General features: G+C 39.0%; 3 protein-coding genes across 3 annotated transcripts; 1 reads left to right on the plus strand and 2 right to left on the minus strand.

The window, feature by feature from the left end:
• Window positions 1-1,367: 1,367 nt before the first annotated feature.
• Window positions 1,368-40,814, minus strand: LOC139708887 (uncharacterized). The gene is made up of 6 exons (XM_071620850.1): window positions 38,900-40,814; window positions 24,972-25,522; window positions 21,990-22,080; window positions 7,597-7,895; window positions 6,767-7,037; window positions 1,368-6,250 (listed from the first exon to the last, which is right to left on the minus strand). The coding sequence occupies exons 1-6, from the start codon at window positions 40,059-40,061 to the stop codon at window positions 1,368-1,370; spliced, it is 7,257 nt and encodes a 2,418-aa protein (XP_071476951.1). The 5' UTR covers window positions 40,062-40,814.
• An 8,131-nt stretch (window positions 40,815-48,945) lies between these two features.
• Window positions 48,946-82,519, minus strand: LOC139708889 (uncharacterized). Its single transcript, XM_071620851.1, has 8 exons — window positions 81,840-82,519; window positions 80,178-81,418; window positions 71,828-72,148; window positions 55,627-55,828; window positions 54,053-54,169; window positions 53,081-53,294; window positions 51,486-51,692; window positions 48,946-51,178 (listed from the first exon to the last, which is right to left on the minus strand). Exons 2-8 carry the CDS (start codon window positions 81,391-81,393, stop codon window positions 50,894-50,896), a joined length of 2,562 nt encoding a protein of 853 aa, XP_071476952.1. The 5' UTR covers window positions 81,394-81,418; window positions 81,840-82,519; the 3' UTR covers window positions 48,946-50,893.
• A 6,263-nt stretch (window positions 82,520-88,782) lies between these two features.
• LOC139708896 (E3 ubiquitin-protein ligase RMND5A-like) lies at window positions 88,783-110,174 on the plus strand. The gene is made up of 9 exons (XM_071620860.1): window positions 88,783-88,929; window positions 103,197-103,342; window positions 104,184-104,321; window positions 105,015-105,115; window positions 105,828-105,994; window positions 106,707-106,872; window positions 107,943-108,045; window positions 108,474-108,628; window positions 109,626-110,174. The coding sequence occupies exons 1-9, from the start codon at window positions 88,794-88,796 to the stop codon at window positions 109,687-109,689; spliced, it is 1,176 nt and encodes a 391-aa protein (XP_071476961.1). The 5' UTR covers window positions 88,783-88,793; the 3' UTR covers window positions 109,690-110,174.
• Window positions 110,175-114,877: the final 4,703 nt, after the last annotated feature.

Below are 114,877 nucleotides of genomic sequence, written 5' to 3' on the forward strand. Positions count from 1 at the left end.
CACGATGGCGATAGGACACCTGACAAGTCTAATATTTGTTTGTCGTCATGTCCTTACTGAACATTTTTTTTCTCTAACATAACTCACGAAGGCATTATATCTTTTTGTCATTCTATCCTTTCTTAGAGCAGTGATTTGAGGAGGATGACTTCGTATATGGGAGGGTGGTTGTAGTGATTATTGCAATAGATATGATTTAGTGATAGTTTCAATGAACAAACAAGAACAACTGTTGCAAGATATGACATAGTTGTCTCATTTGAATTGCATGTTTGTTACTGATAGATTGTAAATGTTCACAGAAACATATTAAACCACTACAGTTCAAATCGCTTTCTAAGTTTTAGTCAATGTTTGACGAAACTTGCACTTGCATGTTAACATGACCTAAACTTTCATCAAAACCAATTCAAATCTGGAGTATAGTTTTCCTTTATGGACATTATGAAAATACACTTGTTTAAAAAATATGCAGCAATGAAGATACAGATGCTGCCCCTTCAAATACCTCTTCAATCTTACGACAGATATTGGAGACTAAAGGTATAATTAACAGTAAACACCAATTTTTAAGACTGATAATCCTCTTCATCTAAATGTATTTACTGCATTTTAGTAGAGGATTAGATGCTGAATGATTTATCATGACATAAACTGACCAAATCAGTCTAAATTTAAACTTTATCAAACACTGAAAGACAAATTACATATTGCTTTATAGAGGAATTGATATTTAGATCATCTCTATACCATAATGTAAAAGAGAGGGACTAGTTCTCAATTTGGTTAACAACAATAAAGAACAACAATCTCAACATCATCAGAACTTAATTCAACATCGTGGAAGTAGTTTCACATCATGTGGCATACCACCTGGTGCAAATCTGTAATTGGACTGTGGAGTTTTTGTCTCTCTAGTATTGATAATGTAATGTCTTTCTATCACTATGGATGCAAGAATGTCACCTTACATGCAAACATGTATTAAGGTATTACCCAATAATGACATATTTCAGCTAAAGCACTGTCAAAACTTCAAAATATATCCATTTTTTATCACAGGCTAGAAGAGTATGGACTACGATAAAGAGTACACTAACAAACGTAAACGACACATACACACATGAATGCTCTTATGCACCCAAACCGGTTATGACCAAATTTTAAAGAAGGGGGGGGGGAAATTCTCCATTCCATACCTACCAATATCCATCCATGCTTAACCACTGAGGTTGTCAAATTCTATGCTTGAAATTCGAAATTCAGGGTGTTGTTGTTGTTTTTTTTTGTAGTAATTTCTACACAAAAGAGCAGCAACACCTCATACTCGTTTCACATGCAGAATTTACAAATTGTTGATGCTGTTATCAAAGTGTACAGGGAAGTAACATGTATGGTTCTACCTCTCTCACTAAGCTATGAACAATGCAGAATATATCACTCACCTCCTTCAGGGGTGACCTGTGATCCAACATCAGAACTTTGATCAGCAAGGAGGCATTCTCCAGCTCGGCTATGTCCTCAGGTTCTCCTTTGCTACATGGCTCAGCCACCACCTCAGTTTCCAACTTGGTGACGATGTCGGCACCACTCTGCGTTTCGAGTGTAGCACACACTGCCAGTCCTTCACCTTTCACATCCTCAGTTGCTGCTGACTTTCCCTTGCCCTTGCTGCGCATCTTCTTCAGCTTCCCCCCAATCTTCTTCTTGTACTTCCCCTTCTTGGACGGTGACTCGTCCAGCTCGTTGTCGATGCTGGCACCATTGACTTCCAGCTTTGGTACGGTGAGCTGCGCCTGGCCTGCTGGCAGCGATGCCTCGATCCTTTCGATCTCGTCGGGAGAGAGCATGTCCTCTGTCGCAGCCACATCCTCGGAGGAAGGGTGCCGTGCATCTGACTTATGAGAGGAGAACTTAAAATTCATCTTTGGAAGGTTGAGTTGAGGCATCCTTGATCTTTTCCCCTTGGGAGGTTTTGAGGTAGATGATTCAGGGGATTTGGGGACCTCACAAGTAATCTCGCCCTCGGGGATCTCAACCTGTGGAGGTGAGGAAGATACAGGATCACCACTGAGGATTACTTGACCAGTTGGTGGATCGTTAAATGGCTCTGCATCTGGTAAGGTTTCTGTTGGTGTTGCTGATGGCACTGCTGCTTCAGTGGTGGAATCCACTACAGGACAGACCATATCTTGGTGGGCTTCAGGTGCCTCTAACTTCAGGGTAATGTCTTCCATGTTAGATTTGACTGAAAAGTCTGGTCCGTTGATCTCCATCCCTGCCTCAAGGCTAACAGGAGATATGTTCTCACATGAAGCTGTTGTTGCCCTTTGCTCATCGACGTTCACTTTGACAAGAGGACTTTCAACACTTGTAGCTGCGATATCTGACAGTTTGCCATCTGTGGCAGACGCGGCCTTCCCATCAACATCCACACTTTGAGAAGGTAATTCGAGAGCGATGTCTGTGTTACTCTTATCAACTACATCCATATCAGTCTCCAATTTAGAATCAGGTGCATCGACCAATGCAGCACTTAAATTACTTTGTGTGGGCAGTACATCACTATCACCGCCTACTGTAACATCTGGCAGGCTGCCTTCTACTTTGATGTCACCAGAGACACCCTTCTTGTCGGGTGAAAAGCGTTTCAGACTGAACTTGGGCATATTAATGGATGGCATATGAAGACCTTTCCTCTTCTTCTTTTTCTGTGTCTGCTTTTGGTCACTTGGTTCCTCATTCTCCACCAATACACCACCATCTGTCCCAACTGTTACATCAATAGCTGTGCCTCCATCTACGGCACCAGAATGATCAGAAGATACAGATTTTGCCTCTACATTGGGCACTTCGGGCGATGCATCCATCCCTTCCTTGGCACGTTCATCAAGATTTATCTGAGGTACTTCTACATCGCCATCTCCAGGCCCACTAGCAGTCTCATAACATATCAAGACCGTGCCAACTGCTGGCAGTAATGAATCACTGTCATTCTCATCATTTGAATTTGGCAAGACAGCTGCTGCTTTGACATCTGGAGCAGATACGGAGGTCTCTTCTGGAAGACCAGGCTCCGCAGGAGCCGTGATATCAATCTCTGCAGCTGCTTTCGGTTCAGAAAGTTTATCTGGGCTTGTCAACTGTACGTCAGTCACATCTTTGTTGATGCTAGGCAATTTGACATCATCTTCTGACTTCATCACCATAGCAGAGACATTTTCATCAACAATGTCACCAGTAACTTCTTTCTCTGAGGAAACATTCTCTACACATTGCTCACTGGATACACTATGAGCAGTGACATTATCCACTGGAATATCACAGTCTACACCAATGCTGCCTCCAGTAGCTGCTCCAGAAACATCAACAACTGTATCTCCCGTTGTATCAACATCAAGCTTTGGTTTTGACTCTTCGGCAGAGACATTGTCAGCAGCACCTTTTTTCCCTTTTCCTCTGGACTTTCCTGGTGTCATTTTCACATTCAGTTTTGGAAGCTGAAATTTGGGCATCAACCCTTTCATCATGCTTTTCTTCTTTTTGGCTCCAGTGGTGACATCTGGTGTCTCACTGAGCTCCATCCCTGTGACTCCAACTTCACGTCCAGCTTCGGGTTCCTCATTGTCACAAGTAATTGCAGCACTTGTAGTGGCACATTCTACCTCAGAGGTTGATTTCTCTGGAGATATGATAGCCGTGTTGGAGGGCTCTTGTATTTCAGCAGTAATACTAGGTGGCTTTGGTGTCTCAGAAGCAATGTTAACTGCCGTTATTTCCAAGTCAGGCGTGTTCATTTCTGCTTTAGGAGTATGATCATCGATATTAGGGACAGGCAATGAAGCTTCACTGATATCTGGCTTGACTTCCACCTGGATTTCATGAACCGCAGGTTCAAGTGTAACTGTAGGTTCTTGAAGTTCTCCTATTTGGGCAACAAGACCATTTTCATCCACATTCATAGAAGGTCCAGTCATCTTTGCATCTGTACTTTCCCCTGCCATATCATCCACTGCTCCCTGTACCACGATGTCTGCCGCTTGCTCCTGAGAATCTGATACCTCTGGCATGACAACATCAAGATTGGTTTTAGGAATGTCCACTTCTGCTGTGACACCCATTGCCGGATCAGGACTCGCTTTCAGTTCTGTCATCTCGGGCTCTGGCACTTCTGCATTCCTGGATCTGGTGGGTGACAGCCAGGAGGAGAACCGTGAAAGAGAGAAGTGGGGCTTGGGTAGTTTGAATCTCTTCTTCTTCCCTTTGCTGGGTGAGACCTGGCCCTCTCCTCCTGCATTCTCCTGCTCAGCAGTCATCCTGGCCATGAACTCAGCATCAGCAGCATCAGATGCCCTCCTGGGTCTTATGTCATCCTCAGAGACGGCAACATCAGAAGATGAGGCAATTGCCACATCTGGCAAGCTGGTAGTCACTTTACCACTTGCACTCAGTGGTTTACCACCCTCGGCCTTGGACTTGTATCTTGGGTGCTTGTCCATTTTCATGCCACTCTTTTTTGGGCGGTGGAAACGCATTGTTGGGAGAGACAAACCTTTTTGCTTTGCCTTGATGCTTGCTTCTTGATCAACAACAGGAGTTTGGAATTCTTCAGCTGCCCCTGATATGTTGGGAGTTTCTGTGTTGATATCTACATCCTGCACATCGGGTACCAAGTCTTTATTTTCAACTTGGTCTACACAAACATCTGTGGATGGAACTTCAGGTTCTTCAGGTTCTGGTGCTGTAAATTCTAATTTTCCTGATATCTCTGCTTTGTCAGCGACATCTGTAGCTGGCACTTCAACAGCTGGGGTTGCCAAATCTGGCAGGTCTGCTACAGATGGTCCACAAATGTCTGTTGTGACTGACGCTCCTGCAATGGAGGTCTCTACCAGTGGTGACTCTGCTTTCTTTTCTTGTTCAGCTTCTATTTTCACATCTGGAACTACTAAACCATCTTCAGGCTCCACAGAAATATCTCCTCCACCAGCATTAACCTCAACATCAATCTTACCCTCACGGCCATTCCCTTCCGCTTCGGGGTCTTTCCTTTCTACCTCCAATTGAATATTCCTTGCACTTCCATCAAGTGCATTGACCTGATTGAGGATTGGTTCTACTCTACCAATGTGTCCATCATCTTTCTCCTCCGTACCCACTGTGTATACCTTTTTGGCACCACCAAATTTTGGCAGATGGAAGTTGAGAGATGGCATTTTGAAGCGGCCCTTCTTGGATTTGTTTTTAGCATCTTGCACAGGTTTCTGATCAGCTTCTTCCTCCTCTGAGAAGCCTTCATTCATCACTACAACAACCTCCTGGTTCTCTTGAACAGCACCAGCAACATCCACAGATATGGGTGGGCTATCAATCTTGTCACCCTGTGGAATATCATCATCAGCAGAACACTCCACCTTGTCTTTAACATCCACAGATTCCTGAATGATTTTGCTTGCATCAGCAGAAAGAGTAAGCTTTCCCAAACCCTCACCATCTTCAGGTACCTCCACTGATTCAGCTGCCGTATTCATGTCACCTTGGGGAATATCAGTGTCAATAGCAGGCACTTCCGCAATTTCGACACCTGCATTCACCTGAACTGTGTCCACTGATAGAGTAGTGTCAACTTGTGGGTCATTGGGAACCCTACAATGCTCCCCCTTATCTTTGATATCTGCTTTCACATCGATTGCTTGGCTTGTAACTGGAGTGTCAACTGTTCCATTTACTACAGGGCCAGCCACAGCCTCATCAGTTGTTGCATCTTCCTTGCCAGCCACAACTGGTACATGATTTTCAACTGGCACGTCATTTACAGCTGGTACATTTTCCTCGCATAGTCCATCAGCAGGGACAGAGACTGGAGGAGAAACATTGCTGTTGTCTGCCTCATTAAAGTTTAATTCTCCGGTCTGCTGAACAGAGGATATGTCAACCTCTGCCTCTACACCACTGCCGATCTCAGCAGCAAGAGCCACCTCTACAGTCAGATCCTTGGGATCAGCTCCAGAGGGCACACATGTTTGTTTGTCTTGTCCATCATTCCCATTTGCAGCAATGGAAGGCACTGCCTCTGCATCTTTCACCTTGCCAGACTCAGATTTCTTCTTGTCCTTTTTCCCACTCAGGTTCACTTTGGGTAGACTGAACTTAGGGAGATGAAGTTTGCCTCGGAATCGGGAGCTCTTTTCCTTCCCTGGGGTCACAGCTTCTGCTACACCTCCCTGAGTTTCTTGCCCACTTGCAGTGCCTGCTTGAAAAAAGAAATATATAGGAGGTAACAGTTATCAGTTAAATGCAAATTTCATGCACAATCTGGTGATTTCTGTTAGCGATTAGTGATTTGCATATTAGAACCTTTTCTTCGTTTGCTCTGAAGATGAAAAAACCGCAAAATATTTGTGTAGCTCTAAAACCTGCCAGGAGTCATATAGGGGGGGGGGGGGGCAGAATCCCATTTACACAACTCATCATTTAAAAAAATAATCTGATCTTGTGAAGCATTGTAGCAGTTTAGTAGAATGACAAAATTTGCTCATTGTTGTTACTTTCTTTTCATCATACTGGCTGTCTTAATTTCCCTTCTTTCATTCTATATGCTCTGGCAAGGCAGCTTTTGACTCTGCACACTTTTGCTGAGTATCAATATCTGCCCGAGTGACCTGAGTGATACAATGTGAAGAACTAAGCAAGACCTTCAATAATCACAGTTGTGTTTCCTCTACTGGCATAAGCAATGCATTAATGCAATTAGTGTCTGGCTCACCTGCTTCAGAATTGTTTGGCTCATCAGGAACATCGTTGGTCTGGCTTTCTACTGCCTGGGTCTCGGATCTCTCCTCCTCCGCTACCTCCATGAGTGTGGCCTCCGTGGGGACAGCCAGGGTAATCTGTGCAGAGGGCAGGGCGATGCCTGGTTCATCCACCTTCACTGGCACCTCAGCATGGAGATCCAGCCCCTCAAGCTCTGCCTTTTGTTCTGGTGGGCTGTCACCAGCTCCTGGAACAGGCTCAGCTAAGACGTTTACATCCATGGCCTGAGCAGGTAAGAGAATGGAGAGAATGAAAATATTGTCTTCGTAAAACACAAGTAAAGTCTGATATCTCTGTTTACAGAAGCAAATAACAACGAAAAGAACATCAGCTTCAATTGCTATTCATTGCCTAATTTTGTTTTGTTTTTGCTGTGTAGCTATGTGAACAGGTATATTTTTTTCTTTCTAGTTTTTCTTCCGTCCTCATAAAACCAAGCTTGATGCCTAACATTACAAGTGGATGACGAGTTTGGGATTCTTAACCCGTTGAGGACGGTCTGATTTTGTGACAAGATGCACTTCCCATTGACACTTGCCCAAGTATACTCGGGACTCGTCCTCGACGAGTTTTTGATGGAAATTTGCATATGTCTTTCCACGTATTCCTTAATATGCTACTCTTCATTTCCTTACATCATTTTACTTCCCCACACCAACAATTATGACACCAATTGATATAGCATGTATCTATCAAGCCTCTACACTTTCGTCAACGATGTTTGCAAAAGAGCAATTATGGTAATGATTACAGAATGATTCACAAGTCACAACATAGAAATACCTGCGAAGCTCTAAGGGTCTGTGCTTCCTCAATTGCCGTGATTGTCTCTGCTATCTGCTCCAGCAGCGCGTCTGTTGAGGCAAAGTCCTCCGGTTCATTCCCTCCGCCATCTGCTGCCTTGTCCGTCTCCTTCACAATGGCCTGGCACTCTTCCAGCAGTTTCTCCTCGGGTCGCACCCCGTCTCCGTCTCCGTCTCCACCCACTCCGGATCCCTCGGCAGGCTGGTGGCTGTCCTCCGACGGTAGCACAGCGACAGCAACGTCTAATTTTAGCTCTTCTCTGGGTGTTCCGGGAGAACCTAGAGGGATTCACAAAGAATTCAGAGGAATCACAAAAGTTCAACAGCTGACACATAAAATCAGAAATGTAATACAAGAATTTTTTCTTTTCTGATGTAGTTGTCATAAATTTGATCTTAACTTCTTGTTGGTGAATAACATGCACACTGCAGGCTGCGTAAAAGCTCTCTGGAGTCTACACAAAGCATTTCATTTCTAGAATCCAAACAGACACATAAAATGAGGATAATAATTTCTTTATTGTCTACATCCATACTACTCTCTAAACATAGCATAAAATGGATTAATATCTCTCCTGAAATATGATTTCTTTGGAACAGGTTGATTCTGGCATCAACAAGAATTCAATATCAAGACAGAAAGAAATATGGAGGTAACAAATTTATGAATTCATGGTAAGCAGCACAGAGCCAGCAAATCATCTACACAGAAAAAAAGACAAAAACAATTTGTAGCTCGTCTGAAGATCTGAAATGTCTGACTTTATGATTGAGAAACATGCCTAAGGTGAATGCCAAGGTAATATTCCTTTCGAGAAGGCGGAATGCTTTTGAGTTAAATGGACCCTGACAAGCTTGTAATCTGAGCACTCATGGAGTGATCTGTGCCAAGAATAGACAGGGATGGATTTTTCTGGGGCAAGACTGCTACATGCAAACAACGGTTCTCCACAAAGACATAACACATTTTGATTTACCTAAACACCATCTCGGCTCTTTTACAATCATCATGCAGTGCCTTTTTGTCATCCCTGCTGATTATGTTCAAAAGCATTAGATAGTCATTTACTTTCACATTTACAGTAAACCTAAACCTCCACATTCAAAATGTCATTTAAAGGGATTGTACAGTACTGGTTGAGGTAGGGATTCATGTTTTGAACATTCCTAAGTGAGATAATGAAAATCCTCTTATGAAATATGAAAGAGCATGTAATTTTAAGAAGGATTCAACGTTTATTTGATGAAAATTGGTTTTCAAATGGCTGAGATATCCAAAAAAGTGCTAATAATAAAAGGCGACATGCCCCAACTTTATTAGTATCTCTTTGTTTCACCTTGTTTTTGGATATCTCAGCCATTTCAAAACCGATTTTCATCGAATAAACTTTTGATACCCCTTAGAACTGCATGCTCTTTGACATCTCATAGAGTGGTTTCTGAATATCTCACAAAACGTTAAAAGCTAAATCTTCACCTCGACCAGAACTGTACACACCCTTTAACTATTCTTTTCTTGACTTTGTGACATCTGTCTCCCAATTGCAGCAAGTTGTCAATTTCTTTCATACTGTATACCTGATAATTGTTCATGTTGCAATTTGCTGTTTTTTGTTTGTTTGTGCTTTTGTTGTTGTTGTTGGTTTTTTTTTTTTTTTTTTGGGGGGGGGGGGGGGGTCTGCTTGTTTGTTTGTTTCTTAATTCATTACAAGGAGAAATAATTGACAAGCTTGCACTCAAGCATTAAGTCTTCCCTCTCGTGATAAACCTCCATTGGCAAAACCTTCATCAGAGCGAGTGCAATTTGAATTCCGGGGCAAATTAAAATCATTTGTAGAATACTTTGATATTATACACAGTCACACAAAACCACACGCCCACACACACAGTTCTGAACAATTTTTTTAAAAACTTTAATACACCTATCTTTGCCGAAGCAAAATAACAGAGTGTACAACTGATACCATCGAAAACAGACTTTGTTGATACACAATAAAGCTGAACATTCTTTCTTAAACCATGCTCTCTGATGCAGAGTTCAAGCTAATGCAAAATAACTAAACATATTTACATGTAAATGTTGCAAACTTCGAGGTGCTGATCAAGGGTAATTTTCTTCCTTTCTGTTTTCATAGCGTGGGAGGAGTGGAGATAGGGGCTGATACAGATCCTTTTCTTCTCCCTTTAGAAATGGTGACATAAAATCATGTTGGGTGGATCTCTGATAAAACAATTCAACAAAACACATTCCACTGTCTTGAGAATGTTTCATTTCTGAATCTGAGCATTGCAAATCGATACCCTTTCCCTCTATCCTGTGGTAGAACTTCAGTGTCCCCTTCTATTTGGTGAGTAAACATCTAGCAGTCATTTTGAGTGCAATGCCCTGCCAGTTATTGCCATCACTGCACACCGTAGGCAGGTAGTTTTGATTGGAGGAAAGGTGGCACACATCTTCCTCATCCATGTATGATGTATCACATCTGATGACCTTCTAATGTTCCTGTGTCGTTATAGCAACCACATGTGGTACATTATGTTGACTGTGTTCAGGCCTATCTATCGTTGCAATCAATCATAGGTCAAGTGAAATAACTGATGGATATATATAAAGCTGTATCAACAGGTACTCATCTTCCTTCATTATCTTTGAATTTCACATACTTTGAAGACTTTTTGCTTTATGTGTTCTGATCCACTGAAAAATTCCACGATCACAAAATATTTGCAATCACTAAACTTTTGATATTTTTGGTTATTGTGTTGTGTGGATTTGCTCCAAGTGCAAGGTTAGTATCATATTGTGTAGTGTACATGCCCTTGAATGCCACTGGCAGATTTAAAGGGTTCCTGCAATCCAAACTGTGTCTATTGTTCAGCTAAAGTGTTACAAGAGGACAATGACACAGCTGAAATATGAAAAAGATGATTTGGAGGATGTTTCCAGAGGTGGGACTTAACAGGGTGTAGCAAAAGATTAAGAAAAATGTTAAAAATCATATGATGCATATTTTCATGAACATCATTTTGTGATTTAGTCATGTACAGATCAGAAGGCATCAACAGAAGTCAGCATACAATGTACACTTGGACTGCCGGGATCTTTCAAGAAGGAAGAAAGCTATATGCTGGTGACTATTGATCAAATCATCATCTGCTTCAAAATGAACCATGCAAAAAAAAAAAAAAAAAGGGGGGGGGGGGGCAATTGGGATGAGTTTCAACCATTAGCCTAAGTGGACACAAGTTGAGTGCATTATCCTAAACCTCATATTCCACCTTGCACCAATCACGTAAGCCTGCCTCTCATTAATGACGCCACACACACCAATCTAAGGGGAATCTTAATGGGACATTTAATCAGCGTCATCCCTATACGTCCTGGCTCTCTGCCAAGTGGCCATAGTAAGTCTTTACCTACCGGAACATGGGGGGAAGCTGTATGAAGTCTATACAGATTTTAGAACCTGGCGGGGAATGGGTTAACCTGGCAGCAAATCTCAGAAAACACATTTCTGTGGTTTGGTGAATGCATCTTTGTTGTCTTCATGCTTTGCTTTTCAAATTCAGCGTTTCATGGGATTTGATGCAGATTCGATGAATGTAGCCAAATTCACTGAATCATTCTCCAATAAGATTAACTTAGAGATCATGCCAGGTTATTGATGACCAAAAAAACAAAAAAGGGCAAAAAACGAATAAAATGATAATTTCTGCAGTATCATTCTCTCAGGACTTGCAAGATTAAAGCTGGTCTTCATTAGCACAAGTCTGCGAAAGTGTCACGACAATTTGCTTATAGTCAGTGATCCGAGAAACTTGCATTCTCAGAGAGAAAGGAGCTACTTATGTGGAAAATAAGCAAAATTTGTGTAGATCTGAGAGATAATATTCATGTCATATGAACACACATGTATCCATTATACACCAAAAATTTACAGAAATGTAATCATAGTGACAATACCATAAAAATATTACATTTAGGGGAATGCACTCTACAAGCATTGCTTTTTTAGCATTCCTCCCTACTTCCAGCACTTTCATAAAATATTCTAAATGTTTTGCAAACTTATGTGTACTGTATTGTATACTTATGTTGGGAATGGAAAAAATGAATGAATGAATGAATGAAAATTCAAGCCAATATCTACAATATTCTATCAGGATGTGTGCTAAGTCTATCATGGGTGAAATTTGAATTTTGTAGGAAGCAGGTTTAACCCATTGAGGACGGTTTGATTTTGCTACAACATGCATTTCCCATAGACACCTGCTTAAGTATACTCGGGACTCATCCTCGATGGGTTAAGATGAAGGCGAAATGAACATCAAAGACTTGGCGAGCATTCAGCTGCCCATCCATATTCAAGGCAGACTATCTCCTTCATCTATGCAGCTGTCAATGGGATAATATGATATTGATATCCTGTTTCCTCCAGTTCAATATTGCCATGCAAAGCTGACACTTGCTGAATTTCTTGGGAGTGGTAAGGTTAAAATTGAACCCATATGATGCATTTCATATGTGTATGGATAATGGGTACATATACAAGCATGTATATTCACTTGTATATTTCAATTTTTTAAATATCATATTTATTTTCATATTTCTCAATAAAAAAATACATCATATATAGCAAAATTAAATAATATCTGATATCCAGCTTGGAGGCATAATATTACAAAATCAAATACATGATATCCAGCTAGGAGACATATAGAATACTGCAAACATATAGAACATAGTGGTCGATCTATGACAGTTGGAATCTGAGAATGAATGCTAAAGAAATATGATGAAAGATACAAAATGGGTATATAAGATACAAAAAAAAAGTGTTTTTACTCATTCTTCCCCCTCTAAATAGCAGTTATGGTTAATACAAAGTTATGGCCAAATTTCTGTGTGGAAAGAAAATGTTACTATTCACAGAAGATAACTCTAATGGAATGTTTTGGTAACAGAACAAGGTTATGATTGGAGCAGTCTTAATGGTATAAGTGATGCTTCTAAATTTTAGAGGCTTTGATACAGCAAAGCAAAAGTCTCATAAGAAAACATGCACTATCATTTTCTTCTAAATGCAGTTGTTCTCATGCATTACATTTGCATAGAAGATACCTTCAGATATTATCTTATGTGTCATAGCACTGGCAATTTTGTTTATTTTTGTTTTATCTTTGTTTTTGTTTTTTGTGTATTTTTTGTTTGCTGGCCAGATAAGGGATGCCATAAATACACCAGCACATACACACAAGTAAAGTACACATATAATGCTTGCTTTCAGCATCTGTTAGGATGAAGGCATAAACGCACTTAAATGTGTCAGGAAACATTGTGCCTCTGTGAATGTTAATTGTAATGGAGTACATTGATTTTCTGTGGTCCAGAGGCAGGACCTGTCCGAATGGAATTGATCTGGTGACCACTTCATGACCAGCATATGGACAGCCACGTGAAATGTTCATATCATATCCAATACAAAATTTCTTAATTTTTCCCTACTGTCCTTTAGAGAATATTTGCATACAGTTTAAAGCAACCTTACTCGCAGTATGCACACAACTGTCTTGGTGCAGTAATGGTAATTAGAAGGTCCTTCATCAAAATCACAGTATATTATTAAAAAAAACCACACATTTCCACATGCATAAATATTAGAAAATTGTCACACAAATGTCAATAATGGTGGCACACTAATGTTACTTTCTTTAAACAGTGACAAGGACATCCGATAAAAACCAAAAACCAAAACAAAACAAAACAAAAAATGACAAAACACATGATAGCCTGCAAGTCACTATCTACAGTGTACAATGTATGTATAATTTATCAATGATGAGAGAATTTGGCAGCTTCAACGCCACTCTGGGCCCTGGCCCAACTCAGAAAACACTCACAAGAATGCTGCTCCAAGTAACCAAAGTTACTGCAGAAGCAGTAAAAGGCAGCGATCAATAAGAAAAACACTATGTGAATCATTGCTGTGGAAACTGTCATTATTGTGTGCAATTGCTTGGACTCAGAATGACTGCCACCAGGCTCAATATGAAACGGCACTCTGTGGCTCTTGTTCTGCCCTAGATGGGACCTTGCGTGTAGAGAGTAAGTCCTGCAAAATCAATGTTCCTCTTCAGTCGATTTCCTCACATAATCACTATTGATTCAGTGCTGAATTAGGCATAGTAGGTTGGTCAGATACGGAACAGGAACTAACACACAGGCTACCTTAAGTTCAGTTCGGAGCATTGAAGGTATGGTGTTTGCCACATACGCAAACTGAGCACAGTTGTTGTGTAAAAAATTTCAAGTTTTGTTCTGACGTCTCTTACGGCACACATAATTGGCATAACAATGAAGAAATGGAAAGGGAGGTGTTACATTTTTTCTCTAAACAGAACCGTGATATGTGTACTTCAAATATTCACTTAAGAGGTAAGGTGTATCGTAAGAGAGAATATCATGCATGCACAAATAGACATTGACCACATTCAAATCCCACTCTATAGGCGTATATATTTTTCTCTCATCTTTTCACTTGCTTCCCTCCTATAGTTTTTGTAGTTTTCCCCTCATCTAAATACTCAAAGCCCATATATATTCTATTTTCCCAAGGCCATGATTGTCAAAATCAAGCTTATGTTCACGATGCCAGTCTTGACTCCTGTATATTTATTTTAGTTACAATGTACCATTTCCAAGAGAATAATGACATGATCACATGGAAACGTTATCAACATCACCTGTAAAGTATGACTATATTGGTTTATTATCCAATTAAATCACATTGTGTATCACATTCCGTGAGTGTATCAAATGTATGTCAGGTTTTTTACCGGTATGTATCATGGTATGTTTTATTTTGTTTAAGTTTGAAAAATGCAGACATAAAATAACAAGGAAAAGTAGAAATTACGCGGTGCGTAATATATGTCCCCGCCGGAAGTAGCATTTTGTAGCAAAATGTACAATACAGGTCAAAAATCAAGGTCAAAGGTCAAAGAAGTCAAAGGTCAAAATTCTGTGTAGAAAGTTTTGAAGCCCTCACCTGCTGCCATCACATAAAGCAAACGGAATCGAAATCGGGTTAGAAATGGCGAAGGAGTAGCATTTTGTAGCCATTGTACAATATAGGTCAAAAATCAAGGTCAAAGGTCAAAGAAGTCAAAGGTCAAAATTCTGTGTAACAGTTTTGAAGCCCTCACCTAGTGCCATCACATAAATCAAACGGAATCGAAATCGGGTTAGAAATGGCGAAGGAGTAGCATTTTGTAGCCATTGTACAATATAGGTCAAAAATCAAGGTCAAAGGTCAAAGAAGTCAAAGGTCAAAATTCTGTGTAACAGTTTTGAAGCCCTCACCTAGTGCCATCACATAAATCAAACGGAATCGAAATCGGGTTAGAAATGGCGAAGGAGTAGCATTTTGTAGCAAAATGTACAATATAGGTCAAAAATCAAGGTCAAAGGTCAAAGAAGTCAAGGGTCAAAATTCTGTGTAGAAGTTTTGAAGCCCTCACCTAGTGCCATCACATAAAGCAAACAGAATCGAAATCGGGTTAGAAATGGCGGAGTAGCATTTTGTAGCAAAATATACAATATAGGTCAAAGGTCAAGGTCAAAGGTCACAACTGAAATTCTGTGTAGAAGTTTCAAAGCTCCCACATAGTGCTATCATATAAAGCAAACAGAATCAAAATCGGCTCATAAATGACAGAGAAGTAGCAAATTGAACATTTTGATCACACACGGACGCACGGACGCACGGACACACGGACGGACACACGGACGGACACACGGACGGACACACACACGGACACACACACGGACACACACACGTACGGAGCCCGTTTCATAGTCCCCTGCTCGAACTCGTTCGGCGGGGACAATAAGCCAAACCATGTTCAAAGATCCAAACGCTGAAATTAAAACATGTCAAGCAATTGTGACATGAACAAGCTACACATGTGCATTTAATGCAACCCCATACATGTGGAAGCCCTTAGTCGCAGTTTCCTCCCTTTTCTGGTATCCCATCAATGCCAGTTTATTGTCCCCGCCGAACGAGTTCGAGCAGGGGACTATGAAACGGGCTCCGTACGTGTGTGTGTCCGTGTGTCCGTCCGTCCGTCCGTCCGTGTGTCCGTGTGTGCGTCCGTGTGTGATCAAAATCTTCAATTTGCTACTTCTCTGTCATTTATGAGCCAATTTTGATTCTGTTTGCTTTATATGATAGCACTACATGGGAGCTTTGAAACTTCTACACAGAATTTCAGTCGTGACCTTTGACCTTGACCTTTGACCTATATTGTACATTTTGCTACAAAATGCTACTCCTTCGCCATTTCTAACCCGATTTCGATTCCGTTTGCTTTATGTGATGGCACTAGGTGAGGGCTTCAAAACTTCTACACAGAATTTTGACCTTTGACTTCTTTGACCTTTGACCTTGATTTTTTGACCTATATTGTACATTTTGCTACAAAATGCTACTCCTTCGCCATTTCTAACCCGATTTCGATTCCGTTTGCTTTATGTGATGGCACTAGGTGAGGGCTTCAAAACTTCTACACAGAATTTTGACCTTTGACTTCTTTGACCTTTGACCTTGATTTTTGACCTATATTGTACATTTTGCTACGAAATGCTACTCCTTCGCCATTTCTAACCCGATTTCGATTCCGTTTGCTTTATATGATGGCACTAGTTGAGGGCTTCAAAAACTTCTCCACAGAATTTTGACCTTTGACTTCTTTGACCTTTGACCTTGATTTTTGACCTATATTGTGCATTTTGCTACAGAATGCTACTCCTTCGCCATTTCTAACCCGATTTCGATTCCGTTTGCTTTATGTGATAGCACTAGGTGAGGGCTTCAAAACTTCTACACAGAATTTTGACCTTTGTCTTCTTTGACCTTTGACCTTGATTTTTGACCTATATTGTACATTGGCTACAAAATGCTACTCCTTCACCATTTCTAACCCAATTTCGATTCCATTTGCTTTATGTGATGGCACTAGGTGAGGGCTTCAAAACTTCTACACAGAATTTTGACCTTTGACTTCTTTGACCTTTGACCTTGATTTTTTACCTATATTGCACATTTTGTTACAAAATGCTACTTCCGGCGGGGACATATGTTACGCACCGCGTAATTTCTACTTTTCCTTGTTCTGTATAACACAGTCTCCTAATAAATTACTTATGAATATTCTGCCTCACGCTCATATCCTCTGTATAGCAAGACACCAGCCTAAACCTAAAAACATACGGGCCTTCAGTAACATTTAAGAGTATTATTGTTGGCCATTTGCTGATGTCATTAACCACTGAAAGATACCTCAAGAGTCATATCCGGTGGTAACACTATGAACGACCCTACAGCTTGTCCGCAAAAATCGCCGGACCTAGTGAACGGGAGAAGGTCACTTCAAGATAAAAGACAAAATACATGTAGTTCCAGGTAGGGAGCACTACAGGCAATTTCCAATATGCTGAACTGGAACCCTTAAATTTAAGTGTTCACTCTCCAATTCTGATGATTCAGTGGGAAATGCATGAAATCAAAGACAACACTGCTGACAAATGTTATTTCTCCTATTAAACTTATTGCCAATATATTCCAGTATTCATTTAAGGCTATAACTCATGACCCCCTCCTTTTTTGCTCCGAGGGTTATATCTCTGATAAATTTTGACGATCAACTGTCACTTATCTAATTATTACTGAAGCAATGCACACTTCCCGCAGCCAAACTTGCACAAGAATGGGAAACTTTGCTGTATTGTAAATGGGTCTGATGACACGGAGCAGTTTCAGACTGAAGAAAGAACTAATTCAAAAACATGATTAGAAACACAGTAACTGTTGAATTACAACTTAAATCTGAAAGCAGCCATGAATCATGTTTTTCCTAAGGATATTACTCAAATCATTATTGGCCAATCTTGGTGTGGTTGCATTTTCCAATAAAGTCTACTTAATTCCAGGTATGTGCCTGCAGTGTGAATGGTCTCAGAAATATGGTTGAAGGGTGGAGTTTAGCTTGACCTTGTATTCATTACTACCACGGTGCATTTGTATACAACCATACATGTAAATTCTTAGATTGTTTCAAAAACTTCCATAGTGACTGTGGACAAAGTAAAAATGCAGGAATGACCTCTTTACACTACTCATTCCTGACCTAAAATTTACTCTTTACAGTTGCCAGTCATAAGCAAAATTTCACAAACTGTAGTAGTTTTGTGTAGCAGTGAAAACCTGGACTGTTACCAGATTTCTCTGTTTTCACTAAAACAATGTACCAAGCTTGATGGGACATTGATTAAACTGAACTGTTGTATGTACCAACCTAATTGAAAACTCTGACCTTGACCTCTAATCTAATTCTCCTGGTGATCAAATCACTTAATTGTCCTGTCATATTTGAGATTCTTAACAAGTTTGACACACATCTGTTTCAAACTTTGTCCCATACATTCAAAAGAGAAATGGACAAATATAAACAACCATTCAAGAACTTGGTGCATCAAGCAATCTTGGTGTGGCAACATGGAAAATGAATAATTTTTATGGACAATCATATTGCTATTCAAGTCACAATTTCATCAAAATCATGCAAACAGCTGCTTTTTCATACACTTTGACCACATAGTATTCTCTATCTTGGAGCAGAGTGCAGTGTTGCCTTTGTATAGCCAGTGGCAGCATATTCCAAACCCAACACATCGAATTTGCGATCAGTTCTATTTGCTGCACATTCTTTCTCTCACTGTACAAATTTCATCCAAGCAGTCAATGACAAATCTCTGGATGTTTGATCAAGAAACGATTCCCAAGAATCCAGAAGGATTTTCTGCCTAAAATAAAAAAAAATGATAGCATTAAAAACATTTGCTGCTGGAGGTTTCTAAAATACTTTTCATTTATGCATCTCATCTTATCACTGCTATGATTTTTAAACTAACTTACTAAAAGTAAAAACATGATCATTATGTAATATCATAGGTAATGAAGAATGGGCTTTTCATCTATCTCATATCAATTTGGATGTTGCAAACAAATCCATAAATTATTTGTGGAAAATACACCAACTGTTAAAACCTGGTATAAGACTGACTTTGAGTATATACCTGCATCTGATGAATGAAAGCCAGTCTTCAACCAATTATTGGCTGGATCAATGCACGGACAAAAGTTGACAATTTAAGGCAAACAGAGAAAGGCTTTGAAATACACTGTATTGACACAAACATCAAATCCAGAATAGTCATCTTACAAAATTCAGCTGACACCAGACCCTCCAACAAGCAGAAATGGTCAATTATTTCTGACATGAAACCCTATGCTATTTGCAGATATTGCCACAGAAGTCCAATATCATTTCTGTGCACCCTTCCAATCGCATAAATAATGATTTATGGCCTCATAGTGGCATAGGCTCTGAAATTCTCCCAGCATCTCGCGCAATGTTAGTATGAAAACCTTTTTGACAAGTTTTTCCAACCTCCCACTTAGATTGTTATCATCTCAGCAAGAACACACCCCGCGAGGCAACTCAAAAGTTAAGAACCAAAAAAAAAAAAATAATAATAAAAAATAAAAAAAACAATTGAGGCAACTGCAAAGTGTAAATAGTAATACTGCAATGTTTTTCTTTCATCACTCATTTCTAGGTTTTGTCTACAGAATATACAATTACTACCATGGATTAGTTCCATGGAAAATGTGTGTGTGACTGTACATTTTAACATACCAGTACCTTGGTTATATGCTGATCTCTACTCCTGCATCAGTTCTGGAACAAATCTTAGACTGTGTACAGTACCAAAGCCAAACCTTCCTCTTCCAGTCTGACAGAAAGACTGGAAACTTTTTTCACTGGATATTTTACCACCCTCCTCCTCAATTGCAACGCCATGCCATGCGTTGCTCAAGATAAGAGTGCATGCTTCAGTGAAGCCCTCTATGGCAACATTATCAGCTGTGATTTTGAAGATGACAAAGTGTCAAATTCTACGAGCATGTAGCAAACATACCCCATACAGTTGGCTGACTCATCCAGCTGTTGCCAGCAGAGATACAAGAGTGCTGGATGCCAAGCAGACAATGATCGCTTACTCTGTCAAAACAAACTGGTTGCAACCTCAAGTTCAATAAAACCAGTAAGGGCAAACAAGATAAGGTTGAGAAAATACACAACCTGACCAAGTACACCATGCTACTGAGATGATGAACTCTACCAATCACCATGCCAATCCTTGCCCTCTCACTAAAAATGCAGCTTACAGTCCAGGGGTACTATGAAATTTAATTTCAGCTGAATAAAATGTCTTGTGTGTAGTACCAACTAAAAATAGATACATCTAGTTGCGAGTGAGAAAGGGCAAGGCCTTCCTGATGGAACTATCAACCATTGGGTAAAATTAAGCGCATTCAGTCGAGGCACAATGTTGTTTCCCTGAAACATGGCAACAGAAAACAATAGTGCACTTTCAGACAATATTCAAGATGGCATGGAAAATACAAAGAAATCACATGGGGGGGGGGGGGGAAGATTCCATCCAACTTGGACCTAAAGGTCAAAAGTTACTTAATATTAAAGTTCAGGGAAACATTTTCCTGGTAATCCCAGGTATCGCACGGCAATTTGCTATGCATTTTTACACCAGTGCTACAAAAACTATTATTTGTGTAGCAGTTTTCTTCAATAAAAGTATACAAACAGTTGAAATATTTTTTATCAGCTGAAATTGCTATAAATCAGATTCGAGTTCAAAAACTTTTCCTGAAAGTTTCATATTTTGTTAAAAGAAACAGTGACAGAAGTAGCAGCCACATAATGTCAATCAAACAGGCAATGTCATGGCCTCACATGTCTTTCATGGCCTAACACACAAATCTTTGCTAAGTTCTTATACATAAAGAATGAGGAAAACATTCTGCATTCAATTCCTGTTGAGGTGTGTTTGATGATTTTTAGGAAGAAAAGAGTTGCAGTTGCTTAGCTGTAAATGAAAATCACGGTCTTCATGATGTATTCGTGCACATACCAATGGGAGAGCAGCGAGTTGACACTATCACCATCCTATCTCATTTCCATATGTGGTGCACTCTCTGGTAACAACACTAAAGGTGTTTTTAATGTTCTCTCGTGTCTGATTTCGATGAAAAGTTTGCTTCTCTATTCTTCCGATTATTCTCCCCATCCTAAAGGCAATTTCAACATGGAATGAAATTGCACTTTAAATACCGTGTTATATCGTCTGTACGTCATGTGCAGATGCACTGAGTATTGCATAGGTTTTACGAGGTAATTGCGCATGTATTGATTAGTTTGTTTTCACTTCCAACCTGTTTCAAGAGATCCTGCCCAGCAAGTACCCATAGACTAAAAGGGAAATCATGCCATCACAATTACAATACTGCACATATGCAAAGACGAATACCAAAGAGCTATGGCAAACATTTCATGCTATAAGGTAGGCCCATTTTCGCTGGGGGAAAATAGACATTGAAATATGCAATGTTCTACATTTTCCACTCACACTTCATCACACACACACACACACACACACACATACATTGTGATGTCGCTGCACTTTAAAAACACTCAACAGTGTTTGCAAACATAATGTGCAATATGTAATTTGCTAGGCAGCCTGCATGTCAATTATGTGAAATGTGAAATTCACAACAGGCTGAAGAGCTAATGTAGCTGTAAACCATCATCGCACATTTTGAGCGTGCCCACAGACAGTAATCCAAATATTGAGCGGAAGCTTCATGACAAAAATTGCAAGTTCCCTGCCACAAGGGTTCACCCTGCAATTCATGACAATGGACTTTCACATGAACGCAGATAAAGCCCACTCCAGTGTGCAGTTTTTCAAGTAATGTTTCAGGTGGCTTTTGGCACTGTTGCTATGCAACTCCCACCATAATGTTGAGCATTTTTAAAGAGCACAATCTTTCACTGTCAGTGTAAAATGACCCTAGGGACATAATGTGTTTCAAAAATATCTTGCATTAACATGCATTGATGCCAAAAAATGCTGAAGTTACTTACCTTGAAGCTGCTCTACAGTTCAAACATCAAGTATCTTCACCGCTGTTCTCTATATCATGGGCACAGCAATCACTAGATTGTTTTACTGTAACAAAATCTACCCACTTCCTGAACTCTCAAAGCGATCCACAGCCAAATAATCTTACACTCCTAGATGGACTTCAAAAGTGTTCTCTTATCCTGTTGTCGTTCCTGATGTGCACTTGAAACTTTCAACAGACTCTATGTGTGTACGTAAAGGCCTCTTTCAGGACAATGCTTCCACCAACACTGACAAGTCAAACTGATCCTACCAACCTGTATTTGCTCCAACATCCTGCCCCTCTGGTTCCTCTGCAGTCGACTCTGGCTGGTCGCTTGTTGTTCCTGCATTCCCTGCATTTGTACGCTGGAAATGAGAAGGAAGGAAACGCTGTTTTACATTCAGGATGTACACGGATACTATATGTTGCGTACAAAACACAACTGAGGTCACCAAAGGTGTCACTCATTCAATGTATAGATAGCTCAATTTGATCATTGTTTATCTATTTTCCTTTCCTAATTTTTACTAATATCTCAATCTTCTTCTTCTTCCTTTACTGTGCAGAACCTTCTTAGAGTATACTAGCACATTCACAATATCACGATCATCAATAAAAACACAACCCACTGAGAAAAAGTGAAATATTATGTCAAGAGATGTACATTACGTACATTCAGTTACTCTAAATATCCATCAATCATTCGATAAGCTTCAATAGAAATGGGTCAAATACAAAGTTTAACAAAAAGAAAAGAAAAGAGAAAAAGCCTAGGACTTCACGATGAAACATTTAGAAGATTGGCTCTGACATAGACTTGGAAGTGCAAACATGTCAACTTCCTTCCACATGACTGGCAACAGCTAGTCTACGCAGTCATGTTGTCCCTGGAACAATCCACCCTAACCAAAGAAAAAAAAATACAAAGAAAAAAATGCGGTCATAGTGCTACCATTGAATAGAAGACAATTTTGTCATTATAAATGACGCATACTGTACATAACATGTGCTCCATGCCATCCTGTCCCACCCCCCATCCCCCCCCCCCCCATTGTCATTTGCATGTCTTTTGAGAAAATTTGAAATTAGTCACTTGACTCCACACAATGAGTCATTTGGGGTTTCCTCTAAACACCATACTAGATAAAACTTTGAATAACAATATATTTTTGTTAGCTTTCTCTCTAATCTGTATGTAGCTTCCAATATTCTACATCTTGGAATACAAAATCCCTCCCCCCCCCCCCCCCCCAATATGTGTTTCCCATGAATTCTCTTTTGTCCACTGTCATGCCATTTTGTTCACCTTGGGAACTTTACTCATCACATAAATCAAGTATCAGAGCTCGGCATTCTTAAAAACAGTATTACATGTTTTACAGAGCCTGTGGGGCCTAGCTCTCTTCAATATGGGTATGCTGAGAATTAGAAAAATGATGGTGGCCAATTTTTTTTCTTTTATCGACATTGCAGGTAATATTTTGGTGGGTGGCCACATAGTTCGTTCATGGGATCTGACTTTGGTAACAGAATTCAACTTTTATTTCTTCTTTTTTATTTAGGGGTAGGGCTGCAGGGGAAGAGAAATTTGTAAAAGGTGCATGCTATGTAAATTCCACTATGAACCTTACTTGTATGGATATGAGCAAAGGCGAGGCACATAAAGATCCCTGGCTAGAGCACGTAAAGATCCCTTGCTAGAGCATAACGGAGTTACTCTAAATCCAAACACTCATAATGGCAAATACCTTTCTTAAAGGCATCATCTATTATTTGCGGATGAAACAAAAACCCAGCTTTAGTGCTTCAAAATAGCTCTAAAATGTGAGTTAGGAACAGATATAACCAATGTAACAAGGAAAAGTAGAAATTACGCGGTGCGTAATATATGTCCCCGCCGGAAGTAGCATTTAGTAGCAAAATGTACAATATAGGTAAAAAATCAAGATCAAAGGTCAAAGAAGTCAAAGTTCAAAATTCTGTGTAGAAGTTTTGAAGCCCTCACCTAGTGCCATCACATAAAGGAAACAGAATCGAAATCGGGTTAGAAATGGCGAAGGAGTAGCATTTTGTAGCCAATGTACAATATAGGTCAAAAATCAAGGTCAGAGGTCAAAGAAGTCAAAGGTCAAAATTCTGTGTAGAAGTTTTGAAGCCCTCACCTAGTGCCATCACATAAAGCAAACGGAAGTGAAATCGGGTTAGAAATGGCGAAGGAGTAGCATTTTGTAGCAAAATGAACAATACAGGTCAAAAATCAAGGTCAAAGGTCAAAGAAGTCAAAAGGTCAAAATTCTGTGTAGAAGTTTTGAAGCCCTCACCTAGTGCCATCACATAAAGCAAACGGAATCGAAATCGGGTTAGAAATGGCGAAGGAGTAGCATTTTGTAGTGCTCAAAATGTACAATACAGGTCAAAAATCAAGGTCAAAGGTCAAAGAAGTCAAAGGTCAAAATTCTGTGTAGAAGTTTTGAAGCCCTCACCTAGTGCCATCACATAAAGCAAACGGAATCGAAATCGGGTAAGAAATGGCGAAGGAGTAGCATTTTGTAGCAAAATGTACACTATAGGTCAACGGTCAAGGTCAAAGGTCACGACTTAAATTCTGTGTAGAAGTTTCAAAGCTCCCATGTAGTGCTATCATATAAAGCAAACAGAATCAAAATTGGCTCATAAATGACAGAGAAGTAGCAAATTGAAGATTTTGATCACACACGGACGCACACACGGACGCACACACGGACACACGGATGGACGGACGGACACACGGACACACACACGTACGGAGCCCGTTTCATAGTCCCCTGCTCGAACTCGTTCGGCGGGGACAAAAATGCTGATCAGTATATAATCAATGTTAAACACAATAGTTATAATCAAATTGTTTCTAGAATAAACCGACTACAGTTATGGTTTATTAAGAAATATAGTGATATCTTCTTATAATTCAGGCTTTATCGCAAAATTTTTACATAGCAGGATGTTCTATGATACAACTGACCTACACATAATTATGCATCAAATGTGATAACTCGCACATATTTAAAATCACTGCTCCCAATAGTTAACAATACCTTTAATACGGCCTTCTACTCATGGCACCGTGATGAACAATAATCCACATTTTATCAGCGAGGAATGTGATTTCTCTGCAACGAGGAAGTTTGGGTTCAGAATTATGTTGTGCTGCAGCGGAAGGGAGGCACACATGAACATATCAAATCTGGATGGCAAATAACTAAAATATAAACGGTACCTGGTTACGGTCTGTTGTGTTCTCTCTCCTGTCAGGTGACTTGGCGTCCTTCCTCTTTCTCCACCCAAACCTCTTGGGTGACAAGTTGTGGTCCGAGTCGGAGGACTGATCGATGGATTTCTCTGACTTGGGCTTCTTTGCTCCAAAGTGGGGGAAGTGGACGTTCAATATTCCCTTCTTCTTCTTCCTCTTCCTCTGGTCTTCCTCCACTGTCAATTCTTCGTCTTCCGCCTCGTCCCCAGATGTCAAAGTGCCAAGTTTCCCCTCCTCGTCCCCCTCCTCCTTTACTTTGTTCTCATCGGGAGCCTTCACTGGAGACATCGCTGCATCCGCAGTCATCTGATCTGGTTTGGTCTCTGAAGATTCTGCTGGTTCTTCTGGCAACTGTGGTGGGGACTGAACTTGTTCCCCTGGCACACCTGGACTTGGAAATGCTGTTGCCTGAGCGGCTACATCGGCGGGGCAATTCTGTTTGGCTTCCGTCTCTGGGACTGTGGAACCCTGCTCCAGCACAGCAGCGCCGCCTGTTTCTCCCGTTCCTGCATCCCCGCCTACTAGAAAGAATTATGAACACGCAAGCACGGATAAACATATTATGAGTTACCTGTGATTTGGCAACACTTCATACATATCAAGAGAGTTTGGCAAGAGATTTTGGCAAGATGACTATCATTGGTATTCGCCTATTCACATCACATTTATGCATGGTGTGATTGACATTTGGAGTAACACCTGTTGCTAACCAATTTGCTGCTTTTGAAATAGCTTTTAAAGTGGCACATCAACACAAATATACCGGCACACACACACACACACACATGAAAAAAAGGTAAATATTACTCTACTCTCAATTTCTGCTATCTCAATAGGATTATAATAAAAATGTCAACAAAGAAAGCATTAGGACTCTGTGAGTACAATCCTGAGGTGGAAAGGTTTAAAGAAAGCTGTGTTCCCACTATTAAGTTGGAAAGGTGATTTATAACAAGGTACAGTATAGGGCCTACAACGTATGTGTAGAGCTTGTTGGAAGTACGCTACAGTTCTCTTTAGGCAGAACCATGCTTTTGACATTGTAACTGCCGGCCTAAAAACAAAACAAAACAAAACAAAACAAAAAATGACAAAGGAAACAATGTCAAAACAAAAATGTTTCCTTGGTTGTTGTTTTTAGTGTGTGTCTTTTTTTTTTTCTTCCTCTTTTTGAGGGCAGTTATCCTCATGAAAAATTCGTCCACAATGATTTTCATCTGAATTTACAAACCACAATCCCATCCACTAAAGCTGTGGGTAATCAAGTTCATTGTCACAAGCACAGCATTTAACACAATTATTGATGTTATTCACAATGATCCATGACGAAAATGGGTGTACATTTCCCAGTATGAGCTTTCGCTTTCAGCAGAGCACAGCTGCTGCAGGCTTTACGAGCTGCAATTTTGCAATCCCCCAAACCGCATATCCATGACCAAAATGTCAAAAGCATTCTGAGAAATTTCAGTCTGAGGGGCATTGTATTGCCATTTAAAGTTTTCAGTGCCCTTGTGTTTCAAAGTGTACACTAGTACTCGTTTCCTCTAAACAACAATTAGACAAATTCACGTCCAGGCAAAGTGTACATTTGCCGAGATTATGTCCAACATTTCTTAAATCTACCATATAAACAATGAAATTCAAGATAATAAGATTAACTTTCAGTCCTTGATTGCTTCATCATACTGTAGCTACAGCTGTATGTGCCGAGTTTGATAACCTCTGCATAAAATATTTCCTGAGCAGAAACTTTATGAGGATAGAATTTGACTTCAACCTCTCAACTTGCTCAAAACCCTATCAACCATGTAGGCCTAACTTATCTTTGGAATTGTTCTTGATAAATACTGTTAAAGGGATGGTATAGTATTGTTTTGAGATGAGGATTGAGCTTTTAACTCTTTTTGCGAGATACTATTTCAGAAACCACTCATGAAATGCTACAGGGCATACAATTCTAAAAAGGAATTCAAAATTTATTTAATGACAATCGGTTTTCAAATGGTTGAGAGATATCCAAAAACAAAGTAAAACAAAGTGATCCTATTAAAAGGTGGGCCCAACCTTCTATTAGGATCCATTTGCTTTGGATATATCTCAGCCATTTCAAGACCAATTTTCATCAAATAAACTGAGTTCCTCTTAGAATCATATGCTCTTTCACATTTCATAACAGGTTTCTCATTATCTTTAAAAAAGAAAAAGCTGAAGCCCTATATCAACCAAAAGTTGGACTATACCATCCCTTTAGATATAAACATTTGGTGAAATCATGTATCAAATACTCCTCAAGTAATTGCAAAAACAGTAATATTCCAAAAATCTCATGTTCAGCTTTGATCCCTGACTTTGGCTAAAGCAACTCCCCTCCCCTCTCCTCCTCCCCCCTCCCCTCTCCTCCCCCCCCCCCCCCTCTCCTCCCCCCCCCCATCCAACACACACTTTTTTACATTCATTGTTCTGCCATACTGTTTACTAAATCCTCGTACATCAATTTAATAAAATGTGAAAAATACTTACTGCAATATCTTAAAAAGTCAAAACAAAAACAATGTTCAGACAAACAAACAATACAGTATCTCCAGCACCCACAGTGTGGCGGCAATGAAATGCTCATGCTTCATCCCTCTACATTTAGGGTCTATATACAGTGAACTTTAAAGGACAAGTTCACCTTCATAAACATAAGGACTGAGAGAATGTAGCAATATTAGTATAACACATCATTGAACGTTTGAGGAAAATCGGACAATCCGTTCAAAAGTTATGAATTTTTGAAGTTTTTGTGCAGTAACCGCTGGATGAGAAGACTACAGCAGTGTATGAATAACTTAGATGTCACATGCGTACAACAATATAAGGAAAATATAAAGAGAATTTCACAAAATTTCATCTTTTGAAAAAAGTACACATTCCCTTGACTCGTTACCGACATATGTTATGGGTAATATTATTCCCCCTGCCTTTAGAAAGAGGCAAGTCAAGTGCTCTTTTATTATGCGAAAAAAGTGAAAATATGTTGAATTTTCTTTACATTTTCTTTATACTGTTGTACGCATAATTACTCACAAGCTGTAGTAGTCTCCTCATCCAGCGATTCCAACACAAAAATTTTAAAAATTCATAACTTTTGCATCGATTGTCCAATTTTCCTCAAACTTTCACTGATGCGTTCTACTAATATTGCTGCATTCTCTCAATCCTTATGTATATGAAGGTGGACTTGTCCTTTAATACAAAGCATTTTTCACAGCAGTTTTGGATGTTGGAATTTGCAGTAAACTTGTAAATCCTCGGTGATCTATAATACCGCAAAGATAATTAATAACATCAATCACATCGGGGAAGGAAGTGGAAAAGGAAATTAGTCAGTTTCTCCCGAAGGGCTGCCGTACTACCACATACTCTACAACAATGGGCTCTGAATGCAGATCCGCACAAGTCTTGGAGTACCTCGGAATATGTCACAATACGATACGTTATCCAATGTGGCATTCCCTGATAACATGTCTGTCTTCACCATCGGAGCAAATGTCTGTTTCTGTGATTCATATCATACTTCATACACAGATTGACAATGATATTCGATATAACTTCCTCTCCAGAAATAGAGGTGCTAATTGAATTGTTCCTTCCTCCTTGGATTTCAGCATGCACTTCAATCTCTCTTTTGTATATACAATTTGTAGTCTCCTATTTTGCATTTAGAAACTTTGCAGTCATTTATTTCCAGGTACTACAGACATTTCATGATAATGTCTTTCGATATTCGTGACTTACTTATCAACATCTAAAATTTTAATTCAATTGTGCTCACACACAAAGACTGATGCTTATGAATATTCAAATCAAATGGGCTCTTTCTGTGTCATATGTGTCTGTGTGTCAAGTTTTTTAAGTGTTTATGAAAAATTGTTAAGAAAATCCACTTTGCACCATTTTCTATCGTATACAGCTTTACTAATGATTTGCAATCAACATCAAATATCTTATGAGGGCAACTCCACTAGGACAGAGAAACTTGCAGCCCTTTTACATCCTCATCTGTAAATCTTGCTGAATAAGTACTGTAAATGGAAAATTTTTGCAGTACATCAATTTTTGCATATTTCGCAGTACATTAATTTTTGTGTATTTTAAGCTACTTTTGGTTGGTGCAACTTCTAAATCCCGCAAAAATATCTTCACAATTTTCTCTGCACATTTAAACGGATTGACAATCGTGCAGCACGAATTCAAGAACCCACAAATATATTTTTGAGCCCCTCAGCATGAAAAATTAATCACATAAAAATATGGAAGTTTACAGTATATGAATGTTTCTTTTGATCTATCATGCTACTGGACATCAAGCTTGCATTCATAACACCGTCACTCAGGAACTGAGCCACACTGAATTTTATTTGATTGTATATTTGCCATATATATATTTGTCATTTCTATTACGCTATACTTGTGAAGGCTTTCCATTGGAATGAACCTGAAAAAACATGTCATAGTGTTTCTAAGGAACAGATGTCACCAAAATATTTTCAATTCATCTAACCATTTCTTGCCAGCTAACTAAAAAAAGCAAGCAAAAAAGACCAGCTTTTAATTTTGATTCTCTTTTGACACAAAAATCACCTCAAATCATCAATTTGATTGACTGAAACGACTTTTTACTCCACTTCAATTCAGCGTGGTACACACGTCAGGTAGAACTAGAAGGAATGGAAAAGACAAGATGTCGCTCTGCTCTGCCACAAAACGGATCGCCTTGTGATCTTTTCAACCAGCCCACTTCGAAACACACACCTAATTACATTTCACATGGGAGCACTGATTGAAGTTGACAGGGTTAGTTGTTGCAACAAGTAGAATTCCAACTCCGTGTAAGGTCAACGAGGTCAACGGCTGCTTACAAGTTTTGTAATTCAGCGTCACAAAGGGGGCAAAAGAATAAAAAAAAAACATATCAAGTGGGAGGAGATGGGCAGTGAAAATGGAAAAGCTGTTGCTCAGTTCTTGCATAGCAGGAAAAATAATTGAAGTTCCCTTAAATTTTGGTTGACCCTTCATGTAGGCCCCACTATTATCTGCAAATACTCCTGAAAACTAAGCCAGAGCTCTGCATTTTTCTTGGGGGGGGGGGGGGGGGGGGTGTCAACATGGGTTTGACTCATATTTCTTCTTGTCACACCCATTTTACGCTTCATGCCTATAGTTTGTCACTAGTCTTTTTAAACAGTGTGCAAACAATATATGTGTAACTGTTTATTAAATTTCAAGATATCATCTAGAATCACATCCTCAAAAGTATGAGTTTTTATCTATAGGTAGACACTTTAACATAACATGTGCTTGTATCCAAGACATAGCCTTGGAGGTACATTTTAGATCATTTTGATGTTGTTGTTTTCATTGCGGGGGGGGGGGGGGGGGGCATTTACTCATTAAGAAAAAAAACATCGCAGTGGAATAACTACATAAAAACTTTCTCAACAGTGCACTCACTTTTTTGACAGCCTGTCTCTGTTTGAAATAGGACAAAGTTGCAAATTGTATAAAATTGGCTGTCAGCATACCTTTGTCACGCCTACAGCTGATATTTCAACAAGTTGTAGGGAGAGGGGATGCATGGAAAACAACAAGGCATGTAGAACTCATCATCCACCTGCAAGTTCACTTGGATATATTTCAACAGGATTTCCTCAATTGGTTTGACAATCAAATTGCCCCATCTTGTCCTACCCGACGATCTCTACCTGTGAAGATGAGGTGCTAATTGGTGGCTTTACGGTCGCCACGGTAACAGACACGCTGTTATGTCAGCATCAATCGAATGGAATGCCTGCCGTGATTGGCACACTTGATCCTGGATTTACTGACTTCGGGATATATACATGAAGTATATAAAGTATGAGCACTTTCATGTACCTAGTCAAGATTTTAAAAGTACAGATTTAAAGGCATTCATACATTCTGATTCCCCCTATTTTTTGTTTCTGATTTCACTCTCTTTCTCTCTCTGTTGAAATGATAGGACAAATGTTTAGAAATGCTATGTACATTTGTATTGTAGGGGGAAAAAAAATCAAAGGTGCACTTGTTATAAGTTCAGAGAGACATGCTTTCCCACAGCTGATTTATTGTTCAATGACAGAATTATTGATGAAGTATCCTGCTTACTTCAAAAAAAGTTGCATAAGAAGAGACATGGGCCGTTTTCACACCTATCGAGGAATGTAATTGTAATGCTGAAGTACAAATACGATTGAAATTGTGACTCAAATCATCATTCATTCACACGACTGAGGAAGGCTTTGCAGATTTTGCAGTTTGGTTTTGAATTTAAGAGCAAGGACAGGAGATTTGAATTCTTTGCAAGTCCCAATTAATCACCACTGAGATGTAAGTCACGCATGCTTTGATTGCAGTGTGAGCATTTGAGGAGCGCAGTCTTTCTGCAGAAGTGGTTGAAAGGTCTCCATAAACTCCACCCCCCAAAAAACACGATTGGAGGTCAATTACGTTCACACGGCTGTTTCGCTCCGTAATTCTGGCATATCAAAAATGATTGGAAAACACCACAGAGCATCATTTGAAATATGATTGGAATTACAATTCAAATACCCCTCCGCAATCCCAGTTTGCATTCACACGGTGAGAATGCTTATCATAACACAATTCTTGTGATTGTCGTTACAATTTTTTTGTTTCAAATTAAGCACTTTTGGTACATGTGAAATCAAGGATGGACTATAATTCTAATGTTTGATCTGAACGTAACTCTTAAACTGTTAGATGATATTGCTGTAAGCTTTTATAGACAAAGAAAGTCAGGGGTATATAAACAATTTATATCCATACATACTTCTGAATCTGAAGAGTGTCATGATTCACAAGTAATACACTCAGCAGATTGTTTAGGATGTTAGGGCCATGTGTAGATTCAGGGAATTTGCCATTCTTTCAAAATATTCAACAATTGTCACAGCCATGCCATAAAGGCAATTGATGTATAATAGTCATTGTATGATTACAGTACAATGTGTATCTGCACACTCACAGTACATACTATTGTACAGCTTCACCAAGAAAAGGTCTAAAAACTGATAAAAGCCAAGTTCTGCTGCAAAGATGCATTGAATGTCTACCTGCCTCTTATGAGCTCAGTAATGCCTATTGCATTTGCAATTCTACTGTGTATTTTTTTCCTCCAAAATTTTGCAACAAGAAGACAACAATACTTAAGTGAGTACGGGAACCACAGGTTTATTGTAAGCTATTAATATTGAAAAGTGGTTTCCTCACTTTGAGGATCATACTGTGTTGGAAATGAAAATGTCACTGCTCAATTGTTCACATTGGCTGTGCATCAGAATATATACATGCTTACGTACAGATACATAGATTTCTGGAAACTACAATATAAACCTCCACAGGGGAAACTTGTAATTGACAGACCATACAGTCTTTTAAACCACTGTCACTTGGCACACACAGGCATCTCTGCGATTCGAGATTACTGGGATACACCGAGTTGAGGAAGGACAGGAATAATCCTTGCGTCATGCTCATATTTCGGCAGGACATCCTTACCCAAGAGACGGCGTTGAGCTTGCACTGAGCCCCAACCTTTGCAGGACTTTGAATAATTATCCTTGTGGATCTCTGCCGATAACTCGCATACGACTATCGCTCAATATCAGTGACACACACAGAATCTGAAGTCACTATTTTGCATTTTCAGGCGACTATTTGAGCTTCCTCAGTCTGCTGATCACTCATGTAATCTGATACCGTTCTACAACTTTTTGGCATGGACTACTTTTATATGATGTTTTCTAATTCAATAAATGCATGTCATTGTCTGATTAAGGCAATTCTTTATCCCTACAAAAGTTTTAAGCCCCTGGCTGGCCCTCCCCATTCAAAGAAAGAAAGAAAGAAAGAAGAAGAAGAAAAAAAAAAAGGTCTGAGTCATCAACCCAGACCATTATTCCTTGAGACTGTCACAGCAAACATTTCACTTGGTCCTTTAATTAAAGATAAATTACAAAGACTCCAAAATTTCACTTGACTGTTCCTTTCCTACAATCCCATGTTAAGAAATTCTTCTACCAACGAACAACATCTTGTTGGCTAAAGCATAATGGCTGTGAAACACAAATACAGCAAAAGCATGTTACTATTCAAGAACTTGAAGTCACATAGGCCTATTCTTTGTACTGCGGAGAACATTCTGTCACGAAGGTTTGAAACAAGAGTATCGCTTTTACAACCATTCCTACAAATGTGTCCCCCAATGGCAAAGATGCGGATGCAGTACAAAAAAAGACGAGAGCGAGATGAGAATACCAAAAAAAAAGGTAAACAGTGGGCGATGAAAACTTTGTTTTGAGACATTTATTGATGCCCTGGAAGCCCTCATGTTTGGGGAAAACTTTTCGGGGGCAGTGCATAAACGTAAGACGTCATGCAGTCGTGCGTCACAGAGTGAGAAGTATGCAAGGTGGAACCGGAGCGATTGGCTTGCACCCCAATCGAAGAATAAGTTCCCATGACCTAGAATTTTCAGAGGTAGTTCGCATTTTCCGTTGTAGGAGGTCAGAGGCAGGGGTCACTCTGTAAAAACCTGAACCCTAAGAAGTCAATTTCAATCTAAGGTGTGGACGGACTTGCCATTTGGTTGGCTTACGGATTTGGAGAAGAACAACACAAAAGTGATGGTGAAACCAAGAGAAACACAGAATCAAAACCTGTGATCGTGAAGTTGTGCAGAGGCAGGTGAATGCTACTCAATTTCGAGTCTATAAAACAACATCCACGCATATGGACAAGACTGAGTATGTATTGTCACTGTTGTACTCAAGTCTTCAGCACTTGAATACTTATTGGAAAACAAGTAGCCATCTTCTACGGCAAGTTGTTCATTTGCGATGTCAAATTTCCGGAGAAGGTTAGGGATATGGGAAGTAAGAGCCAAATAAACTATTCTCTGGGCAAGTTATTGTATAGCCTACCCACATAATTACCCTAAGATGTAAGTTTTCTTGAATGTCAATGAAATTTGGTTAGAAAACAGATTTTTTTTTTTGTCACAATGGAACTTGCATTTGGTCACAAAGTAGCAGGCTTCGACCTGAAATGGAATTAATGCAGAAACAATGCAAAAAGTTTATTTAATTTGGGGAAAAAAAATACAAAAATCCATTCTAATTTGAAAATAGGAAAGATTGAGAATGATTCTACAGGCAAACATCATCACTGACAATATGGGCAGAGGTACACAAAACATTTGTAAACTTATGCTCATTTTAGTTACCTCACATAGCATCCATTGGGCATTTCCAACATACAGTAGGCCCTACTTGACTTGGTCATAAAACCGCAAAGATGCTATAGAAAGGCACCGTTTCTCATGATATCCACGACTAGCTACTGTATGATGGTTGTTAATTCTCTTTTTGAATGCACATGCTGGTCTACCACACAAGATGAGATTTTTTTCAGAAATTGATATCTGAAGTTGATTTGACCTGCACTGAATACATTTCAGACATGTGCCTTTAAACTCTGACACTATTCATTTCAAAGACTTCTTTCTATTTTTGAGGCAGATATTGCCACTGATTCATTCCATGGTGGGTCCCCTGTCAAGTCCTGTCAAGACCTTGGGATGGATAGACCTCTTTAATCCTGTGAGCTTTGCAGAGAGATGATGAAGTAACGCTGAAGAGGCAGGGGTCAACAACTTCTTGGTCCATGCGAGTCAGCAGCTGCGATGGATATCAAACCTTTTCTGAATCATACTGCACGTCTACTCTTACACATGCTCATTTCGTCATTGAACTTTTCTTGAAATTTGGGCTTAAAACCTTGAAATATGAGAGATTAAAATGCAAGTGAAGAGGTATGGAATGGCCAGAGCCAAACCAGTACATCATGCCTTTCTCTTTGTGATGCTGGTACATGTGGAAACGAGCAGAGCCATTTTTTTCCCCCCACCCCTCCAAGATTGTCAGCGCTGTTGTCACAACCATTCTATGCATTTCCTTGGCGCAGGCATTCTGACAAAACGGACCTTGAGGGCTAGTAATAAGCTTGTGTTAGTTGACCTCCCATGACCCTTTACAGATTTCTACCACTAAGCAAACATTGGGAGCTCCCTTGTTCTGCCAGTATGGGAGTGGGGCAAAATCCCAAAGAATTACCATGCTCAGTCGGGACTCAAAGGAAGCAAATGCCACACTGATTCAAACCAACTGGCCATTCAGAATTTCAGATCACATTATATCTGCAGACTTCATGAGAACATATTTTATTTAACTCTTGGTAGAAGTTAGAACTGGGAATCAATGATCACCATTGGTTATATACATCGTTGGCTAGGATCCTACATTACTTTTTTGTTAACTGAAATACATGTACATCATACTACATCTATCCAGGGAGGTGGAAATTTCCACCTCTTTCCACCTCCCTGATCTATCTCCGGTTTCCTGAATGTATTTCACTAATAAAAACAAGGAAGTTGAGGTGTACACTCATGATACAAAGCTGACAAGCAATTTGTGTATGACACCATCAAAGATATCTGAACAATACAAAATACTACAGACTGCATATAAAACACTTTACCATTGCTTCTACAGAGCCTACTCCCTTGTTAGAGTAAATTGAAAATGAAACAGCAGCTGGTCTGCTGACAACACATGTGATGATATGATGGCAAATTGGGAAATGATAAAATATCAGGCTGATCTCTCATTTTTTAGGCCTTTTCATCTTTCTGAAGTGTAAGGTATAGGCCTAGTCTTCCCTACTTTGCTGTGTCTCTACTACAAATTTAAGAATCATTTTCATGAAAGACATACCTGTAGGGCCTAAATTCCTTGGATAATAGGCCTATACCTTGGATGTAGGCATTTAAAGTTTGAATTTAAATCCTTTCTTTAGCTTCTAAAGGATACAAATACTGAATTTAAATGCTAGTACAGAAATATACATTGTCAAGACTTTCCTTTGGCTTGCTGAGATAAGTGCATACACTCCAGTCAACATCAATGATGTGGTAAATATTATCAAGTAAATAAAGTCTTTTTTCCCCTTTGTTGCCACCAACAGGTGCTACAATACCTGTAACAAGAAAATAAATCTGTTGTAGCTCCATGATATAAATGGCACTGTGAACTCTGATTTCATCTTAACTTTAAAAATGTCAAGAATGCTAGTAAAGCACCAATAAAGCTTTTACAGTTTCCTCTTAAAATTCCTTACAACAATATGTCCTTGAAATCATAATACACCACAGTTATAAAACGTAGCTAGTACAAGTGAACATGTCAACAGGAATTCAGCACCGGTATTCAATACCTCTGGCACAGTGACAACAGGTGAATGGTGCAAATATCACGAAAATTCAGCCATCAACTCGAACAGCAAAGAATGAAGAAATCAGAAAAAATGTCCACAATGCTGCCAATATGACATAAAATACAGCAAAACCTGAAGAATTGAGAGTAAAAAAAAAAAAAAAAAAAAAATGGCCATCTCAAAGAAGATTGTGAGAGGCCCTATGCAGGGAATGAAACCAAGGAATGTCAAAGCCAGTGAAAGCCCTGTGGTCACTCTCACTAGCCAATCACGGAAGCTGCTGAAGAGCTTGTAAAGATGGGAGTGGCCTGTCAACAGTAGCCTCCCTTTCAGGCAACTCTGAACATGCACGTGACTTTCAATCAATCAATACAAAACAAACCATATGCACCAAACCATAAATACCAACAACGACAGGCAATTTGATCACAAGACAATACTAGTATCCATTTTCTTCTTGGTAGGACACAGTTTTCTTTTGAATTGCATTATAATTCAATTTGCAGCTAAACAATTCATACATATGTACATGTACTGATGTATCTTCATATTTTAGATGTTGAGAGAATAATTTTCTTCCTTCTTTTTCTTTTTTTTTCTGCTAGTATTCATCTCCTTTTGAAGAGACGTCCTAAATGATACACAGTACCTAACAGGAAATGGCAAATGCAGTCTTTGCAATTTCAGTTCAAGTCAAAGTCTTCCCTCATTCTAATACTGTTCTTGTTTTGATGACCAAATCAAAATAAATGCATTTGATATCACAGAAAACTGTAGCATAATCATCACCAATATCACTCCTAAGAAAGCAATATCATCTCTTGAAACAGCTAACCTGAAGAATCACATCTAAACCATAAAAAACAAAGGATGAAAAAGTGTGTAGCCAGTTGGTGAGATTTAAAAAATATAGCCAGTTAACACTATACACAGACCTGTCGCTGCACAGCAAGTTGCCCTGCATCTGGTTGGGCTAATAGCCAGTAGGAGAATGCATCTACACACCAACTTGCATTGAAACTTGCTAATATACAGTAATGGGAAAATATGAAGCATGAAAACAGCCTCAGAACATCAATGATTGAGGGCAAGGGTATTATCACCTGCCACCTCATGTTCACTGTGGAGAGACTTACAAAAAGTCCTTGATCCTGGAAGTTGTTGGTGAACAAATGTTGAATGGTTTGTGAAGCATTCCCCTGACACTGCCTAAGCAAGCATTACCCACCATCATTAAGACTTGGCACATTACTTACCAGTACATCCCTTTTCCTTTACCTTCTTTGTCTTTGTGTTTAAAAAATTATGGGTTTTAATCCTGCCTGGAATTCATGAAGATATTGATCTAGCATGCATCAATATTCATCTCTATCCAGCATATACTACACTAGTAATAAAATGGCAAAGTGAGCAAAGAGTACAGCTGAGCCTCTGAAAGCAAGGTATTTCACACTTGTGTGCCTACCTTGGGTTAGGAAATTATAAGACAGTCATAGATTATCAATTATCATATTTCTTTCTCATCAATAGCTTCACCATTATCTTTAACATAATTACTAACATTTTTCTTAGCTTACTGATAGAGGTAACTCTGTGATTTAATAAGACACAATTTTGGTACATTATGCTCTACATTCACACAATGGGTTTAGTTCAGAAGGGCTTGCATGAGTGGACATCTTCTCCCTGCATGCTATAAAGCCAATCACTCAACAGCCTAGCTTGGCATGGAAAACTTAGAACCAATCATTACAACTGGATTCATGAGGTGCTCCTGCTTGAGTGGTTGAGTGTATGGGTGTACCAGAGCATGACAGTAGCATAGAACTCAATAGACAAGGGAGTGTTGTTTGATTCTAGTATAAAGATCAGTCAGTTTAAACAGCCTTCAGGTAACTATTCACATTCTACAGTAAAACCCCCTACTAAATGAAACAGGATATAAAAAGTTTCAGTGAACAAGTCCCTTCCTACTATTGCTAGTACTAGTATAGTAGATTTTAATGATCAAATGATCCGGTGGGACAGAACAGTATAATTCTACAATTTCAAACTGCAATGATACCAAGCACTTCAGAGGCATAGAGAAGAATGTATTTTCCTCTGATGTGGGAACATTGTTACTGTTGGCTAATGGCTGTAGAATCCAGAACCAGCCCATGGCAAGTAAAGCTCCGAGTCCGAGACAATATGATTTAAAAAAAAACAAACAAACAAACAAACAAACAAATATTAGTTGATTATTTTGCAGGTTTCCTTTCTTGCAATGAAACAGATGTCAGACTCATTCTATTTATCACTAGTGTTTCTGAAACATAAATTTGCTGACATTCTAATTGCATTCATGCTAGAGTAGTTTCTAGAACTAACCAATAAAGCAGTAAATCACAACAACAAAAAACTGAAGAGTATATAATGAAGAATTATCTTTTTTTTTTTTAATTAAGAAATTATGATTGTGTGTATGACGCCTGGTGGTAGTAAGATATCATTCTGTAATGTGAAAACAATCCTGATGGTAATGAAATACCCACCCTCATCTGCAACTGGTGTAGACGTTTTCTCCTTGTCTAGCTGAGCAGCTGCCGCTTCTCCATCCTTCTCTTTCTCCTCTTCACCTACACTAGTAGTAGTACAAACAGACTGTTGCTGCCCCTCATCTTCAACAGTACCATCAGTTACATCAGTAGCATCTTGTTGGTCTGGGTAGGGTGTGGTGGGGTCTGGCTCCTGAACTGTTGGTGGCGCATTCTCCGTAGCATCCTCGGTGAGTTCTTCCTTGCCACTTTTCACCGTCATGTCTTGGTCTAGAGATGACTGACTGGCAGTGTCGTGAGATGCTCGTGGAACCTCCAGCTCAGCAGCATTCTCATTTTCTGCTTGGTTTTCAACACTTCCTGCATCCTTTCCGCTCAAGTCCTTGCCCTTCTCAGTAATATCATTTTCTGTGTTTTCATTTGGAGTTGCCTTGGCTGAGTCACCATGCTCAGGGTTGCCAGCTTGCTGTTTGTTCTTGTTCCTCTTGAGTTTGTCTTTCTTCTTCTTTTTCTTTTCTGGGGTTTTGTCTGCATCGCTGCCCGTGCTGGACATACTGGCATCACTGCCAAACGACAATCTGCTGCTAAGCCTGGGCATGTGGATGTGAAGGCCACCCGACAGAAGTCCTTTCTTTTTCTTCGGCGACTTGCCCGAGCCAACACTGTCCGTCTCCCCACCGTCTTGGCTTTTGGGCCGCTCTACCTCTAATGGCAATGCTGGCGAGTTCAGCTTCACAACATTGGAGTCATTGCAGCCTGGCCATTCGTCACCTGACATAGGCGTTCCGCAACCATCGACCGACACAGGTGAATCTTTGAGGCCCCCTTTCCCGTTGACAGAAATAACATCTCCGTCCCCAACCTTGTTTCCATCAAGAGCCATCTTAATTTCACCAGTTTCTCCATTTACACAGTGCGATTCACCAACATTTCCATCATTGCTACTAGTACGATCACTGGCACTGCTTATCACTGTTCCCCCTTTCGAACAGGCGTTTTGATCTTGAGCACGCGACATCCTCTTGTCATCATTAGCGACTGCTCCGTTTGGCTCCTCCAGCAGGGAAGCATTCAGGGCGACTCCACTGTCATTGATCTCAATGTTCGAGTTGACTTCACGCTTGTTCCCTAACGCTGTGATTTCCACACTCGTTGACATGTTGTAATTGGTAGATTCATGTAGAACACACAGCTCTAGTCTAGGGAATTTGGCTGAAGATATCCAACAATAACATCAAACAAAAAGAGCAGTTCAGAATGTTTTGTTCAACTTAACGATGTGATTACAGGATTCTTATTCATGTCAGGTTTGAACTAACCTTACTATTCCTTAGATTTATAAACACATACCACTGGTACTCATAGACAGACAAACAGACCTCAAAGTAGACCTCTACTAGGCTCTACATTCTATGCAAAATCCCCGCGTAAAGTGACGTAGACACAGTGATATCGATGCTAAATTGCTACTCAATGCTAGTGATGGAGACTCCCTAAATGCTAAATAAATGCAAATCCAAATCTGGGATATTTTTCCAGCCAGCCAGCAGCAATGCGTTCTTCCGAGTAGTGAAATCCAGCCCTTCTTTGACTTAGTCTCTCCCTGACATTTGCCTCGGCCTCGCGGTAAAAGAAAGGAAAAATTCCGTGAAACAAGACCAGGCAGTTCAATGGTCCGGAGATGGATGAAATTCCTGAAGACAAATCCTTACAATCCAAACCACCGCGAATCTGCCCGTGCAGGATGTGCCAGTGCAGTGGTGGTAAAACACACACACGAGCAGCGGGGGCAAACTTCTCAGCCCAGCATCAGCACCATCAATGACTCTGAGACTTCGCGGGCATAGAAAGAGTCGCTCATACTCACTCAAGTACCAAGCTCACGAAACAACCACAAATACTCGAATCCAAATATTCACATAATTTCAGCCGCTCTGTACTTCCCACTATTGATAATAAGCACAGTCGGGTGCATGTGGTCGGCATCTAAACATCGGGCCTCCTCCATCCACCAAGGATCAAATCCCCGCGATTGAACCAACGTAAAAAAAAAAAAGTTTACTACATCTCTCCCTTACAGGGTTACGGAGAAGTGATTGTCAACCATCTGTAGTAGACGGTTTCTCGATAATGCGTGCTTATGTGTGCATTGCGTGTATTGTTGCTATCTTCGCGGGTTAGCACAAAAACTTTACCGGCGCATCGATGACAACTTTTGGCGTATTAAATTGATCGTATACGCGCGCAAGCTGTTCTACGATGCGTCACTCCCCCCGCTGAACAAAAATCCTCCGCGCCTCTGTCTCGTTAGTTTTACATTATCCAAGGTGGTACTCTACTACTCACTAGGCGAGCCAAAAGTACCTCCATGGTATATCCCCATCGCGGAGGCATATTTGAAATGCTAGTATACATGAGAGTTCTCACATTTTTATGATTTGAGTTGTTGATTTTTCTCTTTCTTCCACCTGCATTGGCTGAGATACATTATCAAGAGTCAAGTGACAGCAAAAGAGAGAGAGAGAGAGAGAGATAGATAGATAGATAGCTAGGTAAATTAGATAGATAGAGTGAGAGAAAGAGAGGGGGAATATTATTATAAACAAAGAGAGAACAAACAAAATGGCAAGAAGAAGTAGTAACAATAGGCCTAACGTTCGGTGTCATTGTATGAAAGTGAGAAAAACTATCGATGGCTACGCTTAATTTGACATTGCTTGACAGATTGATGTCTGTCGTTACACTGTTTAGTAAGCCTCACTTATCTCTTCTTGATTATGCACGTTCTGTTCTATGTGGATTTTAGTATAATCATGATAAGAAATGTGAAAGTAGATGATTATGATTAAAAATCAGAGAGACGTTATTTCCCTTATACGTGCCATTCTTAAATCAAATGAACACAATAAATGTCTGAAGCTTGCAACAAATCGTGAAGTTGAAGTAGGGCAAAAAAAAATAACAAAATAAGATAAATAAAAAAATCTGGAAACGGCTGACGCGAAGACTGCAAACAAATCACTTGCATCGATTTATATCTACGCTGTTTTAGTTTCTATCTCTATAAAAATGGAGAAGAGCAGGAAAGTCGGGCCTCTTCGAAATATGATATTTGAGGAATTTGCAAGCGGTATGCAGGTCGGGCAGCTTTGGGAGGAGTGGGGTTGTAGGTGAAAGAGCGAAGCGAACGAGGTCTTTTTATCGCAAATACTCCCCTCGTAAATCAATGATAATCCCAAAAGTGACGCTGTGTGATAACTGTCCGAATGGTTACGTGGCGTGGGAATAGTGGACGCTGCGGGATGGTGAACAGGGTTGCAACTAGCGCCTGCTGGCTTCGATCACCTAGACTAGCGCTGCAAAACATTGTAAAACTTTGAAAACCTTCGAAAATGGAAACACTCCGAAACACTCCTGAGCCTTCTCTGAAACACTCCATTATAGGGCGCCCTCTAAAAAAAAAAAAAAAAAGCAACGTACTGAGCAGGCCTACTCGTACACGTACCTGGGCTCCATACCAGGGCCCCATTTAACTCTTGCTGGAATGGCAGTTGTCGTGGTAACAAGAATCCATCTTCCTGATTGGCTGTTGCTATGGGAAGTTGCCATTCCTGAAAGAGTTGCTATCCTTGTATCTTTTATGAAATAGGACCCTGATGTTGGCTACCTCTGGTTTCACTCTTTAAAATGTATCATGGTTATTAGGGCCTTATATTACTACCCCCCCCCCCCCCTTCACGACGACTCATTACAAGCCTCCATCATTTGCATCACTGAAGATTTAGTTATCCACAGTGGGACGATGGAACTCTACTTACGGCAACAGGAACCGAAATCCAACCTACATAGGGCATAATGCCTATTCCGACATTTTCAGATAGGTACCGGGATCAGCAACGGGGCACAGATTGCGTGTGCACGTATTTCATGTATTCTTCAGTATTGATATATAAATCGCAATATTCGGTAATGCGGTTTAATGGTTAGGAATGCTGGATTTTATTGTGCTAATACAGTGAAATTTGGCGGCATCCTAGAGTTCCATCCTTGTCTTCACTCACTGATAGCTTTAGTACCCCCACAGTACAGGGGCGTTCCCCCATTATTCCCTGAACCCGAAATAAATCTGAATTGGACATTAATCCTATAAAGACCAAGGGAGGGGGGGGGGGGCATTGTATTTTCATTTGCCACTCCTTCACCCTATAACTCAATTTCGATGAAATTTGGTAACTTATCCTAAATCTTATTGTAAATACAATTCAGGTAGATGTTTGATATCGCTGGTTGCCATGGCAACCGTAAGTTGACAACCATGTCTGTCGGATTTGGGACGTTTTTCTGTTCCAAATTCAGTTAACGATGTAATATTAGATGAAATAGGGTTTTCTTGGTCATAATTTGTTGAAGCACCAAAATATAAGGTAACTAGAAAAGCACTCGGATACCTCCGCCAAGCAGCTCATTTCCACTCAGACACGCATGCTTGAAGTTGAAAGTTGAACGTTTATTGACTCAAACACCCCATTTAGGGTAAACAAGTACAGTATATGCACAAAATGTGAAAACATACCCGCACATCATAAGTACATATACATAAACGTTACAGGCACCGTCTGCGAGTACTAAAGCACGAACTCATATTATATAGCACATGCTAATACCATAGGCCTATACCAACTTCATAAATAGTCATGTTTACACACAAAAAATAAAAGTCAGTGAGGCTGTATTTACGATACTGTTTTGATGTAGCCCCTATATTATGATTAATCACTCATCAAAATATCACGTACATGTATTCAAGAATTTCTTTACAGAATTTCGCCATCTTCACCAATGTCGCTTTAGCAGTGTCATTAAAAAAGTAAATCCATAAAAATCGAAATCGCTGAAAATTTCCCAATTTCCCAACAAAGAAGCCTTTTGCTTACGTCATCAGCTTCCTGCTGCGCGGTTCCTCGAACAGTGCTTTAGTGCGCGTATAAAATACGCGCAGCTTCCAAGTTCATTGATCCTATATACCAAAAGATCAAAAATCCTTCTAGAATTCATAAAATTCCCGGATCATATCAAAATTAAATCGTCTGTTTCTGCTGTCATTATCGACTTTTTCTGCAAATTTCAATAAAATCCGTGCACAAAAATTGAGTTATTTTGCAAACAGAGACAGACAAACAAACAACCGATGAACATAAATTATAGCCTCCTTCCTCGGCGGAGGTAATTATGGTTGTGAATGGCCCTACAATAGTCTCCGTATTATTTCCTTTATTTTTCACGCGACCAAAGGCATTAAAACAATGGGTATAATAGAAATGATTGAAAACAGCATTTTTCAAACATTTACCCTTTATTTTGTATAATTTTGATTTTTTTTTCTACACTAGTTTTGCATTTGAGTACAGAAGTATCTTCATCATTATTATCATCAATCTGCAAAACGCAAGCTTTCCAATATTATGGGCTAAAATAGTAATGGTATGAAATTTATTGGGCAACTTCTAAAGACTACTACAAAGATACAGTTATAGAGCATTTTCGTTATGGTAAGCACTGTTCAGGCACCCGCTTCATCATGAATATTCGTCAGTCGTAAGATTGCCCAGAACGCCGGATAGGTGCCATATTAGAACATTGATGAATGTAAAAACGTATCGCCGGGAAATGTAAAAATCTCGAAAAATTGCATCGACGGGGAAAGTAAAATGTCTCGCCGGGAGATGGAAACTGTTCAGTTTTACCGGGAAATGTAAAAACGCTGCCGGGAAATGTAAAAATCATGTATTTCAACGGTATTTACGTTTATACATGTAGATGATGAATATTCATGATGAAGCGGGATGGATGGGTGCCCCAACAGTGCTTACCGTTCTTTATATTTCTTTATAAACGGCACTGATGTATTATGATGAATAGCGCCCTCACATGGTGACCTTGAGAAATTTCAACTATAACAATTAGTCGAATAGGTTATTCAGTTCGCCTCAATGGGTAACTTTGAGAAAGTTCAAAGTTGAGGTCATGGAGAGTTTGAGTTGCTCTAATAACCCATGTGCCAACTTTGACAGTGATACACATCATAAAAGGTCAAAATATCTTTGGCTTTATAGGGCTAATAGTGCTTACAACCTTCTCTCCTACAGGGGGTCGCTGAGCAGTCTTTCGTTTATTTTGTATTATTTGTTTCAGTTTGTTTTTGGTCGGGAGTGGGGAGAGGGACTGGGGACTCACTGGGGCATGACCGCCGGGTCCCTGGAAAGTTTTCCGCGGGTCTCTGTTACATCTACCTGTATCATTCCGCACATGTGAGTTCTGAATTTTGATTTATCTTAATCCTCCGTGATTGCTATTCCTAAAAATTTTAGCGGGTAGGAACTAATTTGAGACAATTTTATTTGCATCAACAGGAAACGGTTACTCTATAGTAATGCACCCGCTCTGAAAATTCTGAACTGCAGGCAACTTTGTGGAGCTGCTGCTGTTCAACAAGTTTACGCCGAGCAGTCACCGCTACTGGAGACCGAGAGATGGCGCTATTTAAAATCTGAGGATCCGAGGTACAATCACTGAACTCTATATACAATAATAGTACATAGATAGAGTTCAGTGGGTACTTCTTAGTACTAGTATCTAGTGTGCAGAGATGGCTTTGCTCTGAGCGTGGTGCTTGATATTTCCGCTCACTGATCTCTATCATACTGCTTGCTACGAGAAATAAGTATTTCCACCTGAGGTAGTGTTGTTTCGGTATTCCACTCAGGAAATATCGAGTGGGTGTGATGTAGCTGTCGCATCATTACTGTTTGTGTTTGTTTGGGCTTCTTGGCTGTAAAGATGTCTGTGATGATTCCCCCATTTTTCCCCCATTTACTCTAAAATTCATTGATTAAAAAAAAAAAATGCTTTTAATCCATGAAAACTGTTCAGTTGTTCATACATTGAAAGTCCACCCTGAAACTCATTTTATGTGAATAGAAGCAGAGAAATGAGTTAAACAGGAAAGTGAACATTTGGACAAATTCTGGTCATAACTAAGAATGAGAAAGCTATGATTCTTTTCCTTTAAAAAAAAAAAAAATGTGATGAAACATACCATTGCTACAATGACGATAAAATGCTGATGGGGAAAAACATTTTACGTGGGATCAATCAATGTTGTCTTGTTTTTTTGCTATTGGCATCAGCCTCACCGTCCACTGCAGTACACTTTTTGGTTGTGCTGCAATATATCAATAATTTCATTTGAACTATTTTAGGCATACTGTTTTTTTTTTATAGAGTTGATAAAAGGATATAAAACAAATATATCATGCACTGTTTACAGCCACTAGTGAAATTTTGAATTTATCTGTGACAGATATTGCACCATTTTCTTTAAGTGCGTGCCACTCAGAATATAGTGCTATTTCTGCCACCTTGGAATTCATAATTTCAACCAGTGCCTATCAGCACATAGTATATTTTTGTTAGATATCAAAAGCCATCCAACAGCACTGCCATATTTACTACACCGAACAGAACTTTGCACACACTAAAAAACCATTTCATAAAATGTGGAAGAAAAAATAAAGGGGGTGAGAAATTGACACATTTACACTTTGATGCATGTTTGTTAGTTTGTAATATTTTATTAAACTTTTTTCAAGTCATATCTCACCTTTTAGCATTTTCATCACAAAAAAAAGGCAAACCTGCACCAAATTCGTAACACAAACAAAAATGGATCTCCAAAAAATGGTATTCTCCTTTGATTACAATGAATGTACACACTTTGCTTTGTAACAAAATGATGGCATATATTATGTTAGTACTGAAATATACCAAATTTATTCCTTGATATATAATAGTTTGAATAATCAAGAACATTGCATGAAACTGTGAATACACACCACTACACTGCATTTTCATATGCCGCAGGTACAAAGTGCCATACAGACTCGTTGTACTGTATACACTGTAATATTTTCAATCTGATCCAATACAAACTCAATGACATCAATGCTGACCAGCAGGAGATAATATGACAAAAAGAACAAAAAATGCAGAATTGTCAATAAAAGTTCTGAAAACTTGTAAATACTTTGACAAAAATATAACACACAGTCATAAATAATCTCGACTCTCTTTGGAAATACCCCTTCTCTTAGTTCACTGGATTCCATCGAGTGGCTTCAACCACTGTAAAAGTGGAAACTTTCATATGATTGCTATTTTGTGCTAGAGAAATTCCAGTGAACATTACTTGAGAGCTTTTCCATATGTGTGGATTTGACAGCAGAGCATTTTAGTGAATCTATCACATTGGTGCAGTGGAGCACAAAATAAAAAGCAAATGTTCTTAAATATAAAATACTTCTCATGAACAGAACTTTCATTTTTCCTGTCCCCTCCCTTCCTACCATCAAAACCACAACGAAATGGACCAAACTCTATTCGTTACATTGTAGTTTTATTAACGAATACCACCACATCAACATATGCTGATATCAGTGGGTGAGCAAACTTTGGACAAAGATGGGTACTGGTACTTTATATTCCATATACATCATATACACATCATGAAGATGACTTCTTGGTTCTGCTGGTACTTGCGAGTTGGAGATGATATTGGAAGATTTGCTTACAGTATGTAGAGGCTATGAATAGGATGTTTTAAGCTATGAAGAAAACTACAGAGGTATCACACCTCCTTGAGAAAACTAAAAAAACAGTTAGTTGCACTGGATTGTAAGTTATTGTGTCTACAAAGGTGTCGGTGATGGACAGCCCATGGCGGTTACACCTCCTTAGACAGTCTAATATCATGAAGTATAATATGGGTGTATGTTACTTCCCATGGACTTTCCTGAATCTAGTCAGACCATGTGATCACCAATAGATGCACTCAAACTACTTTGAGGAGACCAAATGCCATCTTGGAAACAAGTTTTGTTCTACTGCATACCAAAGTTACAGACATATCAGACTGAATTTTTAATTTAATCTGTAAACATATGTAGGCAGAATGCCCTTCAAAGCAAGAATTAAGATATCCTGGTGGTACTTCTGCCAAAGTTACAAACCCAAACAAAATTGGAAGAGCAACTCAAAACTCTACACAGGGCTTACTCCTTCATTTCACAAATAATTCACTTGCACCATCAGATAAGCTCGAAATGAAGAACATTTCAAAGCAATATCAAACATCTGAGAGGTTTAACTGACATCTAAAGAGTTACTGGCATAACTTCTCTCTTCAATAACCTCCATCTTAGAATACTACCTAGTATACTTTCAACACTTATATTCAAAATGTGTCTATGTAATACACACATTGAAGACAATTCTCTTTGGGAAGAGTTACACATCCATGGAAGACATTCTTGTATCTGAAACTGACATTCAGCGGCGGCATAACCTGCAATTATGCCAGATGACATATACACGATTTCCTTCACAGTTCTAATGCCACTATCATAATTGAAAATATTGCATCTCCATTTAAATGTTGAATTCTTATGCATGCATGTGTGCACCTTTTAATACAACATTAAATGTCATAATACCATGAGATAATAGAAATAAAACAGTAACTGGAAGCACAACTTGTTTTTAAATTCATTTTCTATGGGCAGCCCCCTACAAGACATTAATACCTTCATAAAAACTGCAAATTGATTCATGAATATATTAACATCTTGTGAATGACAATGACAAAAGCTAATCTCATTTACAGTGTAAAAGCATGGAAAAATGGAACACTTCAAACTGTGATGAATAAATTTGTCAAGGAATCATAGCCGCACAAAATCAGATTGCTTGCACTTCAACTTTGCATATTTCATTGCGCTACATTATACTGTTTTATTGGAGCCACACCCATGCATTGCTAACAACCAGATTGTGCATAGAATGACATGCAACATATGATCAACATTTGCTCATGCAGAGAAAGAAGAAACTCAAAACAAAACACACGCCGGTGGGGAAACTGAAATAGCAACCTGGAGATTCTTGGTAGAGCAGAATAAAAAGTGATTTTGTGTGTATCAATAGATAACTGTGTTTATCAATGTCAGTTTTCAAAAAGAGATATTGCATTAAAAGAAGCTATGACTCTTGCAAAGTTTGATGTGTGTATTTGCTCAAAACATCTTGAATGATATCCCTAGATGGTGACACTTCATCAGATAATCTCTTCACGATGGCTTAGAAGTGAGAAGCAGATGTTGTTTAAGACATACGCCAAGTAAGTCATATTAATCACACTATGACTATTACACTCCACAATATGTAACATACACATCATAGGAAATGGGGCAAATATGATACATTCAAAAAGGTAGGAAATGTAACATATCAACAGTAACCACATGACATTATTTGTTACTGTCATATGTCATAACTTGGAAGAATTCAGATGTACCCCTTTGTACTGATCATGAAGATGCATGGTGATTATCAATAGCGAGGCGAGGCATACGCTGATTGTATATAATCAGACTCATCAAAAAAGACATTTTCACATCTGTATATTTGCATATTGTATTGACATTTCATCGTAAAAAAAAGAGGGTAAAGTTTATTGCATTGAATACAATGGGTACAGGCAGACATTACAAAAATACACATACAAAGATAAATATATGAATAGGCTTATCGTTTCTCTGTCATCTTCATTATTAATATAGCACTGTGATACCAAGAAGACATTTGCATCTTCATATAAAAATAGCATTTCACTCTTTAGTTCTGATGGATGGAAGTCAAGATTGTTAGAAATTTTGCATAAGTCCGAGACATTCCTAGAGTTATCAAAACTTATCTTGGCCCAGCGCTTACCAATGGCACTCTGTGGATGTAAAAAAAAGCTATCACCAGATTATGTGATTATTTTTACGCAGTTACAACTGACAGCATTCATTGAACACAAACTTGTTTCAGAGTGCTGTTGCATAATACACTTACTATATCGTACAAGATGATCAATCACCATGACAACATGGAAGATCTGAATATTAACTGGCTGTTACAAGGGCAGCTTCTACTGTAAAACCAGAAATTTTCATGCACATAAAACTTTACCAAATTTCATAAGGAGACGAGATTTGCAAAAGTAAAATGCACATGAACGTGTTTGTCTAAACAGTGTAATGAATACCAGTGGCGATACCCGAAAGTTTCACACAGCAAATGCTTGTTGATTTACAGTATTACTGGGAGTAATTACAACGGTAAATACTCAATGCAAGGAACCCAGATCTAGGATCAAGGATCTACCTCCTATTCATACTATAATTTTAAATGGGACGTGGTGATGACAATTTAATGTCTTCATCCTGATACAAGTTTTAATGTGGCTGTTAATCTCATACTGATAATCAGATTACATATCTATCTCTACCTAAGAGACATAAAAAGGCATTGACTGCGATTTGTATAATGTGCAGTCCTAATAGGTGATTATCGACATGACTGGAGGGTGCTTGCAGATGAAAGAAAACCACCATTTAATAGTAATCAAAATCAAGTCTTTTATTCTTTGATATTCTCTGTTTTTGTATTAATCATATAGTCTTTTGTTTACATCATCAGCTTCCAGCTGCATGGCATCTCACCCAAGCAGAACCTGAGTGCTTTACTGCAATTATGCAAACCTCCAGTATGCACAGCTTGAACTCACAAGTTCATTGACCCTAAATGCCAAAAGAAGAAAAAAAAAACCTTAAAAAAAATCTGTTCACAACTTTTTGAGTTATTTTGCAAACAGACAAACAACCAAACGAATGCTGAAAAAAATAGCCTCCTTCCTTGGCGGAGGTAAATGTGAAGTCTGATGCAGACATGAAGGTGATGTGCACATACGCATTTCTCGGTTCATTACTGCACTCAATGATTGCGAGTTTAATTACTCATGAAATGGCTGGGAAGTCCCGATTCGTGAAGATTTAGACTTGCTAAATATATGGTGAATACAGCACGTCACCTGTCTCTTGATCCACTCTCGGGTCATGTGATCACAACTCCTCTGTACACACACTGGCCTGTGCATTCTTCCATGAGGCACGGCCACAGGTATGACCTCACTGCTGGAGACTTTCTGTTCGTGCCCGGTGCCCGCTGATGCATGTCAGGGTTAAAGGTCATGGAATCATACATGATGGTCAAGGGAGGATCCTGGATGCCGAGTCTCCATGACAACGAGACAGAACGCTCAATGAACCTGTTCAGCTCAATGGAAGTCTTCAGCTTTGGATAGTCATACAGAGCTGTGAACAACTGCTTACTAACCTCCTGAGGAAAGATAAAGGACAAAAGAATTCAGTCAGTTTTCAAAGTTTCTTTTTCATTTTACTATACTCTTATTCTTTTAATCAAAAAACCAAATATCAAATAAGCAAGGATATTTGAGTATATATTACAACAGAAAAATGACGAAATCTGAACTTCAGTACATCAGCTGATGAAAAACAAAAACAAAACAAAACAACAAAAAGAACCAACACCCAAATGAATAAAAATTTCTGTTGCCCTCTTGTGACTTGACATGTCCATTTTCATTAGTGATCCCCTAAATCAGAGGAAAAGTTTGTAGCCTTACCTCAATGAGAGGGGTGAGGTCGTAGCCCTGTCCAAGCTGTCTCAGGAACTGCAGCAGGTCACTGCCGATCTTCTCCTTGACCTTATTGTCCCTGCCCTGGGAGTTGCCGTCCTCCCCACCCCTCCCCTTGTTGGGGTTTACCTGGAGGAGCTGCTGAACGCCACCCTGGATCGACTCCAGCGTGTTCTTACTTGTCCTAAAGGCCAGCTGCAACATGGTGTACAGGAGGCATAATGAATTAAAACTGGTGACCATTCATTATAATGGCAATGGATAATATCTTCTCTTGTGATAGATTATGTGGGGGAGGTGAGGAGAGGAGGTTTGTCTGTTTGTTTGATTTTTCTTTTTCATATAATTTGAATGCTTTACATAATCAAACTAAAGAGAACTAATAACAATAATAAGTAGATACATGTACTGAGATTTGCTGTGAAGCTGCATGTTTGATGATGATCCCTGGTCTATAGAATGTAATCGTTTTACTCTGTTACATTGAATGCACATCCAACAAAAATCTAGAAATGTATCACAGCTTTGTTCTAATTCTAATTCTTGCAACTGATTTTTTTTTTTCTATTTGATACAATTTTCATTTTCATCTTCACAACATTTCCTTCGATTATCTTCATTTTCAGCTGACTATCCTCTCATTCATTTTCATACATTTTTACCTCCTCAAGCAATCCCATTGTTGTCTCCAAATATACTCTTCTCCCTTTGTGGTTCTTGTATCTTTACAGCTTTTTTTATTTTTAAATTCCAACATTACATAAAGCAATATTGCATTATTTTCCACTATGGCTAGTCAGAAATTCATATAATTATATAGGAGAGAGAGAGAGAGAGAAATGATCACAGTTTCGAAGGCAACGCTTTGTCTTTATGTTTCAAAGGAGGGTCCATCTGTACAAATAATTCATAAATAGACACAGAAAAGAAAACAACATGAAGAAAAAAAGCATATTACCCATAATTCTACCTGCACATCTCATACTGTACAGGTCAGATATCTAATTTTTCACAAATCAAGACATCCCGACAATTTCGCAAGTGTTTAAATTCGCGATCGTAGAGTAAGCCAACAGTACTGAAGGAGAAATGTAGATGTGCATGTAGCATTCATGTTGAAATCAGAGTTAATAGGTTCATGAGTTTTCGAATTTGCGAACGGTATCCAACTTGCAAAACTGGAGAAAATAAGTCTCACAAAATATATGGTGTATACAGTAATTTTTCAGCTGAGAACCAGAAGGACAAATCTAGGTCAAGACATACCCTCTCTGAGATCGACCAAGAGTGATGTGTTGGTGACAAAGGGGGTTGTCCCCTTTACTAGTAGTAGACTGGTTTACCAACATATTCAAATTTTGTGCATGCCTTTCTGACAATGATTCTTCTTAAACCTTAAAGCTTGCCTTAGGTTTGCCGGACATGGCAACAACTAATGTATGCAAACTGGATTCCAAGTATTGAAAAGTGTTTTTAAGGTACAGTGTAACAGAATAGCTTGTTACTACGTCAGGAGAGAAGGAATTTCCATAAATTTGAATATGTTTATAGTAAACCAGTCTATTCGGTGAAAACAAACTTACAACAATGACTGAGAAGAGGACTTTGTCCTTAAGGTCGTCGCTGTCCTCAAACTGGCCCTGTTCCGACATCATCTTCAGCGACATCCAGGCCTCTGCGCGGTCGTTGGAGAAGAGCTTGTCATACTCGTACAGGAGGTCACCCACGATGTTGCGCTTGGATTTTATGACGTGATTGCCATTCCCTTGGGCCTGATGTGAGGACAGCCTGGTGATTCTATGGGTGTAGACAAGATCATGAAAGTGTTGTTAATTTGTCCATATGCAGACGGAATGTTCAACATTGATTCTGAATTGCAGATTTCAAACATGTACTTTACATTTCATGTGTTCAAATTCTTATGGAAAACCAAAAGAAAATCCATCATGAGTACTGGTAGATATTTCCTGTACATATTTACGCACACAATTTAAAACATAACCAGGGAGAACTGGGGAATAAATATCATGTTAAAAGTGTCTGTTTGGGTAAATAAGATGTTTGTTATCGTTACTCATTAACATAATCAATATTCTCTAATCGTCATTATCATCTTTATCTTTATTATCTTTTCAATTATCATTATTGATATTACAAGCTTATTAACAGTACCATTCAATTATAAATGGTGTAGCATTTTCTGCACAAACTACATCTGGAGCAAACTCAAAACTGCCATTAGAATTCAATGGAAATTGAAGAAAATTTACAGGCTACAATATTTTCCTACTCATGCTACCAAGAAGATAATTACAGCTACAATTTGTACAACACGCCAACCAATTGCTACTTTTGTTAACCTGTTGAGGACAAGTCCCAAGAATACCCGGGCAGGTGTCTACAACTGTATGGGAAATGTGTGTTATAGCAAAATCAGTCTGTTCTCAACGGGTTAACCATTTCTGTGCCAAAGAGTCAAAGGGGCACAAATTTCACCCATGTACCTATATGGATAAGAAATTAATGTGGCATGCAGAGGGTGTATGTGTCCTTACTCTTGGTTAAGTCTCCTCTCGGTTTCCTGCAGCTTGTCAATCTGACCGATGGCCAGTCTCAGGTCTTCTTTGGTCTTCATCAGTTCTTCCTGGGTGTCATGGTAATCTTGACGGACCCTGTGGCCAAAGTGTGATAATTTCAATATAACTTCTGGCATCAGAAAAATCAGCTGTGAATAAGACCCCGTTTACAGTGCGGGGCTGGGCCGAGCCGCGGCCGAGCCCAGCCTCAATTGCGAGGCCGGGCCCCGCAATTTTGTCCGTTTACACTGGTTCGGCCGCGCTTTTGATTCAAGTCTTTAAATATTTTGTTGCAGTGGAGCTCTGCTTGTAAACAAACGCAATTTGGTATTGTCTGGTTTTCAGACCCTTTGCCAAATGAATTCCATGGCGACAAAGTCGCCGTTTGGGCAAAGGCCTTTGCCAAAAGAAAAGATCCTTTGCCGGACAAAACCATCTTAAACTATACTAGTTTTCAACATTGAGGGGGTTAATATCCTGAACAACGAAATAGTACAGGCAGAGGGTTTGGAAGCCAGACTAAAATTGGCTGCGCATTTGGCCCAGTTTGCGTTTACACTGAGAAAAGGCCGGGCTCGGCCGCGGCTCGGCCACGGCCGAGACCACCTCCAGAGCGTGGCCAAATGCGAGGCCAATTTTGGCCTCGCATTTGGCCTTTTGCGCGTTTACACTGAAATGAAGGTGGGCTGGGCCGCGGCCGAGCCGCGGCCGAGCCTCACACTGTAAACGGGGTCTAAGTTACCACTTGTTCACATTCCAGTTCATCTCATTTCATATTTCTCTATTAACCCGTTGAGGATGAGTCCCGAGTATACTCGGGCAGGTGTCTATGGGAAATGCATGTTGCAGCAAAATCAGTCCATCCTCAATGGGTTAAATGAAGATACATAAAAATAACACTTTTATGTGAATACTCTTCCAGAGCACCAACACACATAGACAAAATTGTCCATGACACAACCTTGTTGGAATACCGATCACCGAGGTATGTGATGACAGCTAGTGCTTACCATATATAGTTGATCACATGACTTGGAATGCTAATCATGCTCATGCAAGTGGTCTTCATTTTCAAAATTCAATTAAATAAATTTGAATTTGTTTGCCTCACAATGATTTCATCCGAGGTCGGCACTTTTAGACAATGGCCTGCTGTTTAAAGCATTGCAGATGTTATGACAACATGATGAATATCACAACCCATTTGCTTTGATATCAACCCTAAATAATCTTGTGTGTGCCAACTGTTTTTCCTCTCTTTTTCAAGGGTGAAAGGAGGTTATATTTTTAAACAGACAGAGTCATGGAAGCAACTGATTGATAGACAGTTACATTTGTTGCAAGAGGATACAGGAAAGATGAAAGAGAGAGATATAAACTCTGAAAACACAAAACGGTTCTTAACACCCTAGGGAAACATAACTGCTTTGGGGCATTGAACTCAACAAGTTCAAACATACACCAGACAGATGTAGGATAGTAACACACAATGACAAAGAGCAAAGTTAACAGACAGACAGACAGACAGACAGGGTACATTTTTGCCCAGTTACCTGTCTCTCTCTTTCTCCACACTTTCCCTTTTGCTCGACTCCTGCATGAGCATCGTGAAAGCCTCGTCCGTCTGGGGCCCGGCGTTGCCCATCACGTACATGGAGGTGGGTCGGCTGGACCGTCGCGGAGCAGGGACGGGCTTCTGCACGTCGGACGAAGAAGACGACCTGCGACTGTCATTCACAGGCTGATCTCTCTCAACTACAGAAGAATTGGCAACGACAGACACAAGAGAGGAGGAAACAAAAAGAAAACAAACAAACAAAACAAATTATCACTCTCTAATTCAAGAAGATGATTCAAATCCCAATAATGTTGGTAGACTATTTGTGTGCCTGGAAATTCACGAAGAGCACCATTTTGTCAGTTTTATGACCAGCAGGTGATAATCACAGCAAGAGTGTATGCATGTCAGGAGCAACTGGAGTTATTATTAATGACTACCTGTATTGAAAGTATCTACAAGGTATACTTAGAAGATTTAATATTGGCATGCAAGAAGGCAAACAATAGTAAGATTACTGAAAAGCAATGCAATTTGAAAAAGAACATTACTGGGCTTACTCTTAGAGGAAGGATTCTATCTTCATGATTATATTTCTACAGACTGCATATACACTGTATCATATTCCATGATATCTGTCTATGAGTCAATAGATGATAGACACACATGCAACCATTCTAAAATTTGCATCATGGGAGAGCTATTTTTATAGCGTACGATGTACAATGGCAAGAACATACCGATATCAATAATATCTTTTTGGTGACAGTTACAGCGCCAATACCTCATTACAATTACATATCAGGTCTTGTCAGAAATAAGGCAGACTGGTGATACATTCATATGCAAGTATATATCACATTGGAGCAAAGAGAATCAGTTGATGAGTAAAATCAGGACATGTGAATCATCTCTTCCGTTTATCACTGATAAAATCCCACACAAAGCATCTGAATGCTTTATGTGCTTTTGAAGAAGAAACAAGACCATGTACAACTTTTGAATATTATGTATATCATGTCTCATTGCACAGTGACATGATATCCTACGAGAATCATTACGGCTATAATGACCAACTTGCACCACCATGTGTGAAAAGTAAGATGAGGTATCATAGACTTCAAAGATTAAGAAGTATTTTTATTTCTGATTGCTAGACAAGAAAAATACAAGATCTGAGGATAAATTTGCATTCTTCTCATGTCTTCTTTGGGTGAGAGTCCATTTTGAAACCAAGATGGATAGCAGAATGCATTTATCATCTGTGACGACCAGTAATGTTGATGAAACAACTCCAACACAATATATGCTGGCAAATAATGGAAGGGAAGCAGTTGCAGAAAAAAAAAATGAAATAACATAATAACACACATCAGGCATTAGTCTTTGTTAGAATGTACTGAAAGAGGAAGTCTCGCTCTACATAGCATGAGATAAATGTTCAAGGTATTATTGCAGTGGGAAATGAAACCAATATTACATTACGCACACTTGTGGTTATGTAAGCTGAAAATATTTTCATCTTGTTTGATATGAAATACAGTACTTAGTGAATTATACTCATTATTACCTGCAGTGTCATGGACAATGGGGTATGAAACAAGACTGTAATGAGGGATCAAAACAAAGAACATGTCTTGTTCAGGTAAAAGATTTTATCATGACTGCAGAAAGCAAAAGATGCATAAAATATGCATGAATGGTTAAACTCTATCATGCATGCCGACAGTCATGATAATATAACAAGCAGTTCAGAAAAAAAAAGAGGAAAAGATCACAAACAAAATATACTGAATGGAGGTACATGACAGGGTATAAAAGATGTTACATGATAATCATGAAATCTGAAACAGTCATGGAAGCGATACATAACACTGCAAATGGAATAAATACATGGCAGATCTTTGAATGAATCAAACCAGAATTATTCAATTTATGGAACAAAAATTGTGGTAATACAAACTTCGGTGACTTAATATGTAGGCCTAACTGCAATGTATTCACAGGTAATACAATACAAATGATGCAAAAAAAAATAAGTAAGGCAAAAGGAAGGGTACATGGTAGATGAAAATTTACTGGAATGCATTGCTATGTCATTGATATGAAATTAGTGGTGCTGAAATACATTTTCATCTGTTATCTCAATGTAAAGCTCTGATTTACAAGCACCAGTTTGAAGTATGACTTTGAGTGGCAATAATATGAAATGACACATACAAATATTTAAAAAACTCCTGGATTGGACAGTGGTATAAAATCATAAAGTGTTCAATGTTTTTCCCCCATGAACCTAAGCTGAAAAGATCTCTATTTTTCTTTTTTTGTTGTTGTTGTTGTTTCAGACAAACTTTGTGCTACAGATGTGAATTCACATTTGATGATAAGTTTGACTTGTGAGTCATTTAAGCAGAAACAAATTACCCATACAGTATATACCAAGTCAAATAGGGCAACTACCATGTGAAACCTGAATTATATTAAAAGCCTTCAATTCATGTTGTAGGCTCACTCAGGCAAAACAGAAACTGATAGAAACTGGCATAATGTAGTCCATGTGATGACTCAAGCCTCCATTATCACTTATACCCTTTCAGACTGGAGAGTTGTTGTATGGATAAATGACATATGTGACCCGCTTCAACAAAAAGGTCCTAAAGTCGCGCACGGTCGAAGCCGTGAAAATCGAGTTTGAAGTCAGAGCATCATAATTGGTCAAAACTTACGATTTTCTGATTTTGACATATTATTGGAGTCTGACATGTCTTCTATCATCTGTCGAAATTTTGAAGCAAAATGATGAAAGGAAAGACCAAAAAATAGCGTTTTTCTGGGCCATGTTTTTTGGCGTTGCAATGAAGCAGAAACTGGTTCGAAAATTTGGATTGAGCGCCACAGATAGGCTCCGCCCCTAACAACGACCGGAGTGATCTCATTGGTCAGTTTGCTGCTTGCCGCTAACCGAAGCGTGAAGCTCGCACACTGCCAAGTCTACTGGAGCGTGCGGGCGGGGTGCGCTATGCCCAGCCGCTTCTCCTGGCATCCTGGTCACTGATTGGTCGGGGAGGAGACGGCCGACGCTGTGCTTGAATGAGCATTTCGGGGGTTGCTAGGGTTTACCTTCTATTGTCCGTAGGTGAAAACTAACTTGCGTGTCCCTTGATCGCGATTGCGTCGCAAGGAAAACTTTCAGGGCGCTTTTTTCGAAACATTGATTTCCCAGACGTCTCGACATGCTCTCTCTTAAACATCGATATCTCCACAGCCGATTATTTTCATAACATGAGTTATATATCAATTTAAAGCAGAAAGATTAGGGAATTTTGTCATGCAATTTACAAATAATCGACCTCGCCCGACTTTAGGATCATTTTGTTGTAGCGGGTCACATATGAATATAGGACATTTTTATGTGTCTGAATGCTCTTATATCCATACAACGTATGGATATAAGAAAACTTGGTGTGTCTGAAAGTGGCCCAAGATTCAGTTCTTGGTCTGTGATGTAACAACCATGAAATTTTAAAATGTGTGTACACTTTGCAGATGACTAAATAGGTAGGCCTATCTGAATGCAAGTGGGGTTAATGCAACTGGATAATAAATTATTTAAATGATGAACAAAAAAATGTCAGTCTTGGGATTCTTCCATTTCTTGCTTTTGAACTCATTAGCTACTCGTTAGAGTACATGAAATACTGATACAGGCAACTCCTGTTATTCATAACGAAGTCCTCGGGACCAGCAGTTTTCTTTTGCTAAACTGTAAAAGTGGATATTTTCGCGCGACTAATTTTTCACGCTCGGCGGGGTAAGAAGAGTTTCGCATGTTTTTAATTCCACGGAATCCAGACATCCACTACTGGAACATATGGTAAGCAAAAGTATTCGCGTGCTTTTATTTTCGCGCTAGTTTCGGGTTGCGCGAAATGCGCAAAAATTTCAACACCGCGAAAATTTCCACTTCTGCAGTATTGAAATTTCACTATGGCCAAAGAATAATGTATACAAAGATATAGGGACAATAATTTTGGGACTTGAACTTTTACTTTGTTGTAACATGAGTTTTCTTGTAATAGAAGTGCACTGTATGACAAATGGCTGTCAGTGCAAAATGACAAAAACACAAGAAATTTTGATGGAAATTGTGAGGACACAGGCCTGAAAATGTACACCAACCATGAAAGGAACTTGGATGAACAGAAAGATACACATCATGGCATCACCATTCGGGTGATGTTCATTATTTCAAGAGATTCAACGAGATTTTTAAAGTGGTGGTCATTAACTATATAACATAATACTCTATGCATCAATGTTAACACCTTTCTACCACTTAACTAATGAAATCGTGACAAAGTCACATTGGGGTTTCACTTTGTAAACATTGCAGGCCATGGTATACACACATAAACATGCAGTCCAACCTTCTGTTGGGATTTCAGGTGTGGAGGCCTACTATGTTCCATTCTTTTGCTGCATTGTGGTCCAAGCATTATCACCTGGAATGTGGTTTGTACAAATCTTCACTTCTTACAAGTTGTGCATGAGACCTTTTACATTGTGTTTCCCCATGTATATCATAGAAGGAACGGACATACACAACAATACACCCTTGAAATAGGATTAAGATATATTGTTGGATGAAGCCCCCTCTCTCTTTGTTCTCCTTGAACAAGTCACTCTCCTGATTCTTTGTCTATGATAAATTGTCGGCTGGAACGACCTCCGTGGAAGGGTTTCTAGCCGCTAGGATGACCTCTCCTCTCTTCTTGTTCTTTTGCTTTCAGACCAGCGACAAACTATCATAAACCACATGCCTGATGAAGGCATTAAACTGGCTAATTACCTTGTTTACAAAGAAACATCTGCTGCAGTGTTCAGCAAATGATTCTGTAGGTACTTTTGTAAATATCATCTCATGAAAAGCCTAATTTTGTTTTGTTTTGGGGGGATAAATTAAAATCTTTCATCAAACTGGTTCTCAATATATCAAATATCAGTCATTCTCTCTCTCTCTTGTAATCATTGTAACTTAGTATTTAAATCATAACAATGATGTGGTTTCATTCATCCAGTTTGTTCTTATCTCTGGTCAGGAATGATGATGTTATTCAAATGATAAAGGTTATCATGAATGCTTTGATGAATATCTTTTTTATATTTCATACTTGTGACGAAAACATGTGGAAGGAATGAATATCATTATTAAGCCAAGTAGTATATGAATGGGGATTTTATCAGGTCTAATACATATATCTGTTCTCCAATTAAAAAAAAAAAAACTCACTGCAAAAGATCAATACCCTTTCCATTCTGTATCTGACAATTCTAATACTAGTCAAATCTATCGGCACTTTCAAAAAATAAAAAACAGAATGCAATTACTTTTTAACAAAAATAATAATTTACCCTTTCAGGGCTTTTCCATATATTACTTCCTTTTAACAAGGCAAAAATCTTCTTTTATTTTTGCTAGAAAAGATACTATATCCCTGGTAATCATTAACCCAGTACACAGTATTGAAAACAACAATAAAAGCATATGAAACCAAATGAATGAATGGAACAAAATGCACCTGCTGCCTGCAGCATGGGAGAGGGTAGGGGTGGGGAGGGGGCATAGATTACAAAATGCACTTTCTTGTTTGCACAGGTGTATACAATGTATAAGGTGGCTTCTATAGGTGATCACTGTCCATTGCTTATTGCAACTGCATACAACTGTACTTATATAATTTGTATACAGGATGATGAATTGCCCTATTTGAGAAGGCAATGGTTTCATTGCAACATTCCAGTCTTGAAAGAAAAGTATATGAAAAATGAAAAAAAAGCAAGTTTGTATACAGTTACAAGATTTAAAAAGGAAAAATATCTTCTACAATACTATGACACCATTGAATGGCAGTCAAATGCTTTGAACCTATCTGCATATTGTCTGATACAGAATGAAAAGGCTGACCATTGTTATGAACTTTACAAACTCATCAAAGGCCAAAGCTGTCCTAGCAACAAAGTTTATTATGACAACATACCACACTCATGTTCTTGGGTACAGATGTTGATGGTGTAATGTCATGATAATACAAAAATGAGCTGCACACAAAAGAACTTATACTTACTTGCAGGCTCTTTGGTTAATAAGTTTGAAAATGTAGGAAGAAAAAAATTACAAAGTGAAAATCCTCATTAGATATGCTGCGATGCAACATAAGTTTGACAGTTTCAGAGTAAATATAGATGATATACTAAAAGCAGCATAATAAATGCTACATTCTGATCATTTGAAGCAAGACTAAAACAGAAATACTTTAGAACCCAAAGCCAAGCTCTGAATAGCATTAACACAAGTTGTCCTGGAAAAAGCACCTCAGACACATGCAATTAAAATAGAATTCTACAGTTCAGATAGTAAGATTGTACATGTAGAAATATTTCAAGACAGCATGCCTGTTCACTAAGCATATTTGAATGTTTATCTCTATTTCAGGACCTAGTTACATGCTATCCAGCACAGCTGTTAAAAAAAAAGAAGAGAAAAATATTTCCGTTCCAGTTTGCATTCAATGGTTGTTACTCATTTATGCAGGTTAACTGGGTGTCAGGAAAATCGTTTTGGTCTTTTTATATCAGGGCATGCAAAAACTTTGAATATGTTAGCAAACTGGTCTGTAGCTGAAGGAAATTCAAGTTGCACATACTGACTGTTGCTATGTCAGGCACACTGCAAAACGGTTTTCTGCTTGTCAAAAATATCTTTCTTGATAGAAGGTTTGCTTAAGATTTGAATATACTTTAGCAAACTGGTATACCAAGGTATGGGAAGTAGGCCTATGGTTAAAATTTGCAACAGCCTGCTGTGGCGCTCACATGGAATGATTCCAGTTAATCAAAAAGCACAAATGTGGCATCATGTTAAAGCATCCCGGTCTAATCAAAAGCATTTACCTGTAATGCCTATATGTCAGAATGATACCTAACAAAAACTAAACAAGCTGCAAGGTATACTGGCCATAACATTATTAAAGCAGAATGCCCATTCATTGATAGGTTTTTCCATCACACTACAATTAAAATGAAATGTAAGATAAGTGAGTGTATGATTTTTGACAAACTGCTATTATTACACTGTTCCCTGGTCCTCAAGTTCATGTAACTTGTTGATGGTACAAAGGCAACTTTTACAAAGTTATATTAGAGACCTCACAACCATATTGTTCACATACAACAAGTAGCTCAAGACCTTAAGATTTAGTAACTAGTTCCTAGTTTCAAGAAGTTTGGTTTTCTTAATGTTTTAAACTTAGGACTGGAATATTGAGAATACAGGAGATGTAAAGGATTTAAATTCCTCTCACTGAAGCCTCCCTTATCCAGTCAACCATAAGGGTAATAGCATTCTGTTATCATTGCAATACTGCGATTATACTCTGATCCCAAGCTTAATATCATTTAATTACATAATGATGTGAAATGGGATTATAATACCAACTGAATACTGTAATACATCAGACTGTAAAAAAGAGAAGCTTTGCAGAAAGGCAAGGGGAGTGGTATGCAAATAGGACCAAAGAGCGCATTGAACAGCCATGGCTACCAAGAGGACAGGTTAAATACAGGAGCAGCTGAGATGCAAAGAAATGGGGTCAAATTTCTCACTCTTTGACAACTCTGACACGGGCGTGTCCTCTCCTAGAAGATGGCGTCGGAAAGCAGAGGGCGACAGGGACCCGCTCCGCGACCCATTTCGCATCGGGCTGATGCCTCGCTTCTCGAGGCCTCTTCGACCTACAGCTGTATGGGCACAATTTGTGTCGTTGTTCATTAGTAATCCATATAAAAGTTGAAGGTAGGAGTGAAATAATGCATGCTGAACATTCATATTACAGGTCAGATCACCAGCATTGTATAACAGAAATACATTGAACATTGTTTAGAAAGACCACTGGAGGGAGACCAAAATGGTGGTCTACATCAGTAAGTGGTCTTTAATAGACAGATTCATCAACAAGTAAACTACTCTGAGGGAAAACACATTAAGTGCTCAATCCTTTATGGACCTGATGACAACACTGATTTGTCAATCTGCAAGATACTCCCATATCACTCATTTACTTCTTCATATATTGCAGTGTCATGTTGTACATGTATGTAAATGATTGATAATTGATGATACACCACATGTCATAACATGATCACATGAAATGAAAGGAAATCAACACATTTTCATTTTGACATGTATTTTGTTTCACTATACATTGTACATGACATAACTTATGTGATGCCAGAAAAATCAGTGGCTTGGTATTAAATACCAATATTCAATAATGTGAACAATATCAAAATTGTAGCATACAATGTACATACCAAGTCTTTTGTTTGACTCTTAAAATAGTAGCAAGGCAAAGCCTCCACATGAAGACCAAACTTTTGACTTGTTAGAGACAAAGCTATGGGGGTGTGTCCAACAATGTGACAAACTATTAAGTTCAAGGTGATCTGTATGATTGGCAAGATGCTTGTTAAAATGTTTATAATGAAAACAAATCATCTTTCAATGTTCACCTTTTAATTTTCAAAAATTCTGAAATCCCCACAAACTTCATACACTACCCACTGGGTACTTATGCGGCCAGTGCCGAAAATATTGATAGACAAGAAATATACATGTAAACTGCTTGCACTGGGGAAAATGACATGTGCGATGAAACAGATACACAATCATGTGAATATGTTGACAAAATGGCATGACATTTTTCGTATCTAAACTTTTACCACTCTGCGGTCAACTCGTGAAAAATAAACAGCCAGGGTCCATTGTGAGTTCGTGAGAAAACCATCTTTGGAACCAAACAAAGAATGGTTGAAGCAGACTATCAGCATTGCTGAACCATGATGAAAAGTGCTTGGGTAAATATCAATTCCATTCAATTTCTTGTTTGACATGAAGGCCATAAAGCTGACTGTATACACGCAGATGTTTACAGACTTTGTACCAAATCAAAGCAGCCCCTCTTTCTGTGGTGTATGAGTGTTCTGTCTATGTGCTTGGCTCTCCAGGTCCAAGGATAGCAGTGGTACACCACAATGAAATATTGAATGATGATTCTCTCACAATTACTCACTGAATTAAAATGGATTAAAAATGTGTTTACGGCTTAGATGAAGAATTAAAAAAATGACTGGCTTTATGACTAAAGATCTAGAATTAAATAGTGAGGGATCACTTTTGCAAACAGAAATAAACTAATGTGTCAATAATTCCACTGTCAGATCATGATTAATGCATGTCATGTGATTATTATGCACTATTACAGCGCTTTGTAAATGCCAACTTGTTAAAAGTAGCTTGCCCCCACATATATCTTTGACGTATCATATCACTTCTTACCTCTTGGGCCTATCTGTGATTCTTTTTCAGATGCTGCTCCATTCATAAATCATGTACTACTATCCTAGATAATGTGTGCTGTATATCCCATTCTTCATCACAAAACAGTCAATTCATTGATAGGAATCAATGTCATTAGAAACTCATAATCAGTGGTATTGTTTTGTCGCTGACATAAATAATGACACAATGTCTCTGAAAACAATACTGCTACATATGGGGATCACACAGTTAGTGCTTGAGATATTAGATTAATTAATACATTATTCATATACAAACAATTTGTTTGCCCCATGTCATTCTACTGTGTCTCATGTCTGTAACTTTCTGGTATTCAAAAAAGGTTGAAATGCTTTAAATACTACTTTTACTATCGACATGGAATATCTTGCAATGTGGTAATTGTTCTTCATTTTGACTGCTTGGAAATGAATGCATGCAATAAATAATATTTTGCCAACTGCAATCTATCATATCATTTCATATCACTAGAAACAAGTTGATAGTCAGCACAATTATATCAAGATTCATCTTTGTTTACCTATTTTAAACAAATTTATATCATATCCACATCTGCAATTTCTAATTGTAAATGTTTAAACATTCAATCAGCTGTCATTATATTAGCTTCTTTTTTTTCATACAAATATAATCTAATTTTCTCTTATCAAAAAAGTAGGACACAAAAAACACACACAGCAGTACTTTCTTCTCCTGCCCCTCCCCCCCCCCCCCAAAAAAAATCCTACCAACAAAAACACACAAACGCACATAAATACACAGCTGAATTTTTATTACTATGCCAATTCAGGAACCAATGCATTCATACATCTAATAGGTTCTTGGACATGACCTTATAGTTGATTCATAAAAGTGGACGAGTTTGTCTAAATTTTTCTGACTGATCTATTGTTGTGCTTGCCTTTCATTCAAAGAGATGACCTTGTTTATTATCAGGGTATTTTCTATTCATCCTGCCAAGCTGAACTTTTCTCTGCCAAATCGTGCTTGCACTACGCTTTATGATTCTGGCAAATTCTTTTGTTTGTGACTGTATACACACAATCCTGTGGCCATGAATCCATGAATTGCGATGTCCTTAAACTAGCCTCTCTGTACAATTTATATACAAAGCTTTCAAAGGGGAGGATGACCCCATTTTGAACATTATCTCCCCCCCCCCCCACACATACACAAATTATTTTAGAAGCTGCATCCTCCTGTATATCTCTTTAAAATTCTAAATACAAATCAAAATAGTAGTGTGAACAAATATCCAGGATTCTATGATCACAGAGCCATGGTTCATTCAAAGACAACAGTTGAAAGCTTTTAAAGAATCATTTTCTTGGACATTGCCTCAAAAGTTAGTTAGAATTGTTTTTCTTTTTTTTAATAGGCTTTCTATTTAGTAAGCAGATAAGAACAATAAAAAAAAACCTCCAAGCAACTTTTGGACTGAGGAATAGAAAATGAACAGAAATATAAACATTAATGAGTGTTTCTGAGTCTTTTTTTCTTTTGCTGTTATTTCAACATGATTGACATTAATTACAATGTTGTGTAATAATCAGAAAAATGTTTGTAGAAATTCTTGAAAACATATCACACTGCTTCATACAGTAGATTTCAAGGGAATTTCAAAGGTAAAACTTTCAATCTGTATCTGATTTTACATATGACATGTTGAATTTTATTTGAAATAACTTGCAATAGCAATTCTCTCCTAAAATATCAATTTCCAGTTCAACATGCAATAACTCACTGATAGTGGACCCATTTTTGTTTGTTTGATATGACTCCATTCATCAATACTACCTCAAAAATACAAAATGGTACCACATAATTCAGAATGTACTCTCTCACTTGGTGTTTGCTGCTTTTCTATGAGTTGATGTACAAGACCAAATGGAACATGTAATCTACAGTGTGAGAGTACAGAAAATTTTGTAATATGAATGTTGGATGTGATGAAATATGTCTAATGTACATTGTGTTGTACATGACCCTTTTTTGATGTTGCGTCTGCAGGGATGATTAATGAAAACAATGACAGTATGGATCTGCAATAATGATGTATGGCTTGCATGCTAGAATCACACAAGGTGTCAACTTTACAGTGACAGACACTGCGATTCTTCAACTTACATTCGTAATACCGAGAGAAATATTCCTTTTGCTGTGGGGAGACTAAAAAGTGGCAAGAAATGACATCATTATACAAAAATCAGATAGTCTCATGTGATTGATAAACAAGAAAGTATATTTCCTTAATGACTCATAAACTTCACAATAAGCCACACAGTATGCTAAGCTTAGGTTAAGCGACAAAAAAAAAATGCAGAATTTAGTTTTCATTTCACATCTTGTAAGCAAAAAATCATTCCAATGTTTGTAAACTCTGTATATCTACAAGAAAAAGAAATCAGGAAAAAACAAAACACTGTTGGGATTATCAGACTAAAGTAGATTTTCATGAATATAAAACAAATAAAAGAAGCCTGGTCTGATTTCTGTTAGTTTCTGAAAAACTCTATAATTTGCAGATCTTCCAGCAGATTCATAAGATTCCTGGAAATGAGTGGTAACTACATTTTAATAATGGATCATCAACCATGAAGAACAAAGTCTAGACAGTTTCTCTTGATACATGGCCATCTTCCCCACACTCAGTGACACAGATACAAAGGCATTTTATAATTTCATGAGAAGATTTTAATTTGCAGCATGAAAAAAAAAAATCTGACATTGTCCAAATGGGTCAGAAGAAACATACCTAAACAAATCAAAGATATCTCCTCTCTCTCTCTCTCTCTCTCTCTCTCTCTCTCAAGCTGTTTGCATCCATTTATCTATCATATGTGACCGTGCACCTCAAAACGAACAAAAAGTCGCACACACTGATTTTGCGCGAGGACTGAAAATACGTGAAATGGGTCAACCTAGCCGAAATTGACTTTTTCATATTTTCTGAAAGAGCGGGTCTTCTTTTACATTATGCTAAAATTTGGTATCATAAAACGGGCAGGAAAGTTTTTTTTTTTTTTGCAGCAGTTTGTCTCGAACATTTTTGGTAGAATAGTGTGATTAGGTGTGTCTTTAGAATCCCTTTTTCATTTCTGAAAAACCTTGTCCACACCCTTCACTTTCAACTCTAATAACTTTTGAAAAGATAGTGCTACTGCTTTGAAAGTTGGCATTAATTATGGACAGAATGTGTTAATGAGGCATGCTTAATTTCAGTTTAATCTGATAGTCCCTTCATTGCTGTTACTCTGGTGTTTTACTTCCTGTTTTTTGTCCTGTTCATCGCACAGCCAGCACGGTTTGGTAAAGATTAAATGCTTGAATAGACACTGTACTTCAGAGCCTCTTTTCTCAGTTCACACTTTTCCTGAGTTTGTGCTTTCTTTCCAATATCTAGATAGGTTATGAGAGTCCATTTGATTTGAGTTATACATCATTTTAAAGCTTAAAGTCTGCTCTTTTAGAATATGGTCTTAACTAAAAATTCATATCTGGCGACTTTTTGTTTATTTTGAGGTGCAGGGCCACATCTCTTCTTCTCTGTGCTTGGGCAAACATGAGTGATCAAAATGACCAACTCAGGGTCAGCACATACAAAACAATGCTCAAAATAATTGTACATACTACTAGGCGAGATCCCCTTTTGCTATCCCTATCTGCTGATGCAAGCTAATGATGAGTGCCACTGCACTGCTTGGTGACAATAGCATTTGAATGAGCCACTTTGATAGGACCTGTAGACTGTGGGTGTATTAAAAGTCACAGCTAATTGCCTTCAATTAGGACGACAAATGATCTGTGAATAGTTCCGGGACCCATGAGGAAAAAGAGTAAACAAAAGATCATGCTCTCTTGAAGGACAAAATGTGACTTCTTTGTGATCAAAATCCGTCACCAGAAGAATGTTTGTTTGTTTGGGTTTATTTTATCTGCTTTTTTTTTTTTTTGAGGGGATGGGGGTGGGGAGGGGAATGACATCTTATTTGCTAAAAACAAAATGTTTCTAACACACATGATTCAGCTACTAGTATTTGGTTAAGTCCCAGCATGCTTATCATGTATCAGGGACAATTACCCATACATGCTTTTATGTTATTTACATATCTCATTCAAAAGCTAAAAATAGGAGATCACAGTATGTTTTATGGGTTTTTTCCCAGTAGACTTTTTGTATTGCAAAACTTGGCAGAACATATCAAACTAAACTGGTAAACATAGAAAAATCCCCAGGAAATCTCAACTTGGAAGTTTATACATTTGCATGAATTGTTTAGTTGACAAAGGGAATGTGATGTAAGCTGAAGTTGTAGACATTTCAAAATAAATAACTGGTATCAACTCATGATCATGACTACAAAAAAAAAAAAGTTGCATAATCAGGCTGAATCTCACCAGTTAGTAATGTGACATATAAAAGATTCACTGTGTCTGACCTTTACAATCAAATTGCAATGAAATCCATAAGTTCCGGTAAAAGCAAAGGGGAAGTCTTTAAAGAATAATTGTGCCAATCACATAACAAAATCAAGATATTTGTAAGTTAGAGTGCTCTCCTTGCAAATTTTCACAGAAAACTTTAAGTAAAGTTAAAGAAGAAGTTACAGTACTATGTGTGATCTGTCCGCTGATATTGTGGGTGGTTCTGGCACAGTTGCCTTGCAACCTTCACTAACATGTCGCAATATTTATTTCCTCATGATTTTTCAAAGCTGTCTGTGCAAATGGCCCTATAATGTTTACAAAGGGTGATATCATTTTAGTTGAAAGCCCTAATGTTTAGTGAACCATGTAAAGTTTAACATTTAGAACAAAAGCTAGAAGAGAAAACTGTACCAAGAAGTAAACGTTTTTTTTTGTCAAGACTCAAAGCCTCTTTCCTGTGGAAATGTGGGATGGCAAAGGAAGACCCCTGCAGTGTCTTTGTGATTAGAAATGTTTCTGGGACTCGTCTGATCTCAAATAATCTGATCTCACAGTGATGAACTGATTTTTTGAGCCTCCGTGTTCGGATCCTAAGCCAAGGCAAAATCCTGCTGTGAAGTTTCGTTTTTGTCAACTCGCAACAAAAGATAGCTCATCACCTGAATTTGACTTCCCCTTTACACATGTGACCATGATGATGCATTTGGAAGATTGAATGAAATATGGAGCCCTAAAAAAAATCCCTTTTATTGAAATTGTATCCCACCTGTCAAATAAATGTGATTTATACATCACTTAAAAACTAAGTGATGAGTGGTGGACTTGAACATGACATGCTTGTTCGAACAGGAACATTTGTAAGAAAAAAATGAATACATGAAGTGTTTACACACTGCAGCTCTACTGGCACTGTTAATGCATCAATCAACACTTCAACTTGAAATTCCTGGTCAGGGTCAATTGATTCTGATTTTCAAATACACTATCACACAATAAATCTAGCGAGAAGGCTGAACTCAAGCAGAAGAAAAAAAAAAGAGAAAGGATCCCAGAATAAGCAATCACTATGTTCAGCAAGGATTCACTCTTATTTATGGCAAAATAAATCTTCAAAATTAAAGCAGCAACCAAACTTGCTATACAAGCTGAAATAGCGGTATATATGGAACAGTCACATACAATGCACTAGACTACCTTGAATCCAACTGCCACAATCCACAGTAAATTGTTGTAAGGCCCCCTCTACAACTTAAATGTAAATCTCATGCACTCACTAATCCTTCAACAATATCTTGAGTGCTATGCAACAGAGAGCAGACAGTTTTAAACTGATGTGGATTTGCAAATTGACAATGCACTGCATTTGACTCAGCTTCCATCAAGAATTAGCATGACAATCACCCAGGTGCTACTGAGGAATCTCTTCAGAAAGGGATATAAGAGCGCAGAAAGACTTAATATTACCCCTTGTGCTTTTTTCCAAAGAAAAGAAGAACTTCCTACAGCATGTCTAAGTCTTAAAAGAGGGAGTCCTCTTTGTGACTGAGGGTTCCCACTCTCTTTTGCTTAAGATCAATAGTGTGCTGTGACTACATTATAATTTACCAGTAGTTGTATACTGTCTTGCCTCATCAGGCATCCCCCTCTCTGGACCCTACTTTTCTTCAAGCCCCTTACAGTCACAGAAATATACTATTGAATGCTATTGCACGTCTACTACTAAAACACTGGGCAGTTGTTGCTTATTTACATCAATGTAGGGCAATTTGTCGATCAGTTGGACTATAAAAAGAACTCGATGCAAGAATCTACTAATTTGATTACTATTTGATAGTATCATCAAAGCTGGTTGTCCTCATTTGTGAATACAGTAAGGGTGAATACATTTTGTTTACGATGTACCGACTAATTTGTATCCCTAAGTTTGATCCATACATATTGTACATATACTACGTTTCCAAAAGCACAAAACAACATGACAATATGCAACCATCCAAGACATGGCAAGAAACATTATAGCATCACTAGTATAATTTTTTATCATAACATTTCAAGAGGCAGTTGATCTTGCCTGGTGTTAAGTGAGATCTTCAGATTGATGCTTGAAGGGCCGGAGACTAAATTTCCCTTCATCAGCATTAGATACAGAAACAAATGCACTGCAACAGAATGTCAGCCAGAATTACACACACACACACAAAATACACATAAGCGCAAAGGGTCAAGAATCAGTCTGCAACTCCATGAGAAAATTGTTTGCATATATCTAGTGATGAAGGCAATTGAACCTAATCACATAGCAAATACTGGAAAGGATGCATAAAGAATAAAGCCATATATAATAGAAATCTACCTGGAGAGGATGCTGATACAGAGTTGATGCGTCTCATCATCATCTGGAAGTCGCGGTTGTCCTCCACACTCTCACGCTCCGGCCGGGAGATCGTCATCAGGGTGCGGTCCATTGAGGCCGGCCTACCCTTGGAGGTGCCCACTCTCTTCCTCCTGCTGCGGTCCCTCGACCGCCCACGCCTCCTCATCTCCTTGGGTGATGGCGGGGACTTGGCTACACCCTTCTCCGACTCTTGAGGGGGAGAGGAGGGGTCGCTCTCTGACTGCGGTATTGGGGGAGGCGGGTAAGATGGTGGCGGCGGGACATCTTCATACGGTGAACCTAGGCCAGAAAGGAAAAGTTTCAAACATTATTTCAAATTTGCTTCACTCATTCAAAGTGTTAGTATTGTTTGCTAAATCTACAATGTATTCTGGAAAGACAACTGATCCCCAAGGTATCTTCCGCTTCCTATCTTGTGTCCCATAGTTATACATGTACACCATTGCAATGCCACAGAAAATTGCAAAGCAATCTTGTGAGGTGGGAGCATAAATTCACTACGGTACCACACATATTGCACACAGACATTAAAACGAAAAAGAAAAAAAAAAATCTGTCGTTTCAAAAACAATTTCGCAAACCAAAAATCATCCAAAACCATAACAAAACAAAAAACAAAAACAAAAACAAAAACAAAACAAACAAACAAACAAACAAAAACAAATCAAAGATATGAAAGCAAAAGCATGAACTAAAGGTTGCATAAGTTCTGGAAATAAACTTTAGGAACAGATACGATCTTCATGTTCGTGTAGAATGTAGACTCTATATGCTCTGCAAGATATACTTGCTATAGTATGAGATAAGGAGAAAGAAACTCCATTCATGTGCACATCCATGTTTAAATGTAACTACGGCTGTATGACATCTCTAGTGGCAATCTGATGACTTACAACGTCAACAGGTGCATTTACATTGATGGTGAATACCATGGTAGTAATGTGAACGCAAATACACATGTACACTTTGAAACATCTTGGTATTTCAGGGGCAATTCAAACTTTGCACAAAATATACACAGAATCTTTGATTACTGTGGTCTACTATTTTGCTAATAAAAAAGGTGCCAACAAATTACCATGGTATTACCATGGTATTTAACATGATAATTCTAATGTGAATCCACCTTCTGACATGCATGTTTGAGGTTGTACAGTTTGCCCAGAGCAACCTGTGGCAGTTAGTCTGGTAGAGTTCTCAAGGTTCCGAAAGCAAACTTTTAAATCCGTCATGACTGCAAATTGACACAAGCTCTTAAGGGAAAAGGAAGGGGTTGGGTCAGGGTTGGGAGACAAATATTGTACAGATAGTGTTCCAGAAAAGACCCACTCTGGATGTGAAGAATTGTTAAATGGCAAGATACTCCAATACAGCATTCAAAAGCTTGACCATTTAACTCAAACACTGTCCTGTAAGAGATCAAGAGGGCACACAGTGTTTATCAACTAAACAAATCTAAACAATGAAGTTCTTCCTTCTACCAGGAAAACGACATACAGTTGTAGTGGATACTGATAACTACTGGTATGAGAAGCCTTCCACAGAAATGACATAATGGACCACCATTAACATCAAATTGAATTCCTGTGACAATAAATCAACATTATGATTTGACATCAAGAGTTCCAAAGAGTGATCTCCCAAGGCCTCTCTTATGTGGAAAACAAACAAAAAATCTTTTATGTACATCTGATATCCAGTGGTTTGAGTAAAGATTGTGTGATCAAACAGAAAAAAAAAAGATCTACCGTATTTTGTGGAGACTAACAATAACTGATATTAAAAGAATTGTCTTTTCTATTAAAGCATAATGAAATAGGCAAGACGTAGATAACAATGCAAAAAGACCCCCCTATTCGCACACAAAATGAATACCAAAACTTGTTAACTAAATAAAATAAGTTAATAAAATTTTCATTGCACTTTGCATATCAAACTCTGATATCCTTTTCTCATTCACACATATGTTTTTGAAACATTTTAGGTACAATGTACAATGTATATTGCAAGAACAGGAGCATAATATCTTGACAACAAATTATTTTCTGTAGAAGGGAAACATTATGTGTAGACTGCATATATGCCATATTTCGAGAGTCTAAATTTACACGAATCGAGACTTCCCGACGATTTCGCGAGTGGTTAAATTCGAGATCGTGGAGTACTGTATTGAACGGAGAAATGTGTATGCGTACATCACATTCATATCAGGTTCAGAGTCAATATTTTCGTATGTTTTTAATTTTGCGAATAGCACCTGACTCGCAAAATTCACGAAAATAAAAACCTCACGAAACATTCGGTGTATACAGTATTCAAGCATACTTTCAATTGTGAAGATAGTAATCCTAGAATAGTTTCCTCTTTTAAAAGTACTTCTTGCTCAGATTTCTTGGGATTGTGTCTTTCATATGACTGCTTGCACAAGGGGGATATTTATGTCTGCATTTTCTTTTTTTCAGGTTGCTTAAACCATGCTCTTGAACAAGGTGCATTGATAAGACTTTCACTTCCTTATTCAAAATACCTCTGACTCACACACTCACGAGTCTGAGATGAATTGCCTCAGTAAACACAGTTCATATCCCCTTCTTACAAACTCCATTTTAGCACTATAGTGTTTAGTCAATGTATCTTAAGTTAAGCTGGGGCACAATTTTCATCTGATCCTACTAGGAGTCGCCTAGCAGAGTGTAACCTATACAAGTGTACATTCTTACCTCCATCAAAAAAAAAAAGTCTATAGCCTCTGTCGGAGTAGGTATTGCACGAAGAGCGTGGGAAAAAACTCTGAGCCCTGAAAATTCTCCTAGTCCTATGCACAATAAATCTGGCATGCTTTGTTAAGCTTTCATTGAGTAATGCATTCTTTACATGGACCTGTAAAGTATGGTTGAAAAAGAGACTTGAACCGTAGCATCAGAAACTATTTGGAGCATGCATTGGTTTAGCTGATCATGGCATATTGACAAACAACAGCTTTTATACTTCCCTCTAATAGAAAGAAAACATGACTTACATATTCTGTATGAAGAGAGCAGTGAAATACTTTAACATCATTTCCATTTTAAGCAATTTACAAATTGTAAGTGATACATGTAAGTCCTACAATTTTCAGTTTAATGAAATTCTCCATATTGCAAGTTAACAACCACACTGCAGTCTATCATACATTCTCTTGCACCTTTTCCCTAAACCAGGGATCAATGGACTGGCATCGTGCATGATAACTTCTGGAAGAATAAGATTAAAGATTAGATATGATAATTGCAGTATGAATAACAAAGCATGGACATCAAATGATGATTTAGCTGATTCATTGGTAATCAAACAAATTAAAAGTTTGCCAACCATATAATATCATTATGATACGTGAATATGCATGCATGTATCTCAAATTATTCAGTTATTGACTTGGTCTATTGCAGCTCATTAACCAGTAGTCCTGAAATTACTGTAAATAGGTCTTCCATACACAAGTAACACAGATGTAATGGCTACGTACATATTGTACTGTACAAAGGTATGTCAACCAAAACTTTACGATCCCTCAAAACAGTTATCCCTGAAAAGTTTACAAGCTACAATTAGGGCCATTGCTGCAAAGTTTATCAGTGTTTTACAATTTAAAGAGCCATTACCATCAATGCCATGTACCAATGTGGAGCGCATCTCTTTGCACTGGAAGGTATCTAGCCTATCATGGACCTATGATGTAGGTCCATGCTTTGACTGACCTCAACATTTCTTTTGCCAATAGGACTGAAAAGCTTGAGCCAGTACAGCAATATATGCGATAGATCACGAATCAAATGTTGTACAGCTAGCAAACTGGAGTTCGCACAAATGTTTTCTTCTTCTGTACTGGAAAAATGAAGCTATTGCCTTCTCTACATGCTATGGCAAACTGTCATGACATCCACACTTTAAAACGGCATATGTTGTGTATCTCTGGGGCACTTTTGTCTGGTATTACATGGATCCACTTTCACCCCCTCCTCATACCCCTCTTCTGATCTCTCTTGTGAGACTAATCAATGCTCCACAAAGGGGTCTGGACAAAGAGCCTATTGATTATTTCATTGGCTGGCCTCTATTTCTCTCTGCTTGGCTTTGTGTTTGAATTTGTTCAATTGTGTTGGAACATCAACAAGCTTGCTCTCTCCCTCTCTCTGTTTCAGAATATTAGACAGGAGAAACAGTTACAATGTGGCCAGGAAGTTTGCATAATTACACTTAGCTTTTCCAAAACACTTTATACCAGGTAGTTATTACTAATTATGTTATACACCTGCATACAAATTCATTCATGTTCACATCTAACCTCGGTGAAAGTATGATGACTTGTACAAGTGCTGTAACTGAAGGGATGTGTCAGTCAATTGACGATTAATGAATATCATCTACACACTGTAGATGCAATATCTCGCTATTCGCAGTAAGAGTCAGGGCTCTGAATTCACTATCAACTTGATTACAGTTTATAACTACAGAGCCTCTCGTCAATGACCAAGCAAACAAAGTATGCTCATGATTTCATTTTTGTTGGATAGATATCATGATAATGGTCTCAAAGAGATTTAACTGATGATATTAAAGTGCACTCTTGCACAATCGAATATGAATTGAAACCAAATTCTGAAACAGAATTTGTCAAAATACACTGTCCATTCATTGCTCACCTGGTGTTTTAAATGCCACATTCATGGGATCAAGATGAAAAGGCTTTTATTCAGCGATACTGCAGTACAGGAAGTAGAGCATTCAATTCTAGCATGATACCTAAACTTCTCGGGACTGTCCCAATGAATGTGGCATTGTTATTACTCTGTCTGTACCTGCTATGCCATATTTGATCCGTACAGGTGGATTCTTGTAGTGTATGTACACTGATACACATCACGTAACTGATTCTGAACAATCCCAAGCACACCTTCTGGGCAAATCATGAGATTTGTCAAATTACAAACATGTCCACATTACTATGTATAAATTCTACAAGGATTACCAGGCCACTGCCCAAACAAAAATTGGTATCATAGATCAAATGTCTGCAATTGAAGTTGGTAGTGCACCTTCGAGTGAATGATAAGATTGTCATTTCTGAAGTGCAAAGTTCTGTGAGATAGGAGATCATGCACACATGCAATGTTCTACAGTGGCTTGGGGTGTGTTGACTTGACGCACTTGTCCTTGTGAACTTATCGAGCATAATAGCTCCAGTGCAATCAACGCCACTATTAAATAACATTGCGATAAGAAACCATTTTGCCCCATGCAGCTACATATGTACTGCACTCACAAGATTATGTCAAACAGGATATCATGATGTGTGAAACAGAATGGCGATTAGCCAATACACAGTCATTGGGGTTTGTACCCTACTGGTGTTCAACTGGCAATATCATCTAAACATTTTTTAAGGGGTGCAATATAAAGGAAAATGTGAGAGTAAATTATTATCACACCAAACAAGTGTTAAAAGGAAATGAAGAAACAAATTTCTACTGAAGTGCCTGTTTGTTTTGACAGTGCAAATGGGATGGGAAAATGAAAGAGACAGTACTGTATCTATCCATTCTGAGACTCTGATCAAGATAATAAAATCTTGACAAGGGGAAATTCTTTGACTTCACAATCCCAACCAAAAGACAACTTTGAGATGATACCAGGAAAGATTAATGTAGTCTACAGCCTTTACTACAAAATGAGTAGTAGCCCATCAGAATTTGTCACATCAAACAACAATGACAACACAAATATCTAAGCATACTTTATTTTCAATCAAAAAAGAAATCCATGTTCACAAGCTTTAAAGGAATATCACACTTGTAAGAGAAATGCTGTAAAATTGTATATCACTTCAGTGGCATGTGTGACCACCTCACTCCCCTGTACGTAACACAAAACTTTTTACACACAGGAAAGGATATAAGATGACAGTCAGTCTCATCTTTTTTCCCTTCTCTCTTTGTTGCTGCATTGTTGCTGATGACAAAATACTCAGAAATATTCCAATCCCATTCCTGGCAGAGACAATACAGTCTTAAGCTTTAAGTACACCAAGATAAACCTGGTTAACAAAAAGCTGAGCAAACCAACTACCATGGCATGAATGGGGACCCAGGCAATGCTAAGAAGCTTGAGGGCAATGACAAATGAGGTACAGTAGCAGCAAAGAAAGGGGTGCAGAATACTGAACTCTTTTACTGGCAAGCACAATCCATGGTTGGTGTTGCAGGGAAGTTCCACCTTCCTGGTCCTAGCTGGTGTACAGGCATGAGTGTTCTGTTTCATGCATTTGGTACATCTATTTGTACTACTGCATTAAAACATTTGTGACATGTTTAAATGCACATGTATCTTTCTTTCCAGTTGAGAGGAAGAAATTTTGTTTTACAGATATCTGAAATCCACAGTCTGGCAGTTAATGCTGTAAATTATTTGGACTTATCTGAGGTACTATGTCAGCAAAAATGTGAGACAAGCTGTATCACAAGTTGTACTACAGCCTACTGCTATCATGCTTTTATTTATCTGGAATAATGATATTATTTACAAGTAGTTTCTTTCACTCAATTACTGATTACTTAAAAGACTAAAATCATAATCATTAATGTACACACGTTGTATGGACAACTTTTTCGAGGTTGCAAATGAGCTCTTTAGCAAGCCTACTGCACTGTATACATGTTTTCGTTTTTGTTCTCTCTCTCTCTCTCTCTCTCTCTCTCTCTGGATGCTTATTTGATCACACATACAATCAAGGTAATTCAAATTTTCAAATTTTAGCTGTAAGGGTGAGAATGAAAGCAATCTGTAAATTTCTTTCCTATTTTTCATTATTTTTTTTTTAATTCTGCTATAACAATATTTCTTGAAATGATGCTTTAAATATACTGCATATATATCAAGCACATATCAATGACAAGTTTTCTCTCTGCCACTACCTCTTCTATCAAAAAATCAGTCTGCTAACACCCTCACAATGTAAAACAACTTATGCATTGGAGACTTTGTTCATCACATTGGACAAAAACTTTCAATTACTGAAATCTTCAAAATCTTGTTCCTTTATAATTAAACAATCCTTGGTTGGTTAAATCTACCGTTTTCACCGGATAAGGAGACTAGGCATGTATAGTAAAGTCATAGTTTTGGGATGATATGAAGAAAATAAGGGAATACAAAGGGGTAAATTTCATATTTTATGGAAAGTAAACTTGTTTCTCAGATTCTTGCCTTTTGAAAAGTATGCAATTCAGGTACTCCTACTTTAACTTAGAGTTATATGAAAAATTAAATTCTCTTTTAGATTTTCTTTGAATATAGAGTCTCTTATTGTGATGATGGGCTGAATGCTCACAAGCAATTACTTAGAGACTAAGTGTTTGCTTAAAAACGTATGCATAAAACATACCTTTTGCTTGTTCTTGCTAGCAATTGCTTACGATTTTCCAAGCTCTGCAAAATGAACGTAAGCTTTTGCTTAACTTGGACGTTCCCCTTTAAGTATCATTTTCACATTCATACAAGAAAGACCACACTTGTGCAGGAGTGGTATAAATCTACAAGAAATTACTTTTTAGCAGTGTTAGAAACTTTTTTCATTTCAACAACGGGAAAGTCCAGTGGCCAGCACGCAAAATGCGATGAAAAACAGGTAAATGTCTGACTTCGGTGGAGAGCAAGGAGACCTCTCTCCACGTGAGATCTGGTAGATCCGGGCTATCTCTATAAGCAGTGATGGGAATCAGCCAGTATGTGTGTGTGTGCGCACATTTATGAGTGCCATTACATAGCTCTATTGCTATGTCAGGAAATGTTTTGCACACACATGCCCTTTCAAAGACATGCTGTCACACTCACCTTTGTTCTTGTGTTCGCACAGGCGTGACGTTCCTTTTGTTGAAAACGCAAGCAATTGCTTGTGAGGGACAAGCAAAAGGTATTGGCACAAGCAAAAGGTTATGCATATGGATTTAAGCAATTGCTTGAGCTACACCTTTTGCTAGACGAGCTTGTGCTTTTGCTTAAACAATTGCTTACAAGCAATTGCTTGTTTTATGCATTCGGCCCAATGTTGTAACTTCTTATTCAGGATGCAGCACATGGTTTTAACCAAAACATCAAAAATTCATACCATTTGAACAGACTGTCCAATTTTCCTCAGACTTCACTGATTTATTCTTCTTTCATATCAACTGAACCCATTGTATCCTGGGGTAAATTCCCCTCTTCAATTTCATCCATGCAAGAACAAACACTGTAAAGAAAATTGGAAAGTGGGAGGGAAAAGTGTTCTTACCATTTTGAAGATTTGAGGATGCATTTCCAATACTCTCCTGGGTCTCATCATTTTCTACTGGTCTTCCTTCAACCTCTTCAAGCTTCAAGACCTGGTCTTCATGGTCAGGGACATTGAGCCCTTTGCCCTTCTTCTCTGGGAACTCTTCATTCAGGATATGGGCGAATACGTCCAGGACAGCCTTCAGACTCTTGGAGTACTGCGTGATTGCAGGGGCCACCTTGGCATCCGCTGAAATGCCCTTGATCTCACGCCGCAACCTTCCAAATGCCAGCAGCGCATTCTTGTCATTCTCGATGCGCTCCTTGAGGTTTTGGATCAGGTGCGGGAGTTGATTAGTCATGTTCGACTCCACCGCATTCAGGACCGTCTTGTTCTTGAAGAGCCGTTCCTGTATCTCCGTTTCGGTGTACGTCATGAGGACTTGATGATTGGCTGAGGGGAGGGAGCGATTCGCAAACGACTTGAGTGTAATCGGCTTGGGGTTGGAAAGACTCAGTTGTTCAAGCTGCTGGACAGCAATTTTGTAGGAAGCCATTGTCTTTTCAAACTCAATTTTGAGGCCATCATGGAGATTCATAAGAGACCCTGCCACCTTCACTAGACTGTGTTCTCCGATTCCAAGGAGGGCGTTGTCCATCATTTTCTTGCGTGCGTGGACCACAGACACAATGTCTGGCTTGACGAAGAGTACGATACGAAGGACATTTGTGATAGAGTTCATGACCTCTGCATTCGAAATATCTGTACCGAAGTCAAGCATGGAGTCAAGCAGGGCAAGATGGCGGACAATCTGGAACACTGTGGCCTCCAAAGCCAGCTTGTCCACCGGGAAGTTCTCGGGATCCAGAATAAAGAGTTTCGAGTACAGACTCTCCAACGCTACCAGCGATTGAGGGATGTTGTCTATGAACATCTCCATGGGGATCTCATGCATGATGGACTTAATGGTGACATTGTTCAGCTGGTTGATGAGCTGGGAGACATCAATGAATTTCTCCTTCTCAAGGAGCAAGACTATCTTTCGGAGGGCGAATGCGGGGTTGAGCTCCTGAGGATTGCCAAGAGGACTTGGTCCCTGGGAGGAGAAGCTCTGGACCCAGGAAGAGTCCCGCCAAGGTCCCTGGGTTTGGGGAACCTGGGCTCTTCGTTTGGTCCGACGCTGCCGTGGACCTACACCCATGCTATTGGGTACAGATGTTGATGTGGCCATCATTGACACACTACAGGGACAGTCTTTCCTAGAGAGAAAAAAACAAACAAAACAGCCAAGAATACTAAAAACATTCAGTTTTGTTTCAGCAAGGAGTGAGAGGAATATGATAATGTCCAGTATTTGTTGTGCAGTATGCTCCATGAATGATGAATGACCACAAATGCGAAGTCTCTTTCATTTTAAATACATGAGCTCCACGCAACAGAAAGTATAAAGTCAGCAGTGTACAATGCAGCCTACATGATTCTTATTCATACATTAATTCTATTTCCATCCTGAAAACATTTGCTTGCCCAACATTGTTTTAGTTGTTGCATGCTGGCAATCATAACTGTCGGCCAATGTCGTCATCGCACAGTCCATCCCAGTTTAGCTTTCTACGAGCTGCTGCAGGGATTACCCATTACCAAGTATCAACATCAATAGTACATACCGGCACTACATACCTTTGTCATCAGTGATGAACATTTGACTTTTGATGTCCCTTCCACCAAAACTTTGTTGACCTGCGACGTAACTCTAGTCTCTACTCAGCTCAATCTTGGCGAACACGCAGAGAAAGTTCAGCCGACTTGGCCGATTAAGTATCCCTTGCTTACACCGGCACCACACTTTAATATGCAGTGATCTCTGTCACAAGATACTGGGGAATCAAATGATCCGATTCGGCGATTGATGTCCTTATTCCGCAACTCCGTTCATCTAAATTACTAAGTATATCTAATAGTTCTGCCGATCCAGACGACAGAGGGAATTAATGTTGTTTTCTCACTGCACGAAAATTTTAACGATTCTTTCAGGCATTAGCAGAACATGTACAGGCCGACATTTGATGCAAAGTAGAGAGCACTTCAACCGGATATGTCCATCTGTAAAGTCGGACTTGAGGACAATGCTCAAATGTCGGTCGCGGTGGTAGTGGCCCTGTGCTTTGGCAGCACCAGAGCTTCGCACGCTGTTTCCCGTAACCCGACAGCAAGTTTTTCCGACGTGACAAGCTGAATGGCTTCTGTGATATCGACTTGTCGTGACGCGGAGCGTCTGCCTTGTTGTTTACCCTATCCGTCTGGCCCTCATTCAGAAGCACACAAGCGTGACGACGAAGAGCGGCACCTGCTGGAATCGCTCTGGCTGGAATGGTATTACCCCATCTACGACAAATAATTACGCAGGTAGGTTGGAAGTTCGAGTCGTAGTCGGCATTGGTCATGCTTGTACTAAGGTGAACACGGTCTAAGGCTATGTAGAAAAAGCTCTTGAGCTCTGCAAAAGCAGGCCCGTAAATGATTTTAATCTATGACTAAAATGTTAAAAGGCTAGTTTTCAGTATGTGTTTTCACATCAGCCCGATGTTTGGAAATAGCGCGCTATTTTCTGACTTGGGAAATTTTCCCGATAGCGAAATAGCGCGCTATTAATTTTGATAATGTGATCACAAATTAACGCGCTAATTGTATCGCTCTGATCGAGAAAATTTTTTGAGTCCAACTCGGGAAATTTCTGAAATAGCGGGATAGTAGCGCGCTATTTGATAATATGAAAACGACTCGAGAAATTAGCGCGATGCATCCCATTAGGCGTTTTCACATCAGCCCGATGTTTCGAAATAGCGCGCTATTTTCTGACTTGGGAAATTAACGCGATCACGAAATAGCGCGCTATTTGATATTAGGCGTTTTCACATCAGCCCAATAAAAATCCAAGCTCGAGATATTTTTTAATTTCGCAAGTCAGAAAATAGAGCGCTATTTCGAAACATCGGGCTGATGTGAAAACGCCTAATGTGAACACAAATTAGCGCGCTAATTGTATCGCTCTGATCGAGAAAATTTCTTGAGTCCAACTCGGGAAATTTCTGAAATAGCGGGATAGTAGCGCGCTATTTGATAATGTGAAAACGACTCGAGAAATTAGCGCGATGCATCCCATCATGCCTAGCGTGTGTGACCCGATCGATCGAGGCAAACTGCACACAAATCATGAGGAATTTTTATAAGTGCACACATTACTAATGCTGTTTGCACATGCTCAGCTGTCGAATTAGCTCGAAAAAAAATTCGGGCTTATTCTCTTCGGGCTGATGTGAATAAGAAATGAAATAGCACGCTAATTCGCAATCGCGAAAAATATTTCGAGCTTGGATTTTTATCGGGCTGATGTGAAAACGCCTAGTGTGAGGTTACTTGAGAGCTATGGTATATTAATTTTAACTGTAGGAAAAAAAAGCACATACAAACAAATAAATAATTTGGAACTATCGTTTAATAGAGGTTTTCCCAGTCAATTTCATACTTTTGTCAGTAGGCGTTTTCACATCAGCCCGATGTTTCGAAATAGCGCTCTGTTTTGCTGACTATTTTCTGCGAAAAATATCTCGAGCTTGGATTTTTATCGGGCTGATGTGAAAACGCCTATTTCAAGTTCCTATATTCCGAGCATTCAGTTTCACGCATTCCACGCTCGCAGCACTGAATCGGCAAATCAAATTCAAAATCCGGTCATTCGAATTCACTATCGGAGCATTCAAATTCATTGTCGGAGCATTCAAATTCACTATCGGAGCATTCAAATTTAAGAGTGGAGCACGCATTTCAGCAATGAGCATTCAAATTTATGTCAAGCTGGCGACGGAATCTCGTCGGTCATTCAAATTCGTGAATAGGCAACCATCTACATGTTCCAAATAGCTGCATTCAATTTAAAAGAAGGCCGGAATTTAGTTAGTTTAGGGCCGTGTATAGGCGTTTTCACATCAGCCCGATGTTTCGAAATAGCGCGTTATTTTCTGACTTGGGAAATTAACCCTATCACGAAATATCGCGCTATTTGATAATGTGAACACATATAGCGCGCTAATTGTATCGCTCTGGTCGAGAAAATTTCTTGAGTCCAACTCGGGAAATTTCTGAAATAGCGGGATAGTAGCGCGCTATTGATAATGTGAAAACGACTCGAGAAATTAGCGCGATGCATCCCATTATGCCTAGCGTGTGTGACCCGAGCGATCGAGGCAAACTGCACACAAATCGTGAGGAATTTTTGAAAGTGCATACATTACTGATGCTGTTTGCACATGCTCAGCTGTCGAATTAGCTCGAAAAAATTTCGGGCTAATTCTCTTCGGGCTAATGTGAATAAGAAATGAAACAGCGCGCTAATTCGCAATCGCGAAAAATATCTCGAGCTTGGACTTTTATCGGGCTGATGTGAAAACGCCTAATGTGTGTCTTTTTCATTTAGCTGTGAATATATCGGGATTTATGATGAATATTATTTATTTTGCAGTAGAGGTCCACCTGTTCATTGACAAATATGAACCCGGGCTTCACGAAAAGGAATATGCAGGCACATGTCCCTCTGATAGGACGTAAAATGGAGGTTCCATGTGTGACAGAGTCACAACTGCATGCACGCAAAAGATCCCACTTCATTAAAATTTATCGCAAAGAGCAGAGTGTTTAACCCGGTGTAGTGGTCCCACCTTATATCCAACTGGACCTCACAGAAGAACAGCTATTGCAGCCATCTTCTTACATGGAAAATGAAACAAAATAAAACAAACATGATACGGAAGGTTGGTTGACACCTTCAGAAAAAAAAAAGCAATTTCGGCTAGGCTTACATTGAAACTGATAACATGAACACTGTATACGTCTTATTTGTTGTTTATTGTTATCTTACTGATTTACTTTTGCGGGACTATGTGAGGTCATTGTGTGTCAGTTTGTCTTTTATTGATGCATTACCATTATGTGGTTAGTGTTTGGGCGTTGTCAGCATGTATGCAGTATCATCAAGAAATATGATTAGATTGTTGTTGTGTTGTTTAGATGCACTGCTGATTGGACCTTACAATTTAGAATTTTTTTAGATGAAAACAAAGAATACATGAAAAGAGAACAATGTATAGAACCTTTAAACAATAATGATTACACTATAATATGCAAGCATTCATTGGTTGTGTATGCCTTTTCTCCTTTCTTAAAAAAGTCTATTCCATTTTCCTCGTTAAATTGATTGCACTAAGTAGGAACTTGATCGCCTCAAAATGAAATTGAACGCTCCAAACAAGCTCATCGGGACTATCACATGACTTCCGCGTGAATTTGAATGCATTTTAATTTGAATGAGTAGGAAATGCAATGCTCGCATTTAGAAATTGAACGCCCAATCGTGAATTTGATTTCACGAAAACGAAATAGAACGCCCATAGGCCTAAGTGAAATTGATCGCTCGGATTCTGAATTTGAATGCCCGAATATTTCCGCGTGCGTGCGCTGGGTGAATTTGAATGCACGTTATATGAATTTGAATGACCAAAACATGAAATTGACCGGGAAAACCTATTAAATATGCAATTTTAAAGAACGTAAAAGTTTGAAGAACAAAACTATGTGTGGTTTCAAATATATGACATAGCCATCTTTGAAGTTGTGTATCATTAAAAGCAAACAGCTTTTTATTACGTTTGAAATGTTACACCTGTTCTTACTTTAACGTTTCTTTCGTCTTATTTCCTCTTTCCCATCTGATGGTTTGTAGGACGAGGCCAGTATCAATAAAATAAATATTGAAAATTACAACACTGAAAATCACAGTATAGGCACTTATTACCAGCCAACTTTGATAGTCTTCATCGATATGGTTATGGAAAAAGTAACAAGCCCTGGAAAAAATCATAATACCCAATCTGTGAGTGTTAAGTAATTTAACCATAGGTGCCTTCTAGGGAAACTTTAACACTCTTTAGAAGTTGACATTAAAGAAACATAGATAATTTATTATATCGTAAGTCATTTGATAAAATCAGATATCACAAAACCGTGGAATTCAAAGTTGAACATGTTTATTGAAACAGTGCTATTGGTCATAATCAAACAATTATATATGCATATTATATGAAATGTCAGTGTCATGGTCTTACAAGTCTTGCATTCGCTGGCTCAAAATTTTCAGTAGATTGCTTTTAGTTTACAAGCATTAAAAACGAAAAAATCCGCAGCCTCCACATCTTATTGTCACTACATTAAAGGCATAATTTACCATTTGCAATTAAAACAAGTGCTTAAAATAGTTCGAAAATGTGAGTTTGGGATAGAAAAAAACCACTGTAAAAATGTGAATCAATATAATCGATGTTAAGTATTGTTAGATACACAAAATGTGAACAACAGTTATAATAAAAATGTTTTCAGACTAAACCGTCAACAGTTATAGTTTCATGAGAAAAATACTGATCTCTCCTTATATTTTAGGCTTTATTTCGGAAATTCTATATGGTAAGATGTTTTGTGACACAACAGACCTATATCATGGCTCGACACTAACTTTTTTGTTTGGTGGCCCGATGGGGCCACCAAAATCCTAAATTTCAAATTTTTGGTGGCCCGAGAGAAAAATTTGGTGTCCCGAAAAAAAAATAAAAAACATTAAAAGTCCTTTTTTTTAATGAGTCAAATATTTAAGTTTTATGATAGTAAGAATTAGAAGTTGGACATAATTATCTACTCATAAATAAACTTCAACAAACTTGCAACACTCACTCTCAGGCACTCATTCAGTCTTTTTTATCCATCCTTTCAACAAATTTAACTGCTAATTTCCGTCGTAAAAAGTTGCGAATTTATTGACATACTTTTCAAAAAATTTTGGTGGCCCGAGGCGGGCCACCAAATTCGCCCTTTTTTGAAATTTGGTGGCCCGACTTTCATTTTTGGTGGCCCCGGGCCACCGGGCCACCGTTAGTGTCGAGCCCTGCCTATATACATATGCATCAAATGTAATATTTTGAACATTTTTTAAATCTCTGTTCCCAAAGGTAAACAGGACCTTTAACTACCGGTACCACATGGGCCTAATGATCTTATAGCCATGCACACATAATTTTGAAAGGGGAGGGAGGAGGCAGTTAGGGGTGGATCCAGGAATTCCGTAAAGAGGAGGCCCCTCTGCAAAATTAAAGGGGGGTGCACGCACCCCCATTTTTCTTTTTATTGCTTTTGTTTTACCAAAAAATAAAGAGGGGGCGCGTGCCTGGTACGTCCCCTCTGGATCCGCCACTGGGGATGGGGGTGGGGATTTGTGTTATATATTGCAAAATAATGATCTTTATGATAAAGATTATGTACAAACCAACGAAAGGATTGTGCGGTGAAGGTTATCGTATCTTTATTTGATTTCCAAATGTGATTTTAACAGAGGTCACTATTTCTTGAAAAAAAAGTAGCCATTTGGGGCACATTATATGACTCTTTCCCTAATTTTAAGGGATGGCATAGTTTTGGCTGGGATGGGACTCCAAGTTTCCAACTGTTTCTGTGAGATAACGAGAAACATCTTATTAAGTGCATAGGAGCACATAAGTGGAGTACATGTATTTCAAAATTAATTTGATGAAAATTGGTTTTGAAATGGCTGAGAAATCCAAAACAAAGAGATCCTATAAAGAAAGGTGGGACCCACCTTTTTAAGGATTGCTTTGTTTTACCTTGTATTTGAATATCGTAGCCATTTCATAACCATTTTTCATTAAATAAACTTTGAATTCCTCTTAGAGTGAGTGCTCCTTCACAGTTTCATAAAATGGTTTAAGTATATCTCACACAAAGATAAAAGCTGAATCCTCATCTCAACTAATACTTATATACATCCCTTAAATAAAAAACAGCAATGTTTGCAATTTGAAATTAAGGAATAGATGGAGTCCGAACGTGAGATAAAAAACCCCACCAATTCAGTCAGACTGAAAGATTATGACATCATGATAGCTTCCACATATTATCATATCATTTTTGTTATCATCATATAATTACGTTTACAGTGTTGCTGTCCCTAGCATCCCTAGTGCCCCCTTTATTATATATTTTTGTTAAAACCAAAAAACCAAAAAAACAAAAAACAAAAACGGGGGGGGGGGGGGGAGAGAAGGGGGCATGCGCCCACTTTAATTATGTAAAGGAACCCCCCCCCCCCCCCCTTTACGGAATCCCTGGATCCACCCCTGATTATTGTCATCGTTATTGCAGTGATTGTTTTGATCGTTACTTTTTCATTATCATTTCAGTGAGTGGAGCAACATTGGTGAAACAATGTACGTAATCCATCAAAACAAGACAGTGTATAATACCTAACTGTAGTAGCTATACTCCAATCGTCGCGACCAAAACTACAAACATGACAATAAAGAGGTATACGTACATGGAGTAGACCACTCAGACCCCTCTCTGAGACCACAGCGAAACCCGCTCTGCCCACAGAACTACTCTGCAAGGAGATTTTCCCCAGTGGTGGGGAGGAGAAAAATCTCTTTGGTGGCTCTGCCACTTTCATTCAAGCGCCCTCTTTAGTCTTGTCCTATGTAATGTTTTGTCTTTGTCACATCCCCACCATCACCTATTAAAATGGATGCTTGCATGAACGTCGAGAAAGAAGCCGACAAGGTTTTGGGCAAATTCCACGGTGTTTTGAATCACGCTGAAAGGACTCTCGATGAATTGATTGACAACCTTGCTACTGTTCGAGACGAAATATCAAAATGTAGGTATTTTGCCTTACCTTACAGTCTATCACCGATGGTGTTTCTATTGCATCAGAACTATCGACATTCAAATGCCATGTATGACCATTGTGTACCATGTACAGTCCTATGTATGGTTTGTTGATGCACAGTTAACTGCGCTGCGACCAGCAGCCCCATACGCATAGCGTATAAATCTAGGGCTGCTGTAGCCTGACCAGACACTGTGCTGCGCACAGGGTCTGACATGTGTTAGTGTTTCAACGTTGTAAACGACCGTCACTATTGACGGCAAAATCACATGAAATACCTTTTATTTTGTATGATTTTAAGAGTAATATAATTTGCAACACTTACCTACAGCGTATTTTCCTGATGGTTGAGTTGAATTCGGCGTTTTGTTGGTATCCAGACCTTATTGTTGAATTTTTCGGAGTAGATCGTGCGGTGGCATCTTTTCCTTCGAGAGCTTCACAAAAGCAACAAACTACCACGCATGCGCATTCAGAAGTGGTTGCTTTTTACGTACGCCGTGCGCCCGTGCGTTTCATGTGTTACGTAAAGCTTGTAGTAGATCCGCGCGTGCTGCACCGGCAATGATTTGAACTTTTTTAGTCGGGGTCATCCGACTATCTCATTACTTCCGCCCCGACTACCTACGTTGTAGTATACGAGAGTGAATGCCATTCATATAACACGCAGATGAGGAGTGAAGCCGTAAGGACGTTTACAGACCTGATTTCAGCCATAGATTTCGGTAAGTTTTAGACGTAATTAAACAAAAAATCGCATACCGGTTATTGAATGATGGTCATAGATTACGATAATTCCTTATATTTTAGTTTTCCACGATTAATAAAGATATTCATGAAGGAAACAGTGAACGATAACAACGTCCGCGAAGGAATAGAGGTGCAGCGCTGTCGCTTCGCGACAGCGCTGCGTGTAGTTAGGGCTGCTGGTCGTAGTTAATGTACAGTGTACGACTAGAGCATAGACTGATAGAGTAGCGTAGAACGAACCTGTTAGAAGCTACCTCTCGCTCAGCTCAGCTCACTAGCTTTTGAGCTTTAATGTACACCTGGCCGTGGCTGTAGAGCTCATAAACCATAGTCATAGAGTTTATGTGGGTATTGTACGTACAACTTTGTAGGCCTTTCTCTTGTACCTAATTCAAGTAATTGAAGTGTTACTGCAGTAATCGTATTCATAGTAGGGTTGGACCAACTACTCATCGACCGCCTAATGTTTATTTGCTTGATAAGAATATTTAACACTGAAATTCACGTAAAAAACTTAACCTACGTGATTGAGAAAATCCAGCTCTATCAAATGCCGTTGTTTCCTTTTCGATTCGAAGTTTCAGTGCAAAAATATCGCTGACGAACTAGCGTGGCCTCGTTTTAGCTCCCCGCGGTAAATCTTGTTATTAAGATCGACCGCTGTTTTTGCATTGACAATGCACGCAAACCGAGTTGTATTGAGCACCGTGTTGTAGAAAACGTCAACGAAGCTTTTTAGAAACTTCCATAGACATTACATTGTGCCGTCATTGCGATTCGGTGAAAATATTCATTCGAAATTTTGTCCTTGATTAAAACCATTAATGAACAGTGAATTATCACGTTTTCCCACACCATCCTCATCTACATTCAAAGCCAATCCATTTATATGTGCTTTGCGCGCAGAGAAGTGCGTACTATTAAAGTGTTCAGTGCGCGAATTACAGTATATACCAAAAGAAACTTTGCGTTAATCAACATTAACGTTTCATTAACGCAAGCGGTTTCACCTGAATCGTTAGTAACGCAAAGTAACGATCGTGAAAATTAACGTTTGTAGTAACGATGAGTAACGATGAGTAACGATCCCTCACGCAAATTAACGATGTTTCGTTAAAATTAACGATAGGTAACGCACGAACTCACACGAGATTTTGGTTTTGTAACGAGACCTGGTGAAAGGACGACGTAGCCCCTGCCGAGTGTAGCGATTTAGCGGAGTCTTTTCGCGAATCGAATCACGATTTCGCGAATGGTTTATTTGCGACCGGCGTCACCAAAAACGCACGCCGGGCCACCAAAAAATGCCGGATGTTTGCCTTCAGTTTTGAAAATGAACAGCGGTAACTATCGGCTTCGTAAGCAGTCAGGCCTCGAATTAACCGACGGCCACCGACGGCCATGGCCGTCGGTGCCCCTCTCGTTGGCCGCAATGCCTTTTGTTTTTTGATCAAAGTTACGGCCAAAAAAAAAAATGTGCCCTTTTTCTTGGGGCCGTGGTGCCCTTTTGGAATGAAAGTTATTATTTATGACGTATGATATGCCCTTTCTCAAAGTCTCTTTAATAAGCTTGAACAACTTTCCTGATCTCAAATATCATACCTTCAGTTCACTCGCGTCCCGATGTATCTGATTCAAACTCAAAGTATCTTTCCGAGATACGAGACGACGTGTACGTACATGTACGCCCGACCGGCTTTTACCGTCCCGACTGCCTCCGCAGCGCAGCGGCCGCGAGTACAATGTACTAGCTATACCTAGGCTGCGCATATTCAGATAGAGTAGAGTGAACTCCAAGTTCACCAAGAAAAAAGAAAAATCCCACGATGCCAAGGGGTGCCAGACTGGGGAATGGGGAGGGGTGGAGAGAGAGAGAGAGACCAATCAACAGAAGAAACCGCGCGTACTGGCGCATTCTTGGAGGTCATGAACTGTCTGTCACAGACTACTAGTAATCATAGCAATCTACACGCGCACGCAAATTCCTTTGCCTTGTGGTTTTGCCAGCCAGCTGTCGGAATGTGCTTTGAAGTTTCATGGCAGCCTGGCCTGGCTGGCCTGAAAGGGTGTCGAGTTCCAATCAATACCTACTGTTGTTTATTCCTGTTTTAAAAAATGTTGTTTCACCTGATAGAAACGCGGAGATCGGGAATGTGTTACAGCTGTAGGGAAGAGGTTTTTGTTGTGTGTTGCACTTTGTGTGTGTGTGTGTGTGTGTGTGTGTGTGTTTGTTTTTCTCGGTTTGTTTTTCTTCTTTCTTTTTTCATAAACACCAAACATGCCCTTTCCAATGTGGCCTTGGTGCCCCTCTGACTGACTTAAAGGACAAGTTCACCTTCACAGACATGTGGGTTGAGTGAATGCAGCAATATTAGTAGCACACATCAATGAGAGTTTGAGGAAAATCGGACAATCCGTTCAAAGGTTATGAATTTTTGAAGTATCTGCTCAGTCACGGCTGGATGAGAAGACTACTATAGCTTGTGATGTCATATGAGTACAACTATACAAAGAAAGTATAAAGAAAATTCAAGATATTCTCACTTTTCTCACATAATAGACTAACGCTCGAATTCTCTCTTTCAGAAGTCAGGGGGAATAATATTACCCCTAACATAAGTCAGTAACAAGTCGAAGAAATGTACACTTCATTCAAAAAGTCAACTTTTGTGAAATTCTCTTTTTATTTTCCTTATATCGTTGTACGCATGTGACATCATACACTGTAGTAGTCTTCTCCTCCAGCAGTGATTGCACAGATATCTTAAAAATTCATAACTTTTGAACGGATTATCGGATTTTCACCAAACTTTCACTGATGTGTTCTACTAACATTGTTGCCTTCACTCAATCCACATGTATATGAAGGTGAACTTGTCCTTTAAGTGCCCTGGCCTCTTGGAAAAAGTGCCCTTTTCTAAATGGCCTTGCCCCTCCAAAATCCTATTTCGAGGCCTGTAAAGCTGCTAGATTAAATGTCAGATGTTTGCTCTTAATTTTGGAAATGAATAACGGTAATATTCGACTCCGTATTATACAAAAATAAATGTCGGATATTTGCTCATACTTTTGGAAATGAATAATGGTAAGATTCAGCTCCGTACGGTGCTGAAATTAATGTCAGATATTTGATTTTGCGTTCGGAAATGAATAGGGATAAAATACGGCTCCGGAAGATGCTGAAATAAATGTCGAATGTTTGCTTTGACGGTCGGATATAAATGATAATGAATTTCAACTCCGTATACGATGATAAAATAAATGCCGGAAGTTTACTTTTACGTTCGAAAGTAAATAATAATAATATTTAGCTCTGGAATATGCTAAAGTAAATGTCGAATTATCCCTTTGGCGTTCGGAAATGAATAACAATAATAATAAACTTCGTACAACGACGAGATAAATGTTGGATGTTTGCTTTTACTTTCGAAAGTGAATAGCAATAACATTCGGCTCCAGAAGATGCTGAAATAAATGTCAGATGATTGTTTTTACGTTCGGAAGTGAATAACAGTAATATTTTGCTCCATACGATGCTAAATAACTGTCGGATGTTTGCTTTTAAATTTCGAAATGAATAACAGTAACATTTAAATGCGTTTGATGGTGAAGTTAATGTTTGCTTTGACGTTCGGAAATGAATAACAATAGTATTCAACTCCGTCCGATGATAAATAAATATCTGATGTTTACTTTTATGTTCGAAAGTAAATAGCAATAACAATCAGCTCCGGAAGATGCTAAAATAAATGTTGAATGTTTGCTTTGGCGTTCGGAAATGAATAACAATAGTATTCAACTCAGTACGATGATGAAATAATTGCTGGATCTTCGCTTTTACGTTCAAAAGTAAATGGCAATAACATTCAGCTCCGGAAGATACTAAAATATGTGTCGAATGATCCCTTTGACGTTCGGAAATGAATAACAGTGATATTCAGCTCCGTACGACGATGAAATGCCGAATGTTCGCTTTTACGTTCGAAAGTAAATAGTGCTCAATAACATTCGGCTTCGGAAGATGCCAAAATAAATGTCAGATGATTGCTTGAACGTTCGGAAGTGACAAGCAGTAACATTCTGCTCCATAATTAAGATGCTAAAATAAATATCAGACATTTGCTATAAATTTAACATTTCGAAATGAATAACAATAACATTCAGTTGCGTTTGATGATAAATGTAATGTCGGATGACGTTTGAATGTGAAAAACAGTATAACATTCGGCTCCGTACGATGCTGAAATATGTCAGATGATTCATTTCACTTTCGGAAGTGGACAGCAGTAACATTCGGCTCCTTCGATCATAAAGTAAATGTCGGGTGTTTGCTTTTGAATTTGGAGATGAATAACGGTAATATTCTGCTCCGTACGATGCTAAAATAAGTAACAGATTGTTGCTTGTACATTTGGAAATTATAAACGGTATCAATCGGCTCAGTTAGATGATAAAATAAAGAGCGGATGTTTGCTTTCACGTTCGGAAATGAATAAGGATGATATTCAGGTCCGTATAATGATAGAATGAATGTCGGTTGCTTGGTTTTACATTCCGGAAGGTGTTAAAATACTTGTAAATGTTGAATGATTGTTTGAATTTCCACCAGAAATAAATAACGGTAATTTTTTGGCTCTTTACGATGCTAAAACAAATGTCAGATGTTTACAATGTCTGCAAATGCTCCCACTTTCTCATTTCAAACGTAAATTTTGACCAATTTAATAGGCATCAACTTTTATAATAATCTATAAGCCTATTTGCGAAATCTTAGAACTCAGAATAACGGTATAAGATGATTAAATTTTCTCCTTATTTTAGACGTGGGTACCTGTATCACTTCAGTAATACTTGATATTTATTTTTCTATGTTTAGTAGGACCGATATAGTTTTGCTTGTTTGTTTTTCTTTTCGGGCCACCAAAAAATAAAAATCAATCATTTTGGTGGCCCGATCGGGCCACCGAAATAAAAGTTAGTGTGGAGCCCTGTCCTTTTGTGGATAAAGTGTCTTGCTTAAAGGCAAATATCGGGCTTCGAGGGGATTGAAACCCCAAACCCGTACCATGGCTAATTGATTCAGATTTTACTTAAGTACATGTACTTGAAGGTCAACTTTAGATAGACTTTTTTTTTTTTTTTTTGCGATACAGCTGGGGCTCCATGCGCATTTATTTACAACAACAGTATAATCGGAAGACGAGCAGAAAGAATGTCAGCACCAGGAGTAATCGCACCGGGCCGAAAGGGGAAAAGGAAAAGTATATCCTGAATCTATACCCCCCACATCGACAAGAAGACAAATGAAAAAAAAAAAAAGAAAAGAAAATGAATGGACCCACATGACGCATAATTTTGGTAAATCTGCGGGATATTCGTTATTTCATTTTGCTGTGTTCAAACTATACACCAGTATAGCTTTTCGAGTGTGATCTTAATGCGTATGAATGTTCTATGGACTTTAAGTTTATAATGCGAAAGAGGGTAACTATATATAACAATTAACGACATTGATAACGCCAAACAATAGGAAATTTCAGAGTGCAAGAAAAATAAGACGTCCCGGAAGTACGCCAGACATCATAATTGCTTTTTTTGTTCCTTTCTAGCTCCACAGCATCACCTAGGAAATCGATTTGACCAAGAACAAAAGCGCGTCCCTCTTTTCTTCCTGGGCAATTACCCCGGACCCTTCCCCTGGCCCTAATCCTAACCATAACCCAAACTCCTCACCCTAAACCTAACCCTAATCTTTACTCTAACCTTACCATTAACCAGTATTTAGCGGGGGAGGGGGGGGGAGGGGTAATTGCCCTCTGGGGTTAATTGCCCGGATTAGGTTGCAACACACAACAAAAACCTCTTCCCTGGCCCTACACCTTCCCGATCTCCGTGTGTTGTCAGGTGAAACGACATGTTCAAATACAAGAATAAAACAACAGTAGGTATTGATTGAAACTCGACACCCATTCATGCCAGCCAGGCCAGGCTGAAATGTAACTTCAAAGCACATTCCGACAGCTGGCTGGCAAAACCACAAGGCAAAGGAATTTGCGCGCGCGTGTGGATTGCTCAATAAAATTGGAGGGCCTGGGAGCGGGAAAACAAGGGCGATTACTGAGTAGTCTGTGAGTTATCAAAAGCAGACCTTTCGAACAATTGCAAACGTCATGATACTATTTTGTCTTCCTTTTGGACTGAAGAAAAAAATCACAAAGACGAGTTGAGTACACGTTGTATCACAATTTTTACATAGCCATGCAAAACGATTACTACACTCATGTTATGACAAGAAGAATCAATATTCCAAGACAAATACAAAGCAGCCTCGGGTACTGACGGTGACAAGAAACGCCACGCATTCACAATGCACGTTGGGGAGCAACAGGGAGGTGGGAAGAGACTCTTCCCGCCTCCCTGGGAGCAACATGGAGTTGGCAGGGAGGGGTGATCCTGGAGTTTGTGAGAACTTCCCGATACTCCGTGACAACAGGGAGGTGGAAGAGAGACACTCCACCTCCCTGGTGACAACACGATTGTGACGATCTCAAAGCATGGACCCTACCACGCCCAGCAAATCTGCGTGCTACTTCTCAAAAATTTGAAGGAACTTTGTCTCTGATCTGTTGAGTTGTTTTTGCTGAATATCAGGAGCTTTTCATGCCTGACGTTCAAATGGATGGTTGCCAAAAATTTCATAATCTATAAATCTCTCAGTAATTTATTTTAGGCTGTTGATGCTGCCGTAAAAACATTAGAAATTTCATAGGAACTAGTCAGGATAAAGACAAAAAAATCTCCGCACAAAACAAATACAAGTATCTTTTATTGTCATTGGTAGTCAAATTTGTGTTATACAGATACATTGTATGATTAAAGCAATAGGTATAGTATTAACTATTGTATTACACGTAGTAACACTTTCATGGTAAGTTTGACGTTTTAAAAATCGCAGGAGAGTTTTTTTTTTTTTTTTTTTAAGGAGTGCAACCATTTCTAAACGTGAAGGCATGATAAATGAAAGGAGAAAAAAAAAAGAATCAACGTTTGTAATCCTGGGTCTTCGACTTGAGCTATCTTTAATTAAACATTCCTTCTCTGTTCATCTCCAAGACCCCAGACTGTTCATGACCTCCGAGAATGCGCCAGTACGCGCGGTTTCTTCTGTTGATTGGTATCTCTCTCTCTCCACCCCTCCCCATTCCCCACTCTGGCACCTTGGCATCGTGGGATTTTTCATGTTTCTGGGTAAACTTTCATGTGAAGCGTGCCTATCAAGTCACCACTTGACTCACCTGCTGGCAGTGTAATAATGCGAGCAGAAAGTGGTAGACATTTTCTTCTGCTGCAGCTACTTTTACTGCCGAAATACTCGGCTTTGTCACCACACACTACCACCAGTTATTCGGCGAGACACACGTTGTGTATTGGAATATAAATGGACTTTTGCACCTTCCTGAATTGAGTAAGTGTCTGACCGTTGTTGAAATCGTGACATCGCTAACGTTAGACAGTCGGCGTTAGTTTTAGGCTTGCGTATGCGTGATTTCATGGGTTCAATGTTCGATGGAATATGTTGGCTGTGGGGAAAAATGTGGCTTCGAAATTTTTGCTTGCCCGATTCCATTGACTGCGCCCATGAGTACAAATTTGACGACCATGACAATACGACATTGCCAGGGGAGTTCTGCTCAACTACAAAATCTTTTCGGTATTTGATATCGCTATTTAAATGCCTTCCGCCGGCAGGAAATTGTCCGTAGTAAATATTACGAACGACAGTTACTTAACCGAGGCATCTCCGAGTCTCGCAATTTCCGAGATTTCTTGCCAGTCCACATGACAAGTCCGCTAACGCAAGATCTAAAAATTAACGCACAGTAACGATCTGTAACGCACAGTAACGATCTGTAACGATCTGTAACGATCATTCACGCACGGTGATCGTTAATTTTGTAACGCAGAAAGATTAACGCAGTACCGATCGGCGCTTGCGTTACACGTAAATTTAACGCAAAGTTTATTTTGGTATATACTGTATACGCGGTCGGTTTAAAAGAAGGTGGTCGATATGTAGTAGGGCTACCATACTATTAGTAGGGTGTCTGATCGCGCACTGCTAACCCTCGACCAAAACGCGCCCCTATCTTATAACACGCAAGTCCCATAGAACGCAATGGAGCCGGGTGCCTACGCTGTTTTGACCCAGCATTTTTGAGCCAAATTTCGCCTTTATTGCCAAATCCCCAGACCATGCCATTAACGAATCCTGACAAATTTGGTATCATATGAAAGAGGAAGTTTTTCTCCATATCCTATCAGAACGGCGGTACATGAATCTGACGATAAATTGATGTAAAAATCGATAGAAGCACATCTATCCCCATATCTCAGCGTCTGCTTCGGTATTTGTATCGCCGTGAGACATGCTAGTAGTTGTGGATATGCTGAATCCGATGGTGCCGCTAGTTTTTCGCTAGCTCCACACCTAGGTGTGGGGATATCGCCTTGAAGATACCCCTTGCAATAATTTTTTGGCCACAGCGAACGTTTTAGGTGTGGCTTCGTATGCAAGAATCCATAGTAACTTCGCGCGAAGGTACTCATTGTAAATTCAATACGTATCGCGTCTGCAGTCACATGGCCTCTGCTGCGGTGTGTGTTGATCGCGTGCGCACATGCAGCGCTACAAGCAAGCTACCTGTGTGTGTGTGTGTGTGTGTGTGTGTGTGTGTGTATGCGGCCGATCAGTGAGCAGCTGCTGGAAACTAGTTAACTGAGCTGTCGCTTGCGATAGCTCTGATCTTTAGCACACATCACATATATTGATAGCACTCTGTACATTTGGATACAGTCCATAGAGATGTATACTAAGAACACTAGAGGGCGGACTCCGTAAAATCCCTGTGACCGATAGAAGGAGGCGTTCGCCATTTTGGTCCGGGCAAATTTCGACTAGCGACCGTACCGATAACGTGTAGCGCTACGGAGCATGCAGGGAGATCGACGACGGGATGCAACGGCAGTAGGCTGGCATCTATGCCAAGGTCTCCATCGGAGTTTGGAAATCGAAAAATGTTCTTAAATTCGCAAATTCTGCTTAAAGTAGCATAGATCTATGTTGCAAAATGCCTAGTTCATGTGCTGCTTTTGGATGTAGAAACAGGAGAAAAGAAGGGGAGCGGAGATTCCTTTCACAAGTAACTAAAATTACATTTATAGTGTGTGCTAAACAGATTGATTCAAGGCAAAAAAAAGAAGGAAAAAGAAAAGAAAAGGTCTTTTCAAAATTCGTCAGGGGCACTCCGCCCTCCCTCAGCTATTCTCGATCTATTGCTGCTATAATATAGATAGCTAATACAGTAGGCCTACATAACTATATGCAAGGTCGGCGGAACGGGGGAGGGGGCATTTGCCCCATTAAAAAAAACAAACAAACAAAAACTCCCCTTTTTAAGTTAAAAAAGTGCTCATTTCTAAGTGCCCTATTTGGCCCTTGAGCCCCCCCCCCAAAAAAAAAAAAAAAAAAAAAAAATCGTTCCTCCACCCTTTGCTATACCAGCAGTTAATTTCACTAAGAATACGTAATATATGCCGGGTGACAGGACATTGCTATGCTCCGGCATTGATATCTTTCTGAAAGTCGAATTACCATCATGGGTCTGATTGGGCTTTTGGTTCTTGTAAGAAAGGCAGGGTGAGGATTAGGATTAGGGTCACCGTGGGTGTTATGATTTGGGTTAGGGTTTATGTAAGCTTCGACATTAGCATTTCGAGCTTGAACATCAATATGTCATGGAACCAATATGCCTACACGTACTTATAAAAATGATTTATTTCATTTCCAGCACCACCAGAAAAAAAAAAGAAATACAATGAAACACTCGTATACACAGATAGGACTATAGAATGCAGTCCCCTCATACAGAAAAAAAATATAACTGCAAAAAAAAAAATACAAAAATTGACGCAGTATACTGTATCACAAGGGGCATCCGGCAGTCTAGAGACCAAGAGAACCCTTTGTATTGCATGGACCATGGTCGTGTTGGTCGGCTTGAAAGTATTACCTCGTTGAGAATAAAGTAATTTTTTTTATTTTCATTTTCTTTACCACTCATAATAAGATATTGCTAGCAACTTAAATTTTTGAGTTGTTTCCTTCTCTCATCTCCAACCTCCTCATCTTTTTGCTGAAAGGCAATACGTGTTTGAGCGCTTGTTGTATACGTGTTCACGTGTCCACCACTACTGCGCTGCCCGGACCGATGCTTGTTTTTGCCCGGACAAAGATGGCGCGCGGCCTCTTCATCTCGGCACACAAGCACTGCGTACGCGCCACACGCAGTCCGCGCTCTAGTATATTATTAGTATACATCTCTATGATACAGTCACGCTCACAAATCACGTACCGTACGTGGCTAATCAGTTTGAAAACGGAGAACATCTAGCTCTAGACTCTACTAAAATTCTATTTACTAGTATTAGTTTACGGTATTATGTGGATTGGTAATGTTCTTATCGTTGCTTATCTATTTTTCGGCCTTTTCAAAAATGCACCAGCGATGCTCGAGTCTAGACTGGCACGGAGAAGTCGATTGTGATTGTTCTCTTGCCAACGTACATACTGTACTACTGTGGTAGCGGTACTCGTATCTGCAAATGTATGAATACCCGATTGACAAAAAGGGCATGCAAAAGATTTCGGAAGACTCGTATTTGGTCATTCATGCACGTACGAATAGTGGTAATGAGGCATTATTTCCAAGCCTGTAGAGGTTGTACTAGTACAGCTTGTACATTTCACACGAGCTGCTTGCACCTGCTCTCGACAGTTGGCTACAATGTACGTTTTCTTCGAACCATGTTCGCCACGCCGGCTGCCCTGGCCGCCGTGCCGCTGACAAATCATGATGTTCTCCGCCCAGTTCCCCGCATTTTCCGGTGGGGCGCGGGCTAGAACTAGCTACGCAGCCTGCGATACGACCATGTACCATAGCGAGCACGTACGAACGCACGCAGCGCGCTAGCGCACACGGGTATGACAACACAATTGGGGGAGTGGCTTCTGCGCTGGTTACGCGTTTTGGCTAACCGCTGAGCGCTCATTAACCTCTCGCTTGAGATCCGCACGCTCAAGCAGCTTCTCAGCGCTATTTGCGAACATGATTTGTGCCATGTTTTGCTCGTTCTCAGCGAGAAAAAGTTCTAATATTGGCGTAATTTCAAAGCTTAATTTCTCGAGATAGGAACATCATTTCGTCGTGAAATTTGAAATATGTCTAATAATAACATAATTCTCTTTCATATGAAATTGTTCATAATCGGCTTTTGAAAGAATTTCAAAAGTTAGAAAAATACTCCAGACACCCTACTATTAGTGTAACCGTAATGTTAGACATTTTTGACTGTTCTTCAAGTTCTTCTCCTTTATTCAATTTCTGATTAGGCCAAGTAAAAAAAGATAGTAGTTTCTCGTCCGGGTTTTTTGAGCAAGGCGATGAGGGAGGTCCTTACTATTTGATATCTTACTATTTTTTCGAGGATTGTCAAAATGAAGGTAATATGTGTTTCTCGTCCGGTAATTCTGAGAAAGGTAACGAGAGAGGGCTTTACTATTTTTTAGCAACCGTAGAAAATTCTGGTTGGGATTTGCCCAACCTGAATTTTTTAAGGTTGCTAATCTAAGAATGTAAAATCCGTTGCATAAAAACTCTGGTTGGGAGCTTCCAACCGGAATTTTGTGATTTCAACTGGAAAAAAAAGTTTTATGCAACAGGACCCTGGGGATGGTACCGGTGACCGACCCTGCACAGCTACAGACACGCACACTTTGCCAATACGGTGCGACACGGCCACTGCACCGGCACTACCGTACCTTCCGACACTGCACACACATGCACATAGTCACAATGACATGAAAATGTATACAAACTCGATACAATCCTCACAAGCACTTGTACAGTACAATTCATCCGCTTGAAATATGAGAAACGGGGAAAAATACGAAATATGCGTGGAATATCAGCGATCGATCGCAAAAATGTTGCCGCTATCGCGTTCACGACGTACCAAGTGCGCTGTACATCACAGCTAGCCCAGGCCCGCCCGCGCCCATCCAACTACAGTTCGACTGCTTTGTGGGTCATTCCTTCTAACTTGCCGAGCTCGCAGTGTGAAATGCATGCGTTATTACATACGCACATACAGAAGCTACAGCTGTACTACAGCTAAGTAGAGGACGCAAGGCGTAATTAGAAATGAGACATCACGATTGGTAGGTGAATTGTTGATTTTTTTTTTTCGGCGGCCGAAAAAATAGTAAATATCAAAAAAGTCGATGCGGCAACTGAAAATCGATGCGGGCGGGGAGTGGGCTGGGACGAGAATGATGAATTTCTTGGTATTTTCAGTGCCATTTTGAAAATAATAAATAGTAAAAAAATCGATGCGGCGGCCAAAATCGATGCGCGCGAGGACGAGAAACTGGTTTCTTTTTTTACTTGGCCTTAATGGCAAAACAGTTCTAGTACGCCTGCAAAATTGTCAAATTTTGCTCCAAAATGTACACGTATGCCTAAGAAATGTGTGGAATAACGCTGTAATAACAAGATATTCGTTGGGTAACAACGAAAATGCGAAATATTGACCAAAAATGTTTGTATCTCACAACTTACCCGATCGGGGTCAGGCTAACTCGGACTTGGGGATAACTCGACCTCACTTTGATGGCGGGGCCAAGTTGTCCCTCTGGATTGTACAGTGTTGTAGTATGGGAGCGCTTCGCATTCTGGCTGGTTGCAGTTGTGATCCGAGTTGATACAATGCGTGCATCAAAGAACCTCTTTGGCGCGCATACGAAATGAACGTCCGCCTATGTAATTTTATATTTAATAGTAATACAGCATACGGCAATCACGAACTGTGTGTAAATTGTCTGAAATAGGGCCGAGTTGTCCCTGAGACCGAGTTAACCTGGATCCTTCTAATTCTGGAATAAAAACTGGTATACCGACTTTTATTTTTTATCGCAAAATAAACAATTCACCATCCCGGCAAATCGCGTTAGCCAGGTATAAAGTTTCTTGGTAGACTCTTTCGATATATTGCAAGCAAATATGAAATGGTGCAAGACAGGTTCTCAAACCCTTACCAGAACTATGTTTTCACTTTAATCTTCAAAGCAAAGGGCTATGCAAACCTATCACTGTCACACACTGAAAATGATCTTGGACGATCCAGGGGTTTAGGCTAGGCATAGGGGCTTTGCTGTTCAAACACTAGAAATGATGATTAGAATTTAATGATGTGGCAATCGACCTCCCACAAGAAAGAGTGTACATCCTTCATTACATGAAGTCCGCATACTGGAAAGTGGTGTACATACATGTACATACCTGGTAGTTATCTTGCATGTGTGCGTATAATGTATTTATAAACATAATTCTTAGATTTCTGCTTCAGTTCTTCTTATCAGTGCTCTCTTATCATCTTTTTCTACACAGCACCTCCGGACCACCAATTCAACATTTTCCACAATCACATCTTGTCATCCAGTGTGAAGAGAGTGAAAGAGATAACATCACGAATCAGCAATGAACACAAGGACATCCACAGTAGTGTTTCAAAAGTGGGAAAATCCATTGATAAGGTGAGTCAAAAGTGTTTTCTAAGCTGGGCTTCAAGAGAAACTGAACTGTTTTCTTGGAAGTGTATATCAATAATTAACTGCAAAGCAATGTGCACTGAACTCTTTGATATAAAGTATACCTACGTATCGATTTTCAGTTGCATTTTATTTCATATGTTATTTAAAACAATGTCAGTTTAGCACCCTGTACGTGTATATCAAGGAATGATATAGTGGACTACATATGGATAAACAACTGCAATTTGACTGTTTTCGTACTTGTAGAGAGTAAAAAAAGTGAGAGATAAAAAAGTGACCTATTTAAAGATGAACTGCAATTACTGTTTCTTTTCAAGGTTTGTGCATTGTTGAACCTACCACTCTGTTGTCATATACATTGTATGTACACAACGAGAGAATGACGATCATGTCATGTAACGTACCGTAACTCTATATACAAAAACAATATTTAAGTACTTTTGTTTCGAGAATGCATACAAGTTCTCTATGAAAGAAGATGAACACTAGTATAGAATGACTTACAGTACATGTACATCAAAGAATACAGTTGCTTCACCTTTCTACCCTTTTTTGTTTTTTCTTTTGCTTTTATTTGGGAGGGCCCTATGCTTGAAAAAAAAAATTACATGAGTTTTTAATGAAGGGCAGTATGCAGTGCACACAACGTGATGAAGCATAATTCAAAACCTATTGGATAATAACCTTTAAAGAACATAAGCAACCTATAAAGAGTTCTTTGTTCTAGGGAAAATGTTAAATACAGCTCTGATGCAGCCACAACATAATGGACAGGATTTACTACAACCCAGTTCATGTCTGCCTTCTGTTTCTCACTCTTCAGAACTTTGTAAGTGAGTTGATTGATCTGAATCAGCACCCGACATATGGCAATGAAGATCGTATGCAACTCTTGAACACAGTGATCTGTGAACATTTCCTGAGGCAAGGCATGCTGGATGTTGCAGAGAATCTCACACAGGTCAGTGAACTTTGACAATCTTCTTCTTACCACACAGTATTTCTAGGTTACATGAGGCTAGGACTCAAGTTCACTGTTTTTTATAGCTGTATGTCTGTTTGCCTGTTGTGCATCATCCATCATACATTTATTACAAAATTGTACATCGTGCAGCATGCAGTGTCCGTTGTCTGTAAACTACTGGCATGTTCGTCCTTTTCCTTAAATCGATATCACCCAACAGGTATCATTAAAATCATTGAAATATGTGTGTAAATGATGTCTTGTACTGTCGTTGTAATTTCTCTGTGATACTAAAAGGCTACCCTAGTCCCATTAATATGAGGCATTAGCTGATTGTGACTTTCAACTGGTGAGAAAATGGCTGTTTGATGCTGTGTATGGTTTTTGTTAAGGTGCTTGTTCATTTTTTAAGACACTACCAGTGTACAAATAACTATAAAGGGTTGATGTCTTTTTAATCTATTCTTAACAAAAAAAGTGTGATCATGGCTAATTGATTAGCACATTCATTTCCTCTATACAATACGTGTTTCCACGCTGTTTAGATTTTATAAAGTTTATGTGTGTGTATGTTTGTATAACTTTTTAAGGGAAGAGAAATGTTTATAGTGGATTGATGATATGCTTAGGTACATATTGTGTGAGCCTTTGTGCTGTTTGATGATTTGTTCATTCTGTCTCTGTGAACAGGAAGCAGCACTAGATGTGGCAGATGCAGCCAAGGAGCCTTTTGTCGAAATCAACAGAATTCTGGCCGCACTGAAAGAGAAGGACCTACAGCCGGCTCTAGAGTGAGAAACAACTTTTTGACAAACTCATTTGACTGGCATAAAGGCATAAGTGATGCAGAATTCTTTGTCCATTCAGTGCCTTTCTGGATTGTTGTTGCTTTATTGTGGAATGCTTTTGAGTCACTCAAGATTTACGAGTCGCTCTTATCAGATTGTCATGAATTTCGGTTACATCATGTGCCTATACTTCATACTGAGGGGCGATGGATTGATTTACCTCAAGATTTTGTTTGGTTGCTTCAGAGTTTTTCCTTTTACATGAATGTGCCCCTGAAGTTAAACGTGGGGAAGGATATGGCTCAAAACGTTTGATCCATATATTTGTTTGTGACCAAACTCGGATGGTAGATGTCCCTTGGGGAGTTGAAGACACATCAGAGACACATTTTGGCACTTGCCTTGTTTGTAGAATGTAGTGTGAAATCCAATGTTGGTTGTTGATAGAACTAGTCATACATCTATCTTGCTTTATTTTCTATGGTATACCGTAAACGAAGAATTGTTGGTTCCCTATTCTGATCATAAGAAATCAGGAGGTGTAGTTTTGTAGTTTAAAGTCTTCTTTGTTTGTGTCTGTCATATGAATACTGCCACTTTGAAAGTGATATTGCGGCATTTATTGGATGAATGACATATTTCAGCAAATTGGTTCACTGTGAAACAAAGGTACAGTTTATATTCAGAAACGGGTTTCTCCTCCTGACAATGACAGATGGGCTGAAAGGCATCGAGATCAGCTTCGTGCCCAAAACAGTTCTCTGGAATTCAAGTTACACCGGTTGCGCTTCATCGAGTTTATACGCCAAGGACCAGAGAAGCAGATTGAAGCCCTACTTTATGCAAGGAATGTGGCACAGTTTGCATGTGCTCATCCAAAAGGTAAATTGGATTTTTAAGTGTTTGTGTGTGTGTGTGTGTTTTAGTGGTGCCAATATACAAATATGAACAGTCCAAAACAAGCTTCAGTTCTGTTGTATATGGGGATCAATTTGGGGGATGGTAAATGCATGAACACACTTCATAAGAAGGTACTTGCCAGATCCTGAAAATGAGGAGTGTTGTGCATTAAATGCTAAGATGTTCGTTTCTTGGTTTCCAACAAAGAGTCATGTACAATAACATGATTACTGATGTGTGTTAAAGCATGTAAAGAATAAGAGTACAATATTGTTGCCACCTAGCTCCAAGTGAGTTATTTCTGGTTTGTCATAGGTTTTGTGAGAATTCTCCTTCGTGTCATAATCGCCCTTTGAACTGTGAGTGAAATGTTTTGCCTGACACAGGACTTTACATACTGTACATGCAATATTTGCTTTGTTTTTATTTTCCCAAAGTACATGAGGCGACTAATTCTTGCGAAATTAACCGTTGCGAAAATATACTTCCCATAACGTAAATGTCATGTATGTTGTCACCAAGTTTGGAAATCACTAAACTTTACTTGTGAAAAGGAATAACACCCATTTCTCATTCTTTCGCTGACCGTGGTTCTCCGTTGCAAAGTCAACCACTTGTGAAATTGCCTTACAAGTTCCAGTTCGCGAAACCTAACATTCGTTCATCACACCCCCTCTCAATTTTCTCTCTGCAGAGCTCCAGGTCCTGATGGGCAGTTTGGTCTTCATCCCCCAGGGTCTGGAGAGAACCCCCTATGCACACCTCATGGACCCCATCAACTGGCTGGACATCTGTGATGTCTTCACCCAGGATGCCTGCTCCCTCCTTGGTCTCTCCATCGAGAGTCCTCTCACAGTCGGGTAAGGAGAGAGTGGAGTGGTGCTTCACTCATGCCTGAGTGTGGATGTGTAGCTCAGCTGTCAGGAAGCTTTCAATGTGAGGACAAAGAGGACGATAGGTGATGCATGAAATCAATGTGCGCATGCATGAAATTTAACAGCGCTCCATCCTTTTCATCTTTAGGATGGTTTTCGATGGAAATAGCATGTGGTCTGTAGACAGGATGAAGCGGCTAGCTGATGTGTTTTCAGGTACAGTGCGGGCACATGTGACAGCATACACTGTACAGTACTGGATGCAACATACCTTTTGGGGACGCAGGTGTCCCCATCCTCAGAAATCAAAACAGCCAAGAAATCAGGACGGATTGAGAAGGGGACAATGGGTCAACTCTCCATCCTTTGTGCCGTACCATCCCAAATTGAAATCCTATTGACTGTAGTGGAGGAAACATGGGTAACAGATCTTGACTACCATAATGGTCAGCGTGCAAAGGGCTTTACCCACGTTGACCCTCGAAATTATATACTACTAGTGGTAGTCATGGCAAGTCAGATAATCGATTCTCTGATCTGAATGTATTGCTTATTTCATTTATCTCTCATGGCTGGTTCCATCGATGACTTTAACAGTGAGACTGTTTGGTCATATTGTTGGCAAAGTACATTTTCTTAGAAGTTTTAAAAGATTCCAGAAAACCGACAAGGGAACATATTCCACAACCTAACCATTGCCGACTCAGATGCAATGAAACATTTCTTATGACTTCTAGCATGAGATCAGCACATATGTTTATCAAGTGTATGCTTTTGTTTTGTGTTTATTTGCTTTGGTCCTTGTTGTTTGTGTTGTCTTTTGTGTGTGTGTGTGTGTGTGTGTGTGTACATAGAAAGACATGCAGACCCAGATCTATTTAATATTGTCCTCATTTCTTGCAGTAACTACAGATTTAGCTTTTAAAAACTGCGGATATTGCAATGTCCAAATCAAATTCTTCTGAGTAAAGTAATGTACATGTATTTTTGTAAGTGTCATTGTTTTATAGAAATTTGAAGTTTTTTTATATATTATAATCACTTATGTCCCCCAGTGTGTCAGCTGGAACGATAGCACTGCCAGCCTTGCAGAAGATCAAACAGGTTATGCAGCAAAGACAGTGTCATGTCATGTGGACTGCCAAGGATGAACTGCCTGTGAGTACAACATCAACATCTTTTCCCGCCTTACATGGACTGTGTGTGTGAACTATTAGTGCCGACTGCCAATTTGGTTGTACAATTTGAATGTAATTTTAGAATAGTGTCAGAGGCTCTCCTGTTATATGTATGTATCTTTGTGGAAAATGAAGTGAAATAGTGATTGAAATGAGAGATTAAACTGTATGCAAAGGTTTGTTTGTATGTCTAGGAAATTTTGAAATCATTCTGTAATTTCTGTCATGGAAGATCTGTTTTTTTGCTCTGGAGAGATGTTTCAATGTGCTAATGCCATCACAAAGCTGATTCATGCTGGAAAAACAAAATAAGAATCTTGACTTAGTTGGTGGAAGACATGATAAAAGAAATTGTGACAAGTGAAGGAAGCCTGTGATAGCACTCTGTCTTCTCCATGGCTACCCTAGATTGAGGTGGAGCTGGAACCAAGCCAGCGCTACCACTCCATCTTTGCCTGCCCCATCCTCCGGCAACAGACGTCGGAGAACAACCCCCCAATGCGGCTTGCCTGTGGACATGCCATCTCCAGAGATTCCCTCAATAAGCTCATCAATGGCAGCAAGTAAGTTTGACTGCAACTTCAGCTTTAGTGGTGTGATTTTCTTGTTTTTGTATTTGAAGGTTAATAGTTCAAAACTCCAACTATCTCTCTGTACAGTTTGTCTTTGAGTGAACGGCAATTTGATGCCTCACCTTGGAGAATGTGTTACTCGAGTAGGAAATGAAATTCAACCTTTGTGGACTTTGTCGCGGTACTTGATGTAATGGGACAAGCATGCGCTTTGCTGGTAGTGGCAGTACTGCAGAAGTATAACGTTTGTCATTATCAATCTGTTTCGAGTGAGCAATGTGGAAAATGGGATGATGAATTTAAAGATTGTGACTTGCCGTGTAAGTACCCAGAAGCAGGTGTATAGAAGCCAAGAACATCTTCACAAAAGGTGGCTGTGTAGAGGTATTTCATCATATATAAATTGAAATGTAAGCAGATTATGTTTGACATATTTCTTATGAGACAATGTACTTGTTTCAGGTTTTCATTCTTGTTTTTGCTTTTTAATATATTTCACAGATAAAAATTAAAAGTTTTCCAGTATTGTTGAACTTCTCTTTAATATGCAGGGTGCCTTCTCTCTGCCACACAAGAAAAACTGGCAATATTCTGTTTTATGTTTGTTAGTTGTCATGACTTGACCATACAAAGCTTTGCTGCAGTAGGTACATTGCACTCCTGTTTATTATAACGAACAGGGTTATAATGAAATTCCGGATACAACAAAGCAAAAATTCAGGCGGCAACATTATCCAATCTATGTATATTTATTGTTTATTTGTACGGTTATAACAAAATTTCGATATAACGAAAGAAAACTGCCAGTCTCGAGGACTTTGTTTATAACGGGAGTCCACTGTACCATAGCTGACTTTTCAAAACAAGTTCATGGCACCATCATATTGAGTGTAAAGTAGCAAATTAAAGCATTCTGACAAGTAAGCCGCAGACAACATTTATGCCACGGTCACTCTTTCTTTAATATGTCTGCTGTGTTTCTCGATAGGATCAAATGCCCGTACTGCCCCATCGAGTCTTCACCGAATGACGCCAAGCAGCTTCATCTTTAGCACGACAGCGCTACCCCTGGTGACAAGTTGAGACTGAAACGGGTGTGCTAAATTTGTGTGTCTCTTTGATACCGGCCAATTGATTTTGAGACAAATATTGCAGTTTTTGTACTTTCTTATGTGATTGATTCACACTTGTCTCAAACAACTCACACATGTCAGTGATGGGCACTTCAATGATTTTAACAGCCAGTTATCTTGGAAAACTTCAGTCATGCTTATCTGCATTATTTTTTCTATGCAGTGTGCATAACGTGTAGGACATTGGAATATTCTGTTGAATCTAAATCAATCTGGCATATGCAGGAAATTGGGCTTAGGCAGTAGGACAAATACAAGAGTTTGATGACATGCCACAAAAATTTCCCTGCAAAGAGCTCATATTCTGCCTTTATTTCGTTTTATTTCTTACAAAGAAGAGGTGATTTGGAATATCTTACTGTGTAGTAAGACAATGTTTTACACAAGCTGAACCCAACAAAATATGTTTGGGCATGATGACTCTAGGCATATACAGCTGTATCTCAGCCACATTCTGGCATATTTGACTTTACACTCATCTACAGCCCACTGACAAGATTACTATGGTAGCAAGTTTACATACACTCGTGAGAAGGTGCTGAGAAGCTAGCCAGCATGATAAATCCGTAGCAGCTACTCGATCATGTTGACTTGAAACATCTTCATGTAATGGAAGTCATGATGGTTGAATAATGATACAGATATACACATTACTTCTGTCTTGGTTCCTGCAAGCTGGTATTGCAGGATTGGGTTACTTTAATTAAACTCATGGCAAAGTCACACCAATATAGAAATGAAAATGACTTTCATTGTTGACCCTGAGGTACAACATTTTGAGTGTGGCATTTCTTTCCCTTCTTTTTCTTTTTGTCTCTTGTCATAACTTTTTTTTTATGAAAGCTTTTTTTAAAAATTATTGCAAAGTACCTCTGATTCCAATTTTCTTTATCAACAGGCCATTTTTCCACATGTTGACAAATGTTACTCACATATATTCTCTGTAAAAGCGTGTGGAAGTAACCCCTTACACATAGTGTACAGTGAATGTATTTCACAGTATCATCAAAGCCCAGTCACACTGTAGGTGATACACCGGGTCCAAAAGTTCTCAGTGGGAATGTTCCAAGGAGAAATTTGCTGGATTAGAAAGAGACTGTATGATGCGATAAAAGCAGATTTTTTTTTTTTTAGATGCCAGATGTTTTGTTTTTCATTATTATTAAGCTGTAAATAACGCGTCTATGGTAGGTTTCTCTACCGGCATCAGTATCTGTGTGGCAGGACTTGTGTAACTGTATTGTGCTTTGTGGAGTGGTTTGAGAGCGGATCACTTTGCTTTCTGTCTCTGAGGTTTCTTGCTCCATTTGTTCCCTTGGTAATTTTTATTTGAATTTCTTTGACAAGAAGTGCAATTTCTGCAAACATTCTCAATCAGTTTGCCTCTCCAGTTAATGATGGTGATAAATCTAAGCCTATTGATTCACACTTATTTTGCATAATCCAACTGTAGATTTGTTTTCTCCGCTCAACTGTTTATCAACTCTGTGAGCATTGCCATTGCTGAAAACTTATCCAGTATGTGTGATTGCCAGCAATGGTGAAATGTGTTGCGAATTGATTCCCACATTTTTGTTTGGGCAAGGGAATGTAAAGTTCAGCCAGTGTGATCCTGTGAGGTGGACAAGACTCATGGTTCGATAAAGTGTATATTTGGGCCATAAAATGCATCCTATGTTGAACAGTATGCAGATCATATATTATATTCAGAAGTGTGTTGGTTCTAGCAACCATTGTAGAGTTCAGTGGAGAGCAAAATATTATGTATATAAAACTAGATTTATTTATTGAACTTGCAAAAAGTAAGTCTGCAAGAAAATGAATGCAAGGATGTCAGTGATGTGCAAAGATTTTGTATAAAGAGTGATATGTAATTGCATGTATATCACAGTATAACAATAACCAAGTCTGCTGTCAAAGAATTTGTGGCATGCCTTTTTTCTTTCTTATTTTTGGTATTATACAAAGAATTGACTTAGATACAAGATCAGCACGGATAGACCTGTGTTTCATGCCCCTATGTTCTGTACACGTTTTTACCAACAAACCCCATCATGTGACATCATGAATAGTGATGTACAGTCAACCTTGCCCAAGTCGAATCGATTTGGACTGAAGAAATAGCTTCGACTTAGAGAAAATTCAACTTATGAGGGACTAAAATCAATAGAAAATCAAGAGAAGAGGAGTTGAAAAGGCCTTCGACTTAGGCGATTATTTGACTTTAAATATGCGAGGTTGACTTAAGCAAGGTTGACTGTACATTCTGTGGTATAAAGTTTCAGGGGTAATTGATGGAACGAATTCAGAACAAACAGAACAGTTGTGCTCATAATAAAGCAATTCATACATACTTGATCAGTATTACATCTCTGTTTTCTTTTATAGCCACTAAAGCAAGTAAATACTGAAAAAGTACCTATTTTCATGTGAGTAATTTTTTGTGCTCTGCCGAGTAAGTTGAGTTGTGCACGTCTTTAACGCCACTGAATCAAGACATTATATAGTGATACACCACTGTTTCCAACCCTGCCATAGATGTTCACTGTGGGGTCACTCCTTCCCCCTACCAGTGGACACAATGTATATATGCCACCTACTGTGTTTACAGGCCTTTATTTGGCTGTTTGGAACTTGTAAGACAATCTCACTGGGGGTTGAATTTGCAAATGAGAACTTTGGTGACAGTGTAAGGAATACACATCCCTTTTCAAAAGAAAGCTTGGTGATTTCCCATCTTTGAGACAGCATTTATTGCATTTCTGTTACCAGTGGCAATATTTTTGTTGTGGACTTTGCTAATATCAATTTACGAAGCAAAGCGTTCTTTAAACAATACACATCAAAATAAGTGACATATTTAGAATTTTGCTGCAGTTTTACTCGTGCAAGTTATAGAAGTTCTTGACTGAAATTTGCAAAGCCGAAACATGACCTCTTGTAACATCAATGCCATGTGACTAATTTTCAAGCTTTACTTTACTTTTTTTCACAGGTGATAACTTTTTTCCTTCTCATTCTGGTTTCGTGGTTCTCAATTGCAAATTTGATAACTAACCTAATTGTTGTACAAGTTCCATATTACAAATTATGCTTTGAAATACAAGGCATAAACAAATAAGCATCATGAAATTATTGCATCAGGTCTGTGGAGTGCTTGACACAGGAGAGAAACGTTTGTGAGGATTAAGGTGTGTCAAAATAAAATCAGAATCATGTTGTCTCCAGCAAGTTAATGGTGGTTGGACAAGAAATATTCTGAACACTATTTCATAAAATCAAATTGTTTTCTTTCTTTTGCATTATTATTTTTTTAGGAGGGAGGTGTAAATGTCCATGTGAAACTTGGTCATATCCTGCACTTTAAACACACACATACACACAGACACACACACACACACACACACACACAAATCAAATTAAAACACAACATTCCATTAACCCAGTGAAGACAATTTGATTTTGAACACATTCTCCCTCAAAGCAGCAAGGGTTGTGCAAGGCATTGTTCTCAAAATGGGATATAAGTGAAGGCCAAGTGTCTGATATTCCTCTGATAATATGGCAAATTTTCATTTTCTTCCTCTTGCTTTGATATCAAGTCTTTATTTACACATACTTGGACACAGCTGTAAATCACACTGCGAATAATTTCTTGTATCCTATATACAAACGATAATTTAATACATGTATTTGTACAGTAATGAAGAAATAAAGATAATATAAAATGTACACATACACATAAAAATTGTGTTCATGTTCATTATATCCTGTGTGTGGAACAAATTTGTTCAAAAAATATGCCAACACAGGTATCAATTCAGTCTTACTGAGTATTCACAATAAATTACGATGCTACTTTATGCAGTACATGTATACACTATAGCTGTAGTTTGACCATTCTCAACTACCTAATACCACTGTATACAACATTAGTCATACTGCTCATATTTCAATAAACCGTGGTTGTTATGTAAATTGTTATTATTCTGAGTACATTGCATTAACTCAAAGTTCTGATCTGAAGTTGGAATGACCCTCGGAGTACCATCAATCCAGACATGTAGAACATTGGTGACTAGTCCTATCACTGCCAGTTACACAACACAACTCATAAAACCGCAGATAAATTATGTGTGTTTGTGTATGTGTGCATATTTGTGTGTGTGTGTTTTCAAAGCCAACACTAGGTTTTCGATTCATGAAGTACACATCCTTACTTTACCCTATTATGAAAGTGGATGGGAATAACTTGTATGAATTTATGACTGAAGGAACAACTTATCTTGATATAGCATGCATTCTCTCATTAACTTTTCATTTTCACTCCCATACATGACTGATTATGTTGCCTGCAACATACAATAAGTGTCAAATAATCATGTGCAGATGGGATCATCTGTCACTTCTCTTCTTAATGAACATAGACTCTGCACAAAGCAAATATTCTTTTTTTTTTTTTGTACTGAATGCATTTTACAAGGACTTGTCATCATATCTATCTGAAGACAAACTGCTGCTGCTAATAACTAAAATCCCAACCAAGCAGTCTGTCACATTACTATCAGACTGTAATGTTTACAAAGGCCACATACCGGGTACATTGCAAAATTCACATCAGTGTCAGAGTCAAACCATGTTTTAAGACCTGATAAATATGGGATCACTAGAGGCTAACTACAATGGCCGAATTCACGAAGGTGGTACAATTTTTGTCCATGGTTTAAACCATGGACAAAGACCGTACTTTTGTATGGGGTACCAAGTGTCGCATGGCCTATTTCATTATGAAATCAGTCATTTCGTAACGAAATAGGCCATGCGACACTTGGTGCCCCATACAAAACTATGGTCTTTGTCCATGATTGTACCACCTTTGTGAATTCGGGCTAATGTGTACATATATCCATATGTGTGTGTGCGTGTGTGTGTAAGTAATTCGAAGTACATGGATGCAATTCATTGCACATTGTATCTCCAGTAATACTACTGATCTGTCTAGTAGTTCTCTCACATGCAATTGCTTCCCCCCCCCCCCGTAACTTTGTAACATTTGATGAGCTTTGTTCACCTATGATAAGCGTTTTTTCATGCATACAATAGGGCT

Source organism: Diadema antillarum, unplaced genomic scaffold (genome assembly GCF_040938485.1).
Source record: "Diadema antillarum isolate AM-2024a unplaced genomic scaffold, OU_Dant_1.0 seq00001384_RagTag, whole genome shotgun sequence".
NCBI lineage: Eukaryota > Metazoa > Echinodermata > Echinoidea > Diadematoida > Diadematidae > Diadema > Diadema antillarum.

Excerpts from the sequence above, each read along its gene's own strand:
- LOC139708887 (XM_071620850.1), bottom strand. The coding sequence starts at position 40,061 with ATGTCAACGAGTGTGGAAATCACAGCGTTAGGGAACAAGCGTGAAGTC. Across the intron at positions 25,523-38,899 it reads TACACCAGTTGCAGATGAGG|GCGGGGATGCAGGAACGGGA; the intron begins GTGGGTATTTCA and ends TCTTTCTAGTAG. Across the intron at positions 7,896-21,989 it reads GGATGTTGGAGCAAATACAG|GTTCTCCCGGAACACCCAGA; the intron begins GTTGGTAGGATC and ends GAATCCCTCTAG.
- LOC139708889 (XM_071620851.1), bottom strand. The coding sequence starts at position 81,393 with ATGATGGCCACATCAACATCTGTACCCAATAGCATGGGTGTAGGTCCA. Across the intron at positions 54,170-55,626 it reads GTGGAGAAAGAGAGAGACAG|GGTCCGTCAAGATTACCATG; the intron begins GTAACTGGGCAA and ends CTTTGGCCACAG. Across the intron at positions 53,295-54,052 it reads GAGAGGAGACTTAACCAAGA|AATCACCAGGCTGTCCTCAC; the intron begins GTAAGGACACAT and ends CTACACCCATAG.
- LOC139708896 (XM_071620860.1), top strand. The coding sequence starts at position 88,794 with ATGGATGCTTGCATGAACGTCGAGAAAGAAGCCGACAAGGTTTTGGGC. Across the intron at positions 104,322-105,014 it reads TTGCAGAGAATCTCACACAG|GAAGCAGCACTAGATGTGGC; the intron begins GTCAGTGAACTT and ends CTCTGTGAACAG. Across the intron at positions 106,873-107,942 it reads GAGAGTCCTCTCACAGTCGG|TGTGTCAGCTGGAACGATAG; the intron begins GTAAGGAGAGAG and ends TATGTCCCCCAG.